The following is a 144,179-nucleotide window of genomic DNA, read 5'->3' as shown; positions in this document are numbered from 1 at the left end:
AAATCCCTTAAATTACTCATAATAATTAGTTTACTGCCTGCAACAAATGGTATGTTGTGTACTACACACAAACTGATTCTGAGGCCCCCTAAAATCTGAGAACTTCTGAGCTTTACTGAAGGAAAAATAAAAAATCAAAAGTGTATGTGCAGTTGTCTGGGCAGTCAAACTATACTGCGGTCAAGATAACACTCTCACTCTGAGTGCCCATATGGTTCCCTTCCTTCCTTCCTTCCATCATGGTTCCACTCAGGTGTCATCTCCTAATATACAGGATGGTTTGCAGGAGGAAGATGAGAAAAAGAGAGAGCACTCAGCACCCTGCTGGAAGATTCCAGAGAGGAGATAGCAAAAAGATCAAGACACAGGTATGAAGAGGAAGAGATTTCCAACATGTTGGTATTCCTGTTCAGTTCAAATTATTAAATAAAATCCACTGAGAATTATCATGATCTACTGTTTGAAAATGCAACTTACTTAATGTCTGTATACGCATTGAAATAAAAGAACATATTAACAATGAAAATAATGGAACTTCCACAAATGCCTCTTTGCTAACTGCCATATCTGAAATAGCAATTCTTGTTGACCTCTACCCTTTTTTTTTTTGTGAAGATGTTGGGGGTAGGAGTTTATTAATTAATTTATTTATTTTTGCTGTGTTGGGTCTTCATTTCTGTGCGAGGACTTTCTCTAGTTGTGGCAAGCGGGGGCCACCCTTCATCGCGGTGCGCGGGCCTCTCACTATCGCGGCCTCTCTTGTTGCGAAGCACAGGCTCCAGACATGCAGGCTCAGTAGTTGTGGCTCACGGGCCTAGTTGCTCCGCGGCATGTGAGATCCTCCCAGACCAGGGCTCGAACCCATGTCCACTGCATTAGTAGGCAGATTCTCAACCACTGCACCACCAGGAAAGCCCTGACCTCTATCCTTTTAACTTGCTTTATTTAGCTCAGAGCTCTTTTAACAGCCTGAGAGCATATCAAATACATAGTTGCTAATTTGCTTATTGAATGTCTCCTCCATCAGAATGTAAGCTCCATGAGGGCAGAGACTTTGTTTTGTTCACTGCTGTATCCTCAGTGAGCTTAGAAGAATCGGTGGCACATAATAGGTGCTCAATAAATATTTGTTAAAGAAAAGTATTAAATCCCTAATCTGTTATAATATTAAGCCTCTATAATCTTAACATATGTACTCAACTGTGTTTACTGTTCGTTGTGTTAAGGAAGATACCCACTGTTCTTTCCTCCTTTTCTTCAGACACAGGTATTAGCAAGCTCAGGGCATTAATAGCCCAGCTTATAACTGAATGGCACTAGGGCCATACCTCAAAGATTGCACTCTACTTAATAAATCATCTTACAAATTTTGCATTTTTCATGTTTCATTTCTAAATCATTGAGTTTTTATAGAATTATTACTATTTCTTACAAAATATTTTCTTATTCTAGCATTCTAGACTTACTGAATTATAATGGTTCTGTTTGACACACCTTCAATATTCCATATGAAACTTGATTTATGCCACTATATCTCCGGGACTGGAAATTCAAGTTTATTGATATATGACTTACAGAACACAATCTATCCAGTAAATTTACTAGTACTTTTCAAGTATTATGTTGTACTCTATTTCTATAAACTGCTACAGTTTGGTCTTAAAAACATATTTTACAAATATATAAAGTCACTTAATGAGTCTGACCCAACCCCTATTTATATTTTGCTTTTTAAAAAAAATTTAATAAGCTCCTTTAAAACTATGAATAAGGGATGCTTCTGAGAAAATGGAAGGGTAAATGAATATTTTAATTTTCTTCATTCATACCTTATTTCATTCCAAAAATGATTTCAGACAACATAATAACACATAGACTCTACAAGGTGAAATATATATAAGAACACAAAGACAAGGAAAAATAAAGAAATAATGGTACTATGTGACCAGAGAAGTAACCTTTATACCTAGAAAGTGTGGAGCAGGAACAGACTATGAATAATTATACTTTATTGCTTTTTCCCCTGTCACTGTGACCAAATAAAATTTCTATACCATGAGAAAAGGGGAGCAAAGTATTCAATTCTTCCTAAAAAAGACTCAATTCAAGAAAGAAAACAGGGAAGTCCCTGGCAGTCCATTGCTTAGGACTTGGCACTTTCACTGCCATGGGCCCAGGTTCAATCCCTGGTCAGGGAACTAAGATCCTGCAAGCTTCATGGTGCAACTAAAAAAAAAAAGAAAGAGAGAGAGAAAGAAAAACCATTAGCAAATGTCTGCTTCATGTTTGAAATATAACAGAAAAATTTCCTGGTTAAGCTTGGCCCTCAGATTCCACTAATCAAAGTAGGGCTCAGCCCTAAATGTCCATTGACAGGTGAATGGATAAAGAAGATGTGATGTATATATACACAATGGAATATTACTCAGCCATAAAAATGAATGAAATAATGCCATTTGCAGCAACACGGATGGACCTAGATTATCATATTAAGTGAAGTAAGTTAGACAGAGAAAGACAAATATCATATGATACCACTTATATGTGGAATCTAAAAAACACGATACAAATAAACATATTTACAAAACAGAAACAGACTCACAGACATACAAAACAAATTTATGGTTACCAAAGGGGAAAGTGGGGTGACGGGGGGAGGGATAAATTAGGAGTATGGGATTAACACACACACACTACTATATATAAAATTGATAAACAAGGACCTACTGTATAGCACCGGGAACTATATTCAATATCCTGTTAATAACCTATAACGGAAAAGAATATATATAACTGAATCATTTTCCTGTACACCTGAAACTAACACAACATTGTAAATCAACTACACTTCAATTAAGAAAAACAGTAGAGTTCAGACTTCAAAGTAGTGTTTCTGTACCCTAGGAGGTACATATGACAACCTATCAACACATGTAGAGTGAAAGGAAACTATTAGGACTTCTTATGTTTACTTTTATATTATCCAATTAAATTTATGTATTTTTTTGGTTCTGTAATGTTTATCTTACATATTTGGGATACTTCTTTTAAGTATATTTTCAAAGCACAAGAACAGTTTTTAACAAAACTGGGATTAGAATATATATATGTACACATATATGTGTGTGCATACATATATAACATTTGTCGCTTAGTATTACTTTTTTTTTTTCTTTTTCCCTTGTGGTACGCGGGTCTCTCACTGTTGTGGCCTCTCCCACTGCGGAGCACAGGCTCCAGGCGCGCAGGCCCAGCGGCCATGGCTCATGGGCCCAGCCGCTCCGCGGCATGTGGGATCCTCCCAGACCGGGGCACGAACCCATGTCCCCTGCATCGACAGGCGGACTCTCAACCACTGCCCCACCAGGGAAGCCCAGTATTACTTTTTTACTGAGACTCTATCATAAGCATTTTCTCATGCATTAAATATTACTTGAAAAAATAAATTTATTGAATACATTACATGGATGAACTATAAGTTCCATTTAACTGTAATCTCCAGTTGTTAGAAAAATCAGGTTGTTTCCAATATTAACTATTTTAAATGAAGTTTTGATGAACATCCTTGGACACAAACACTTTTATTCTTTAGAGGTAAAATTCCTCAGTCAAAGGATATGAACATTTTTGACACTTATGATATGGATACTGTGCTATTTTTACAAATGCAAAAAATTTTAATGGAAAAAAATAGTTACTGATTGTGACTTTGACCTCTTCCCATCACATTTTTTTTTTTTTTTTTTTTTTGCGGTACACGGGCCTCTCACTGTCGTGGCCTCTCCCATTGCGGAGCACAGGCTCCGGACGTGCAGGTTTAGCGGCCATGGCTCACGGGCGTAGCCACTCCATGGCATGTGGGATCTTCCCGGACCAGGGCACGAACCCGTGTCCCCTGCATCGGCAGGCGGACTCTCAACCACTGCGCCACCAGGGAAACCCCCCATCACATTTTAACAGCTGGAGCAATCATTTTCAATGTACTACTGTTACTTTAAAAAAATCTTTTCCTCTGACCCTGTATTTGTCTCTCCAAGGTAATGCCATAATAAAAGATATCTTCTTAGAAAAATAAACCTACTTATGTTAGGTCTTTGTTGTGCTGGGTAGAAATAAAGGACATGGAATACATAAGCTTTCAATTATATAGTCCTTTTTTGCTGAGAGCTGCAGCTAATCCCTTCCTCCAAAAACACTGTTGAAAGCAATTACAGGGCTAAGAAGTCCTGGGAAAACATCAAGATTCAATCACAACTATGTCACATGTAGCCATCATATTGCCATCTTGATCTCTGAATAAGATCAACTGGAAATTAGAGCACAAAGCTTGAGAAATTTTATTACTATTTAACTTTTTTCTCAAATTATGCCAAGTTGTAGTCCAGATCATCATCCAGCTAGTAGATGCTATGGGCAGCAAATGAGAAGACACTTAAAATAGCAAGTTTTAATAATAATTATAAAACACGACATACCTTGAAGACTCAGGCTGCTCTGAGTACAATTTACTTTGGAAGGACCAATTATTGATTTGAAAGGTTTGTCTGCATAATGTGAAAATGAATCTAACCTTAATCATCTTTTTGACCAAAACGCACAGAAACTTTAAAAATTAAAGAGGATAGGGCTTCCCTGGTGGCGCAGTGGTTGGGAGTCCGCCTGCCGATGCGGGGGACGCGGGTTCGTGCCCCGGTCCGGGAGGATCCCACATGCCGCGGAGCGGCTGGGCCCGTGAGCCATGGCCGCTGAGCCTGCGCGTCCGGAGCCTGTGCTCCGCAACGGGGAGAGGCCACAGCAGTGAGAGGCCCGCGTATCGCAAAAAATAAAAAAAAATAAAAAATAAAAAAATTAAAGAGGATAGGTATAACTGTGTTGATTTTTTAAGCTAAAAAAATATGACCAAACATTTTTTTAAAAATGGAATACCTCTATGGAAAGGGTGGGGAATAAAGTGAAGGGGACAGAGTTAAAAGTTAGACTTCTCTATCCATACTTAGTTTTTTAGGTTTGATTTTGGAACCATGTAACAATTTAACATAATTGGAATAGAAAAAATAATACAATTAAAATAATACAATTTCAGTGAGAAAGCAATCCCTAAAAACCAGGAGCAAAATGAGACAAATTAAGTGGTGTATTGATTTTGCAGCATAATCACAAAGAAAGGAAGAATTATTTCAAGTGAATTTAAATCATATTAGGGCTTCCCTGGTGGCACAGTGGTTGAGAGTCCACCTGCCGATGCAGGGGACACGGGTTCGTGCCCCAGTCCGCGAAGATCCCACATGCCGCGGAGCGGCTAGGCCCATGAGCCATGGCCGCTAAACCTGCACGTCCGGAGCCTGTGCTCCACAACGGGAGAGGTCACAACAGTGAGAGGCCCACGTACTGCAAAAAAAAAAAAAAAAAAAAAAGAATGGACCTAAATCATATTAATTTAGTTATACACCCCTAGTGGCATAAATCCTATGCCCAAAAAGAGACAAAATAGTATTTTCAGTAGTCATATTTCTGCTGCTGGTAGTAATGTTGGTATTATTATTTGAAGGCCATCTTACAGAAAAAAACTAAATAATTAGTTATGTTGGAGTCACTGGGAACCAGAATCTTTTGCATTGGGGGAAGGAAGGATAAGTAAAACCCGTGTATTCCTAAACTTATTTTGAAGTATTAATTTAAACTGATAATGCATTTTATCTTAAAATTATATACATATACATATATGTATATATATAAATACATATATACATCTCCACTGAAAAAAGCCTAGGTGCAATGACCATTCTAGTAGCGCTGAGCTCCCCTAGTGCTCCATTTGTGGTCTCTAAATACCATTTCCCACTAAAAGGGAGCAGAGCCCCTTGGAGAATGACTGATTCTATGTTGGGGCAGGAAATGTACAAGGTAAGCCTGGAATATCTTGTCATATCAGAAACCAACAAAGCTATCAAAGACTGCCTGGGGTCATGTCAAAAGGATCCAGAATCATTAATATCACCATGAAACGCTTTCCATCATTCCCCTTCCTCTCTCAGAGTAGCATAACCCATGCATAGAGGAGAGTAAACATTTAAAAGATAACCTTAAAACTTCAGCTTTGGGATCAGTTGAAATGGCCACAGTCTTTGGTGTATTCCATGATTTCAGCCTCATAGCTGTAGCCAGTAGAATGTTAAAATACAGGATTTGTTTGGAGGTAGGAGTTGGACAGGAGGAAGACAGATCTTCCAGTTAACATTACCAGGAAACCCATCTTTTCACTCCAAATAAATAGATTTCCAGAAAGAAAACTACTTTCCTATCCCACCGAGAATAAAACAAGAAATAAAAGACCTATTGCGCTGAATGCAATGCTCAGCCAAAGGAATAGACATGAGCAAGACAAAAAGAGAACTGGCGGCTCATGAGTAGAGAGAAAAGGACAAAAGACAAAGAAAGGAAGAATGCAAAACATGACGTCCTGAGAGATCAGAGCCAGTTTCACCATAAGAAAGCAAGCAAACAGGCAGCAGAGGGTGGACAAAGCAGAAGAGACCAATTAAAAGAAAAATAAGAGATAAATGGAGTCACAGCCACTCAGATCTTGGAAAAGACTGAAGTATACAGAAAACTCTCCTTTGAACACATTTGCATATTGTAGACGGCAAGATCATTTTTAACCAGGTTAATATGTTTAATAAAAATGCTTATAAGTTTTCATTACATGAGTTGTAGACTGTATTAAGATTTTCCCAAATAATACTTTTTGTTGCAGAAGTAAGCACCCAGCAAGCTTTTGACTGTATCAATCATGAGGGACGCTAATGACCCCATAGTCACTAACTCATGTTCAACCAGAGACTTTGGATTTCTGATTATGTACCTACATACTTTCCTACTCAACAATTAGAGGAAGACACTAAGCCAGACTTCCTGGGTGAGAAAAAACACAAAATTGGGGTTTTAATTAAGATTCAGCAACACAATGAAATATCATGCAATCTTAAAAATGATAATTATAATGACCAGTAGGAAAATGGTGAAAGTTGTACAAAAATGAAATCATTAAAAACTACAACTATTTAATGATAGGTCATCCATGTGTAAAGTAATTTGCAAAAATAAATGATGAGCCAGGGCGGTAGAAGTGTGCATGATTTCATTTTTGTATACTTACTTTACAGTTTTTATTAGTAAAATACTGGAAAGAGGCAAAGAGTAACTAGAAAGATTTGAGACTTTTAAATAACATGAACATACCAATTTTTAAGGAGCTCAAAGAGTAATAAAGCAACTCTCCGTGGAAGAAACACTGAAAGCACATCTGCTCAGAGCTTTGCCTGATCCCAGACCCTGCTTACTAAGTGGGAGGCCAGGTTCTTATCAGTGTCCAATACAAAATAAGAAACTGTCATTTCTGACACTCTGATAGCTAACACCTATTTCAAGACTCAGACCAACTAGAAGTGAGAATAAGTATCAAAATCAAGTGTAGAATCTCCTCCCCAATGATAACCAGGGACCAGGTTCACACTTTTACTGTCTTTAAGATAAACATCAATCTGTGTATCACTCTAATAATATCGAGACCAGTGATACCCGGTGGAAATATAACGTGAACCACAAGTCTAATTTTAAATTTTCTAGTGGCCACATTTTGAAAAGTAAAAAGAAACAGGTAAAATTCATTTTAATAATGTATTTTATCAAACCCAATATATCCAAAATATTATCATTTAAACATAAAATCAAATATTTAAAATTCTTCAGATATTTTACACTCTTTTCATACAAGGTCTTTTAAATCGGTATTTTACACTCATAGCACATCTAAATTCAGAGTAGACAAATAGCCATATGTGGCTAGTGGCTATCAAATTGGACAGTGCAGTTCTAGATTTATAGATAATAATTTTGTTAATTCATTTTATTTTTAACCAAAGAATCTGTTTCTAGCAAATTTGGAGAATTTCTACTTATCCCTGAAATGCAATGACAGTTTAATAACAACAGTTTTGAAAATTAACCTCCAGACTAGCAAAGACTATTATGACATGAGTTTGCAGTTTCAGTGGCTTTCTACTTGTGAGTTTTGTTGTGGTGGTGGCAGTCAGAGCAAAACTACTGATTAATTATGTACTATTTCTCCTATTATTTTGTTAAGTTGGTTTTATATTCAAGCACCTTAAAAGCCTGCCAATGTGAAATGACATTTTTCACCTGTTATTACATTCTACTTACTTAAAGCAGACTGCATTTAAATGATTTCTGTTTTATTTTCATCACAAATACAGATAATTTCAGGATATGCCTATCTTTAGCATAACCACATTTTTACTTTATAAGTTGTACTTTCATTATATCTTATTATGGATTTATTCAGTTAATAAATACTTACTGAGCACCTACTCTGCGAGCACTTTTGTAAGTACTAGGATTACAGTGAGAAGAAAGAAAAGTACTCTGTCATTCTACAGTTTGCATTCTAGTGAGGGAGATGCTACAATGACTGTACTTCACTTTAAAATACTTCAGAACATACAGTGCCACAGTAAATGTGTATTGTTTTGTTAAACTTCAATTCTAAAAACAATCAGTTGCCTTAATCAATGAACTTCAATTCTAAAAACAATCAGTTGCCTTAATCAAGATTCTATATTCCTGGAGTGGTCAGTTAGCATAACACAAAGACTATACTCCAAAGGATGCTACTACAAGTTCTTCTGTTACCCTATCAAGACCAACACCCCCATGTTTTGTTAATTAGCACACTGAAAGTCAAAAGGAGGGATTTTGGTGAAATGAGTGACCTGTTAAGTAACATGATGAGTGTTTGAAATGAGCTTTCCACAACAAAGACAAAGCTACTAAAGAAACATGGACTGGATAAAAATATTTTAGAGTCACTGTCCACATTTACATGAACAGGGTATTAGAAACCAGCAAGGCCCACTGCCTTTGCACTTAGGGATGGTACCCAATGCTTGATCACTAAACAATTCTGGGTCCAGCTATTCATTCAGAGAATTTCTCATTGCCTGATGCAACCAGAGGTAATAAAATCCTGCCTCTGAGATACTGTTATGTCTGCCTAACAGAACCTTTCATACAAGGTGGAGGTCAAAACACCCAAACAGACAGAGGGTTGAGGCTTTAAAGAGCTTAGACAATGGGTTGAATTACTGCTTTGTGTCTGCATGCTAATGAACACTAATTTAATTAAGACCTGTATATGTAGCAGGATTTGGTTTGAGATTTGCTTTCATTATGACATGGTAGTAAGGCTACAGGTGAATAACTAACCATCTTCCAGTAAAAACTTCTTCAGCAGCTACTGTTATCCTATCAAAGAGATCATTTAAAATGTACATGACCAAAGTGACTTAGGTAAGTTCATCTGAGGGGTGACAATCAATAATCACATAAAAGAAAAAGTAAATAACATAGTTTCAGATAATAATAAGAGCTATTTAAAAAAGTAAGTGGCAAGAATATAGAATAGAGGTTGGGAGGTCAGATAGAACCTCTCTGTAAGCTAATATTCAAACATAAACATCCCATGCCATAACTGGCTTTTAAATAGCAGGTTGGTTTCCCCATACCCTCAGAAGCAATCAATGAACCTCTTTAAAGAAATAAACCTCTGTGCTCGCTTCGGCAGCACATATACTAAAATAAGAAATAAACCTCAAATATAAGTGTCAAATTACTGCCCAAAATAAAATGTCATGGAACCAGAGCTTAAAATAATAAATCACAAAACACAAAAGAAAACAAGCCACTGTGGGTAAGAATCAGTAGAAACAAGAAACAGCAAAAAACAGGCTTATAAAGACTATAAATACTGGAGTGACCAGATATAGAATACAGCATAAAGATATGAAATATATTTAAAGAAATAAAGGATGGTATTGAAATTTCTAAGGAATAACAGACTATCATCAAAAATGAGCAGAAAATGTATTGAAGATTAATGTCTACTACTAAAAATACTGTAATAACTGGATAGAATAAATGAACAGGATAAAAAGCAGCATATTAGACACAGATGAAGACAAAATCAGTAATGATGAACTATGTAATTAAACCTAACCCTCTAGCAAAGAACAGTTAGAAAAGCTGGGAAAATCTTTTTATTTTGTGTTCTACAGGCAGTGGAGATAAACTACTCAGTGAAGAATTTGGGAGAGGGGGAAGAGAAGAGCCAAGCAAAGAAGGAAACTAGAGTAGTGAACAAAAGAGATGAAAGAGAGAATGGGGAAGGAGTAATATTTGAAGAGACAATGGCTAAGAATTTTCCATAGTGAGTAGAGACATCAAGCCACAGATTCTAGAAGCACTATTAATCCTTAGCAGACAAATACAAAGAAAATCACCTGTAATGGTTAACTTTGTCAACTACCTAGGCCATGATACCCAGTTTTTGACCAAACATCAGTCTAGATGTTGCTTTTTTTTACATGTGGTTAACATTTAAATCAGTAGATTCTGAGTAAAGTAAATTTCCGTCCATAATATGGGAGGGCCTCATCCAATCAGTTGAAAGTCTTAAGAGAAAAGACTGAGGTGCCCCAAGGAAGAAGGAACTTTCCCTTCATACTTAGACTCAAGCTACATCATCAACTCTTCCCTGGGTCTCCAGCGTGCTGGTCTGCCCTGAAGATTTTGGACTTGTCAGCACCCACAATACATGAACCAAATCCTTAAAATCCATAGATAGATAGATATACATACATACATACATTCATACATACATACATACATAGGGATAAGATACAGATATCTGTTGATATATGAGAGATAGAGAGATAGAGATAGAGATACATAGAGAGATGGATGTATGTCTATTTATAGGTATAGATGTAAGATAGACATAGATGATATAGATAGATATCTACAGATGTATATCTAGATAGATAGATAGATCTTACAGGTTCTGTTTCTCTGAAGAACCCTAATACAACATCCTAGGCACATCACAGAAAACTTGTTAAAGCCATAGACAAAAAGGAAAATCCTACTACAGATAGATATAACAAATAGGTTCATTTCACAGAAGCAGCAATAAGACTGACAACCAACTTCTCAACAAAACAATGGAAGCCATAAGTCAACGTAATTAAAATTTTAAAGTGCTGACCCTAACCTGAAATTTTATCCCACTTTCAAAAATTAAGGTAAAATAAAAACATTTTTAGACATACACTAGAAGAATCAATTTATCACTAACGGATCTTCACTATCATGATCATCAATCACAAGTAAAATGTTCTTAGGTGGAAGAAGCTATAAAAAAGAATGAAAATTAAACACATGGGTAAATATGTAGGTACACATAAAAGAATATGATTATATAAAACAACTATTAAAGTTTATTATTTTAATAATTTAGTATGGTTTAATTCTATACAGAATTAATTTAATTAAATGTATTATTTAAATTTAATTAAAATTTAAGAAGGGGCTTCCCTGGTAGCTCAGTGGTTGAGAGTCCGCCTGCCGATGCAGGGGACACGGGTTCGTGCCCTGGTCCAGGAAGATCCCACATGCTGCGGAGTGGCTGGGCCCGTGAGCCACGGCCGCTAAGCCTGCGCGTCCAGAGCCTGTGCTCCGCAATGGAGAGGCCACAACAGTGAGAGGCCCGCACACCGCAAAAAAAAAAAAAAAAATTTAAGAAGCTGATCATATACCAATGTATGTTCTCTGATCACAATAGAATTAAGCTAGAAATAAATAACAAAGATAACTAGAAAACCTTTCATATATTTGGAAATTAAGTAGCAACTAATTAAATGACCCATGATTCAAAGAAGCAATAATGACAAAAATCAGAAAGTATTTTCAACTGAACGATAATTTCAAAAAACAAACAAACAAGCGATGTATCAAAACTTATGGATGCAACTAAAGCTATGCTTAAGGGGTAGCATAAACTTAAAGGCATCTATTAGAAAGCCTGAAAAACAATGATCTAAGCATTACCTCAAGAAGTTAGAAAAAGAAGAGCAAGTTAAAATAAAAAGTAGAGTTAGGGAAAAAATAAGGGCATAAACTAGTATATAGAAATCAAACAACCAACACACTCTTGAAAAATAATGTGGGAGAACTCAGTCTATTGGACATCAACTTACTCTGTAACTACCGAAATTAAGACATCATGGTATTGGCACAAAGACAGAAAAATAGAACAATGGAACGGAGTTGAGAGTCCAGAAACAAACTCTCACACATATAAAGACCCTTGATTTATGACAAAGGTAGTACTGCAGATCAGAGGAGAAAGGGTGGCATTTTCAATAAATACTTCTGAGTCAAATTAATATCTACATGGAAAATATAAGAAACTTGACTCCATTCTCACACAATATACAAAAATAAATTCAGAAATCTAGTTAATCTAAATTTGAAATTTAAAAAAAAACAATAAGTCTTCTAGAAGGTAGGAAATTAACTTCATGATCCAGGCATGAGGTAATAACATTTTTTTTGAATTTTATTCTATTTATTTTTTTATACAGCAGGTTCTTATTAGTCATCCATTTTATACACATCAGTGTATACATGTCAATCCCAATCTCCCAATTCAGCCCACCACCACCACCACTCCCCGCCGCTTTACCCCCTTGGTGTCCATACGTTTGAGGCAATAACATTTTTAAACTAAACATAAAAAAATAATAACCATTAATAAGTTGTATTGCATTAAAATTCAAAACACCTTTTCATCAAAAGACATCAGCAAAAGAGTGAAAAGGCAAGCCTCAGACTGGGAAAATATACTTGTAATACATATAAAAAACAAAGGGGCTATGTCAAGACTATAGAAAGGATTCCTATGAATCAATAAGTGAAAGACAGATGTGTTAGTCCAGGTCCTCTCAAGAACAGATGCCAAAATGGGATTAAATGTGCAAAGACTTTAAGGGAAGTGCCTGTGAAAGAAATTTAATTTAATGCACAAGCCAGTGTTTTAACACTTTCAGCCCCATGAAGGACACAGAAAAAATTTAAACTATTCATTTATGTATATTTCGGCAGAGAAGTAACATACATCTAAAGATAAAATAAATTATATTAAGATGAAACTCTGTAACAGAAGTAGAATGGAATTAGGAGCTCATGGAGAAAACTGAATGATGGAAAACTCACAGTTTTAACTTGAAAAAGACACAGAAAAACAGAAACTAGAAGGGACTGAGTTTACCTAGAACTGACTAAATTACATTTTCTGCTATAAACTGAGTTCAAGATAGAGACTACTTTCAGTCCCCACTCCACCTTCAAGTTTGTGGCCATTGAAAATTTATATTCTACATGTGTAATTAAGCATATTTATACTTAAACAATAATCAAGATGGAAAAAATCAGTGTATTGTACTATATATTCAAACATATGTTTTGCCTTTTAGAATTAAAGGCCCCCAGTTTTTATTTTAAAAATTGAAGCTATTATAAATATGATAATATAGTATAAATGAATATAATATATATTTTAAATATTTTTAGGTTCCTAATTTATATCCAGGCAGGAGCTTGTGCACCCAACAAGATCTACTTCATTCTCTGTAGTAATTGATGCTACACAAAGGAAAAAGGAAACTAAGAAGAGAAATGCAGTATGAGCCCATTTAGGGCTGAGCATGAATATGCAATGGAAGTATAAGAGGATAAGTAAACAGGTTGTAGGCACAGAATGAAGGGACTCTTCCTTAAGTGAAAATGTAATCATCTCAAGTACTTACAGTGCACTGCACAGATGTTTATTTATATAAGAACATGTAAATACATACATCTGTCTAATTAAAAGCAGATTACAAATCCAGTGCTTTGAAATTGAAATGTATTAAGTACTATTCTAGCTAAGAGTCTCTTAACCACACAAAATGCACAATATGACATGATTTGGGGAGTTTTGATCTTGCTTTGTTTTGTTTTGCAGAAACATAAAAGTTATTTGGAAACATCTTAGCATATGTGGAATCATGCTATATCCTTTAACATTAATCCAGAAGATTTGAGGGAATATTAGAGAAATGTATAATTTGATATTACAGAAAAAAGCAAGGGCTTTGGATTCAAAAAGAACTGAGTTCAAAACATAGCTCTCCAACTTAACATGTGACCTTGGACAAGCTACTTAACTTCCGTGACGATGTGTTTTTCCTTCTGTAAAACTGGAAAAGGTAATGTCTAACATCATAGGATGTTGGAATGGGACTCTCCTTGCTTGAGGTACCAAAATGTAAATGTCAGAACACAGACGTGAAACCATACTCCTTCACCCACCCACTCCTACAGAGTTACTAAGGAAATAGTCCACGACTCTTTTATTGGTTAGATTTTGCTGCATAACAAACCGTTTCACAACTTAGTGTTTAAAACTACTAACATGTATTATTATACTTCTGTGAATTGTCTTGGCATTTCTTCTGGTCTGGGCCAGCCTGGCTGGGTTAGGTGATCTAGACTGGCCTCATTCACATGTCTGGCTGTTGACTTGACGTCAGATGGGGTAATAAGAAGAGCTTGGCCACATAACTCTCATCATCCAGCAGGCTAGCCTAAGCTTATTCACACAGTGGTGATCACAAAGTTCCCAAGAACATCAAGAGAGGTCAAACCCCATTGTGCAAGTACTTTTTAAGTGTCCACTTGTATCATATTTACTACTGTCCCATTGTCCAAAGCAAGTCACGTGGCCAAGCTACCACAACTCTAATCCCTCAGAAAGATAAGAGATATAAAAAGGGATTTGAAAACAAAGTACCTAACTGCTAGTCAGAGCTCAAAAAATATATGTTGAATGGATGAATAAATGAAAGAAAGAAAAACTGAGAGGATGGTGGTACCATTAACCAAAATAGGAGGTTTAGGAAGAGAAGCAGATTTAGGATTAATGAAAGAGTGAATTCCATTTCAAACACACAGCACCTTGAGGTATTCATGAGACATTTGTGTAAAGATATCCAGTAGACAAGTGGATATCCATTTCTGCAAAGTTGTGGAAGGATTTCCTGAAGCTCTTTAGAAATTAAAAATAAACTTTTTATTTGGGTCTATCCATTATTATTATCCTTTATTTACAATTGTACTTTATGTGGTAGTGGGCTTGAAATATTAAATTTCCTCAAATCTAAGATGTATTTTCCACATTCTAACAGTTCAGTTGAGATGTGTGTTACATCCATGTACACATTTAATATGATAGCATTCCTTTCTTTATGAAAAGCTGATGTTAAATTAATTCAGCGCCTGAAAACTTGTGGCATCTTAAAATCAAGGCACTATGATTAACCATAAACCCTTGACCTGCTGTGTCCAAGAGTAGATTTTAACCCATTAGATAAGGCTATTTTCAGTCCAGACCCAATCACAAACTTTCTCTTCATCTTTCTGCAAAACCTATTCCACTTTCACTCTTACCCATCCAGGAAAAAGCCACCACCATCCAGCCCATAGATAAACTTAGAAACCTGACAGACATTATTGATTCTTTCTTCTTCCTCAACTACAATATTCAGCCCATTGCCACATCCTGCTAAACCTACCCCCAAAATATGATTCAAACACATCTCTACCACTACCACTCTAGAGCAAGCAACCATCATCATGCTGCTGGACTATTCTGATAGCCTCTGAGCTGGTCTCTTTGCTTCCACTCTGGCCTTCCTGCTCTCCACTTTCCACAAGGCAGCCAAAGGAATTTTTAATGTAAGCTACATCATGTTATTCTCCTAAAGTTCTTCAAATTTCCACTGCACTTAGAATAAAATTCTAAATGGCATCCATAGCCTTCCATGAATTTCAAGCTTGTGCCAACCTCTTTAACCTCATCTTGCACCACTCTCCACGTTGTTCCATTAAAACTCACCTATTTTCACTTTTCCCAATTTTTACTAAGCCCTTTCCCTCCTCAGAACATTAATCCATGCTATTCTCTCTGCCTAGCCTACTCTTCTCCCCTCTCTTCCCCCAGTTCATCCCTTCTTATCATTTAGGTCTCAGCTTAAGTGTCATGTCTTCAGGGAACCCTTTCCTGACCTTCCCACCCAAACTAAATTATATTTATCTCCATTATTTACTCTGACTCCATCCCTTCTTTTTATTTAAGGCAATTAGCAACATTTCTAAGATATATGTGTATATATTCATGTATATATGTACATATACATGTATACATGTGTGGTTTGTGTATATATGTATACATATGTATATTATATAATGTTTATTTTTTCCTCCCCCACTGTACCATAAATTTCATGAGGACAAAAACTGTGCCTGTCCTGTTCACTACCCAATAATTAATATTCTGCCTAGGGCATAGTAGACACAATAAATATTCCTGAAGGAATAAACAAAGAAATAACCAAAACATCCTCATACAAAGGAGCAAAATTGCTGGTCAAACATAAAAACAGTAAGTAGCATTTGCCTAGAGAAACTAGAAAATAGGGTGCTCAGGTGAATATAACAGACAAAAGCTGCAGATCCTACAGCTAGAACAAGAAACAATTTCCAATTAAAAAGGTACAGCAGCAGGCACAATATATTGGCAAGAAGCAAAACTTTTAAATTTCCTTAGCAATACAAAGATTACAACATTTAAAATCTAAATTGGGGGACTGGGATTGACATATACACACTAATATGCATTAAATAGATAACTAATGAGAACCCGCTGTATAGCACAGGGAACTCCACTTCGCTGTACAGTAGAAACTAACACAACATTGTAAAACAACTATACCCCAATTAAAAATTAATTAATTAATTAATTAAATGAAATACAATGCCAAAAAAAATATCTAAATGTGGGTCAAATACTGAGCATTTCCCACAAATACCAAGAGCCCTGATACAAGTAGGTGACTTTGCAAGCGTGATGGCTATGTGGCAATGACAGCAAAAGATCCAGAGGAAGATCACAGGAACCCAAGTATGGGAGGGGCTGCTGGCTGTCCCCCAACATCTGCTCTCCCTTTCTTTTATGTAATACAGTTTTTTGGTAGTGGCCATGACTGATATAGGCAAAGTTCCAGAAGCACAGGGGGAAAAGCTGTGTGTCGTGGCATGAGAAAAGGTTGCAGGGAGGTGCCTTGTCTGTGGTGCTGCCAGTGCATAATGGAGAATCTTGTGCCTTGAGTGGCTGCTCAACATTATACATGTAAGTGAAAGAGGAAGGTCTCTTTTCTGGAAAGAGGGGGATGGGTACAGTAAGGAATGAAATCAAGAGACCTAGCACCCAGGCTCTGGATAGCTTCTTACTATCTGTGTTCTCCATGTGAAAATGGTGGCCAGGAGGACTCCATGGAAATACACAGAAGCTTGCTCAAGACTCCCAGAGAGATAATGAGCTGTGTCAGGCCTTGAAGATTGGGTATGATCTTGTCAGATAGAGATTCTGCTCAACCGTGGAGTCATGTTTATCTTTCATGCCCCCCAAAAGGGATCCCTGAGCCAGTCAAGAGTCGTTCTGGTTATACTGTAATTGGTTGTGTGATGTCAGGCAAGTCATTCACGCTCTCTGGGCCTCACTCTTCCCAAATGCAAAATGAATGAATTAAATTAGATGACCTCTGAGGTCACCCTGCCTTAATCTATGGTCTTTTTCCCCCCAGTACCTTTTTTTTAATAGGCCTTGTTTTTTTAGAGCAGTTCCAGGTTTACAACAAAACTGTGGGGAAGGTACAAAGATTTCCCATATATTCTCTGCCCCCACATGTGCATTATCCCCATTATCAACATGCCCCATCTGAGTGTACATTTGTTACAACTGAAGAAGCTACACATCATTATCACCCAAAGTCCATAGTTTACATTACAGTTTACTCTTGGTGTTCTACATTTTATAGGTCCCTACAAATGTATAATGACATATATCCACCATTATAGTATCATACAAAGTATTTTTACTGCCCTAAAAAATCCTCTGTGCTCTGTCTATTCAGCCAACCCTCCTCGTTAACCCCTGGCAACCACTGATCCTTTTACTGTCATAGTTTTACCTTTTCCAGAATGTCATATAGTTGGAAATAATACAGTATGCAGCCTTTGCAGATTGGCTTATTTCAGTTAATAATATGCATTTAAGTTTCCCCATCTTTCATTGCTTGATAGCTCATTTCATTTTAGCACTGAATAATATTTCATTGTTTGAAAGTACCACAGTTTATTTATCCACTCACCTACTGAAGGACATCTTGGTTGCTTCCCGCATTCTGGCAATTATGGATTAATCTGCTATTAACATCTGTGAGCAGGTTTTTGTGTGGATATACAATTTTCAACTCATTTGAATAAATACCAAGGAATGCAATTGCTGAATTTTATAAGAGTGCGTTTAGTTTTATAAGAAACCACCAAACTGTCATACAAAGTGTACCATTTTGCATTCCAATCAGCAATTAATGGGAGTTCCTGTTGCTCCATAGCCTCACCAGTTTTTGACACTGCCAGTGTTCTAGACTTGGGTTATTCTAATCGGTGTGTAGTAGTATCTCGTTGTTTTAATTTGCATTTCCCTGATGGCATATGATGTGGATCATCTTTTCATATGCTTACTTGCCATCTGTATGTCTTCTTTGGTGAGGTGTCTGTAAGGACTTTGACCCATTTCTAAATCTGGCTGTTTCTTTTCTTATTGTTGAGTTTTAAGAGTTCTTTGCATATTTTGGATAACAGTCCTTTACCATATTTTTTTATAATATAAGTAAAATACATATTTTTCCCAGTCTGTGGCTTCTCTTTTTTTCTCTTGATAGTGTCTTCTACAGAGCAGAAATTTTTAATTTTAATGGAGACCAGCTTATCAATTCTTTCTTTCACGGATTGTGTCTTTGGTGTTTTATCTAAAAAGTCCTTGCCAAACCCTAGGCTATCCAGATTTTCTCCTATGTTATATTCTAGGAGTTTTATAGTTTTGCATTTTACATTTGTATCTGTGATCCATTTTTGATGTAATCAAACATTTATTCTGGGCTTCCCTGGTGGCGCAGTGGTTAAGAATCCAACTGCCAACGCAGGGGACACGGGTCCAAGCCCTGGTCTGGAAAGATCTCACATGCTGTGGAGCAACTAAGCCCGTGCACCATAACTACCAAGCCTGCGCTCTAGAGCCCGCAAGCCACAACTACTGAAGCCCGTGCACCTAGAGCCCGTGCTCTGCAACAACAGAAGCCACCACGGTGAGAAGCCCGCACACCGCAACGAAGAGTAGTGCCCACTCGCACAACTAAAGCCCACGTGAAGCAACAAAGACCCAATGCAACCAAAAATAAATAAATAAATGTTTAAAAAATGTTTATGCTGATTATGGTTGCCCAACTAAAAGCTGAATTTCTGAGCCTCTTTTTGCTGCTATGTATGGCCATGTGATAAAGTTCTGGCCATTAAGGTGTGAAGAGAAGTTACATGTGCAAACTTTAGCTCTCACCCTTAAAAGGAGAAGCATATTTTAGTTCCCTCCCTTCTACGGCTTCTTCTATTCTACTGTCTGGAACATGAATATTATGGCAAGCCATCTGGAACTGCATAAACAAACACAGAGGAGAGACAGAAGAGCAAGAAGATAGAAGGGAACTGGATCCCTGTACAGCCATGTAGACCAGTGTTGCCAGGGACTACTACCTAAAAGAAAAATAAATTTCTATCTTGTTTAAGCCATTCTTTTTTTTTTTTTTTTTTTTTTTTGCGGTACGCGGGCCTCTCACTGTTGTGGCCTCTCCCGTTGCAGAGCACAGGCTCCGGACGCGCAGGCTCAGCGGCCGTGGCTCACGGGCCCAGCCGCTCCGTGGCACATGGGATCCTCCCGGACCAGGGCACGAACCTGTGACTCCTGCATTGGCAGGCGGACTCTGAACCACTGCGCCACCAGGGAAGCCCTAAGCCATTCTTTTTTTTTTTTTTTTTTTTTTTTTTTCTTTTTGCGGTATGCGGGCCTCTCACTGTTGCGGCCTCTCCCGTTGCGGAGCACAGGCTCCGGACGCACAGGCCCAGCGGCCATGGCTCACGGGCCCAGCCGCTCCGCGGCATATGGGATCCTCCCAGACCGGGGCACGAACCCGTATCCCCTGCATCGGCAGGCGGACTCCCAACCACTGCGCCACCAGGGAGGCCCCCTAAGCCATTCTTAATTTCCATTTCTGTTATAGGCAGCAGAAGGTCCATCCTAACTAGTACAGTGGGTCATGAAAGAGAGAAATCCAGTCTTAGCAGACCAGGGACCATTCTTTTGTTTTGTTTTGGGGGCTTTTTTCCTTTGTTGTTTGTTTGTTTTTAATTTATTTTTTATACAGCAGGTTCTTATCAGTCATCCATTTTATACACATCAGTGTATACATGTCAATCCCAATCACCCAATTCATCCCACCACCACCACCACCACCCCACCGCTTTCCCCCCTTGGTGTCCATACGTTTGTTCTCTACATCTGTGTCTCAATTTCTGCCCTGCAAACCAGTTCATCTGTACCATTTTTCTAGGTTCCACATATATGCATTAATATACGATATTTGTTTTTCTCCTTCTGACTTACTTCACTCTGTATGACAGTCTCTAGATACATCCACGTCTCCACAAATGACCCAATTTCATTCCTTTTTATGGCTAAGCAATATTCCACTATATATATGTACCACATCTTCTTTATCCATTCATCTGTCGACGGGCATTTAGGTTGCTTCCATGACCTGGCTATTGTAAATAGTGCTGCAGTGAACATTGGGGTGCGTGTGTCTTTTTGAATTATGGTTTTCTCTGGGTATATGCCCAGTAGTGGGATTGTTGGGTCATATGGTAATTCTGTTTTTAGCTTTTTAAGGAACCTCCATACTGTTCTCCATAGTGGCTGTATCAATGTACATTCCCACCAACAGTGCAAGAAGGTTCCCTTTTCTCCACACCCTCTCCAGCATTTGTTGTTTGCAGATTTTCTGATGATGCCCATTCTAACTGGTGTGAGGTGATACCTCATTGTAGTTTTGATTTGCATTTCTCTAATAATTAGTGATGTTGAGCAGCTTTTCATGTGCTTCTTGGTCACATGTATGTCTTCTTTGGAGAAATGTCTATTTAGGTCTTCTGCCCATTTTTGGATTGGGTTGTTTGTTTTGTTAACATTGAGCTGCATGAGCTGTTTATATACTCTGGAGATTAATCCTTTGCCTGTTGATTCGTCTGCAAATATTTTCTCCCATTCTGAGGGTTGTCTTTTCGTCTTGTTTATGGTTTCCTTTGCTGTGCAAAAGCTTTGAAGTTTCATTAGGTCCCATTTGTTTATTTTTGTTTTTATTTCCATTACTTATCTGTTCTTCTGCCTCAGTTATTCTGCTATTGATTCCTTCTAGTGTAGTTTTCATTTCAGTTATTGTATTATTCATCTCTGTTTGTTTGTTCTTTAATTCATCTAGGTCTTTGTTAAACATTTCTTGCATCTTCTCGATCTTTGCCTCCATTCTTTTTCCGAGGTCCTGGATCATCTTCACTATCATTATTCTGAATTCTTTTTCTGGAAGGTTGCCTATCTCCACTTCATTTAGTTGTTTTTCTGGGGTTTTATCTTGTTCCTTCATCTGGTACATAGCCCTCTGCCTTTTCATTTTGTCTATCTTTCTGTGAATGTGTTTTTTGTTCCACAGGCTGCAGGATTTAGTTCTTGTTGCTTCTACTGTCTGCCCTCTGGTGGATGAGGCTAACTAAGAGGCTTGAGCAAGTTTCCTTAGGGACCATTCTTTTAGTCACTCCTAAGAAAGAGTTTTCATCTGTCCTTTGAAATAGTAACTGGAAAGTAATATCAGAACCCACTTCATTTAATTTATAGTGCTTACATATAATTATGTAATATTCATTATATATTAAATTTCTTATAGTTCCCATTAAATCAAATGTATTCAGCATTCTCTTGTATTCTTCCTAAAGATAAAAGTTACAGAGACCCTCTAGATATGTTATAAATGAGTTTCCAGATTGGACCCTACTTGGCAATGGCAGTAAATATTCTGGGGCTGAGAATGGGAAAAACCAATTAAGGAGCTTTCTCATATCTATACCCAAGTGGTAACCCCTCCCCCCACTCTGATTCATACATTCCTTACAAAATATTGCTCTAACCAGTTCATGGTATGTGCTATACCACGACAGAGCTATATTAAAGGCATTTTAAATGGGTATGCTGAATATTCTCTGCTTCCCTCTCCATTTAATTGCTTCCTTCCCTGTGCCCTGTACTAATCTTCATGGAATGCACCAGCTGGGTCTCTTATGTTCTGGCTTCTGGCTGGGTTTGGCCCATCAGAGGCATGAGCAGGGGATGTAAGGGTAGGACAAAACAGATGTTCCCCAGCTTCTTTCCTGCCTGGCCACAGTTGGCAGTGGCTGTTTTTCTCAATTCAAGGCCAAGAGGGGAGCAGAAAATGTCCCTTTTGTACATTTGGGCAATTTCTCAGAGTGGAGGCTAGGTGCACTTGTGAGCTGTTGACAAATCGAAAGCCACCACCATCCTCAGGCCATGTCAATTAGGAATTGAGCACAGTGTGAAATACTGTTGGGACAGAAGTATAGTGGCATGGTAGCCTCTGCTGCTTCCCAGTATAAAACTCCTTTGCTGTGATATAGCCAGTAAACCTTGCTCTAAACTGCTTTCAGAAAGACAGAGTACTAAGAACTAGAAACAAAATGTGCTTCTCGAACCAGAAGGAGGGGCATCACCTGGGAGAGTTTGTTAGAAATACAGAAACTTGGGCCTCACCCCAGACCTAGTGAATCAGAATCTACATTTTTTATCAAAATTAACAGATGATTCATATGCACACTTAAGTTTGAGAAGCATCACCTAAAGAAAACATCTGCTCATATGGATCTCTTAATTTAATTACTTATTTTTTCCCATTTTCCCTAGAAAAATCCCAAATCTTCAACCACTTTGCATAAATGATTTTTAACATTTGAATTACACATGTTGTACCCTCATCCGAGTGTGCAGTGAATCCTGAAGAATAAAAATTCTAATTAACACTCGGAGTGAGTTACAAAAGAAAAATAGTCAAGCTATACATAAAATTAATCTGTTTTTGGACCTCCCTGGTGGCACAGTGGTTAAGAATCCACCTGCCAGTGCAGGAGACATGGGTTCGAGCCCTGGTCTGGGAAGATCCCACATGCCACGGAGCAACCAAGCCTGTGCGCCACAACTACTGAGCCTGCTCTCTAAAGCCTGTGCACCACAACTACTGAAGCCCACGGACCTAGAGCCCATGCTCCGCAACAAAAGAAGCCACTGCAATGAGAAGCCGGCACACCACAACGAAGAGTAGCCCCCACTCGCCGCAACTAGAGAAAAGCCTGCGCACAGCAACAAAGACCCAATGCAGCCATAAATAAATAAATAAGTAAATTTTAAAAATAAAAAATAAGTAAAATTAATTTGTTTTTGAATAAATTCTTCCTAAGTCTGACTCAGGTGTTTAATTCCTGCCCTCTTTTATGAGGTAAAGTTCATAAAATTCAGGACAGTTACATTGAACAGAATGTTTCTCCACGGTTTCTCGAAACCAATGGAATATATTTATAAATTTTATAAACATATTTATCTATGCACATTAATAGCTATACTCTCACTATACTCAATATCCAATTGATGAAATCAATTACCTTATTTAACCATAAAATTCAAGTAGCATTTGCTTAAGACCAATTGATGAAATCAATTACCTCATTTAACCATAAAACTCAAGTAGCATTTGCTTAAGACCAATGAAATTGGGGACTTCCCTAGTGGCACAGGGGTTAAGAATCCGTCTGCCAATGCAGGGTACACGGTTTTGAGCCCTGGTCCGGAAAGATCCCACATGCCACGGAGCAACTAAACCCATGCCCCACAACTACTGAGCCTGCTCTCTAAAGCCCATGAGCCACAACTACTGAAGCTTGTGTGCCTAGAGCCCGTGCTCCGCAACAAGAGAAGACACGGCAATGAGAAGCCCGTGCACTGCAACGAAGAGTAGCCCGCACTCACTGCAACTACAGAAATCCAATGCGCAGCAACGAAGACCCAACAGCCAAAAATTAATTAATTAATTAATTTTTTTAAAAAGACCAATGAAATCAAATTCTGCAACTCTTGAAAATTAAAATGATTGCAAGAATATATATAACTGGGGCTTCCCTGGTGGCGCAGTGGTTGAGAGTCCGCCTGCCAGTGCAGGACACACGGGTTCGAGCCCTGGTCTGGGAGGATCCCACATGCCGCGGAGCAACTAGGCCCGTGAGCCACAACTACTGAGCCTGCGCGTCTGGAGCCTGTGCTCTGCAACAAGAGAGGCCGCAATAGTGAGAGGCCCATGCACCGCGATGAGGAGTGGCCCCCACTTGCCACAACTAGAGAAAGCCCTCGCACAGAAATGAAGACCCAACACAGCCATAACTAAATAAAAAAAAAAGAATATATGTAACTGAAACTTGTGTTGATACAAATTGCTAACTATAACAACATAAGAGAAGCAATTTCTGAAATGCAAATATAGTTATATTGTTAATTGAAACATAGGTAAAATGAAATCTCTTAGCTAATGCTGTCATTAACTGACTTAAAATATTTGTGTTTTGCTCTGTAATTTTCTATGTTAATTTGATATTCAGCACTTGATTAAATTTACCTTACACTTAAGCATAGACATTTAATTCAGCTCCTACTTTATATTATGCTTATGAAGAAATGCAACATGCAATAAAATGTATAAATATTTTGGAATTAATTTCAATTATTTTATTTTTGCCTCTATGCATTAATATATTTTTATAAACATTCACTATTTTGTTCAGGTTCAAAGATTTCTCAACTTGTAACATCAATTAACAGCATAAACTATATTTTTTAAGTGGCCTTGATGTAATCCCCAAACTAAAGAATTTTGTACTGTATGATGGTGTGCATCAATAAAAATTTGCTTTCTTTTGGATGTATGGTTTAAAATAATCAGAACTTTTCATGCAGTTCAGTTCACATCACATAGTATCTATTCATAGACTCAACCCCTGTAATCTGAGTCCTTATAATCTCTGTTCAAGGATTTATGAAGCTGAAATCCTGACAACTACAATAGTTTTCATTTATTCACAGTCTACTAAATGTCAAGCACTCTACTTGTTGCCTTACATATAATGGTCTCATTTGTACCCCACTACAAGCCTATGAAGTTGGTATTATTATCCAAAATGTAAGGTAAGGAAATTGAAGTTCAAAGAGGTTAAGTGACTTGCCCAATTTTTCACTGCAGGCAACCCCTTTGAACTGAAGGTTCTAAACTCTACCTCTTTAGGCCCTGCCATGATGCCTTGATGGAATGTTAAAATATATTTGTGGAACACCTGTTATATGTAAAACACTGTATTTAACTTCAAAGAGGATTCAGGAAGAATGAACACAATCTTTACCCTCAAAAAAGTTTTAATCTACTTGAGGTAGAAAACAAGAATAAAAAGATGTACATAAGTAGTTTTATTACTCACAAGAATGTAAGTAAATTGTTCCTTTTATTAAAGTCTTATTTTAGCCAAGAATGGGACATGTTCATTGCAAATTACATATTACAATAGAGCTATAGTAATTGTCTTACTATAGATTCCTCCACAAGCTGAATCTCAGATAATAAATCTAGTAAAAGAGTTTAGTTGATAAAATAGATCCCATCAAAATTTAAAATTTTCCTTGTGAAGAACCTGTTAAGAGAATGAAAAGACAAGCTTCAGACCGCGATAAAGAATTTGAAAGCCACGTATCTAACAAAGGACTGGTATCTACAACATATGAAGACCACTAAAAACTCAAAGAGTGAAAATATAAACAATTCAATTAGAAAATAGGCAAAACTGGGCTTCCCTGGTGGCACAGTGGTTGAGAGTCTGCCTGCTGATGCAGGAGACACGGGTTGGTGCCCGGTCTGGGAAAATCCCACATGCCGCGGAGCGGCTGGGCCCATGAGCCATGGCCGCTGAGCCTGTGCGTCCGGAGCCTGTGCTCTGCAACAGGAAAGGCCACAACAGTGAGAGGCCCGTGTACAAAAAAAAAAAAAAAAAAGAAAATAGGCAAAACTAATTAACAGACATTCAATAAAGAGGATACAGAGATGATAAACACATGAAAATATATTCAACATCATTATCCATTATGGAAATGCAAATTAAACCCACAATTAAAAATCACTACATATTAAATGTAAATGGATTAAATGCTCCAACCAAAAGATATAGACTGGCTGAATGGATACAAAAACAAGACCCCTTGGGCTTCCCTGGTGGCGCAGTGGTTGAGAATCCACCTGCTGATGCAGGGGACGCGGGTTCGTGCCCCGGTCCGGGAAGATCCCACATGCCGCGGAGCGGCTGGGCCCGTGAGCCATGGCCGCTGAGCCTCTGCGTCCAGAGCCTGTGCTCTGCAACAGGAGAGGCTACAACAGTGAAAGGCCCGCATACGGCACAAAAAAAAACCAAAACAAGACCCATATATATGCTGCCTACAAGAGACCCACTTCAGACCTAGGGACACATACAGACTGAAACTGAGGGGATGGAAAAAGATATTCCACGCAAATAGAAATCAAAAGAAAGCTGGAGTAGCAATTCTCATATCAGAAAAAATAGACTCTAAAATAACGACTTACAAGAGACAAAGAAGGACACTACATAATGATCAAGAGATCGACCCAAAAAAAGATATAACAACTGTAAATAATTATGCACCAACATAGGAGCACCTCAATACATAAGGCAAATACTAACAGCCATAAAAGGGGAAATCGACAGGAACACAATCATAGTAGGGGACTTTAACACCCCACTTTCACCAATGGACAGATCATCCAAAATGAAAATAAATAAGGAAACACAAGCTTTAAATGATACATTAAACAAGATGGACTTAATTGATATATATAGGATAGTCCATCCAAAAACAACAGAATACACATTCTTCTCAAGTGCTCATGGAACATTCTCCAGGAGAGATCATATCTTGGGTCACAAATCAAGCCTTGGTAAATTTAAGAAAACTGAAATCATATCAAGTATCTTTTCCGACAACAACGCTATGAGACTAGATATCAATTACAGGAAAAAATCTGTAAAAAATACAAGCACATGGAGGCTAAAAAATACACTACTTAATAACCAAGAGATCACTGAAGAATTCAAAGAGGAAATCAAAAAATACCTAGACACAAATGACAATGAAAACACGACGACCCCAAACCTACGGGATGCAGCAAAAGCAGTTCTAAGAGGGAAGTTTATAGCAATACAATCCTACCTTAATAAACAAGAAACATCTCAAATAAACAACCTAACCTTACACCTAAAGCAATTAGAGAAAGAAGAACAAAAAAAAAACCCAAAGTTAGCAGAAGGAAAGAAATCATAAAGATCAGATCAGAAATAAATGAAAAAGAAATGATGGAAATGATAGCAAAGATCAATAAAACTAAAACCTGGTTCTTTGAGAAGATAAACAAAATTGATAAACCATTAGCCAGACTCATCAACAAAACAAGGGAGAAGACTCAAATCAATAGAATTAGTAATGAAAAAGGAGAAGTAACAACTGACACTGCAGAAATACAAAGGATCATGAGAGATTACTACAAGCAACTCTATGCCAATAAAATGGACAACCTGGAAGAAATGGACAACCTGGAAGAAATGGACAAATTCTTAGAAATGCACAACCTTCCAAGACTGAACCAGGAAGAAATAGAAAATATGAACAGACCAATCACAAGCACTGAAATTGAAACTGTAATTAAAAATCTTCCAACAAACAAAAGCCCAGGACCAGATGGCTTCACAGGCGAATTCTATCAAGCATTTAGAGAAGAGCTAACACCTATCCTTCTCAAACTCTTCCAAAATATAGCAGAGGGAGGAACACTCCCAAACTCATTCTACGAGGCCACCATCACCCTGATTCCAAAACCACAGAAAGATGTCACAAACAAAGAAAACTACAGGCCAATATCACTGATAAACGTAGATGCAAAAATCCTCAACAAAATACTAGCAAACAGAATCCAACAGCACATTAAAAGGATCATACACCATGATCAAGTGGGGTTTATCCCAGGAATGCAAGCATTCTTCAATATACGCAAATCAATCAACGTGATACACCATATTAACAAACTGAAGAAGAAAAACCATATGATCATCTCAATAGATGCAGAGAAAGCTTTTGACAAAATTCAACACCCATTTATGATAAAAACCCTGCAGAAAGTAGGCATAGACGGAACTTTCCTCAACATAATAAAGGCCATATATGACAAACCCACAGCCAACATCGTCCTCAGTGGTGAAAAACTGAAAGCATTTTCACTAAGATCAGGAACAAGACAAGGTTGCCCACTCTCACCACTCTAACTCAACACAGTTTTGGAAGTTTTAGCCACAGCAGTCAGAGAAGAAAAGGAAATAAAAGGAATCCAAATCGGAAAAGAAGAAGTAAAGCTGTCACTGTTTTTCAGATGACATGATACTATACATAGAGAATCCTAAAGATGCTACCAGAAAACTATTAGAGCTAATCAATGAATTTGGTAAAGTAGCAGGATACAAAACTAATGCACAGAAATCTCTGGCATTCCTATACACTAATGACGAAAAATCTAAAAATGAAATCAAGAAAACCCTCCCATTTACCACTGCAACAAAAAGAATAAAATATCTAGGAATAAACCTACCTAAGGAGACAAAAGACCTGTATGCAGAAAATTATAAGACACTGATGAAAGAAATTAAAGATGATACAAATAGATGGAGAGATATACCATGTTCTTGGATTGGAAGAATCAACATTGTGAAAATGACTCTACTACCTAAAGCAATCTACAGATTCAATACAAACCCTATCAAACTACCACCTGCATTTTTCACGGAACTAGAACAAAAAATTTCACAATTTGTATGGAGACGCAAAAGACCTTGAATAGCCAAAGCAATCTTGAGAAAGAAAAATGGAGCAGGAGGAATCAGGCTCCCTGACTTCAGACTATACTACAAAGCTACAGCAATCAAGACAGTATGGTACTGGCACAAAAACAGAAAGATAGATCAATGGAACAGGATAGAAAGCCCAGAGATAAACCCATGCACATATGGTCACCTTATCTTTGATAAAGGAGGCGAGAATATACAGTGGAGAAAAGACAGCCTCTTCAGTAAATGGTGCTGGGAAAACTGGACAGGCACATGTAAAAGTATGAAATTGGAACACTCCCTAACACCATACACAAAAATAAACTCAAAGTGGATTAAAAACCTAAATGTAAGGCCAGACACTAGCAAACTCTTAGAAGAAAACATAGGCAGAACACTGTATGACATAAATCACAGCAAGATCATTTTTGACCCACCTCCTAGAGAAATGGAAATAAAACAAAAATAAACAAATGGGACCTAATAAAACTTAAAAAGTTTGCACAGCAAAGGAAATCATAAACAAGACCAAAGGACATCCCTCAGAATGGGAGAAAACATTTGCAAATGAAGCAACTGACAAAGGATTAATCTCCAAAATTTACAAGCAGCTAATGCAGTTCAATATCAAAAAAACAAACAACCCAATCAAAAAATGGGCCGAAGGGGGCTTCCCTAGTGGCGCAGTGGTTGAGATTCTGCCTGCCAATGCAGAGGACACAGGTTCGTGCCCCGGTCCAGGAAGATCTCACATGCTGCTGAGCGGCTAGGCCCATGAGCCATGGCTGCTGAGCCTGCGCGTCCGGAGCCTGTGCTCCGCAACGGGATATGCCACAACAGTGAGAGGCCCGCGTACCGCAAAAAAAAAAAGAAAAAAAAATGGGCAAAAGACTTAAATAGACATTTCTCCAAAAAGATATACAGATTGCCAACAAACACATTAAAGAATGCTCAACATCATTAATCATTAGAGAAATGCAAATCAAAACTACAATGAGATATCACCTCACACCAGTCAGAATGGCCATCATCAAAAAATCTACAAACAATGCTGGAGAGGGTGTGGAGAAAAGGGAACCCTTTTGCACTGTTGGTGGGAATGTAAATTGATACAGTCACTATGGAGAACACTACGGAGGTTCCTTATAAAACTACAAATAGAACTACCATATGACCCAGCAATCCCAGTACTGGGCATATACCCTGAGAAAACCATAATTCAAAAAGAGTCATGTACCAAAATGTTCATTGCAGCTCTATTTACAATAGCCAGGACATTGAAGCAACCTAAGTGTCCATCAACAGATGAATGGATAAAGAAGATGTGGTGCATATATACAATGGAATATTACTCAGCCATAAAAAGAAACAAAATTGAGTTATTTGTAGTGAGATGGATGGACCTAGAGTCTGTCATACAGAGTGAAGTAAGTCAGAAAGAGAAAAACAAATACCGTATCCTAACACATATATATGGAATCTAAGAAAAAAAAAAAGGTCATGTGGAACCTAGGGGCAAGATGGGAATAAAGACACAGATCTACTAGAGAATGGACTTGAGCATATGGGCAGGGGGAAGGGTAAGCTGTGATAAAGTGAGAGAGTGGCATGGACATATATACACTACCAAACGTAAAATAGATAGCTAGTGGGAAGCAGCCGCAGAGCACAGGGAGATCAGCTTGGTGCTTTGTGACCACCTAGAGGGGTGGGATAGGGAGGGTGGGAGGGAGGGAGATAAAAGAGGGAAGAGATATGGGAACATATGTATATGTATAACTGATTCACTTTGTTATAAAGCAGAAACTAACACACCATTGTAAAGCAATTATACTCCAATAAAGATGTTTAAAAAATGCAGTAATTACCCTTGAAAAATATATTACATTAAGATTAAGCAAGAACAAGAGGCCATAAAAATTATAAAATAAGAAATAACTATTTTAAAATATATATATATCACTATATAACTATCATAATGGCTAAAATATAAAATAATGACAGAATCATATGCTGAGAAGCATGTGGAGAAACTGGATCACTCACACGTTGCTGGTGGAAGTATAAAATGGTACAGCCACTCTGGAAAAATTTGATGGATTATTTTAAAACTAAACATGTAACTACCATATCACTCAGTAATTTCAATCCTGGGTATTTATCCCAGAGGAATGGAAAATATGCTCATGCAAAAACCTGTACATGAATGTTCAGAGCAACTTTCTTTGTAACAGCCAAAAGCTGAAAATAGCCCAAATGTCTCTCAATGGGCAAATGATTAAACGAACTGTTGTGCGTACATATTATGGAATACCACTCATTTACTTCCTTCAATTCTATCCCTCCTTTTAAGTGTCTATTTTCAATTAGGTTACCCTTAGTTAAATCATGAACCACCATAACAGACTACCGGTAGGAGATTCTGCTTGGCAAAACTAATGAAGAGTCTGTAGGAAATAGGTCAAAAGCAGATAAAATCTTGTTTTTAAATGTTTATTTATACTTTTATTCCATTGTCAAATTTACCTCCTCTAAGTGTTCTCTGTAATTTCAAATTTTATTCAACACAAACAACTTCATGGCCCACCATGGAAATCATTTCTAAGCATACACATTGTATAACATTAGGAGAAACAGTCATAAAGGACTCACATTTTTCTGCAAAATTTTATCCAGTGTGAGTCCAAAGTCACCAAGAACCAGGCCTGGAACTGGTGTTTTCTTGCCATCTGAACAGAGACTACTTTATTAGGAAACAGAAGTTTTATAAGAACTTTCTTTTATAGATTTGAACTCAACTGTGCTCTACCCTCTCCAAAGGAAGCAGTATTTCAGATAGAATTTTCCTTTTTGAGAATTGTCTTTCTAATTTTAGAAAACTGAGCATTGTATAAATAACAGTCACTGTAAAGGTATAAAATGTAACTGTTTGCTACCATCTAGTGGAACTATTAAGTTTTGCACGGAAACATTTTTCACTTTAATAGTCATTCTACTTCATTACTTTTCTCTGATTCTTGGTTACATGAATTTGTGGTTGTAAAAGTAAAACTTCTTGCTATTTGATCCAAAATTCTTAACATACAAGGAACAAGTGTAAGGGACAATATATCAATAGAAAGAGAGGAAAAGTCTTCTGAAAGCACATTATTCCACTTTTTCCCATTTAAAATAAAATAAAAACTATTTTGATAATCATTCACAAACTGATCAGGGGGAAGGGTCAAGAATCATACTCCACCTAAGTTTATGCTCAGACTTGGTTCTCATGCAAATCGGTATTGTATCCTCAGTCCCAGCTTGCTCCTATTCTACATAACATGTAATTTTATTGCCAGACTTCTCCTCTAGGGTGCTGATGTCATGTAGAGCACATCAAATATGTCTGGTCATGCTAATTACATTCTTCTTGAACATGGCAAAGAAGTCCTGGTAGAAGACAAGAACTGAAAAACCAAATTATGAATGTGCCATATCATCACTGATGGAGGACAAATGTGTAGCAAACACTATGCTCCACAGCACTGATCATGTTGCTTTCACTATTCTAGAGTATAAAAGGGCTTTATCAGTGTCCCTTCCTATGCCCTCAGTAGTCACAGTCATACAGATGAGCCTAAAGCACATATGATTCTCTCTCTGAGAACTTTCTCAGCTAAGGTTTCTTTCCTCAAGCTTGCATTCTAAAAGAAGAACATTATATTAGAGGAGTGTATGTATTGTGAAATGAGCATTTAGTCATATTTCTGGCATCAGGATTTATTTTCCCAGTCCTCATGGTCCCCTTGAATCTGGCTACAGAATACTGCATGGCATTTACTACATCACAGGCAAAGGTTTGTACTGATGAGACAGATTCCCAGACAAGGATATTTTCACAAGGATTTACACTCCAACACTACAAGTATCTTCACTTGGATCCTCCTCCATGTCAAAGCTCCCATCCCCAGGAAACATACTGAAAAGAGGTGCAAGAGATGTCCTCGGTGCCATCTTGACCAGAGCCCTATCCACTGTGGTGCTATGCAATGGACACCACCTCTGAATAGCTTTGAACTGAACTAACAATTTCCCAAGTAGCATAAAGTTTAAATATCTATTAAAATAACTGGGATGTTTAAAGTTATTAGTCAAGGACAACAGAAAGAAGAAAAGGAACCACAAGTAAGACACTATTGTAATGAGATGACCCTTCAGATTTATCTGTCCTGAGGACAACAGTTGATAGAGAAGGAGCAGCTCTAATAATTCTCTAATCTACTCCAAATTTGGTTAGAATACTATTGTGTAAATGACCATTGCATGACCCATTGCCCCCCACCTCAAGATTGCCCAGTAAGTGCCCTGGCCCTAAAGCATTCCCCTAAATAGAAGCTGGGGTGCTAAGCTGCCATGTGGCCCCAGATTCTTTCTAGGAAGAAACTTTTCCCCTGAATGATTCTCCCCTGTTCTGGGTAAACCATAAACTTCCTTGTATAGCTTAAGCATGTGCGTCATGTGGCACCTGGCCTGCCCCACCAGTACATCTGCTCCCCAACCCTCACACCTCCACCCGCCATCAGGAAGAGAATGGGGTCTTCACCTGCAGCACAAGAGGGGTGCATGCAGTCCATCATCCTGTGTCAGTTATCCTGAGGGACTTGATGGCCACAAGAGACTGGCACACACTACACATGCTGATCTTGCTGTGTCTCTTGTCCTTTCTGTGAGAAAAACATTGTTCCAACCAGTGCTCTGTGTGTTGAGTCTTCCTTCAGGACTCAGAACCCACAGAAGATGCAGTAGGCCAAGGTCTGTGGGCTCCTTCTTCTGGTGGTTATCAACATTCACACTTACTTTCTTTTATATAATTAGAAGTTTTACCTGAGCAAATGTCTAGGGCCCCTGCAACAAACCTTAGCCCCTTCCCTTTCTCCCCCCTCCTACAGGCTGGACGTGGTGGTGAACAATCCCTGACAACGTGAAGGAAGATGGCAGAGTCACAAGACAGCAGCCCAACAACCAACTCTAGAGTTCCCATCTAGAATTTCACATAAGAGAAAAATGAACAAGTGGAGATGTTAGAGCAGGGAGCTGGAAGCAAATGTGAGATATCAAGAGATGAAATATGGATGGAGATACCATCTTCACACTGGCAAGACTTGGCAAAGGAGGGACCAGAGACAAGGAGTATAAAGACAGATCCTTGGGGACTTCCCTGGTGGCAGAGTGGTTAAGAATCCACCAGCCAATGCAGGGAACACAAGTTTGATCCCTGGTCCGGGAAGATCCCACATGCTGCACAGCAACTAAGCCTGTGCGCCACAACTACTGAAGCCCGCGCATCTAGAACCCGTGCTCCACAACAAGAGGAGCCACCGCAGTGAGAAGCCCACTCACCAAAATGAAGAGTAGCCCCTGCTCACTGCAAATAGTGAAAGCCCACGCACAAAAATGAAGACCCAACGCAGCTATACATTAATTAATTGATTGATTTTTTTTTTTTAAAAGACAGATCCTTGGAAGACACCAAATCTTAGAGGGTGGGAAGAGAGAGACAAGTCAGAGAAGAAACAGTCAGAGAAATAAGATGAAAAACAGGGGAGCATAAAAATCATAGGGTAGGCTCAACAACAACCACCAATTAAAAAATGGACAAAGGGGCTTCCCTGGTGGCGCAGTGGTTGAGAGTCCGCCTGCCGATGCAGGGGACGCGGGTTCGTGCCCCGGTTTGGGAAGATCCCACGTGCCGCGGAGCGGCTGGGCCCGTGCGCCGTGGCCGCTGGGCCTGCACATCCGGAGCCTGTGCTCCGCAACGGGAGATGCCACAGCAGTGAGAAGCCCGCGTACCACAAAAAAAAAAAAAAAAAAAAAAAAATGGACAAAGGAGGGCTTCCCTGGTGACGCAGTGGTTGAGAGTCTGCCTGCCGATGCAGGGGACACAGGTTTGTGCCCCGGTCTGGGAAGATCCCACATGCCACGGAGCAGCTGGGCCCGTGAGCCATGGCCGCTGAGCCTGTGAGTCTGGAGCCTGTGCTCTGCAGCGGGAGAGGCCACAGCAGTGAGAGGCCCGCGTACCGCAAAAAAAAAAAAAAAAGGACAAAGGACTTGAATAAGCAACTCTCCAAAGAAGGTATACAAATGACTAATAAGCACATGAAAGATGCTTAACATCACTAATCATTAGGGAAACGCAAATGAAAAATACAATGAGATGCCACCACATACCCATTAAGATGGCTACTCAAAAAAAAAAAAAAGACAGAAAATAACAAGTGTTGGCCAGGAATGTAGAGACATTGGACCCCTAGTGAACTGTTGGTGGGAATGTAAAATGGGACAGTCACTTCAGAAAACAGTATGGCATTTCCTCAAAGAATTAAAAATAGAACTGGCATAAGATCCAGCAATTCCACTTCTGGGTATATATACCCGAAAGAATTGAAAGCAGAGTCTCAAAGAGATATCTGTAAATCCATGTTCATAGCAATATTATTCATAGTAGCTACAATGTGAAAGCAACCCAAGTGGGTTGCAATGAGTAAGCAAAATGTGGTATATACATAAAATGGAATATTACTTAGCCTTTAAAAGAAGGAAATTCTGACTTACGCTACACCATGAATGAACCTTGAGGACATTACGCTAAGTGACATAATCCAGTCACAAAAATACAAATATTGTCTGATTCCATTTATATGAGGTACTTAGAGTAGTCAAAATCATAGAAACAGAAAGTAGAATGGTGGTTTCCAGGGGCTGGGGGAAGGGGACTATGGGGAGATCTTCTTTAATGGGTAAAGAGTTTCAGTTTTATAAGATAAAAAGTGTTCTGGAGATGGATAGTGGCATTGGCAGCACAACAATGTGAATGTACTTAACACCACCGAATAGTACAGTTAAAAATGATTAGGATGGTAAATTTTATGTTATGCATTTTACCACATTAAAAAAATTGGACACTGAATAGCCAAAACAATCTTGAGAAAGAAGAGCAGAGCTGGAGGAAAATCACTCTCCCTGACTTGAGACTATACTACAAAGCTACAGTAATCAAAACAGTATGGTACTAGCACAAAAACAGACACATAAGTCAATTGAACAGAATAGAGAGCCCAGAAATAAACCCACACACTTATGGTCAATTAATCTACAACAAAGGAGGAAAGAATATACAATGGGGAAAAGACAGTCTCTTCAGTAAGTGGTGCTGGGAAAACTGGGCAGCTACATGTAAAAGAATGAAATCAGAACATTCTCTAACACCATATACAAAAACAAAGTCAAAATGGATTAAGGACCTAAACGTAAGACTGGAAACTGTAAAACTCCTGAAGAAAACACAGGTGGAACACTCTTTGATATAGTGTAAATCATAGCAATATATTTATTTGATCTGTCTCCCAAAATAAAAGAAATAAAAGTAAAAATAAACAAACGGGACCTAATTAAACTTAAAAACTTTTGCACAGCAAAGGAAACCATCAACAAAACGAAAAGACAACTTACTGAATGGGAGAAAACATTTGCAAATGATATGACCAATAAGGGGTTAATGTCCAACATATATAAATAGCTCATAAAACTCAACATCAAAAAATCAAACATTAGGGCTTCCCTGGTGGCGCAGTGGTTGAGAGTCTGCCTGCCGATGCAGGGGATACGGGTTCGTGCCCCGGTCTGGGAAGATCCCACATGCCGCGGAGAGGCTGGGCCCGTGAGCCATGGCCGCTGGGCCTGTGCGTCCGGAGCCTGTGCTCCGCAATGGGGGAGGCCACAACAGTGAGAGGCCCGCGTACAGCAAAAAAAAAAAAAAAAAAAAAAAAAAATCAAACATTAAAAAATGGGTAGAAGCCCTGAATAGACTTTTTTTCAAAGAAGACATAAAGATGGCAAATAGGCACATAAAGTTGCTCAAAATCACTAATCATAAGAGAAATGCAAATTAAAACCACAACGAGATACCACCTCACACTTGTCAGAATGGCTATCATCAAAAAGAAAACAAAAAACAAATGTTGACAAGGATATGGAGAAAAGGAAACCCTTGTACACTGTTGGTGGGAATGTAAATTGGTGCAGCCACTGTGGAAAAGAGTATGGAGGTTTCTCAAAAAACTAAAAATAGAACTACCACATAACCCAACAATTCCATTCCTGAGTATATATCTGGAAAAAAAACAAAAACCCTAATTCGAAAAAATACGTGCACTGCAATGTTCATAGCAGCATTATTTACAATTGCCAAGATATGGAAGCAACCTAAGTGACCATCAACAGATAAAAGAATAAAGAAGATATGGTATATATATACAATGGAATACTACTCAGCCATAAAAACGAATGAAATTTGCCATTTGCAGCAACATGGATGGACTTGGAGGGCATTATGCTAAGTGAAATAAGTCAGACAGAGAAAGACAAATACTGTATGGTATCACTTATATTTGGAATCTAAAAAATATAACAAACTAGTGAATATAACAAAAAGGTGGCAGACTCACAGATATAGGGAACAAACTAGTGGTTACCAGTAGGGAGAGGGAAGGAGAGAGGGGCAACATAGAGGCAGGGGAATAAGAGGTACAAACTGTTAGGTATAAAATAAGCTATAAGGATATATTGTACAACATGGGGAATATGGCCAATATTTTATAATTATAAATGGAGTCTAACTTTTAAAAATTATGAATCACTATGTTATATTACAACTGAAACTTATATAATACTGTACATCACCTACACCAGTTCTGGCACTTCTGACTTTGGGAACCAGAGATAACCCCACACACACACACTCCACTGGGCAGCTGACACTCTGCACACATTTCCAGGCTCCTTGGCCTGATATGCTGGAGTCAGTGAGTCTTGGTTTTGGACCAGGTCCCAAGTTGTAGATGGATAACTATGCCTTGATGCATAGTCTATCCAGGTGACCATGGTCCTAACCTGGGCAGTGCAGGTACTGATGCTATGTGCTTGTTGATTTCACTGATTTTTCATCCACAAATGACTCTTATCCCTGGGTATGCACAAGGGACACATAAAGGAGGTGCCTTTCGCAATGTGCTGATAAAGTTCGTCTCCAGAGAGGCTGAGACTTGATCATCTAGTCATCGCCCTGCTAGGAGTCAGTCCATACTGTCAACCCAAGGGCCCCTGGCTAGGAGTCAATCAAATGTAACAAAGTGCATTTTGGGGGTTATTTTTCCAAAATAAAAAGCACAGCCCGTATCTCCACCTATTGAGCAGAATGCCCTTTTCCATTCACAGATGTAGTCTTTACCAGGGTTGTAAGCTACTGCAGACAACTGCAAGACATCTGCCTTTAACTTAACTAAACCAGACCCAGGCATCCTCATAAACCTGTTTGTAATAGAGCTCCCAGAGATGCTGGCAGAGCTCCTGCACATCAGACAGCCAAATCTAGAAGGTAACACATCATTTCCTGTTCTGCTGAAACACCATTAATGCCTGGTTTATTTCTTCACTGGATACACCACTTCCACTTAAAAGTGGATGTTTCTTGGAGAATACCCACTCTGTTCATGTTTTCATTTGGGATACATCCCATGAAGGGAAGTAGTAACTACAACATCTGCTCTTGCTTTGTTACTATCTTGATGTCCACTAACACGACTAATAAGCCTGAAACAGTCTTTCAAACGGGGTAGATCAGGTGGTAGTTTCAGGCAAGAATCAAAACAAATCTCAAAAGGTGCCAATGCCTAGTGGATACATCATTTTGACACTGGTTCCAGTTTGCAAAAATGTCAGTCAGCGACAGTTTCACTCCAAACGTGCTTCATGGGTGATTTACCCAAGTGGAAATGTGGTCTGAACAGCTTGTTGGAATGTTTCTAGGTCATGTTCTTGGTCAGTGTGGATGCCTTTCAAGTAGTCTTATGTAATGGGATGAGCTGGATTCACGTGTTATATATAAGTGCATCCAAACTGAACAAGCTTACCATATGCTTTGCAAAACGTGGTTTTCTAGAAGTTCTTAAGCCAATCACTTCTAGAAGTGTAGGTTCACAGAAAAACTAAGTGGAAAGTACAGAGAATTCCCATCTACCCCCTGTGCCCCCATGTACAACCTCCGCCACTATCAACATTTTCCACCAGAGTGGTACCTGTGTTACAATCAACGAACCTACACTGACATATCATTATCACTCAAAGACTGTATTTTACATCAGGATTCACTCTTGGTACTATACATACTATGAGCATCAACAAATGTATAATGACATTTGTATGCCATAACAGTGTCAAACAAAATAGTGTCACTACCCCCAAATCCCGTGTACTCTGCCTATTCATATCTTCCTCTCCACTAAATCCTGGCAACCACTGATTCTTTTACTGTCTCCATAGTTTTGCCTTTTCCAGAATGTCATAGAGTTGGAATAATACAGTATGTGGGCTTTTCAGATTGGCTTCTTTCACCTAGTAATATATATTTAACTTTCCTCCATGTCTTTTCATGGCATGATAGCTCATTTCTGTTAAGCACCGAATAATAATCCATTGTCTGAATATACCACAGTTTTCCCATTCACCTACTGAAGGACATCTTGATTTCTTCCCAATTTGACAATTATGAAAAAAAACTGCTATAAATACCATGTGCATGTCTTTGTGTGAACATAAGTTTTCAACAGCTTTGGGTAAATACCAAGGAGCGCAACTGCTAGACTGTACGATGAGTATATTTAGTTTTGTAAGAAACTACCAACCTGTCCAAAGTGGCTGTACCATTTTACATTCCGACCATCAGTGAATGAGAGTTCCTATTGCTCCATATCCTCGTCAGCATTTGGTGTTGTTAGTGTTCCAGATTTTGGCCATTCTAATATATGTGCAATATTATCTCACTGTTGTTTTAATTTGCAGCTCCCTAATGATATGTGATACTGCACATCTTTTCAAATGCTCACTTGCTATCTGTAAATCTTCCCTGGTGAAGTATCTTTTCAGATCTTTTACCAACTTTTTAATAGGGCCGTTTATTTTCTTATGATTGAGTTTTAAGAACTTTTGTATATTTTGCATAATAGTCTTTTATCCGATGTGTCTTTCACAAATATTTTCTCCCATTCTGCGACTTATCTCCTCATTCTCTTGACAATGTCTTTCACAGAGAAGGAGTTTCTAATTTTAATGAAGTCCAGCTTAGTCATTATTTCTTTCAGGGATCATGCCTTCGGTGTTATACCTAAAAAGTCACCATCATACCCAAGGTCATTTAGGTTTTCTTCTGTTTTATTCTAGGAGTTTTACATTTAGGTCTGTGATCCACTTTGAGTTAATTTTTCTGAGGTGTATAAGGTCTGTATCTAGATTCATTTTTTGCATGTGAATGTCCAGTTTTTCCAGCACCATTTATTGAAAAGACCATCTTTGCTCCATTATATTGCCTTTGCTCCTTTGTTCACTATATTTATGTGAGTCTAATTCTGAGTTCTCTTGTTACATTCCATTGATCTATCTGCCTATTCTTTGGCCAATACCACATTATTTTTATTATTGTAGCTTTATAGTAAGTGTTGAAGTCAGGTTGTATCAGACTTTTGACATTGCTATAATCTTGCTATAAACTCTTATTAGTTCCAGGAGCTTTTTTGTCAATTATTTTGGGTTTTCTTCATATAATAAAACCCAGTCAAGTGGGAAGAGAAGCTGGGGATAGAGCTGTCCTGCAGAAGCATCAATTGTGTTTTCCAAGATTAACACAAGCTTGACAGGAGATACAGGAAGTAATGTCTGACTCATGCAAATGAAGTCAAGAATCTAAGGTTGAAAATGCCAGGCCAAAATATACAACAAGAGAGTTGACGGAAAGTGAACTGCACTTCCACCACATACAGAAAAAAGGTCTGTATTTTTCATGGTTGACATGAGAACCCCATGAAAGTGAGTGTACTCAGATTCCCTTTAAAAGAAAGCAGTGAATGAAGTTATCAAGGATAACCTAATTGTTTACTAATTAGTACCTTAGAATTATCTACTCCATTATTTAATGACTATGGTTAGCTGTTTTTTTTGTTGTTTTTTTTTTTGCGGTACGCGGGCCTCTCACTGCTGTGGCCTCTCCCGTTGTGGAGCACAGGCTCCGGACGCGCAGGCTCAGTGGCCATGGCTCACGGGCCCAGCCGCTCCGCGGCATGTGGGATCTTCCCGGACCAGGGCACAAACCCGCGTCCCCTGCATCGGCAAGCAGACTCTCAACCACTGCGCCACCAAGGAAGCCCTGACTTTCATTCTTGAAGGGTCTTTATCCATGGGTATGCACAAGGGCCAGAAATAGGAGGTGAGCATCTTGGGCAATATGATAATAATTTTTGTCCCCACAGGGGCTGAGACTTGATCATCCAGACTTGATCATCCAGCCTAACACCAGCCAACACTGTCAATCCATGGGTCCTTGCCCAAGAGTTAGTCAAAATATATCCAGGTGAACTTGGGGCGGTGTTGCCCAGGGCTAGCACTGCACCCCATCACTTCATCCATTGTGTAGAATCGCCTTTCCCATGCACAGATGCAAGCAGTTTTTTGTTAGGTTGTAAATCTTCCACAGCCCACTATGACCCATCTGCCTTTAACTTTGCTGATGTTTTCATGAACCATATCCAGGCATCCTCAGAAACTGGGGTGTACTGAAGCTACCAGAAGGCCGAAGTGCTGACATACTGTCACATACACAGTCCAACTAAGAGTCGTTGCATAGATTTCCTCCACTGCCACCAGAAGGTGAGCTGTTGGCAAAGTCTCTGCATCTGACACAGCCATATCTAGACAGTGACTTCTTCTTGCACCTGTGTGACACCATTAATGCCTAGTTTACTTCTTTGCTAAATTTACCACCCTCACATAAGGTGGATATTTCCTAGGCAACACTCACTTGGTTGGTGGTCTCATTTGGGAGCCACCCCATGGTATGGGAAAAGTCAGGGGGTAACAACACCTGCTCTTACTTTTTTACTCTCTCAGTACCCAGGGGCATCCACAATAGGTGAGCAGCAGTCTTTCAAATGGGGGATATTGTAGCAGTTTCAGCAAGGGCCACAAACAAATCCCAAAGGGTGCCCTTGTCTAGTGGCCACATCTTTTTGCCACAAGCTCTACTTGGTATAAATGTCAGTCACAGACACTTTCCCTCAGAAGTACTGCACAGTACTTGCTTGAATGGAATCATGCTCTGTACAGCTTGTTGGAGAGTCCTGAGACAGGTTGCTGGTCAAATTAGATGCACTTCAAGATGTATAATGTCATGGGCTGAGCAGGATCCTTATGTGAGGTATAAAGCACATCCAGTACTGAACAAGCTTATCATAAGCTGTGCAAAATGTGGTCTTCTAGAAATTTTTAGGACATTTGCTTTTACTGAATAGACTCATCGATTGTTTGTAGACATCAGACCACATTGTTTCCAAGAACTATGCTTGGGAGGTTGGCTGCTGATTCTTTTTTTAAATTTATTTATTTATTATTTATTTATTTTTGGTTGTGTTGAGTCTTCGTTGCTGCGCGCAGGCTTTCTCCAGTTGTGGCGAGCGGGGGTTACTCTTTGTTGTGGTGTGCAGGCTTCTCATTCCGGTGGCTTCTCTTGTTGCAGAGCATGCGCTCTAGGCACGCGGGCTTCAGTAGTTGTGGTACATGGGCTCAGTAGTTGTGGCTCGCGGGCTCTAGAGCGCAGGCTCAGTAGTTGTGCCTCGTCGGTTCTAGAGCGCAGGCTCAGTAGTTGTGGTGCACGGGCTTAGTTGCTCTGTGGCGTGTGGGATCTTCCCGGACCAGGGATTGAACCCATGTCCCCTGCATTGGCAGGTGGATTCCCAACCACTGAGCCACCAGGGCAGTCCCTGGCTGCTGATTCTTATAGGGTTAATCTTCAAGCTCTGGTTACTCAGATACTGGACTGCCTACCTAAGACAAACGGTATGTTGTCCTCAGCCTTTTGATTCAGAATATTGTCACCCACGTAATGTTACCAAGACAACGTGGCTGAGGTTTCAATCTTTTCTATGTCCCAGCCTGGAGAAAAATCAGTTTTAGGTCTTTGTGAGGCAGCACATTGAACATATATTGTGACCTGAGAACCAGTGAAGGTAAATAGGCCCTGACCCCATGGATGCACTGGGACTTGAAGAAAGCATGAGCATGCCCACCATTACAAACCAGGCTCCTCAGTCTGCACACAGGACCTGTGATCATTATGAAACCTGGAAGCTTAGGTGCAAGGAGGACTGCTCCTCATTGAGGCTGCTGTATGGTACAGTGAGGCATCTAGTACTTTCTTGGCTTTTTTCATGGATAATTCAGGGCTATTTTAGGGTGGTATAGTATCTTTAAGCACCTCTGCCTCCATGTGTTCCATGATCAGTATAAGGACCTCCTTTCACCCAACTCCACCTTCACAACCTAGCGTCATACACTGCTTTACTGGTATATCATGGCTCCCGGTTATCTACTCGTCCCAGCACCACTGTTCTATCGTGGCACTTCGCCATTGGGTGAACATCCCTTATAATCAAGAGAAAAATTACACATACTTAACCCAATTCTTCCCACAATACACTCACCCATACCAGCTACAACACCTGGCATGTGTAATGGCCAGAAAGGACCCACCTATAAACTCAGATAAGCTCATTCTTCAGTCTGAGAATTATTTCCAAATCCAGTAAGTGCAAACCTTGACCATGACATCAGGGGCTTCTACACAGCATAGTTCCCAGTGTTCAAAATTGCCAGAATGATCTGGCAACCAAGGTACAGTCAATTCCCCAACACACTTTAAGCAGTGCATAAAGCTGCCAATCACTCTTACAGACGGAGAGCCCTTGAACTTTACCCTGGACCTCTTTTTGTTGAAAGAAGTAAGGTATGGGTAGAAAGGTGATGTTGAAAGCACTGAATAATCATCCTCCTGAATAGCATCAATCTCAGCAAGGTTTTCTAGTTGATCTTCCACCTGTCGTTAGCAAGGATATCATGGCCAGACTGACCTTGAAAGTGGGGTCAGTCATTAGATGACCAGGTAATCTCCACTCCTCGTCCTCCAGCACGACTGGCGGGGCACCATCATCTGTTAGCCAAGGGCCCAAACACATATAGTCAGTCTCACTGGGCATTTGTACAAATCTATCCCTAATATGACTTCTTTCCTACTTTTTACTTATATAGCTCAGTACATTTCTGCATGACTGACTGCCCCTTGTCACAAGACAACTTATCAGTGAGATCTGCTACTGCCCCCCAAGTCCTGTCCCATACTTAGCTAGTCAACCTGTGGGATCTCATCTGTATTTTTCCAAGAGGGCACTGTGACCTTATCAGCCTCCAGGAAAAGAGAGTTTAAAATCCCATGGAGTCGGACTTCCCTGGTGGTCCAGTGGTTAAGACTCCACACTGCCCAGAATGGCCATCATCAAGAAATCTAGAAACAATAAATGCTGGAGAGGGTGTGGAGAAAAGGGAACACTCTTGCACTGCTGGTGGGAATGTGAATTGGTACAGCCACTATGGAGAACGGTATGGAGGTTCCTTAAAAAACTACAAATAGAACTACCATAAGACCCAGCAATCTCACTACTGGGCATATACCCTGAGAAAACCATAATTCAAAAAGAGACATGTACCAAAATGTTCATTGCAGCTCTATTCACAATAGCCCGGAGATGGAAACAACCTAAGTGTCCATCATCGGTTGAATGGATAAAGAAGATGTGGCACATATATACAATGGAATATTACTCAGCCATAAAAAGAAACGAAACTGAGCTATTTGTAATGAGGTGGATAGACCTAGAGTCTGTCATACAGAGTGAAGTAAGTCAGAAAGAGAAAGAGAAATACCGTATGCTAACACATATATATGGAATTTAAGGGAAAAAAATGTCATGAAGAACCTAGGGGTAAAACAGGAATAAAGACACAGACCTACTGAGAATGGACTTGAGGATATGGGGAGGGGGAAGGCTAAGCTGTGACAAAGTGAAAGAGAGGCATGGACATATATACACTACCAAACGTAAGGTAGATAGATAGTGGGAAGCAGCCGCGGAGCACAGGGAGATCAGCTTGGTGCTTTGTGACCGCCTGGAGGGGTGGGATAGGGAGGGTGGGAGGGAGGGAGACGCAAGAGGGAAGGGATGTGGGAACAGATGTATATGTGTGACTGATTCACTTTGTTATAAAGAAGAAACTAATAAAAAAAAAAACTCGGAAAAAAAAAAAAGACTCCACACTGCCAACACAGGGGGCACGAGTTCGATCCCTGGTCGGGGAACTAAGATCCAACATACTGCACGGCACAGCCAAAAGATAAAAAATAATAATAATAATAAAATAAAAATAAAATCCCATAGAGTCAATCTGTGAAAAGCAAGTGGGAAAGCCCCAGGTATTCTTGCCTCTTTAAGATTATAAGACAGGGCCTCCCTGGTGGCGCAGTGGTTAAGAGTCCGCCTGCCGATGCAGGGGATACGGGTTCGTGCCCCGGTCTGGGAGGATCCCATATGCCGCGGAGCAGCTGGGCCCGTGAGCCATGGCCGCTGGGCCTGCGCATCCGGAGCCTGTGCTCCGCAACGGGAGAGGCCACAACAGTGAGAGGCCCGCATACCGCAAAAAGAAAAAAAAAATAAAAAAAAAAAAGATTATAAGACAAACAGGCCACTACTGCAGCAGTTTTGTAGGAGCAACAAGTGTTCTCTCAGAAACATAGAATTCTTTAGTTTGTGAAAGAAAACAGTGGTTCTTTCCATGCAAGATTCAGTGTGTGAGCCCATTTGCATTATTTCAAGTACTGTAGCTGACAGACAGGCCCTGACTTTTATTGGGGATCGTAAGACTCCCTTGCTGGTGGGCATGCAAGGCAATAGAAAATGACACCTTTAACTCACCAATCAACATCATTATACAGTGAAAACTTTGGATATCAGACAAATTTTTCTGATACCATATGGACATTCAAAATTCAAACATGTAACACATTTCAATACCAATGACATATTGTTACATAGTATAGACAATGAACTGGCTCACAGGCCTCTCAATGACAAAATCACTTTTAAGTTTTTATCTTTTTACTGCAAGTTCTCTCAGATGCATTCAACCTGTTTCTCAGAAACAGAAACCACGGGTGTTTTACACGGACACCACAACACCAGCTTCCAGGAAACCATCTAACTCTCCTTGGCTGGGAGCCCAGGAAATAAGGGGTAAGGGGGGCAGGAAGTGCAACTGGCACTAGTAAGCACAGGTTTGCACACACGTTTGGCCATTCTGTGGGCCTCAACAAACATACTTTTATCAATAACTAGACACCAAACAGACAGGTGATGCCAATCCCACCTCTTCCTACCTAACCCTCCAAACTTTTTTCAACAGGTAGCAGACACTATCCAATCCTAGAGAACCTACCTTACCCTAAACCAGCCCACACACCTCGCAAGAGGTTGGACAGAGGGAGAACCCTTATGTTCCCCTCCTCACCGACCATGGAGATAAGGGTGCACTACCAGATCCCAGGGAGCCATACCTCTCATAACCTGGCCTGCACTGCTCTACCAGATCTGGGGAGCCTTGATTTCTCCTAACCTCCTCTCGCTGTACACCCAGATTAGAGAGTCTTATCTCATCCGCTAACCCAGCCATAGGATCCTAAGGACCACAGATCCTAGGTGCATCATCTCTCCTAACATGGAACAGGCAATCCGTTAGTGGGGAGACCCTATCCTCCTCTCACCCACTGGCAGGTGAGAGTATGTGCTACCAGATGCAGTGGAATCTATCTTGGGCAGTAACCTGTCCAGGGTGGCCTCTTGCCTAGGAAAAGGGCATCATAACTTTTCTCAGCCACACATCAGTGCCAAGTCTGGCAACTCACGCACAGAGACATGCAAGGCCAAGGCCAAGGCTCAAATTATTATCCCACCAAAAATACAAAGGCCACTTTTACATTTTGACATTTTAATCCTTACAAAGACATCAAAAAAAAAGGAACGAGGCAAAACTGTCAGCTCCCCATGACCCTTGTCCTCCACACCAAACTGATGACAGGGCAACAAAAGGGGGCAAATGACCTCGATGCAAGTTGTAGGATATCTCATCATGGAGGAGGCACCTCTAGACTGCAGCTTAGTGGTTTTCAATTCCGCAGCTCTGTACTCAAGCGTTAGAAGGGCAGAAATGCCCATGTCTCGACAGACCCTGAGTGGGTGAGAAAACTGCCTCGTGGAGATGCGTTGCAATGGCTGACCCAAGGGCAACAGCTTCCGAAACCTTCACTTCTGCTCCCTGGAGCTAGAACAACACAGAGCCTCGTGTCTGGCTCATGCAGAAAAAGTAGCTGGGGCTGGAGCGGCCCTTGCCCAAAAAGACAGAAGGAGGCTGACATGGAAGAGAACTGCACTTCCACCAGCTGCAGCAGAAAGGAAGGTTCTCCAAGGTCGACACGTGGACCCTGAGGAAGCAAAACTGGTGGGCATTTTCTCCACCCTCACGAAGGAGGAACGAAGATTACTTCCCCCCGCCTCAAGCAAATGACAAACAGCTTCAGAAAGCTTGACGTATGTCCCCTGGAGTTAGAGGAACAGTGGGACTAGAGTGTGACTCACGCAAACGAAGTTGAGAACCTGGGGCAGAAACTGCCCAGATCAGAAGGTATAATATAAAGGCTGGCACAGAACACAGTGCTTTTTTACCACCTGCATAAGAAAGGACTGTGTTTTCCATGGTCAACATGTGAACCCTGCTAGACTTAGTGGACTAAGTTTGTCTTAAAACAAAAGCACCAAGACCAGTGCCTAAAGAGAAAGAAAACGTCAACAGAAGAGAGGGCCACAAAAGCCTATATATTTAGGGGAAGTCTAATGCCCAGACAGAAGCTGCACCCATGGACCCTTCAGGTAAATGGAGACAGATACTAGTATGGGTATCACATAGGAAGAGAAGCTAGAGATGCAGCTGCCCTGTAGAAGAAAGGACTGTCTTCCAAGGTGGACATGTGGACCCTGGGAAAGGGACAGTGGTGGGCATTTTCTCCACTGTCATGAGAATAAAGATAGCTTCCGTCTGACCTTAATCAAGTGAAAAGGAGCTTAGAAACACTTGACTCATGTCTTCTGCGGTTAGCGAGACACAAGAACTAATGTCTGATTCATGCAAATGAAGCCAAGTATCTACAGCTGAAAATGTCCAGCCAAAAGATGCAATAAGAGGAATGGCATAAAAGTATACTGCACTTAACGCCACACACAGAAGAAAAGTCTGTATTTACCATGGTTGACAACAGAACCTGGGGAAAGTGAGTGTACTCAGGTTGTTTTAAAAGGAAAGCACCAACATGGAGCACCTAAAGAGGCAGATGACCCCAACAAAAGTGTGGGTCACAAGAGAACAGGGTCTGACAGGGAGTTTATTGGCCAGTCAGAGGAAAGGCACTGGATGTGACAGGAGCCTGCAGTTTGAATCCCTTTAGGGAGCTCAAAATGTACCCGTGAGAGTGTAAGCTGAGCTCAGAATTTCCTCTGTAGCACAAAGTCCCAAAGCCTCATTACAACTTTGCCAACCATAGGTATATGTTATTCTCACACAAGCACCTCTCTTCCTGGGGATCACATCTGGAGTGGTGGGGCAGATGGAATGATACATCCATCCTATATAAACATATATACAAATCACTGGCAGGATAGCAAAACTCATGACACAGACAGTTGCATATGTGGGGGGTCTCCCTCCATGACGACTCCTACAAGGATGGGATAAAGAGACAATGGCTTACCTCACTTTACCTGAGCACAACTTCCCAGTATTCTCCTGTGCCCCCTCTTTTCTCTCCTTCTCTGCCGTGTTCCCCTTTTTCATTACTTTTCCCGACTTCTCTCCTATGCTCACTCATTATGCCAAGAGATATACCTAAGAATGCAGCACTTCTCTGGCTCAGGTCAGAGCCTCAATCCTACAAGGAGCCTTTCATAAGGGTACCTGAAAGAATCCTAATAAAACCAGTTTCACATTTTCATCTTCTATATGTATGTTCTCCTAAAGTATATCTACCTAAAAAGAATCCTGGGCCTCAACTACATCCACCTTCCTCCCTTTTCATAATCAACTTCTTATATTTACCAACTGTAAATCACTTAGAAAAAAAAGTATTTGTAAATCTTTGTGACCATGTGCTACACAATAGTTATCTTAAGTATGACACCAGCAGCACAAGCAACCCAAGAAAAAGTAGTTTAATTGGAAATCACCAAAATTAAACAAATTTTGTGTCAAGGGACAGTATCAAGAAAGAGAAAAGACAATCTATAAAGCGGGAAAAAAATATTTGCACATCATATATTTGAAAAGAATTTAGTATTCAGAATATACAAAGAACTCAAAACTCTACAGTCAAAAGACAAACAACCCAGGACTTCCCTGGTGGTCCAGTGGTTAAGACTCCACGCTTCCACTGCAGGGGGCGTGGGTTCAATCCTTGATCGGGGAACCAAGATCCCACATGCCACGCAGTGTAGCCAAAAAAAAAAAAAAAAAAGACAAACAACCTAATTAAAACTTATGCAAGCATATGAATAGACATTTCTCCCAAGAGATTATACAAATGGCCAAAACGTGCATGAATATCAATGCTCATTAAGGAAATGCAAGTCAAAACCACAATGAGATACCACTCCACATCCACTAGGATGGCTGTAATCAAAAACACAGACAATAACAAGTGTTAGCAAGGATTTGGAAAAACTGGAATCCTCTTCCATTCCTGGCCTGCAGTGATGCAACCGTGGTGGGAAACACTTCGGCAGGTCCTTAAAAATTCAAACACAGAGTTCCCATAAGACCCAAGAATTCTAGTCCTTGGTATATACCCAAGAGAATTGAAAACATATGTTCACACAAAAATTTACCCTCAAATGTTCACAGTACCATAATTCATAATAGCCAAAAAGTAGAAACAACCTAAATGTCCATCAGTTGATCAATCCATAAACAAAATGGTTACACAGTGGAATATTATTCATCCATGAAAAGGAATGAAGGATTGATACACGCTGCAACATGCATGAACCTTGAAAACATTATGCTACATGAAAGAAGCCATTCACAAAGTAACAGATATTATATGATTCCATGTATATGAAATGTCCACTATAGGCAAATCCACAAAGTCATAAAGTAGATTAGTGCTTTTCAGGTGAAAGGAGAATAGGGAACTGAAAGTGACTGATAAGAGGTACTGGGTATCATTTCTGAAGTGATGGAAATGCTCTGGAATGAGCTAGTGGCAATGTTTGCACAACACGGCACATACACTAAACACCAATGAACTATAGTTAATAATACTGTATTGTGTACTGGATTGTACACTTTAAAATGCTGAAATTTTATGTATTGAATTATATCTCAAAAAAACTGTAAAATAAAATAACAATAAACATTATGAAACTCACAGGTTGTGTGGGTCTCAAATTCAGGAATGGCTGTCCCAGGGCATCCCATGAGACTGCGGCCAAGATGTCACCAGGGCTGCAGTCATCAGAAGTGACTGGAGCTGGAAGATCTGCTTCCAAGGTGGTGCAGTCACAGGCTGGCAAGGTGGTGCTGGCAGCTCATGGAAAGCCTCAGTCGCTTCCCACATGGGCCTCTCCAGAGGCTGCCTGAGTGTCCTCATGACTCTGTGGATGACTTCTCCTAGAATGAGAGAGGGACAAATGTTGCTTCCTCAAGCAAATGACAAAAAGTCTCAGAAAGCTTGTGTCTCCTGTAGGTTGAGTATCACAGGAACTAGCGTCTGACTCACTCAAGTAAACTCTAGAGGCTGGGGCTGGAACTGTCCCTGGCAGAAGGGACAATAAAATGGCAGCCTGAGATTAAACTGAACTGCCCACAAATGCAAAAAAATTTGTGTTTCCAGGGAACACATGTGGACCCCACAAAAGACAGTGGTCTGAAACTGTCATAAAAGGAAAAGCAGCCAGGTGGGCCACCCAGGGGAGCAGAAGGATCCCAACACAGGGGTGGGTCACAAAAGCCTAGGGACTGAGGGAGAGTCTAAGTGGCTATTCAGAGGAAAGACAATGGATGTGGCAGAGCCTGCACTCAGGTCCATCATAGAACCTGCGAATGTCCCCGTGACAGTGTCAGACAGGGATTTCCTTCATACCACAGAGCCCCAGGCCAGGATGCAACTTTGTCAACCATGTGAGGGTGCATCCTTCCCCCACAATTCTCACATTCTCTGGACCCCATTATAGATCAGAAACAGTATGTGGTCAAATTTACATTTAGACATTTATGTCACCATGGACTAATGTCTGTGAGTGCCATTGGAATTTTAGCTCAATAATAGTAGGATGTGTCTCTTTTGTTACTGCTGCACCCCAGTGACAGTGTCTGGCACACAGCAGGTGCTCAAAAAGTATTCCTGATCCGTACCTCACACCACAGACAAAAATTAACTCAAAAAGGCTCAAATACCTAAATGTAAAAGCTATAACTATAAAACTCTTAGAAAGAAACGTATTATATCTTTATGACCTTCGATTAGGCAATAGCTTCTTAAATATGACACCAAAGCACAAGCAAGCAAAAAATATAAATTAGACTTCATCAAAATTAAAAAGCTTCATCAAAATTAAAAGGACACTATCAAGTAAGTAAGAAAAAAAAACCCAGAGAATGGAAGAAAATATTTGTAAATCATATATCTGATAAGGGTTTAGTATCCCAAATATATAAAGAACTCTTACAACTCGACAACAGAAAGAAAAACAACCCAATTATAAAATGGACAAAAGATTTAAATAAACAGTTTTCCAAAGATGATATACATGAAAAGACACTGAACATCATTAGTCATTTGGTAAATGCTAATTAAAATGATATCACTTCACATCCTTCCCATGACTATGACCAAAAAAACAGACAATAACAAGTGTTGAAGAAGATGTGGAGAAATTGGACCCCTCATACACTGCTGGTGTAAATGTAAAATAGGATAGCTTCTGTGGAAAACACTTTGGCACATCCTCAAAAAGTTAAACATAGAGTTACCATATAGCCCAGCAATTCCAGTCTTAGACAGACACCCAAGAGAATTGAAAACATAAGTTCACATAAAAACTTGTAAATGAATGTTCACAGCATCATTATTTGTATTAGTCTAAAAGTATAAACAACCTGAATTTCCATCAATTTATGAATGGGCAAACAAAATTGGTATATCCATACAATGGAATATTATTCAGCCATAAAAAGGAATAGAGTACCAATACATGCTAAAACACGGATGAGCCTTGAAACCATTAAACTTAAGTGAAAGAACCCAGATACAAAAGGACAAATATCGTATCATTCTACTTATATGAGATATCTATAGTAGTCACATTCAGAGACAGAAAATAGAACGGTGGTTTCCAGGAGCTGGGTGGGGGGCAGAATGGTGAGTTACTGCTTAATGGGTATAGTTTCAGTTCAGGAAGATGAAAAATTCTGGAGAAGGATGGTGGTGATGAGTGCACAACAATGTAAATGTACTTAATGCCACTGAACTATATATACACTTAAAAATGGTTAAAATAGGGGCGGAGTCAAGATGGCGGTGTGGGAAGATGCCGACTTAGCGTCTCCCCACAACTAGGGTGCCTGCCGGCCACTGGTGGGGGACCCTGATGCCCAAGGAAATGGGAGGAACCCCCAAGTGAACCGGTAGGACATGGGGGGACTGAGAGGGGAGGAGAAGTGAAGGCCAGACAGGATCGGCGCCCCTGAGGCCAGGGAGACCAGGAGAGGCAGGCAGGAGGGGCCCTCCGGGAGGAGCAGGAGAGGAACAAAGGGCGTTTGCCCCACCCACTAAGGGCCGGGGAGCCTGCTGAGCTCCCAGGCTGGTCTCCTGCCCTCCAAGGCCCCTCCCTCCCCACCCCACCCCTGCTGTATTGATCCTGGGGGGATAGGAAGGAGACCAAGGGGAGAACAGGAGAGGCAGACGGGAGGGGCCCTCCCAGACCGGAGGAGCAGGAGAGGAGAGGAGGGCAGTTGCCCCACCCACTCGAGCCCAGGAAGCCTGCTGGGCTCCCAGGTGAGGTCCCCTGCCCTCTGAGACCAGGGGTGGGGGGGCACACCTGGGCCCCTTCTGTTCAGTTCAGCCTAAGCCCCACCCCCCATAGCCCCCAGGGCCTTTTCCAGCCCTGTGGGTACTAAGCATAGGCCCCGCCCACCACCTAAACCTCAACTTGCTTAGGCCCCATCCTTCAGGGCCAAGGCCTTCAACACCCCCCCCCTTTTTTTTCTTTTCTTTCTTCCTCTTTTTTACTATTGTGGTACTGTTGTGCCTTCCAGTTGTTGATTCATCTATATTTTTATTTTTATAATCTTTCTAGCATATCTGTTAGTTTCCTAGTCTAATTTTATTTTTTAGTTTGGTATTGTTCTCTCTCTCTCTTTTTTTTTTTGCCACCCCATGTGGTTTGCAGGATCTTGGTTCATGAGCCAGGGGTCGGGCTGAGGATCCCACGGTGGGAGCTCTGAGTCTGAACCACTGGGCTGACAGAGAACCTCAGACCCCAGGGAATATTCATCGGAGTGAGGTCTCACGGAGGTCCTCATCTCAGCACCAAGACCCAGCTCTACCCAACAGCCTACGAACTCCAGTGTTGGAAGCCTCAGGCCAAACAACCAGTAAGACAGGAACACAACCCCACTCATAAAAAAAAAAAAGATGAGAAAACAAAAAAGTATGTCACAGATGAAGGAGTAAGGGAAAAACCCACAAGACCAAACAAATGAAGAGGAAATAGCAATCTATCTGAAAAAGACTTCAGAGGAATGATAGTAAAGATGATCCAGAATCTCGGAAATAGAATGGAGGCACAGACTGAGAAAATACAACGAATGTTTAACAAAGATCTAGACGAACAAACAGAGATGAACAACACAAGGATCTCATTCAGATTCGATGGAGAAGTCAAAAGCTTTTCAGACAAGCAAAAGCTAAGAGAATTCAGCACCACCAAACCAGCTTTACAACAAATGCTAAAGAAACTTCTCTAGGCAGGAAACACAAGAGAAGAAAAAGATGCACACAAACAAACCCAAAACAATTAAGAAAATGGTAATAGGAACATACATATCAATAATAACCTTGAATGTAAATGGATTAAATGCCCCAACGAACACACAGACTGGCTGAATGGATACGAAAACAAGACCCATATATATGCTGTCAACAAGAGACCCACTTCAGACCTAGGGATACTTAGAGACTAAAAGTGAAGGGATGGAAAAAGATATTCCATGCAAATGGAAATCAAAAGAAAGCTGGAGTAGCAATACTCATATCAGATAAGATAGACTTTAAAATAAAGACTGCTACAAGAGATAAGGAGGGACACTACATAGGACTGATCAAAGGATCAATCCAAGAAGATATAACAATTATAAATGTTTACCCACACAACATAGAAGCACCTCAATACATAAGGCAAATGCTAACAACCATGAAAGGAGAAATTGACAGTAACACAATAATAGTGGGGGACTTTAACACCCCATTACACCAATGGACAGATCATCCAAACAGAAAATAAATAAGGAAACACAAGCTTTAAATGACACAACAGACCAGATATATTTAATTGATATTTATAGAACATTCCACCCAAAAGTGGCAGAACACACTTTCTTCTCAAGTGCGCATGGAACATTCTCCAGGATAGATCACATCTTGGGTCACAAATCAAGCCTTGGAAAATTTAAGAAAACTGAAATCATATCAGGCATCTTTTCTAACAACAACACTATGAGATCGGAAATTGATTACAGGAAAAAAACTGTAAAAAACACAAATACATTGAGGCTAAACGGTGCACTACTAAATAACCAAGAGATCACTGAAGAAATCAAAGAAGAAATTTAAAAATACCTAGAAACAAATGACAACACAACGACCCAAAACCTACGGTACACAGCAAAAGCAGTTCTAAGAGGGATGTTTATAGAAATTCAATCTCACCTCAAGAAACAAGAAAAATCTCAAATAAACAATCTAACTCTACACTTAAAACTACTAGAGAAGGGCTTCCCTGGTGGCGCAGTGGTTGAGAGTCCGCCTGCCGATGCAGGGGATGCGGGTTCGTGCCCCGGTCTGGGAAGATCCCACATGCCGCGGAGCGGCTAGGCCCGTGAGCCATGGCCGCTGAGCCTGCGCGTCCGGAGCCTGTGCTCCGCAATGGGAGAAGCCACAACAGTGAGAGGCCTGCATACCGCAAAAAAAAAAACTAGAGAAAAAAGAACAAAGAAAACCCAAGGTCAGTAGAAGGAAAGAAATCATAAAGATCAGAGAAGAAATAAATGAAATGGACAACCATGAAGAAATGGACAAATTCTTGGAAAGGTACAATTTTCCAAGACTGAACTGGGAAAAATTAGAAAATATAAACAGACCTATCACAAGTAATGAAATTGAAAACATAATTAAAAATCTCCCAACAGGGCCTCCCTGGTGGCGCAGTGGTTGAGAGTCCGCCTGCCGATGCAGGGGACACGGGTTCGTGCCCCGATCCCGGAGGATCCCACATGCCGCGGAGCGGCTGGGCCCGCGAGCCATGGCCGCGGAGCCTGTGTGTCCGGAGCCTGTGCTCCGCAACGGGAGAGGCCACAGCAGTGAGAGGCCCGTGTACAGCAAAAAAAAAAAATCTCCCAACAAACAAGTCCAGGACCAGATGGCTTCACAGGCGATTCCTAACAAACATTGAGAGAAGAGCTAACACCCATCCTTCTCAAACTCTTCCAAAAAATTGCAGAGGAAGAAACACTCCCAAATTCATTCTACGAAGCCACCATCACCCTGATACCACAACCAAAAAAAGATATCACAAAAAAAGAAAATTATAGACCAATATCACTAATGAACACAGATGCAAAAATCCTGAACAAAACACTAGTAAACAGAATCCAACAACACATTAAAAGGATCATACACCATGATCAAGTGGGATTTATCCCAGGGATGCAAGGATTCTTCAACCTATGCAAATCAATCAATATGATACACCACTTTAAAAAATTAAGGAATAGGGGCTTCCCTGGTGGTGCAGTGGTTAAGAATCCGCCTGCCAATGCAGGGGACACGGGTTCAAGCCCTGGTCTGGGAAGATCCCACATGCCGCAGAACAACTGGGCCCGTGAGCCACAACTACTGAGCCTGTGTGTCTGGAGCCCGTGCTAAGCAACAAGAGAGGCCGCGATAGTGAGAGGCCCACACACTGCAATGAAGAGTGGCACCCGCTCGCCACAACTATAGAAAGCCCTCGCACAGAAATGAAGGCCCAACACAGCCAAAAATAAATAAATAAATTTTTTTAAAAATTAAGGTATAAAAACCATATGATCATCTCAACAGATGCAGAAAATGCTTGACAAAATTCAACACCCATTTATAATAAAAGCTCTCCAGAAAATGGGCACAGAGGGAACCTATCGCAACATATTAAAGGCCATATATGACAAACCCACAGCAAGCATCATACTCAATGGTGAAAAACTGAAAGCATTCCACTAAGATCAGGAAGAAGACAAGGATATCCACTCTCGCCACTCTTATTCAACATAGTTTTGGAATTCCTAGCCATGGCAATCAGAAAAGAAAAAGAAATGAAAGGAATACAGATTGGAAAAGAAGAAGTAGAACTGTCACTGTGGGCTTCCCTGGTGGTGCAGGGGTTGAGAGTCCGCCTACCGATGCAGGGGACACGGGTTCGTGCCCTAGTCTGGGAAGATCCCACATGCCGCGGAGTGGCTGGTACCGTGAGCCATGGCCACTGAGCCTGTGCATCCAGAGCCTGTGCTCCGCAACAGGAGAGGCCACAACAGTGAGAGGCCCGCGTACCGCAAAAAAAAAAAAAAAAAAAAAAAAAAAAAAAAAAGTTCTCCGCTGTGGCCAACGTAATTCAAGATCATTCTTGGTCAGGTTACCTGCTGGGCAGCCTTAAAATAAACAGATGCTTTCAGACTTCCCTGGCGGTCCAGTGGTTAAGACTCCGCACTCCCAGTGCAGGGGGCACGAGTTCGTTCCCTGGTCGGGGAAATAAGATCCCACATGCCGCAGCCAAAAAAAAATAAATAAATGAAAATAAATACAGAGATTTTAAAAATGGTTAAAATAGTAAGTATGGTGTTATGTATATTTTATCACAAGAAAAAAAGGGATGAAGTACCAATACATGCTACAACAGAGATGAACCCTGAAAACATTATACTTAAGTAAAAGAAGCCAGACATGAAAGGACATATGTTATATGATTCTATTTATATGAAATGTCCAAAATAGACAAATCTGTATGACAAAAAATAGATTAGTCATAGCCAGGGGCTGGGGGAAAGGAGGAATTAACTGCTAACAGAAATGAGGTTTCTTTTTTGGGGTGATGGAAATGTTCTGACAATACTAACAACCACTGAATTTATTATATATTTTTAAATGATAACTTACATGTTTTGTGAATTTTATCTCAAAAAAAATTTTTTGACAATAAGTCTTCCCGCAGAATGAGTAATGTAATAAAGACAGATAGATACTATCTTTTTTCTGACCTTGAGTCAGAAGTCACAAAGCATTCCTCCTGTCATATGCATTAGAAGTGAGTCCCTAAGTCTGGCCCACACTCCAAGTTAGCTTTTACACTTATATCATGAAACTCATATCATTTCAGTCTCACAACATGGGGAAGGTATTAATGACTCCATCTGCAGATGAAACTAAGGCTCAGAGAAGTTAAATTAACTTCCCCAGGCCATAAGGCCAATAGGTGGCAGAGTTCAGATTGGAACCTAGAAACAGCTGAGTCCACAACTTGTGCTCTTTACCTCTATCAGCGGTGGTTCTTAACCAGACACATCAGTTGTGAAACCACAGATGCTTGAGACCGCCTCCACCCTGCCCCGCAAACATCACTTAAATCATCATTTCTGGGGCTTGGTCCATACACTCGAATGTTTTTAAGCTCCTCAGCTGTTTCTATACACACAGAACCACCTCCCTGTGTCTGATGGTTTTGCGTTATTAATATGGGCAGCTGACTCCAGCTGGATGGTGAGTGTGTCTTGGGGGCAGGGCCCCGCCCCGAGCCTCCCTGTGACTGCCACTGAGACAACACAATGTCTACTCGCAGGAGGGAGGCACACGGGGAATATCACTGGACATAAGGACTCAGAGCAACTGCCACCCAGAATGTCAGCTGCCAAAGGATTCCAGTGAAGAGTGCAGTTTGTGCCTGGGAGGTTCACTGGGGCCCATTTGCTGGGCAGCCCTTGCTGCCAACTGGGGCACCTCAGCTCAGCCCAGGGCAGAGCTGTCAGGAAATAACACTCTCCCCGAGTTTCCTCTCCCAGTTCCTAAACTAAGAGACCCAGCTCAGGGCTTAGAATTCACTGAGGCTTTGTGGCTGCTTGTCCAACGATCAACATGGATCACCGAAGACGACCTCGGGGCACAGGCCTGAGCCGAATCCCTGGGACTGAGTCCCGAATCCCCTGGGCCCCATTCCCTTTCCACGAGGAACTGGAGGCCAGAGAAGGAGAAGAAGGGGAGGTGTGAGGGCCACCTCACCCGAGGACTCCTAGCTACAGGACCATGGAAAGAGAAGAGCTGACAGACAATGCTATGGGTAAGGACATGCTTCCCCCACCCCCTGCCTACCCCCCTCAGCAAAAGAGAGGTGGCTTCCTCCTTTGCCCACAGGAAACAGAGGTCAGGAAACAAAAAGCAGAGCATGTAATGGGCAGGACTGGGCTGAGGAATGAGTTTGTAAAGGGCAGGTTTCCTGTCCGCCTCAAAGGGTTGCCACAAAGAATAAGGATATAATATGTGAAAACAACCTGAAACTATGACAGGCTATCAGGAACATTAGGTGTTGTTTATAAAATCAAGGGCTTACAAGGGCAGGCGCTAACCTTGCGCTAGGTGCCTTGGGAAACAAAGATGAACTCCACATCGATTTTGACCCCAGGGAGCTGACGGTCTAGAGGAAAGACAAACTGTTGGATGGCTTTCGTGGGATTCAGAAAGATGACAAGAGCTCACAGGAAGACAGAAGGGACCCTGGGGGCATAAAGGCTGCTGAAGACCCCTGTAAAGTGATGGGGTAATTGTCAGAAGATGGAACTATACTGTGCTGGAACAAAGTTTGGTTTTCTGGCAACTTTTCAAGTCTTTTAAAAAAAAAGACACCTTTGAGACAGGCTTAAGTCACAAAACTGCCTGTTTGCCTTGCCTGCTGAAGGAGAGTAAATGGTTAGGCCTTTCTTCTCCAAATTCTCCCAGGACTTAAAAGGGCTGCAACTAAGGGCGGGGATGGGGGGGGCGGGGAGTCATGGCGCTGCTCACACAGACCACTTCAAGGAAGAAACAAGTACTGTTAGAAGTATAAAGTACAAGCCGTTCAGAGGCAGAAAAGTTCGTCTCACTTTTTTGCGGGTATGGTGTGCGGTGGCGAGGCTTTGTGGAAGAGATGACGTGAAAGGACGTCTAGCCCAGCGCAAGGGCGGGAGCACACGACACCAGTCACGGGCGACGCCACTCCGCAGAGTTGGGCTAAGCTCCCAGCTTTGGCCCGCCCCGGGGCGCATGCGCAAACGCCTGTAGGAGCTGAGCAGGCGGGGCTGACGCCCACGTGGCGGGGCGGGGTGGGGGGAGCACGGGAAGCGAGGGACAGGGGGAGCGGGGAGGGAGCGGGGAGGCAGCGGGGAGGCAGCGGGGAGGGAGCGGGGAGGCAGCGGGGAGGGAGCGGGGAGGAGGCGGGGGAAGTGAGGAGGCGGTGCAGCTTTCTCGAGGCCGCGCTTCGGCTCCCGCGGGCATTGGGCGGGCGGTTGTAACTAGGTGGCGGCGGGAGAAGTAGTTCTCGAGCCAAGGGACGTGCGACTATCCTCGCGTAGTCATGAAGGCGCCGCGGCCGCCGCTACCCGCGACGACTTCGGCCCCTGGCCGGAGCCGAAAGCTACTGCTGCTGCTGCCGCTGCTGCTGTTCCTGCTGCCGGCCAAAGCTCTGCGGGGCTTGGAGGCGGAGGAGAGGCCCCGAACCCGCGAAGAGGAGTGCCACTTCTACGCGGGTGGACAAGTGTACCCGGGGGAGGCGTCCCGGGTTTCGGTCGCCGACCACTCCCTGCACCTCAGCAAAGCCAAGAGTAGGTGGTGCCCCGCCAAGGCGGGGTGACCGGTGGCAGAGGGAGGCGGGAGGTGGGGAGGGCCAGGAGACACGTGTACCCTGGTTACGGTGGCTACCCGGGGGCCTGGCTTGGGCGGCACCCCCTGGGCTGCCCTCGGTCCCGGGGAGAGCCTGGCTCTCTCCTTGGGGGGTGGGGGGATGGAAGGGGGTGCGAGGTGTGAAGAAAGGGATGGGTTCCACTAATCAGATTTTGGAAGAAGTAGTGGTTACCCCAGAAGCCACAGATGAGGGAAAGAGGATGGCACTGGTCCTGGGCTTGCAGGCGACGAGGATGTTGTGCAAACTGAAACACTTCCTCAAACATCGCAAAGAGCCTGCAGCACATCGCGTCTGTTCTGCGATTTCGGGGAAGAATGCATTGATAAGTTGAATAATGATTCACAGAAAGTTTGATTAAACAGAAAAGTGGCCAAACAAAATGCTCAAGAGGGCAAACGTTTCATTTTTCTTTTTTCTTTGATTGTTGTTGCATCTTATAAAGAAGACTATTAAAAGCCACCTTCCCAAAGACCTGTGTAGTTAATGGGTATCCTTTGTGTTTCTCAGAAATGAGGAACTTGTTACAGGGTGTACTTTGGAGGCTCTTTGTAGGGAAATGGGAAAAGGGAGGTTAGAAGTAATGCATTTGGGTTGATGATAAACCTCGTGGCAAATTTGTGTCCTGCCAATTTAGCTTTTGATTATTTGCATTTCTGTCCAGTGTACACAACTAATGGCCACTTTCAGGAAGGACACGTCAGACTAAGTAGATACTGAGAAAGTTGTGGCCTGCTGCATCTGGATGTTAAGATTAGCCCAAAAAAAGTGGCTAGGGGCTAAATAAAGACTGTCCCTTACTCGCTTTTAAGTAACTTGCTTTTCCTACTGACCATTTGGCATTCTGAAGATGTGTATTTGGCTTTTGTGGTACAGTTACAAAATGCTCCTTGCCCAGGTTCAGTGAAAAAAAGTAGTGCTTCACAATTATGAATCCCCAGTGTTAAATTGCATGTTGTTATGCCTTAGGATGGAGTGGGAGTGATAAATGAGAAAAACTGTTTCGCCTCCTTAAACATCTGCAGTTCTTTCCTACTGAAAGTTATCTTTAGATTTTTGTTTTTAAAAAAGCTAGTGTTGCACTTCTAAAATCGTATTTCCAAGTCCCATTTTACTTGCCTGGGAAGATATTTTGAAATATGTCAGCCAGTTAAGTGTTTACTGGCATTACATATATTTTCCATAACAAATCCCATCCAAGTCTGCACACGGAAGCAAAAAATAGTGGTAATAATAGATTTCCCTCTACCAGAAAACCTTTTCAAGTTTTAGGTATTTGCTATATTTCTCTCATGTGTAGGCTCATCTAGAATTAAAATTACAAGGACTTTTCACTCATAAAATGGAATGTTATGGCACTATTAAGTTCATACTTCCAAATAATTTTTAGTAACATGAAAAACTGTTCATGATCTACTGCTTCCTTTTTTAAAAAGTGGGGCACAACGTGATCCCAATTTGTGTGTTTAAAAAAGACTGGAAGGAAAGACATCAAAATGTTAACAGTAGTTAAATTGATGGGGCTTATGGGGAGAGGGGATTTAAATATTCTTCTTTATACTGCTCTGCATTTGCTTTATTAATTATATGATTTATATTTGGGACAATTTTTGTTTGTTTTTTAATACATGCACGGGGTTGCTTTGGGAATTCCATTCATAGATCTTAGCAAACTGCATTCTTTTTGCTCTATAAACTGATGACAGTTTTTTTTTTTTTTTGAACTAACACTGCAATTCTTAAATCAAGAACCCAAAATTTCCCAAGGGAAAAAAAAAAAGCAAGCAAGCAAGCCATATCCAGGATATGAGGGCCTGCCTTTCTACCACCTTGCCAACATTGTGGTATCATTTAACAAATCTTTACCGATTTGCTAAGCCAAATAATAACAATAAAGTATTCTATCAGTGTTTAAAAAAGAAAAAGAAACCCAGAATTTCCAAAATCAAGATTTTCAGAACAGAATTTTTCAGTTTTATTGGTCTTCCCAATATGCTAAAATCAGTAAGGACTATCATTGTAACACATTTTTAAAATTATAGTTAATTTATTATAGAAGATTTATTTTATTTACTTTTATTTATTTGGCCACGCCACACCACAGGGCGTGTGGGATCTTAGTTCCCCGACTAGGGAGTCTTAACCACTGAACCACCAGGGAAGTCCCTGTAACACATAGTTACAATTATAACCTCACACTTGAGTAGCATTTTAAGTAATGTATATAAAGCATATATAGTTCTGTATCCTTCTGCTATCTAATTCTCCCTCCTAGCCTCTACCAAATCAGATCAAGATATTTCTGGCTCAAGATAAGGAATCACGTGTTACATATTAACTTCACAGAGAAATTAATCTTAAGTTTGTCTCTATTTTCAGAGTTACCCAAAATGCTGGATATTATACAAAATATAATAAATGCTGGCTATTAAGCCTTACTTTCTAGGAACCTTAGTCAAACTTGGAAGCAAGTATTGACTTTAATGTATGTAATGGTTCTGAAAGTTAAGTGCTATCTGAATGTGTTAACAGAAGATCAAGGTACATTATTATCAAAGCGTGTTGGCTAGACTTACAGCATGCCCTTACAAGAGAGCAGCATGAACTATTCAATTTCCATTAGGTCACTTGAAACCTGTTCAAAAGGGGTCCCCTCTGGGCTTCCCTGGTGGCACAGTGGTTGAGAGTCTGCCTGCCAATGCAGGGGACACGGGTTCGTGCCCCGGTCCGGGAAGATCCCACATGCCGCGGAGCGGCTGGGCCCATGAGCCATGGCCGCTGAGCCTGCGCGTCTGGAGCCTGTGCTCCGCAACGGGAGAGGCCACAACAATGAGAGGCCCGCATACCGGGGAAAAAAAAAAAGGGGGGTCCCCTCTTTCAAAGCCCTGGAAAATAATCCCATGCTCTGGGATTTTACGCTTCTGTCCTGATATATTTGCAGATTTCCTTTTCCTTGAATGTAGCAGCAGGTCCTCCATGTGTATGTGAGATATTGGACGAGCATTTAAATTAGTACATCTGGAATACTGCCATTAGAGAACCAAAAATCTAAATATTTGAAAGTAGGAAGTTGATTAACTTGGAGGGATTATAGTGAAGTATCCAGCAGGGTTTAGTGAAGGGGTGGAATGTAGGGGGTCTGTGAGCATGAATAGGAAAAAAATCTTTATTTTCACTAACCTCCCACTGAAATTTGGCATTTCTTTCCATTATGGACATCAGCAACAAACCAACCTTGGCTTCAGCAGTACTTGCTTGTAGTTGTCTCCAGTAGAGTCACAGATATTTTCATGCCACATTATGGTTGTTGCAAGTGTCCTGAAACATCATTTACACCCATCACAGTCTTGGGTAGTTACTAGATCACTGCTAGATCTTGCAGTTTTAAAGTGTTAATAAAAGGGCACAAATATTAATATATCACCAGTTTGTTTTTTGATCGTTTTGATAATTGCATTTCAATGTAATTGGTTTCCTTTGCAATTCTAAATATTTTATGCATTCAGTAACACTATTCTGAGAAGTCCGTCAGCATCACCAGACTGCTAAAGAGGTCCAAAGATTCTGAAGCCTTGATTTTTAGTGATTTCCTAAAGATGTCCTTCTGTCATCCCACCAACCTTCTCATTGTTAAAGAACATCATATATTTTTCTTTCTTAGTTACCAAGCCAGCACCTTATTGGGAAGGAACAGCCGTGATAAATGGAGAATTTAAGGAGCTGAAGTTAACTGATTATTATGGGAAATACCTGGTTTTTTTCTTCCACCCACTTGACTTGTAAGTAATACATGTACATAGCAGCTAGTAAAACCTCAGTCATTATCAATCATTATTCAACAACATCAAATAGTTAGAAATTATTTTATTTAGCACTTGTTCTTAAAGGGAAAACGGAGATGAGTTTTTTCAAGAAGGTAACATCTTGAATATATTTCAGAATCATAAACCATTGACCCCAGTACTTATATCTACATGATTGTGTTATCATAATGTAATCATTAGAGGAAAGCCACATTTATATTCATTAAGCTATACTTACTAAGGTAAGAAAATGGACTGAGAATATTTTAGAAAGCATTTAATAGCAAGACTTATGCCACAAATCTGTTTCTCTGTTAACTTGAATGTTTATAAGACTTTTTCTCTGGTGATGCCATTTAACTATGGTTTTACTATTTTATTCTTTGCTACATGTTGCTTTTCTGTGATTTGAACATTTTCCTGAAAATACTGGATATGCTTAAGGAATAATACCTATTAATATAAACTATGGTTATGGGGGTAGTTCTCTTACTTTAACTCTGGCCGTGAGCACTTTTGTAGAAAGTTGACTCAAAGTAAATACTCTTGGAACTTTATTCACATTGAGGATTTAACTTTGAGTGTTTTTCAAATTCCATGAAAGTAAAAAGATACAAAAGAGAGTTATCGCAACTTTTATCTTTTTTGTTTGAATATATTTTTTGGTTACAAAAGTAAATAGAAGATTCTTCTGTCTTTGCCACCGTATATTAAGGTTGTTTTTACATTAGGAGTAATCTAGAACTAAGTAATATATTTTAAACTTGCAGGGAGGATATACTTAAGCTCATATCTTTAGGTTGTCTCTAGGCCAGAGGTCAGCAAAGTTTTTCTGTACAGGGCCAGATAGTAAATATTTTAGTCTAAAGTGATCTTCATTGCAACTACTCAATTTTGCCTTTGAAGCACAAAACAGTCATAGACAATAATGAATGAGTGTTGTTGTGCTCCGTTGAAAGTTTATTTACAAAAAATAAGATAGGCTAGATTTGGACTGTGAACTGAAGTTTGCTGACCCCTACTCTAAATCCAAATAGAATTCTAATAAAAATTTGTACATTGAGGCTAAAACAAATCATGAATCTGCATAATATGTAATCTTTTAAATTAGTAAGAACTTGCTTCTTTCTAATCAACTTGTACTATGGCTTGACTAGCTAAAATGTATTATATAACTTAACTTCAAATAGAAACCAGAAGTAGAAATTTTAATATATATAAAATGATAGGCCTTCTAAATTCATGCTGTAAAACTGAAAAGCAACACATACATTAAATATATTTGATGCTAAACCTGAATTTTGAAATTAGTGTAACATAGACAAATATGCTATTTCTCCAGTGTTATTTAAAACTCCATAATGAATAAGATATATCTAATTAGAGCATGATGTTAGCAGTGGTCTTCTGGGGCAAGGAGCTGAGAGAGCTTCTTTCTGTTGTTTCTGTGTAATGCCTGCCGGACTGGGCCTGGTTAGAGAAGGAAGAATCCTGGGACATTTGCCATAGTCTGCAAGGAAGAAAGTCAAAATTCTGCCGAGGTTCTGCAGAATTTCAGTTTTCTGCCTAAACTTTAAGTTGGGCCAGTATGTCTCTAGGTAGCATTTCTTGGAATAATAGGAAGGAGGGCAGGGGCCGATCATTCCTACCTTTTGGAAAATATTAAAAATACATGTCATAGGCCAGGTTTCCAGGGACATAATCTGGATTAGAATTGTCTGCTTGCATATGGCAGTCCTCCACTCGAACAAGTGAAACATTTGAAAAGCCTGTATTGGGCTGTGGTAGGAACTTGTTGCCCTCTAAGTCTGTTTTCCAGACTTTCTTGACGACACATGGTAGGAAATAGATTTTTCATTGCCGCCCAATACACTTATACATACAAGGTAATATTTAGTCTGTATGTACCGGTATAGTCATGCTCCTTAAAATACTGAACAACTTCCATACCAACCCCCTCCCCAAGTTGCCCCTCCCACCTAGTCCCTTTCAGAAACCTCCAGAGAGAGCTAAAGCCAACCTTGAGTTAAGGTGGTTAAATATTTTTAATATCACTCCTGAATACACACATATATATGCACTTATATATACATATATATGCTTTATAACTTACCCTTACTGTGTGTGATATATGTGTGATCATACTTTCTATTTCACTTTTTTAAAATGTTGGTTGGAACTCAATAAATTGGCTTAAGGAGTCCCTATCACTGCTTGAAAAATACTACCCTAAGGTAATATTCTCTAAATATGCCTGCCCTTCTGACAACGGGACTGGGAGATGAGGTAGTAAGTAGAAGAGGACCTTATCAAGAAAGGGAGGGGGGTGGGAGAGTATTTCCTCATCTCCAAAATAGAGATAGGTCCATCTAGCTCATAGGGTTGGCATAGGAAGGTTAAAAAAAATAGTGAAACAATGTAAAATTTGTATTGATCCTTTGAAAGCTATAAAGTATTACTGAATAAAAGCTAATAAAATGGGGGATGCTACCATAAGGGAGAAGGGAACATTGGTTGACCACTGATCCATTAAGTTATAAAAGTAAAGTTTATCAAGATGTAATTGGGAACTCTATAATATACTTTTTAAATTAAATAAGATTTGATCAAATAACCATTTTTTAGACTACTCCATCTTGAGAAGCTTCATATGTAAAATTGTTCTTAATGTGTGTTTTTATATACTAAAGGTGTTTATAAAAACAAAATCATTTGAAACTAAGTATATGTGTATTTTGAGAATAATTTTTTTTTTTAACTTTCAGCACTTTTGTGTGTCCAACTGAAATCATCGCCTTTGGTGATAGAATTGAGGAATTCAGATCGATAAACACTGAAGTGGTAGCATGCTCTGTTGATTCACAGTTTACCCATTTGGCCTGGTCAGTATCTTAAACTTAATATTTGTAGGGGAAAAAAAATGGACATACTCTTAAATTATGGGCAGACAACTCTTAACATGACAGGAATATAGAGGAGCTCCAGTGGCACAGTCAGTTAGCACATGGTACTTGTATGACAGGAATATAGTTATTTATCAGACAGTTCAGGAATAAATTTATCTGAGAGCTGCTAGTTCAATGAAGGTACAGTAAAAATGCTTAAGGATTTTATAGGACATTTCAAATTTGGGGAAAAAAAGTTAAATTCAAAAGATGTAATATCCATAGCAAAAACCACTGAATTGTATGATTACTTTATTATCATAAATTGGGTAACCTTAATCTGGAGAAATAAAATCTAAAATACCATGTCTCTCTGTTACACAGTTGTCTAGTATTAAGTCAAACTCAAAAGAGCTTTTATAATTACTTTTTAAGAAGCAATGATTTTTTAAATTAATGCTTTAAATAATTTTTTAAAATTCATTAAACATGAAAAGATGCTCCGCCTAATTAATTGCAGAGAATTTACAATAAAATGACAAGAGATGCCATTTTTTTCCTCTGTCTGGCCAAGAGTTGAAATATTTAAGAATTTCATCCAATGTTGACAAAGGTGTGAAAAAATGGTACTTACACAAACAGTTGATTCAGCATTTCTGGAGAGCAGTTAGGCAACATGTTTCAAACATTGAAATGTTCATGTTGATGTGAGTTTTGTTTTGTTTTATAAATTTATTTATTTATTTATTTTTGGCTGCATTGGGTCTTTGTTGCTGAGCGCGGGCTTTCTCTGGTTGCGGCAAGCGGGGGCTACTCTTCGTTGTGGTACGCAGGCTTCTCACTGCGGTGGCATCTCTTCTTGCAGAGCACGGGCTGTAGGCTCGTGGGCTTCAGCACGCAGGCTCAGTAGCTGTGGCTCATGGGCTCTAGAGCTCAGGCTCAGTAGTTGTGGAGCACGGGCTTAGTTGCTCTGTGGCATGTGGGATCTTCCCGGACCAGGGCTCGAACCCATGTCCCCTGCATTGGCAGGAGGATTCTTAGCCACTGCGCCACCAGGGAAGTCCCTAATGTGAGTTTTTAATAGCATCCATAATTTTGTTCACAAAATTTTTGCACAATATTGTTCAGAATTATTTTGCTTTTAAAATTTAACACTCAATTCATTAAAGTAACAAAGTCAAAACAGGTTTTTCTCCATTTACAATTATGTATTAAATATATATACATATACATGAATATATATTTGTATATATAACTGTAAATGTATATAAATTATAATTGTAAATTATACATACACACATATATGTATGTAAGTAAAAGTTTAATTGGTTCAGGAGCTACAATTTAATTTACATTTTTTTTTTTTTTTTTTTTTTTTTTTTTGCGGTATGCGGGCCTCTCACTGTTGTGGCCTCCCCCGTTGCGGAGCACAGGCTCCGGACGCGCAGGCTCCGGACGCGCAGGCTCAGCGGCCATGGCTCACGGGCCCAGCCGCTCCGCGGCATATGGGATCCTCCCAGACCGGGGCACGAACCCGTATCCCCTGCATCGGCAGGCGGACTCTCAACCACTTGCGCCACCAGGGAGGCCCTAATTTACATTTTCTTAAGTAATTAATTCTCTTAAGTATTTTAAGATGCAGTTATATATTTAATATATTTAAGCATCTCAATTTTCAGACAAACTTTCCCAAGAACTTAAGTAATTCTTGCAAATCTAATAAATAAATAGGTGTGTCTTAAGTCCTTTAAAAATGTTTCTTTACTAGTTATAAACTAAAATTTCAGATTACACATTTTGAATTGGAATCATAAAGTGAATCTGTTATTTTAATATGCCAAATCTCTTAAATATTATAAATAATTTAGTATACAAATATATACTGATTATTTCTTAATATAAAAATATTTAAACTATGGGTTTAATTTGCTTCATCATTTCTATAGTAATTCTAAATCTTTGCAGGATTAAAACACAAATCCACTAAGGAGAAAGTTATGTCATCCCAAATAATTTGGGATTGCTTTCCCAAGGAATTTTGGGGGATACATTCTCAGCTGGATAGGTTTCATATCAACCAGAGATTTCTACTTGGATGTCAGAACCGGGAATGCAAACATCTGGAGCAACAGTTCCCTGTTTCCTAACGGCTACATCAGTGTCCTACCATGAGGGCCCCAACCCACATCCCCCAGTTTCAAGTTGCAGAATACTTAAATCTGAAGACTGATGAGTCTGAGATTACAGCTAACTTCCTTGCTGCTTCAAGTGGACTTTGCATTTCTTGTCTCTCAGAATATTAAAATGCCATCCAGTCGTATCCTGCTTATCTCACAAGGCTTTGTCTTGCAATCACAATTCTAAGGTTATGCTTATGACAGTGCATATCCTTTGATCCATAATTCCACTTCTAGGAATTAATCAGACAGGTATACAAAGTTGAGAATTATCAGGATTTTCCAGCAGTGTTTATAAAAGCAAAAAAAAATGGAATCAGTTTAAATGACTGTCAGTAGAGATTAGTAACATATATTATGTCTGTACATTAAAAATGTGATGTGTATCTCCATATTTAGTGTTTAAAGGATATGAATACATTGTTAAGGAGAGGGAGAGGCAAGAAAAATAGAATGTATATTAGCCTGTCTTTGTTAGAGAATGTGTGTGTTGTGTGTTTGTGTGCAATATGCAAAGAAAGAGTGCTGTTTTAATATATGCCATTTACTTAACCCTGAAAGGTAAATTTTCTGTTACAGGATTAATACCCCTCGAAGACAAGGAGGACTTGGGCCGATAAGCATTCCACTTCTTTCAGATTTGAACCATCAGATCTCAAAGGACTATGGCGTATATCTGGAAGACTCGGGCCACACTCTTAGGTACCTTTCAGTGGTTTTACATTATGACAAATATGAATATATTTGTAATCCTCCTTGAAATGGAGCTAGAAGATACAAGGTTTGATCAAGAAATATTTGCTCTATTTGCAAAAATGTTGTAGATACCATTAAAAATAATTGGTACGTGCCCAACTTAAGCTATGTGAGTGTCATAGACTGTAAGAGCCAGAAGATTATTTAGAGGTCTTTGACCAACCCTGTCATTTTACATAAAAAACAGATTCAGAGTTCCATGGACTTAGCCAGTTACTGTAGTTAATTGCAGAGCCCAGACGTGAACCCAGGTCCCCAAATGGTTTGTCCATTTCTTTCTCCTCTTTTCCAAACTGACTCTAGTAATGGTTTTTCTAAATACAAGTATCATAGTATTTAGCAAACCTGTCTTTGGAGTAGGAAAAATTAAGGAAATATTTTACCCAACAACCCTCATTGAGTTACTTGAGTTAATAAATACTGATAGAATTCTTTGAAAAAAGGGCAACTTCAGCTTGAAACAGTTTTAATTTTCTTATATATTGTTGATTTGCTTTGCAGTGCTAAGTTTTTTTAATGTTTTATGTGAAGGTGTCAGTATTTTATAATCCTGTGGGTTTCATATAACAGCCTTATTGAGATATAATTCACATACCATACAACTCACCCATTTAAAGCGTACAATTCCGTGGTTTTTAGCATATTCAGAGTTGTGCAACCATCACCACAATCAATTTTAGAACATTTTCATTGCTCCAAAAAGAAACCCCATCCCCATTAGCAGTCACTCCACATTTCACCCAGTCCCCCTCCCCTAGCCCTACACAACCACTAATCTACTTTATGTCTTTCTAGTTGCCTATTCTGGACATTTCATATAAATGGAATCCTACAGTATCTGCTCTTTTATGACTAGCCTCTTTCACTTAGCATAATGTTTTCAAAAAAGGTTCATCTGTATTGTATCATGTGTCACTACCAAGTTCCTTTCTCTTTTTTTTTTTTTGGAAACTGACAAAGGATTAATCTCCAAAATTTACAAGAAGTCTGTAATGGTTTCTGCCTAGAGTTTATTACTAAGTTAACTCCCAAAGAGTAAATATGCCACTAAAAAGATTGAGGCACTTTTAAAATTTAGAATTATTTGAACATTAACCAAGTAAAATTATCTAATATTAGCTATTTTATGTGATTTGAACCAATAGTTTTTTTTAATTTTTTATTTTCATCAAAGTAATATATGCACATAGTTTTTAAAAGTCACATTTTCTTAAACAGTCCTCTCCTTACTCTTAGCCCTGCTTCATGGAGGAAGCTACTTTCAGCCCTTTAGCTACTGCTTGCATTATTTGACTCCATATTTCTAAATAGTATCTTATATAATACATCTCCTGGATATATCAATTTTGGTATTATTTTTCATGGTAAATAGGACTTTATCTTTCTTACATCATCCCCAAATTAATTTTCCCAGTATAATGTGTCACAATTTTGGATTAAGTCAATATTCAGTGTTTATATAAATATTGTTCACTGCTAAGCTTTTAAGTGTAGTGTGCTGAAGATTACCTTCCCCTCTGGCAAATTTTTTTATTTTCTTGTAGCTAATAAACTACTTCATCTCTTTCATTCCCTTAGTTTTCTATATATCCATCACTAATTATTCCTAAATTCCACACCTGGATTGTAACCCCTCTAAGTACTGCATTTTTCCTCTGTCAGTTTTTTTCCTCCATCCTCCTGCTTCCAGTCAGACTGATGGCTCGCTAGGCCTGCTACATAGCTGTTGTCCTAGCACTTTATGCACCAGCATCCTGGGACGTTCCTTCACCTCTTCTCTATTAGATACCCAATTTTCTGGCTCCCATGCCTGCCTGCCTTCTTTATGTAATCCTTTGTTATGGTGAAGCACATCCTCATAGCTTCCTAATACAAGGTCATTGGAAGGTAAAATGCTTGAGGGCCTTCTATGTCTGAAAATGTTTTTATTCTGCTCTCATGCTTGATTAATAATGTGGCTGGGTATAGAATTCTAGATTGAAAGGCATTTTCCTGTGGACATTTGAAAGCATTGCCCTGATACCTTTAGCTTCTGGGGCTGTTATTGAGATGTCTGTTGCCATTTTAATTTCGTACTTTTTGTAAGAATGACCTGTCTCTGCTCTGTGGAAGAGACATATATACATATTACACCAAGTATGGCAAATGCCTTAGTCTCATAGTCTACCAAAGAAGCAGTTAACAAAATCAGAACAGAAAACAGAAGCTACAATTTGCTACCAAAGAAAAGGCAGATTTGTTTTTGTGTGGTGTGTGTTGGTATGATGTGCCTTACAGAGGCAAGATCAAAATTTCCGATCAGGGTCACTTACTTCAGAACAGACTTGATCACCTTTGATGAGAATTTTCAACTGTAAAAGTAGTACATGAAAGAATACCCATATGAGTAGTAATTAACAATTTTGCCTGAGTTTGGCCAAGTTGATATGGTCTAAGGAGATTGAGCCCTAGTTAGTTCAGACGTTGAGTTGCTCATTCAAAAAAGGTGTTGTAGAATGAGCAAGAACACTTCAGTAATGTTTAACATGATCATGGAATAAGATTTCATGTAATAGATATGTAATGCCATGTATTTCTACTAAATATATATATATATATATATATATATATATATCTTCATCATTATTTTAATACTTGTACACAAGCAATTAGCCCTAGTACCCGAGATCCTTTTGTAATCCAAAGTATTGGGTTGAAATCCATGTTGACTGAAATAAATAGATAGTAAAATCCTTTGACAATTTTTATCTCTAGTATACTTTAACTCTTACAGTGCCACCCCTATCTCAATAGCAGGTCTTTTAGGTCGAACTATCTCATTATTCCCCAGGCCTTAGTAGTGAATCACATATAGAAAGATTCAGAAAGAAAGGCAACTTCATATTGGTGACTTTGTCTTTTTCCACCACTGAAAAAGGAAATGCAAAGACATTCTAAACAGCCAGTGAGAAGAAACATGGATCACTCCTTCACCCAAAGGCAGGCTCTGCTAGGTAGTTTAGTCATTTCATTTACAGTACAATCCCAAACCTAGTACATGTCAAGATTCAACTGATAATACTACAGTACATTTCACAGACAAAAACAAATTATTAAAGCTACCGTTTAACAGTGATAATCCCAAAATATACAGTAGATAAGTGTGGGTATGGGGGTGTGTGCATGTGCATACCAGTCAAGTAGGTAAGTAGTGAGTTTTTGGTTCTGTATAACATCCTTCTGTGTGAGCGGTACAGGGATTCACATTAACTAATATTTTTCTTGACTGAGAACAAATGTCCTCACCTTACCATTCTTATGTTTTACAGAGGTCTCTTCATTATTGATGACAAAGGAATCCTAAGACAGATTACTCTGAATGACCTTCCTGTGGGTAGATCTGTGGATGAGACACTGCGTTTGGTTCAAGCATTCCAGTACACCGACAAACACGAAGAAGGTATCCTTCCCTTCTAACCATTATAGCCTCTTGATTTTTTAGTTTGAGAGATACTAGCATAATTAGTTTGGTTTCTTATCTTACAAGTAATTTTCATGGTTCCAAAGTCTTCTGATTGTTTTCAGATTATTAGGTCTTTTAAGCAGATCAAATTATAATTTAAAGTGCTTTTAACAAGATATCACTAATATATTCTACTTACTGAATAGGATGGACAAAATATTATTTTCATAGTCCTTCTGGTTAAGCTCAGAGAAGTTTCTACTACTGTAATTTTTCAAATTATGTTTCTGTAAACTTAAAATGCACCAGCCAATCTGGCAGTATCTAGTAACGTAGGTTTTATTTGCATGTTTACATTATTTGATTTAGCTTTTTTTTACTCAGAGTAATTCAGAAATCCTTAAGGTTATTCAGTATCACACTGGTAATCTGTCATTTCATCCTTTCACTTCAAGTTTTTGTAGTAGCCAAATGGAAAAAGTCAGATCTTCTTAAAATAGAACACATGGGCTTCCCTGGTGGCGCAGTGGTTGAGAGTCCGCCTGCCGATGCAGGAGACACGGGTTCGTGCCCCGGTCCGGGAAGATCCCACGTGCCATGGAGCGGCTAGGCCCGTGAGCTATGGCTGCTGGGCCTGCGCGTCTGGAGCCTGGGCTCCGCAACGGGAGAGGCCACAGCAGTGAGAGGCCCGCGTACCGCAAAAAATAAACAAACAAACAAACAAATAAATAAATAAATACAATAGAACAGAACACATGTTATATATTCCTTTCAAAAGTGTAACTCAGTGCCTGAGTCAGGGTGCACTCTAAATCAAGTGGAAATCCTGCCTTCCAAATAATGTTAAAGTCTCTTCTGACAAACAGTGAACCATGGCATCAGTAAAAATACTGCAGGACATAGCAGATAAGCTTAAGGGAATGTACATTCAAGGAATTTTTGCTGTACCCAGACCTTTCAGTTTACCAGATTCCCAAACTTTCCAACTGTATTAGAGGAACACTCAATTTGGTTTCTTCTCTTGTAAATGTAACTAAACATAATTGACAAAAGTGAAAATAGATTAGCTGCCTGCTGATAAGCTCCATGACTAAAATTTCTTGCTGCAAGCCAGTAGGCTAACAGAAGTCAAGTGTTCTGTAGCAATGTTCTCATTAATATAGGCTCTATTTTCAGTTTCATTTGGAAAAAGAAAACACAAGAGCTGCTAAAGAGAACTGAACTCTGTTTTTATTTATTTATTTATTTATTTTTGCAGTACGTGGGCCTCTCACTGTTGTGGCCTCTCCCGTTGCGGAGCACAGGCTCCGGACGTGCAGGCTCAGTGGCCATGGCTCACGGGCCCAGCCACTCCGTGGCATGTGGGATCTTCCCAGACCGGGGCACAAACCCGTGTCCCCTGCATCGGCAGGCGGACTCTCAACCACTGCGTCACCAGGGAAGCCCTGAACTCTGTTTTTAAACTGTCTTTTGCCAATTTTTGTTTCTTTCAGTGTGCCCTGCAGGATGGAAACCTGGTAGTGAAACAGTAAGTCAAATTGATTTTTCTGTTAAGAGGATGGCTGGGGCAAAAAAAAAAAAAAAAAGCCAACCCTAGGATAATCTTTCCTTGTAATAGAACTGCCTTGATTTTGTAAATGAAGTAAACATTGCTAGGCAGAACTCATAAGACTACAGGCATTCTTTGGACTGTACGGAGAGTAGCTGAAACTGGGAAAGCAGAATATGGGACCTGACGCTGTGAATTTTAAAGCCAAGTATACAGAGAAAGATACCATTAAAAAGGTGGGGGGGACAATGGAGACGTGGTAGAATCAATTCAGGGCAAAGAAGACAGTCACAAGAAAAACCTTCAGTGTATATTAAAAGCTTTTAAGAAAATCTGGCTTACTGGGGGCAGACACCAAAAACAATGGGAACTACAAACCTGCAGCCTGAGAAAAGGAGACCCCAAACACATTAAGTTAAGCAAAATGAGAAGACAGAGAAACACACAGCAGATGAAGGAGCAAGGTAAAAACCCACCAGACCTAATAAATGAAGAGGAAATAGGCAGTCTACCTGAAAAAGAATTCAGAGTAATGATAGTAAAGATGATCCAAAATCTTGGAAATAGAATGGAGAAAATGCAAGAAACGTTTAACAAGGATTGAGAAGAACTAAAGAGCAAACAAACAACGATGAACAACACAATAAATGAAATTTAAAATTCTCTAGAAGGAATCAGTAGCAGAATAACTGAGGCAGAAGAACGGATAAGTGACCTGGAAGATAAAATAGTCAAAATAACTACTGCAGAGCAGAAGAAAGAATGAAAAGAATTGAGGACAGTCTCAGAGACCTCTGGGACAACATTAAATGCACCAACATTTGAATTATAGGGGTCCCAGAAGAAGAAGAGCAAAAGAAAGGGTCTGAGAAAATGTTTGAAGAGATTATAGTTGAAAACAATCAGATTAATTAACAAATCCATCATCTCACAGTTAGCCTTTTTTGTGTGGGGTGAGAAGGCTTAAGATCTACTCTTCTAGCAAATTTCAGGTATACCAACAGTATTAACTATAGTCAACCGTGCTGTGCCATGAGTTGACTGAGCAATGTGGAGTCCCTCGTGACCACAGGGAGGGCAGCAGGTGGTTTGAGGATAGGGCAAGGGTAGGATGAGGAAAAGGAGATGAAGTATGAACTAGTTCAAGAACTACAGCTGTGAAGGGAAGAAGGAAAGAAGGAAAGAAAACAGCTGGAGAGGGGGATGTAGGATCAGAAAAGGTTTGGTGGTGGTGTTTCTTTGAAGATAGATGTATTTTTCATCTCCATTGCACAGGCCTCCTGATATGTCTCCCAGACCTCAGTTTCTCTCCTCTCCAACACATGTCATTCTGCAGACTGGAACCTCTTAGTGGCTCTGCAGTACAAAGTCCTCATGCTCGGGCACAGCCTTCAAGCTTCTGCGTTCTCTCTTTCCACTGCCTCTCCCTGGTCATCGTCCCATGATTCACACACGCACATACACATGCACACATGCTATGCTCCCACCAAATCACGTGACTCATCTTTCCCCAAACTAAGCCCTACTCTGTCACGCTTTTGTGCCTTTGCTAAGGTCTTTCCTTCTGTAGCCTGGAGTACCTCTCTCCCCTTCCCTAAATTCCCCAAATTCTTCTTTCAAGACCAACTTAAATGCTACTTCCACTCTGAGGCCTTCCCTGATGCCACCTCTGCCTCTGTTGAGTCACAGAGCCAGTGTCCTAGTTTTGTGTGTTGCATCAAAAGCAGTTATGTACACGTACATCTTCCCCACGTGCTTGTACGAGCCTCCAAGGCTGGGACTTCGGTGGTTACCACTGGATCCCCCACTGTGCAGCACACTGTTGGCACCCAGTGGTTATGCCATAAGTACTCTTGAATTGAATTGAAATGCAGAGAGATTATATATTGGCAAAGACAAAATATTCCTGGAGTGATGCCTGAAATTAGGTAACATTTATTTTATGCTGAAGAAAATGCATATAGCACTATCATAAGCTGATTATAATAAATTACAAGTTTATTTTTTTATATAGGGATAGATGTACTTTACCTGTAACTAGCAAGTAACAGTTAATGTGAGAAATTAGAAACCTAGGAGGTTTCTAAGGCTGTAACGCTCTAGGAGGGAACACTTTTTCTTTCAGAGTATTTGTCCATTCACTAAATAGGTACTCATGTGGTTTTTAGAGCACTTCTTTTACTTTGCGGTTTGAGATTAAAAGGTTACAGTTCTGGACCTCCAAGCACTCCATCTGAACCCACTGCCCCCTTTTCAGGTTGTAGCATACCATCACTTCATCAGCAGATAATTTTTAAAATACATTAACATCTGTAGCCATGCTCTCTCAACATGTTTGATTTTACACCATACCTGAAGATGCCATGAAAGCCTGGTGGCAAAGAGAAGAGCTGTAAGTAAATTTGAGGGTGCCTGGGTACAGATGTTAATTTATTAGCAAATTATCTGCCTTCTGGGACAGCTGAGATTAGCAGGACAAATCCAGTTTTTCCTAAATATATATGATATAATTTGGTACACAAAATAATCTTTATCTTTAGTCAAGAGATAAGCAACTAATGTCAGACTACTGTTGATATACTTTGGTTTTTAAAATGAATAACTTGCTTTTTTTCTTTAACAGATAATCCCAGATCCAACTGGAAAGTTGAAGTATTTTGATAAACTGAACTGAAAAATACTTCCTCGGGTCATGATGCTTGAAACTTCTCAGTAAAGTTCACTGTTTTATTACCACATTGTGTTGCAGGAGTAATTTCTTGAATATAAAAATCCATGTCAGGGTCCACAGATATTTAGTGTTTGGTAGACACTGATGCCAAAAGGTAGGCAGTTGTTCTCTATCTTTCCAAAATACAAAAATGTCAGACTGACTCAAACTCGTAACAAGAGTAATAACATTAATGGAGTACATGCCATCTACCAGGCATTGTGTTAGGAGGTGAGGTGCATTATTTCACTTAATTCTCACAGGAACTCTTTGAATTCTTTATTTTACAGATAAGGAAACAGCTAGCTAGCAAAGGTAGACTCAGTCTTTGAACCCAGACAGGCTAATTTCTAGTTTCAGGGCTGTTACCACTCCACTGTGGCTCACCTCTCTGTACCTTTGAGGGTAGCAGGAAAGAATAGGTTGTGAGCACAGTCACCTTCTATAGCATCTGGTAGGGACGGTGAACCCCAGACTCTCTGTATACAACATAAAGCCCCTTGGTTCCTCCTTTTTTCTAAATTTACATTTACAGCTTGTACTAAATCTATAAGTAACAACTTACATGTTTATATTAACAATGGGCGTTCCTTGGTGGCTTGGTGTTTAGGATTCCGGGCTTTCACTGCCGTGGCCCGGGTTCAATCCCTGGTCGGGGAACTAAGATCCTGCAAGCCGCGTGGTGCAGCCAGCCAAAAAAAAAAAAAAAAAGGTATTTAGTTTAACAGAAGTTGAATCCCTAAGTATATGTAGCCAGCTATTCACAAATGACCACATATAAAGCTGAACTCCAGTGGAACTCTGTCACCCCAGTATGGCAATGGCTTTACTATAATTGTATACATGCCATGTAGTTTAAGGGAACTGGGACCCGAGAGCATCTGCCTCATCCTGTCTTCCACGCTAATCCCCTCTCAACACTCGCAAAAAGCCCCTCGCCCCAGGGGAGGCCGTCCTAGAGTTGGGGATGTCCCTGGCCTCCTGGCTGACGCTCTGAGTTCTGTCATAAATGGCAGGTGATTAGTGACAGGCATTCGGACATGGACACGGGAATCCAACTGCCATTTATAACCCTTTGCTATAGCAAAGTATGTTCTAAGTGCTAGCAGTCAACATTTTAGAAGCCAACTATTAGTAAAGTTGAAGACTGCTACTACTTTGGTGTTCAGACAGGTTTGTGATAATCCTGTCAATCAATACTTGCAATACAGTTGGAATCTTATTCTCAGGTTTCCTCGTTCCAATCTGAAAAGTACAAATTTTTTTTACTCATGGAATAAGCCTGTATCTTCTTAATAGTTTCCATTCTTTGGAGCTTTTCTAGCCTCATGTTCATTTTAGATATGTTTACAAGGAAGACAGCTATTTTTGGATCCATTCAAAAAAGCCAGTCATTAATGTTTTCGTTCAACTTTCAGGAACTATTGATCACCTACTCTAAACACTTGGCATGTATCAGTGACCGAAGACAAATTTCTGCCCTCAAAGAGCTTAGTATTTGATTACAAGCAGGTCCTAATAGTATAATTTCCAGGTACCTACAAATAAGTGAAAATACATCCTGATTCACCACTTTTCATATTAACTGGGTAATGTCAATAGCCTATAAATGCACTCCTCAGTGCCTTTTATCCCTTCAAACAGCTGACTTCTGAAAGTCCACAGGCCCCAAAGTATACCCTAAAGATGATCTCATGTGGCCATTTACAGAAGGCTAGAAAGAATGTTCCAAAAGCACAGTCCCCTGCTCTGCTGGAGAGGATGGGCCCAGGCCTGACCAGGATGAGCTACAAGAGGCAACTCCCAAACATGCTAACCTACCATAATCTACAGCAGTGGTTCTCAACTGGGCACAATATTCCCAAGGGACATAGTAATGTCTGGCGATGTTTTTGATTGTCAACTATGGGAATGCTACTGGCATCTAGTGGGTACATGTCAAGGATGCTGCTAGACACCCTACAATGCACAGGACATACAACACAATTATCTGGTCCAAGTTGTCAATAGTAGTGAGGTTGAGAAACCCTTCTCTAGGGACAGTTGCCAACAGATTATGGAAAGGAGACCAGTATAGTTTAGTAGCTACCTGTGCAACAGGAGGACAGACCATGCCATGACAGTAGAAGCTTATCCAAAATAATAGGTCAAGAGGTGGCCCGAAGTCTATGAAAACACACTAGGCAATGTCTTTTCAGTGCACTTACATATATATGAATAACATCTGTGATTCCCTGCTTCTCCCTCAAATTTCTGACCTTCTGTTGAATATTCCCCAATTAAGCCTAGCCAGTGTTCTGACCTTTACAATGATCGTAGTGGACTGCTCTTTCGGGGATTTCTTAGTCCCCAGAATCTCATGCAAGGAATCATTCCCCACTCCCATCATTTCTTCTATATCCAAGGGCACATCTAATCCTACACCCTAGACTTTCTATGTCAGTAGACTTCCAGGTTTTATATTTTGTTCTTAAATACATTAACCACTATTTTATTAATGATATTTTTATACCCTAACCCCCCCATACGATACCATGGAATGCATCCTTGTATTTTGTTACCCATGAATTCTGATGTTATATCACTGAACTATCTTTGAGTAGAATTCTTAACATATGAATGTGAAGAAATGTGTATTTCAGGTAAATAGGTCCATAAAGGTCTCCATGCCAGTGTGTGCAGGGGGGTGTATAAATATTAATATGTTTGTGTGTATACATGCATATACATACACATATACATACATATACATACACACATCTATAAAATCATTAAATTTTTTACTTAGCTTTTAAAAGGAAATAAAATATAGCTACTGTGTATTTAGTCTTAGACAGCAAAGCAACTTTTAGCAATTCCATTATTAACGTAATAACACAATTTGGGCATAATGTTGTACACAAGTAAAATCCTAAAAAAAAATTTTTAAAGATCCACCTTCCTGAGCCTTAAGCTTAAATTTTTTAAATTAACAAAAAAGTCAAACACCCAAATTCACCTAAATCATACATTCGTTCATATGGAAGTTATTAATGACCTGCACACATGCAATGTACTTTGCTATGCAATACAGGTAAAAAGATACGACACAATCCGTTCCCTCAAGAAGCCCCCAGTTTCCCAAAGTCAGCATGTAAAAAGAGCAATACAGTGAATAAATGCTAAAAATGCTGACACCTGTGTTGGCTCCAAGGCCAGCATGAGCAACGACAAGGAAATATAGGAATGATGGAACGTGTCACAGGAGGGGAGGAATAAGCCCATTTGCTATTCGTCCACTGAAGGCTGTATCCCCTGCCAGTGTACTGTCCTTATACAAAAAGGCAGTGCTTGGGGCTTCCCTGGTGGCACAGTGGTTAAGAATCCGCCTGCCAATGCAGGGGACATGGGTTCGAGCCCTGGTCCGGGAAGATCCCACATGCTCTGGAGCAACTAAGCCTTTGCGCCACAACTACTGAGCCTGTGCTCTAGAGCCCATGAGCCACAACTTCTGAGCCCACATGCCACAACTACTGAGCCCGTGCTCCACAACAAGAGAAGCCACTGCAGTGAGAAGCCCACGCACGGCAACAAAAAGTAGTCCCCCCGCTCTCCACAACTAGAGAAAGCCCGCACACAGCAATGAAGACCCAATGCAGCCAGAACTAAAATAAATTTAAAATAAAAAAAATTAAAAGGCAGTACTTGTGACCCAGCCTCAAGAGACAAAGCGTTGACTGGTCTTCCTCTCTCGTGATCATCTACTGGGAGATGGCACATACTATGGAGTTGATTGGCTAGATTCAGGGGTCCAGTGTGTGGCCAAGGATAGAAGGTAAGAATTGAATCTGCAGGCCTGGGGGTTTGTTAACTTCAAGCTCTGGCCATTTGTGCAGCTCAGCCAGGACATCAGAAAAAGGATTTGCAAGTTTTCTATCAAAGGGAGTTATGTTGCACTGTAACCCAAACCCAGTGAGATGGCTCCCAGCACACCGAAATCCCCTTGTCCTGAGGCACCCTGTCAGGATAAACTAAAAGAGCATCAACTAACTCGAACGATTTTTGTTTTTAAACCCATCTAATTTAGAGAAAAAAATGGAAAAAAAACTTTTAAATTCAGACCAATCAAAACTAAGTACAACGCAAAGAAGCATGTTAATGTGTACTGAGAGAACCCCTTCCATTAATGACCATGACCCATTTAGATGTATATTTTACACTGTGACCTAGCACACCCATAAATGTGCATGTGCACCATGCACATGCATAACAAGTTTCACTCAATACTTACCATTACTATGGGTGATGCATTCTTTTATTTTTGTAATGTTGGCCACAATCCACTAAATTTCATGACCTACCAATGGGTCACTTTTTTTTAACAAATACATACATATAAAATATAAATTTAAATTTATATATGTGTGTGTGTGTATAAATAAAATCAGGATACAGTAAATGCCTGGCATATCAATACCCTGTCATGTAATTTTCCTTCCATTATGGTACTGTTCATTTGTTTTAGCCATACTATTCCCTCTATTAAAGGTACACAATTTCTGTGACAAAAAAACAAAAATATCCTACCCTTTCTTTTGTTACTACAATCCTTTCTCTGAGGTATTACTTTATCAATGCCTCTGGCTTACTGAATGGTTTTGAGAAGGTCCTGTTTTATTCTGAAGCTCCTTTTTTTTTTAGCATACACATCTTAACTGGAACTTGATTTTTTAAATTATGTGCAATATAGTCATTAAAATATTTCTCTAACCAAACAGCAAAGCAAGTGAAGGGAAGTAGGCCTAAATCAGGAAACTCTGGAATGAGAAAGCTGCCTCTCCTTTTATGGAGAAGGAAACAGAACCCAAAGAGATGAATCCGCCACCCTATGCCCTGAACTAGCTGGCTGCAGACACAGGTGAGGCCTCAGAGGTGCCTAAGAGCCAACATTCGGGCCAGCAGCACTCCTCCCACGTCACACTGCCTGCCCGAAACCCACTCGCTGGACCAAAGGACCCCAAATCCACCTCAGATTGATCCCCTTAGATCAAAATAATCCCACGATACAACAGTTTTACTAGAAGCAACGTGACTGGTCAGGGGTCCTTAAATCCGTTTTTGAACTTGCCAAATCCCTATTTTTAATTCCTCTTTCTTGTTATCTATTTTAAAGTAGTTCATTATTTGTTGCCCAGAGAGGGACAGAAAACATTCACAAGTCAATTTAGAGAGTCAATCACAACTGCAGCAAAAGTTTTTCTCTAAGAGCAAATTAAAACAAATGCCCAAAATATTTCAGTCATCCTTGTCTCTTATGGTTGAGACCAGATTGTATCCTCATGTATGTGTCTGTGTATGTGTGTGCATGTGTGTGTGTGTGTGTGTGTATATATCTCACAAGTTAACCCTTTATCACACTAGTTGAGAAAATATGTATGAAATGTGGCAAAGGGCCAAGATTCTAGACCTAGTCTAGGCCTACCCCACCTAACCCACCTATATACAGTTACAAGGTGGGCTGTGGGAAGTTACTTTCCCTCTCTAAGTCTCACTTTCCTCATCTGAAAAAGTGGGTAATAATGGTATTGACCTCAAAGGCTGATTCTAAGGATTAAATTAGAAAATACATTTTGATGTCATTAGCACAGTGCTAAGAATCCAATATGTGTTAGCCATATATAAAAATTCTTATTTTATGATGATTACATACTGTGACTGATTTTTTCCTACACTGCACTAACATGCAAGTTGCCATGGGGTTCTATATAACCAAATAAAGAATCTGTAATTACTTCCAAATGTTTTCATATTAAAGCATAAAGCACTGAATTTGAGCTTGAGGCTCTTACACAGAAACAGAATAACACAAACTTATATTCTCTGTATCAAAATGGAGGCAAATATCTTATCAACTAACCTTCACCATCTTCCTGATGCACTTCCCTTCGCCTCCCTCTTCTAATCTATAAAGGAGCATAATGCTAAAAAATTACTATTCAGAATTTGTTGTAAAGTTAAACGCATTGTTACAAGTTAACATTTTATAAAACATCAGCAGTGACAGCAAGAAATTACACTCCTGTTAAAAAGCAAGACTGCCAACCCTGGAAAGCAGGAAAGTCAGTCAGATCTAAAATGCTGCCCTAAATTTGTTTTTAAGAAACATAATACTGGGGCTTCCCTGGTGGCGCAGTGGTTGGGAGTCTGCCTGCTAATGCAGGGGACACGGGTTCGAGCCCTGGTCTGGGAGGATCCCACATGCTGCGGAGCAGCTAGGCCCATGAGGCACAACTACAGAGCCTGTGCTCCGCAACAAGCAAGGCCGCGATAGTGAGAGGCTCGTGAACAGCAGTGAAGAGTGGCCCCTGCTTGCCACAACTGGAGAAAGCCCTCGCACAGAAACGAAGACCCAACACAGCAAAAATAAATAAATTAATAAATTAAAAAAAAAAAAAAAGAAACATAATACTAATACTTGATTCTTCATAGCAAAAGAGGGCATAACGATTTACCCCTTAGATAACAGAATACAGAGTATAATCCCGGCTCTGTAAAAGTTATTAAAACTCCTAGTGTGTTCCATTTATTCATAGGTATTAACAACAACAACAAAGTCCATGATCAAATAAGTTTCACAAAAGCTGATGTAAAATGTTAAACAGGTGTTCTAATGGCCCTACTTTTCAGTCTTTTGTAAGCTAATACGTATTATAAAATACCAGAGGAGAGGTATCCGATGCAGTATCTTCTAATGTTACTTGTCAATAAAATGTTTAAGACATTTTATAAAATCATATATTGTACTAAGTTGTTTATAATATAAACATATAAAATGTTTATGAAAGAACATCTCACCAGTGTCCAAGGACTTCACCCAGGAAAGAGAGTTGGATGCTTGGAATTACTCAGCCCCTTGCCATCCAGCCCTAGACACCACTGCTTTTTGAAACTGTTCTTTCTTACCAGCGACCTCTCAATCATCCAACCGGTCGCCTCTCCCCAGTGCTCATCTTTGTGAACTTTCATGACACCATTGATCACTCTGCACAAAAATGGCTTTGAGAAACAGGAGGATGACGTAGTTAGGAGCTGGGAATCTGGCTGTTTGCTCATGGAGCCCACGTGCCACCATTTAAGAAGTCCAACTAGCCTCTTAAGAGAGTCCTGGCTGGCCCCCATCCGTTCCAGCCTCCCCAGCTGATGTGCCAGATGGTCTAGCCCCTGATGAGCTCCCAGGTGAGCACAGCTGCCTGAGTGACCCCAGCCAATGCCACACAGAGCAGAAGAACCTCCCAGACGAGCCCAGCCACCCCACAGAATCAAATGTGTCTTTTGAAAGATGAAAGGCCTTTTTCTCTGCCCAAATTCATTGAAAAGAAAAATAAAATGTTGAACTCCCTGGGGCGGGGGTGGAGGGCAAACTTCAGTTTTCCAGGACTCAAGCTACTGGCTCTATTCAAAGAGAGGAGAAAGAGCAGACGGTATAGAGAATGCCGGTAGCAAAGGGAACACACAGATACGTAGAATACTCGGGTTACCACGAGAAATGGAGCCACAGCACCACATGGGCACACAGAACACAGTGCAGAGCATACTAGCGTGAAGTGAACGCTTCTAAGGAAACTAAAAATAAAGACACCATCCTCGAAGACTGCCCAGTGAAGAACTACCTAAGCAAAAACTAAGAACTTGGTAATAAATGCCTGATGTAAAATGGGGTATCTCAGCATGGACTTATTCAGTACAAAACTATGTCCAGGGCCTCCCTGGTGGCGCAGTGGTTAAGAGTCCGCCTGCCGATGCAGGGGATACGGGTTCGTGCCCCGGTCTGGGAGGATCCCATATGCCGCGGAGCGGCTGGGCCCGTGAGCCATGGCCGCTGGGCCTGCGCATCCGGAGCCTGTGCTCCGCAACGGGAGAGGCCACAACAGTGAGAGGCCCGCATACCGCAAAAAGAAAAAAAAAAAAAAAAAAAAAAAAAACTATGTCCAACCCACATTAGGAAGTTCTGTGCTAGACAAGTAGCAGTGCTGGTACTGGTTAAAAGCCCACTATTCCTTAAAGAAGAGGGACAAAACACTAAACATAGACAACCTACTGTATATCCCTTGGAGTTTCCTTCATCTCATCTTCTTAAAGTCCTGTATTAAAAATAAAAATCTCTAGCTCTTATAAAAATTTTTACTGGTAGAGGGGCCTCCCTGGTGGCGCAGTGGTTGAGAGTCCGCCTGCCGATGCAGGGGACACGGGTTCGTGCCCCGATCCCGGAGGATCCCACATGCTGCGGAGCGGCTGGGCCCGCGAGCCATGGCCGCGGAGCCTGTGTGTCCGGAGCCTGTGCTCCGCAACGGGAGAGGCCACAGCAGTGAGAGGCCCGCGTACAGCAAAAAAAAAAAAAAAAAAAAAAATTTTTACTGGTAGAAAACATATTTTGATTTAAAAATCTGATATTCAAAATTACTTGAACAAGTAATTTAACTAAAAAGACAATAAGCAATTTTTTAAGAGCTCAGTCTCAATAGAATTCAAAGAAAGGCAATTAATGAATGTCATTTTTCACCTACTGAAATGGCAAAGATGTTTTTAAAAGTAAAGGATAAGGGCTTGCTTGGTGGTGCAGTGGTTAAGAATTCGCCTGCCAATGCAGGGGACACGGGTCCAAGCCCTGGTCCAGGAAGATCCCACATGCCACAGAGCAACCAAGCCCATGTGCCACAACTACTGAGCCTGCACTCTAGAGCCTGCGAGCCACAACTACTGAGCCCGTGAGCCACAACTACTGAGCCCGTGTGCCACAACTAATGAAGCCTGTGTGCCACAACTACTGAGCCCACGTGCCACAACTACTGAGCCCACGTGCCACAACTACTGAAGCCCACGCACCTAGAGCCCAGCTGTGCTCTGCAACAAGAAGCCACTGCGATGAGAAGCCTGCGCATCGCAACCAAGATTAGCCTCTGCTCACCACAACCAGAAAAAGCCTGCGTGCAACAACAAACACCCAACAGAGCCAAAAATAAATTAAATAAATTTTTAAAAAAGTAAAGGATAAAATTCAGCCAAGTTCAGGGAAATTGCTAATGAGTTAAGTGCATGTGTACAGCTGCTCTGGAGGGTTACGTGAACTATTCAAAGCCTTGAATGTGTGCATATGATTTTGACCTACAGATCACTTATCAACAATTTTCCAAAGGAAATAGTTTAAGGATTAAATGTTTTAGTTTTAGGATATTTACTGCAACATTTCTTACAACAGTGAGAAAAGTTCTTGCAAAAGCTTCCGTGTACAGCAATAAGTGGTAAAATGCATAACATACAATCTATACACCAGCATGCAGTAGGTCTCTTAACTGAACTCCGCTTAACACATTCACACAACTCCCCAGGGCCGTCCCTTCCTGCAAGGCAGCTCAGGGACCTCACGGGGTTACAGGCAGATCTGCAAAATGCTGTACTGAAGGGCCAGGTGAAGCTCAGGATGGTAGTAAGTACAGCAAGGGGGGCGAGAACTGATGCTAGCAAGCTTATGGTGCAGCATACACTGGGTGCCATGAGTCCAACTGCACACCTCCAGAGTAGTTGTTTGTTCCCATGACTATTTATGCCAGAAGTGCTCATTCATATTAACTATGGTTTCAATAAACATTAAATTAATACAAATTTTTTTAAAAGCACTCCAGCCAATTCTGAGACAGAGCCAAGTTTGTGACCGCTGTTCTAGAACCCACACTCAAGAATATTTCTTTCCTGGGAGGACCTTTTCAGAGATGAATTTTTTCCCTCTGTGCAGCCTGGTTTCTCTCTCTTCTGAACTTGATCAACTTCCCATCCCATCAAAGGAGAAACTGGGTCTTGGCTGCAGACTCGTGGGAATACGTCCCTTTGGGTTCCTAGGTGGCACTGTGACATTGGGTATGGCCTCCCTTGCTATCAATACATTCCCAGCTTTACTGTTTACTTCAGAACCAGGTAGTGTGAATCCCAGCACCACCATCTACTAGCTGGGGGAGTCTGAGCAAATTATTAAGCTCTCTGTGCTTCAGATTCCTGAGTGGCCAAACCCCACGAGCGGGTTACAGAACCTACCTCATAGTGTTGGTGGAAGAAGTAAACACATCAAGTGCTTAAGAGAGTGCCTATCTAGCACGTGGCAAGTGCTCTGTGAGCATATGTAATTATTATTACTGTTCATGTTGGTTGGTTTTTTTTTTTTTTTTTTTTTTTTTTGCGGTACACAGGCCTCTCACTGCTGTGGCCTTTCCCGCTGCGGAGCACAGGCTCCGGACGTGCAGGTTCAGCGGCCATGGCTCACGGGCCCAGCCACTCCGCGGCATGTGGGATCTTCCCGGACCGGGGCACAAACCCATGTCCCCCGCATCGGCAGCCGGACTCTCAACCACTGCGCCACCAGGTAAGCCCCTGTTCATGTTTTTTAATCAGATATATAGGGGCTGCCCAGCCATCAGAGTGTGCTGAAGAGCTGTCAGGTGAATGGAAGAATGAACACTTGGTCCTGTGTCTCCTGTGTTCACCATCTGTGAACACCTCCTCTTGGCATGGTTCCTTTTTTTTTTGATACATCTTTATTGGAGTATAATTGCTTCACAGTGCAGTGTTACTTTCTGTTGTACAGCAAAGTGAATCAGCCATATGCATACATATATCCCCATATCCCCTCCCTCTTGAGCCTCCCTCCCACCCTCCCTATCCCACCCCTCTAGGTGGTCACAAAGCACCAAGCTGGTCTCCCTGTGCTATGCGGCTGCTTCCCACTAGCTATCTATTTAGTGTATATGCGTCAATGCTACTCTCACTGTGCCCCAGCTTCCCCTTCCCCCCACCTGCCAGTGTCCTCAAGTCCATTCTCTATAAAGCATCTTTATTCCTGTCCTGCCACTAGGTTCATCAGTACCATTTTTGTTTTTAGATTCCATATATATGTGTTAGCATGCAGTATTTGTTTCTCTATTTCTGACTTACTTCACTCTGTATGACAGTCTCTAGGTCCCTCCACCTCACTATAAATAATTCAATTTTGTTTCTTTTTATGGCTGAGTAATAATCCATTGTATTTATGTGCCACATCTTCTTTATCCATTCATCCGATGATGGACACTTAGGTTGCTTCCATGTCCTGGCTACTGTAAATAGAGCTGCAATGAACATTGTGGTACATGACTCTTTTTGAATTATGGTTTTCTCAGGGTATATGCCCAGTAGTGGGATTGCTGGGTCATATGGTAGTTCTATTTGTAGTTTTTTAAGGAAGCTGCATACTGTTCTCCATAGTGGCTGTACCAATTCACATTCCCACCAGCAGTGCAAGAGTGTTCCCTTTTCTCCACACCCTCTCCAGCATTTATTGTTTCTAGATTTTTTGATGATGGCCATTCTGACTGGTGTGAGATGATATCTCATTGTAGTTTTGATTTGCATTTCTCTAATGATTAATGATGTTGAGCATTCTTTCATGTGTTTGTTGGCAATCTGCATGTCTTCTTTGGAGAAATGTCTATTTAGGTCTTCTCCCCATTTTTGGATTGGGTTGTTTTTTTGATATTAAGCTGCATGAGCTGCTTGTAAATTTTGGAGATTAATCCTTTGTCAGTTGCTTCATTTGAAAATATTTTCTCCCATTCTGAGCGTTGTCTTTTGGTCTTGTTTATGGTTTCCTTTGCTGTGCAAAAGCTTTGAAGTTTCATTAGGTCCCATTTGTTTATTTTTGTTTTTATTTTCATTACTCTAGGAGGTGGGTCAAAAAAGAACTTGCTGTTGTTTATGTCAGAGTGGTTTTCCTATGTTTTCCTCTAAGAGTTTTATAGTGTCTGGTCTTACATTTAGGTCTTTAATCCATTTGGAGTTTTTGTGTATGGCGTTACGGAGTGTTCTGATTTCATTCTTTTACATGTAGCTGTCCAGTTTTCCCAGCACCACTTACTGAAGAGGCTGTCTTTTCTTCATTGTATGTTCTTGCCTTCTTTGTCATAAATTAGGTGACCATATGTGCGTGGGTTTATCTCTGGGCTTTCTATCCTGTTCCATTGATCTACATTTGTGTTTTTGTGCCAGTACCATACCATCTTGATCACTGTAGCTTTTTAGTATAGTTTGAAGTCGGGGAGCCTGATTCCTCCAGCTTCATTTTTCTTTCTCAAGATTGCTTTGGCTATTCGGGGTCTTTTGTGTTTCCTTGGTACGGTTTCAGATCTAAAGCTTCCCACAAATCCTTACAAATGCTGTGCCTTTTGTTGAATCCCTTTACTACAACTTTTCATCTAACCTCTGCTAACAACAAAAGCTGGGAAATAGAAGGAGGCAAAAATACAAAGGAATCACATAGGGTTGATGGGATTTAAATAATACAGGGGAATTGCAGTAAAGGTCAGGTTTAAAGAATGCCCTCCAAATGCCCTGGCACGAAACCATGTAGATTGATGGTTGCAATATGTGTAAGAAAAGAATGTGTCCAGTCACATAAAAAGGCATTCAGCCCTCATTTCCTGACTAGACAGGAGGAAACGTGGTAGGTTGACAATTTGTCTTGAAAGTATTTATTATTCAATAATTCTTTCCCCCTCTGCCCCACCCAGCCATTCTCTCATTCTACTTTTCTGATCAACCTAAAAGCTGAATACATCCTTCTTCTCTATGGAGGATGAGAATAAACACTAAGAGCAATACACTCGCTCAGGCCTTCATCAGGAACCATGTCACTGTGGGGCACTGGCCTTTAACAAACACAGTCTTCCTAGGGCTCGATGAGGCAGTCCTTTTTCAAGGTCACCGGTGCACTCATGGAGCTGAAATGCCGCTGCCCATCTAAATACAACATGGACTCTGGAATATAAGAGAGAGAGCTCTGGAGACACGTGCAGCACCTAAGAAAATCACTATACAAACACAAAACTACTTGGGAACACTGGGACAGCAATGAAAATTCAAAACTGGCACCAGGCGTGTGCTGCTGGGCCAGGGAGTGCCTCGACTCCAGCCCTTTGGCTGAACCGGTCCTGACCACCAGTGGCTGCCTGCAGCCGACACTGGCCCTTCAGACAACAGCCAGGCAGGCAGAGCAGCAATGGCCACCTGAATGCCATGAGGCATCCTGGCCTTCAGGGCTGCAGAATCTCAAAAGTACAATCCCCTAAAGATATGCTCTAGGGCTGATGGGCATCAGAGTACTTCCTACAACAATTAAAAGGAGAGAAATGTCTTTAAAAGTTCCCCTCGTTAGGGACAAGCAGTCATTTGCCACTTACCTCCATAGGTTCTGGGGAAAACCAAGGGCACTTCTTTTTCCGACATGAACGTGAAATGAAAGACATTGGTGGTCATATGCTCTTTATCCTGTAGAGAGGCCACCTCACTGTGTACTCTGACTTGAATGTAATTTCCCTGAGTAAAGCAAACCTAAGCGATTATGGACACCATAGTTAGTTAATTGCATTAGGAAGGGGGAAGAAAGCAGTCATAAGAGAAACAGTGGCTTTAGAATATAAACACCTCTCTTCTAGGCCCAAATAATAAAAATTGTATTTCATCTCTCATCACACACCTACCTGCGAAGAAAGAAACAGCAATGATCCAACCTCAACAGGTTTCTGAAACATGATATCATCCACGGCGACTATAAATGGTCGGGAACCACTATTGGGAAAACACAGTACTTGGGGTTAACTGCAAAATTCAGATGATCTCTAGTTTTTTCCTGACAATCAGCTGAAGCAAACTTTAAATGATCAAAGAATAAACCTAGAGAAGGAGGGAATAACCATACCAGATGGTAAGAGATGACACTGTGACCAGATCAGTACCTAAATCATCTTTTCCCTTCTGCGTATCATCACCCCTTTTGCTCAGCAGGCATTTAATGTACTAAGTGACAACATCAGAGCGAGAGCCTTCTAAAATAAAGATCAAACCCACCTGGTACCAGTGTGGCATTTATTTAAAAACACAATATGTTCCCAAACACATCCAGACAGGTCCAAAATGTTTCACTGAGTGAGGCAGTATAAACGGCTTCTCAGGAGTTAAGACTACCTTAAATCCAACTCACCCGAAGTTACAAGCAGTAGCCCATCCAAGTTCATATGCTCTCCTCATAAGGAAACCACCAAAGATTCGATTGAAAATGTTCCGCTCCTACAGGACATAAAATAAATATTAATAAATACAAGCCCTGGGCCTCCCTGGTGGCGCAAGTGGTTGAGAGTCCGCCTGCCGATGCAGGGGATACGGGTTCGTGCCCCGGTCTGGGAGGATCCCATGTGCCGCGGAGCGGCTGGGCCCGTGAGCCATGGCCGCTGAGCCTGCGCGTCCGGAGCCTGCGCGTCCGGAGCCTGTGCTCCGCAACGGGGGAGGCCACAGCAGTGAGAGGCCCGCATACCGCAAAAAAAAAAAAAATAAATAAATAAATAAATACAAGCCCTGTGACGATCTGAATCTGTAGAACAAAGGAATTCACAATGCCATAGAACAGAGGTCAGTTTGAAGGTGTGTCAACTCTTAGGTGAGTGTCATGAGTCCAAGTTATCCTGTTTAGAAGATTTTTCACTAAATTCCAATACCTGAGGGTGGCAAATATCCAAGCTCTTCAGTTTTGAATTCTCCATCCACACTCCATTAGGAGGCAAAACTCGACTTCGAAAACTTATAGTCCTGTACAAATGGAGATTGAGTAAACCCTGTCAATGCCATGGTTTTGCTGCTGAAAAGTAAAATATTTGCAAACAATGCCCAATAATGTTCAAGCAAGTGTAGCTCTGGAGAAGGCCAAGGTTTACATGCTTTCCCAACCAGGAATCTCACCGTCCGAACTTACTTTGGATCCAGCGTGTTAAGAAACATCTCATGTATGGTTGTCCTCTCCTCAGCAGTGGGAGCCATTTTCAGTAATGACATGGAGCTGAAGGCGACCCTTGTCCCCTTGTTCACTGGAACAGGAGACAATAAGGAGCTATGATCAGGAGGGCCACACTACAGCACTGGGTTGCCAACTGGGGCTGCCTCGGATCCTATGAACGCAGTATTTCCAGATTTTGAAAAGCCCACTGGAAATTTCACATCTATCCCAGAGAAGGCTGCTGAGGCTACATAACACTTTCAGTGATTTTTTGCTTTCAGATGGAAATCATGTCTGCTCAGTGTGAGACCACTTATAATCACCTTGACCTACAGCCCCAACCAGCAGTTATCTCATTAAGATACATTTCCCATTTCATTAAATGCAAGAAAACAAATTACTTCACTTAATATTGTATCATCAATAAAAACCGTTCAAAGTATGGACTCTGTGGACACTTTACTGGTATGAGGAGTCCATACATACTCTTAAATAATCTCCTCTGCAGTACAGTTAATGTGCTTTTTAAATTGTATCTTATTATGAACAAATTAATATACATTCTCCTTGTCTAAAGAGCTCTTCTTCCTCTGGGCTTTCAAGGGTGAGTGGATTTACAAATGCCGGCCTAAAGAGAAGAAAAGAAAAGAAAAATTTTAAGACATGCCATTACCTAATAAAAACTGAAGGTGTTCATTTTGGGTAACACTTACTGACTGCTTCACATAAGAACTCTGAACAGTTAGGGGAGTCTTCTGGTTACAGACTTATCTACACACTAGAAAGTTCACAGTGTAAAAGGATACGGCCACTTGCCAAAATGTTTCACCTGGTTCTAATTATGAGGAAACAGTCAAATATAGGTTGTAGAACATTCTGTAAGACAACCTGGACTCTTGGACTCTTCAAAAATGTCAATGCCTTCCCAAGGCAATCTTCAGATTCAATTCAATCCCTATCAAACTACCAATGGCATTTTCCACAAAACTAGAACAAAAAATTCTTAAACTTGTATGGAAACACAAAAGATCCCAAATAGCCAAAGCAATCTTGAGAAAGAAAAACAGAGCTGGAGGAATCAGGCTCCTTGACTTCAGACTATACTACAAAACTAGTCATCAAAACAGTATGGTACTGGCACAAAAACAGAAATATAGATCAATGGAACAGGATAGAAGGCCCAAAAATAAACCCATGCACTTATGGTCAATTAATCTATCACAAAGGAGGCAAAGAATATACATGGAGAAAAGATAGTCTCTTCAATAAGTGGTGCTGGGAAAACTGGACAGCTACATGTAAAAAAATGAAATTAGAACATTCTCTAACACCATACACAAAAATAAACTCAAAGTGGATTAAAGACCTAAATGTAAAACCAATACTATAAAACTCCTAGAGGAAAACATAGGCAGGATACTCTTTGACATAAATTGCAGCAATATCTTTTTGGATCTGTCTCCTAGAGTAATGGAAATAAACACAAAAATAAACAAATGGGACCTAATGAAACTTAAAAGCTTTTGCACAGCAAGGGAAACCATAAACAAAATGAAAAGATAACCCTCAGAATGGGAGAAAATATTTGCAAACGATGCAACTGACAAGGCATTAATCTCCAAAATATACAAACAGCTCATACAGCTCAATATCAAAAAAACAAACAACCCGATAAAAAATGGGCAGAAGATTTAAATAGACATTTCTCCAAAGAAGACATACAGATGGCCAAAAGGCACATGAAAAGATGCTCCACATCACTAATTATTAGAGAAATGCAAATCAAAACTACAATGAGATATCACCTCACACCAGTCAGAGTGGCCATCATCAAAAAGTCTACAAATAATAAATGCTGGAGGGACTTCCCTGGTGGTCCCGTGGGTAAGACTCCAAGCTCCCAATGCAGGGGACCCAGGTTCGATCCTGGTCAGGGAACTAGAGCCCGCATGCATGCTGCAACTAAGAAGTCCGCATGCCACAACTAAAGATCACGCATGCCACAACTAAGACCTGGTGCAGCCAAGATAAGTAAATAATAAATAAATATTTTAAAATAATAATAATAATAAATGCTGGAGAGGATGTGGAGAAAAGGGAACCCTCCTACACTGTTGGTGGGAATGTAAATTGGTACAGCCACTATGGAAAACAGTATGGGAGTTCCTTAAAAAACTAAAAATAGAGCTACCATATTATCCAGCAATCCCACTACTCGGCATATATCTGGAGAAAACCATAATTTGAAAAGATATATGCACCCCAATGTTCACTGCAGCACTATTTACAATAACCAAGACATGGAAGCAACCTAAGAGTCCATTGACAGATGAATGGATAACAAAGATGTGGTATATATACAAAATGGAATATTATTCAGCCATAAAGAAGAATGAAATAATGCCATTTGCAGCAACATAGATGCAACTAGAGATTATCATACTAAGTAAAGTAAGCCAGACAGAGAAAGACAAATATCATATGATATCGCTTATATGTGGACTCTAAAAAAAATGATACAAATGAACTTATTTACAAAACAGAAATAGAGTCACAGACATAGAATACAAACTTCTGGTTACCACAGGGGAAACTGGGGGAGGGGGATAAATTGGGAGTTTGGGATTAAAATATACATGCTGCTATATATAAAATAAATAACTAATGAGGACCTACTGTATAACACAAGGAAATATACTCAATATTTTGTAATAACCTATATGGGAAAAGAATCTGAAAAAGAATATAGGTATAGATATAGATACAGATATAGATATATAACTGAATCACTTTGCTGTACACCTGAAACTAACACAACATTGCAAATCAACTATACTTCAATAAAAAATGGTAAGAAGTCAACGTCTTAAAAGACAGAAAGTGGCAGGGGGATTATTTTAAGGGGAATTATTTAAAGAAACATGATTACCACCTATAATATATGGTCCTTAATCAGACCGTGACTCAGGGGAAAAGGTTATAAAGAATATTTTAGGGACAACTGGCAAAGTTTGAATATGAATCATATATTAGATAATATAATTGTATCACCGTTAAATTTCTTGGATATAATAAAGGCACTGAGGTTATGTAGGAGAATGGCCTTATTCTTAGGAGATGCCTGCTGAATTAGGGTAAAGTCATCTCAAACTTACTTTGAAACAATTCCAGGGGTAAAAGTATATATGTTTGTATTTATTGAGAAAGGACAAGAGTAAGGCAAATGTGGTAAAATATTAATTCGAGAATTTCGGTGAAGGGCATATGGGTGCTCATTGCATTATTCTTTCTACATTTCTGTAGATGTGAAATTTTCCAAAATAAAACACTGAGAAAGGGATAGTACTTCACTGTGGTAGAATCCAAAGGTTGGATGAAAGAAAAACGGAAACAAAAGTACAGAAATGGCAGTTTGGAAAATTAGAATGCATCAGCTGGGAGAGAAGCTTTACGTAACGCCCTCAGTGCTGGAAAAGGAGCCCCAGGGCAGCCCCTAGGAGCCGCAGGTCAGCTGGAGCTGCTGAGAGGAGCTAGAGAAGATGGGTGGATTCTTTGCTCGGATCAGAGTCACCAAGGGGTTTTTTTAATCTTAAGTCGGGTTTCCAAGTCAGCTTTCCATGCAGCAGAAGGGATTTCTCATTGCAGACTCCTAACTCAAGTTTCTAAAACAAATTAGACTTCCCATAGGCCTCTAGACTCCATCCTGTACAAACAGCAATCCTGTAACGTTCCCCCCCCACCCCACTCCCACACACATAATTAAATAGTTTTTCCCAGTCTGAATGCCTTGGGTGTAACTGGCATTAGGGAACCAAGAATCCAATGTAAGAGAAAAAAGATAAAGTGTTAAAGTCTGTACAGTTAAACTGGACTTGGAAATGACTATAAATTTATGAGGTTTTTTGTTTGCTTTTCAACATATATCCAAGCCCTGTCTACTGAAAAGGCCTAGAAACATGACAAACTATTAACAACGCATAGTTCTAGTACCCAGATTTTGGTGTCTAAATACCAGTTTTCCACTAAAAGGAACCTGAGGACTCCTTGGGAAAATGGCTGATTCCAGCCCTGGGGCAGGAAATATACAGGATGAGTCCAAGACATCTCATTGTACCAGAGAGCAGGAAGTTATCAAAGACTAACTAGGAAATGTCAAAATAGCTTATCACAGCAACCAACTTAAAGGAGTTCCCACTGACCAAAGATGTTCACTCTGAGAAACAGGAAGAACAATGGCTGCAATTTATTAAAACACATTTACTATATTAAAATCCATGAATGCACAATGATACTTTTTTTTTTTTTTTTCTTTTTGCGGTATGTGGGCCTCTCACTGTTGTGGCCTCTCCCGTTGCGGAGCACAGGCTCCGGATGCGCAGGCCCAGCGGCCATGGCTCACGGGCCCAGCCGCTCCGCGGCATATGGGATCCTCCCAGACCGGGGCACGAACCCGTATCCCCTGCATCGGCAGGCGGACTCTTAACCACTGCGCCACCAGGGAGGCCCTGATACTTTTTTAAAAAGCAAAATAGTAGAAAAACTATGTCATCACTAGCTAGTAAATGTGTAAATAAAAGCAAGAATGAAACATTGATCCTAACTTTCCTTTACAAATCAAATTGCCCTAGTTGATAAGGGAAAACTCTTCTTTACAGATCTCCAGCTAATAAATATAGAAAGAAATGACAGAATTTGAGAATCATTTTACATCCCCTAATGAAAATGATAAAAGCAATGATCAGCAAAAGACATTAAAAGCACTGGAGGAAGACTGATGGGAAACTAGCCGTTCATAAGATTGGATACAATGGATACACCTTGTACTGTACTACACCTGTAGATTATTGCTGATCATAAGAGGATAAACTGAACTACACAAGGCAAAAATTACAGTGTGCCCCTACTTGAACCCACACACTAATCTCAGCATTACTATGAGTGGGACAATCTATACCTTCTGACATGATACAATATGAGATACAGAGACATCATCACCTACGAAATGCTCTCACCAAATACGCTGAACTCAAATCTAATCAAGGTTTAGACCTAACTTCAATTTACAGAAAATACTAGGGAAAGTGAAACAAGTTAAAAAACAAAATACCACAAGGAAGCAATGAGACAAATCCAGAAAGTGGGACACTGTAAAGAACAATCAATCTGGGCTTTCAACCAGTTAATGATATGAAAGGATAAGGGGACAGTGGGGACACACAACCATTCCAGATTAAAACAGACTGAAGAGACGGCACAATTCTATGAATATACTAAAAGCCATTAAATTGTATACTTTCAATGGGTGAACTGTATGGTATGTCAATTATATCTCAATAAAGCTGTTAACAAAAAAAAACAGACTTAAGAGATATACAAATCAAATATAATATGTGGACCTGGTTTGGATCCTGATTTGAATAAGCCGTTAAAGATATTTGGGAAAAAGTGAATATGAACTATTGGACTATATTAAAGACTTACTATTATTTTTGTTAGGTGTGCTAATGGTAATGTAGTTATTTAAGGAAATAGCCTCATTTTTAAAGCAGTGCCCTACACTGATGTATTTAGAGGTGAAATGTCATTATGTCTGGGATTTGCTTTAAAATATTATAAAGAAAATAATATACTTTAAAAAAAACCGAAGAAGAAATATGGCAAAATTTTAAAACTCTTAAGTCTAGGTGATGGTATCCTAGAGATTTATTAAAGTCTTCTCTTCAATTTTACGTATCTTTGATATTTTTCAAAATAAAGAATTAGGAAAAAACCACAATTACCCTTTGTTTTCAGAATCACGAGCCACCATTACAAATGTCGCATCCAAAACAGGGGAAAATTCATTGTCGTGTAACTAGAGAACAAAGGAAAGAAAATGCAGATGTAAGAAATGCATTTACTGGGCTTCCCTGGTGGCGCAGTGGTTGAGAGTCCGTCTGCCGATGCAGGGGACACGGGTTCGTGCCCCGGTCCAGGAAGATCCCACATGCCGCAGAGCGGCTGGGCCCGTGAGCCATGGCCGCTGAGCCTGCGCATCCGGAGCCTGTGCTCCGCAATGGGAGAGGCCACAACAGTGAGAGGCCCGCGTACTGCCAAAAAAAAAGAAAGAAAGAAATGCATTTACTGGGAAAACCTACTACAATCCTAACTGATATCACAGGCTTCGGGAGAGGCTGAAATTAGCAAAAGAGGACGAGTGCTTTCACTAACCACCATCTGCTGAGATGCCAGGCACACAACTGGGCTCTAGGGGGGAAAAGGCAGCAAGAGCAAAGAGTCTGTGGTCTAGCGGAGGAGAGAGACACCCAAAAACCCAAACAGTGCACAGGGTGAGAAGTGCTGGGATGGGCACAAACTATGGGCCTTGGAGCTGTGAGTGACTGGGACCCAAGGGCAAGGGTCACGGGGGGGACCTTGTGCATCATCATCATTTAAGCGTCCCGCATCTTGCAGAACGCTGGCTTTCTCCAGGCCTACCTGTCCTCCCAAAGGCACACACAACCAGGCGGACCTCCCATCGCTCTCCCAGACACTTCTATTTTCAGGGAACTTGAGTGTGCCAACTACCAGGATGTGTTTGCTTCCTTAGCCTGGCACAGGGGCTTCCAAGAAGGGGTAAGATCAATGAGAATTCTGTGGATTAAGCTAAATATTTACGATGCAGAGGCCATTGAGATTTTAAGGTATTTTTTTTCAGTACAGAAGTCTGTACAGAAGTACAGAAGAACAGAAGTCTGTACTTCCAGGAGAGTCATATCATCAAGTCATATCGTAACCTGAGGGTACAGTTCCATCCTCAACAAATCCACACTAGTCCTCATCACCACTACCTGTTCAGGCCATTATGAGCCTTCCCCCTCGACTTTCAGAAGAGTCTCACCAATCTTACTATTTCCCTGTCCTGTTCAAACCTTGCAAGAGGTCTTCCTTTACCCCGGCATCTGGTCTACGCCTGCTGGCATTCTCTGTAAAGCCTCCACCACAGAGCCCAGATTCCACTCTAGGTGTTCACCAAACACTCCTGGCATGCCTGCATTCCTTTCTCTAGCCACAGCTAACAACTTGGAGGTCCTGAAATGTCCCATTTTGTCACCTGACCACCTCCCCTCCAGGCCTCTGCCAGATGCCTTCCTCAGGGCCAGATTCCTCAAGACACTCCTCCCCTCCCCGGCCCCAGCCCTACTCCCCAGGCAGAGTTAATCACTGCCTCCTTTGTTTGCCACCTAAGTGGAAACAAAGTCCTCTCCTGACAGCGGTTCTCAACATAAGCAAGGAAGATGTCACCCCCCGGAGGGCATCTGGAAATGTGCAGCGCTAGTGATGGCTGTCACATGAGCTGGGGGACATTACTAGCGCAGCGAGGGGTAACCAAAGAGCTAAACAGCGCACAAGGCAGGGGACGGTGCTGCAGAACAAAGAATTTTCCCACATACAATGCCAATAGTGTCCCTGTTGAGAAATAGTGCGTAATAATTTACTATATCATAATCATTTATTTATGTGTCTGTCTCCCTACTGCACCAAGAACTCCTTGAGAACAAAGACCATTTTTATTCTCATTTGTTTCCCAGCAATTGACACAAAGACTGGCAGACAGCAGATACCAGATCAATGGCTGCCAACTGCCGACGAATGAACTGAGGCAGCTAACTACTGAGCACTACTAGAGTGTGAACTCCAAGAGAATGGAACTTTCTCTGCTTTGCTCACTGCTGTACACCAAGCACAGATGGGGCACTCCATAAATCACTGCTAAGTCAACGTTAAATGAACGCCGTCAGGAAGTGGCCGAGGTGACTCACACCCGGGTCCTGTTGTTGAGGCGCACATAGTCGAGTGGAAGAAAAAAGACGTTCATACAGCTCTGCAGGGCAGAGGACAGCAGGTACCAGGAGAGAAGGTCAGAGGGAAGGAGGCGTGGGGAAGGAACAGGTACTATGAGCTGAAAAGATCAGGGAAGGTTTCGAGCATGAAGTGACCCAGAAGCACAGGTGGAATATGGATATGCAGAGCCTGAGCGCAAGGAATCCCGGCAAAGGGAGAAGTGTGCGCGAGGAGGCTCATCCGCTCACCTACTGTTTACGTCCCAGTGTATTACAATGAACATCCACTAGTGCTGAGCACCGGGGATGCAAGGTGAACAACTCTCTGCTCTTAGGATGCTCAAGGTCTCCAGCTGTGCGCTCCAAGAAGGTGTGTGAACGGTAAGTTGGAGGGAATACAGCTGCAAAGGTAGGTTGGTGCTAGTTTATGGAGCACCTTAGATCCTAACTAGTCAAAGCAATTTAGACTTTGATCCACAGATAATGGTCACGGAAGGGTTTTGAGAAGGGAAGAGACGTGATTGAAGATCGGCTTTGGAAGATCTATCTGGAAGAAATGTGTAAAATTAACAGAGAGAGAACAGATGAGAGGCAGGCAGAGTAATTAAAAGATAGCTGAAGTACTCACACAAGAGGCAGTGAGGGCTTGAATGAAACACAGAGGCCAAGGAGAAGGGGAAGAAAGGACTCTGGTGAGTAGCTGTGGGTGATGAATTCGCAAGACTTGGCAAAAGGCTGCACAGGAAAGGGAAAAAAAATTAAAGCTTTCACAAAGGTTTGGAGCTGGGAGAAATGGGAGGGTGGCAAAGGGGAAACCGGAGGAGGGTCAGGATCAGAAAGGAAGCTGATGCACTCAGTTTGGAACACACTGGACTTGAGGTAGCGAGAGCACACTCGAAAGAGAGATCTAACAGGAACCCCAAAAGGCAGGTCTGACGGTCAAGCCTAGAAGAGATCTGGGACCACCTCCATAGTAATGACGATAAAGTAATATAATTGCCAACATTTGATTAGTGGTTACTGTGATAACAAAACAGGATCTCAGAGAAGGCAAGAAATTTGCCCACAGTCACATGGCTAATAAGCAGCAGAGCTGGGATTTGAACTTACATTTCAGCCAAACCAGAGGCAGGGTACCTATTGCCAAGCTCCCTCTCTGGAATAAAGGATCACTCAAGCCGTGAGTTATTAATCAAAATGGCCAATGAGAAATGCAAATTTAAAACAAATGTCTGTACTTCTCTGGCACTGATTTTCACTGGCTCTCTCTTCCCAATAATTCCTGTATCTCTTTTTCAACCTATTTGTCCAAGATTCCTTAGAAAGCAGGTCTTATGCCAGGAATCCACTGTGCATCAACCATGAAGATTAAAAAAGGGTGCGAACAGGGTTTCCCTGGTAGCACAGCGGTTGAGAGTCCACCTGCCGATGCAGGGGACACGGGTTCATGCCCCGGTCTGGGAAGATCCCACATGCCGCGGAGTGGCTGGGCCTGTGAGCCGTGGCTGCTGAGCCTGCGCTCCACAACGGGAGAGGCCACAACAGTGAGAGGCCCACATACCGCAAAAAAAAAAAAAAAAAAAAAAAGGTGCAAACAAATCAGAGCAGCATCCCCAACAACTTTACAATATTTGCTTTAAAAGCAGTATTACTGTCAGTTACAGCAACATGGAAGTTAAAAAATTCAACTGTTTACATACAGCATCAAATAAAAAACTACTTACCTATTTTGACAAATAACTTTAATTACTGCAGAGCAACCTTCAGGCTTTTTCCAAAACATGAAATGCTTCATAATTCCATAATAGAAAAAAATGTATCTGAATGACAGATCCACTGAATACCCTGACATAACTGAATAAGCCACTCTTAAGTAAGTTTTCACAATGAAATCTTGAACATACTCTGAATTATTTGATTTCTGTACTATTATCCTCTTTGAGGTACTTTTTCTTGACAAATTTCTTCATTTCTTTATAATAGCTATTCTGAGTTTTGCTCATTAGAGAGGCTGTTCCTAACTGCTGTAGTAATCTCAGTGACTGTTATGGGTTGAACTGTGTCCCCCAACAAGATATGTTGACGTCCTAACCCGCAGTACCTGTGCACGTGACTTTATTTGGACATAGGGTTGCTGCAGATGTAATCAGGTAAGATGAAGTCACACTGGAGTAGGTGGGCTCTTAATCCAGTATCACTGATGTCCTTATAAGAAGAGAAGAGGACTCCCCTGGTGGCGCAGTGGTTAAGAATCTGCCTGCCAATGCAGGGGACATGGTTTCGATTCCTGGTTCGGGAAGATCCCACATGCCGCAGAGCAACTAAGCCTGTGCACCACAACTACTGAGCCTGTGCTCTAGAGCCCGCAAGCCACAGCTACTGAGCCCATGTGCTGCAACTACTGAGCCCACGGTCCACAACTACTGAAGCCCGTGCACTCTAGGGGCCCGCATGCCGCATCTACTGAGCCCACATGCTGCAACTACTGAAGCCCGCACGCCTAGAGCCCATGCTCTGCAACAAGAGAAGCCACCACAATGAGAAGCCCATGCACTGCAACAAAGAGTAGCTCCCCACTCGCCCCAACTAGAGAAAGCCCACATGCAGCAACAAAGACCCAACGCAGCCAATAAATAAATAAAAGAAGAGAAGAGACACCAACACACAAGAGAAAAATGCTATGTGATGAAGAAGGAAGAGATTGAAGTGTTACAACTACAAGCCAAGGAATGCCAAAGGGCCAGCAAACCACTAGAAGCTAGGAAGAAAGCACAGAAGATTTCTCCCCTACAAGTTTTAGATAGAGCATGGTCCTACTGAGACCTTGATTTTGGATTTCTAGCCTCCCAATTGTTAAGACAATTAATTTATGTTGTTTTAAGCCACATGGTTTGTGGTACTTTGCTACAGCTACCCTAGGAAACTAACAGTCACCAATCCCATTCATGCTTAACAGAACTCAGACTGTAGGGAAATTCTCTGGGGCAAAACTAGAAACAAGTACCTTAACATGGAGCTGCATATGATTTCAAAGTAATAAACAGTAAGCATAAACACCAAATTACGTGTCAGTCTTTGTCCAGGAGGAGGAGATTAATAACACACCATCTGTATGACGTGAACTTGAATTGTTTTTCTATAAATGGGTGAACTATATATCTGTCTATGGATAGACAGGTGAATAAGCTTTTCTTTCACTGAGACTAGCTGGTTGTATTGGAACAAGGGGGCAGTCTTCGGGCGCAGACACACCTGGAACATATGCATCTTCACTTCCATGGACGTCTTCCCAACCCAACTAACATGGCCACTGAACTTGATGTCCTGTTCTGGGCTTAAGCTCTTCTTACACATATCTACAAAACAGAAAAATCAACCTGAGCCCAAACCATACTCCAATGTTCTATACTGTAAAAGGACAATTTCATTTGAAATTTTGGCAAATTCCACTATATTTCCTTTTTGTCTTCAAAACTAAAAATAATTTTTCAAAAATAATTTTTGAAAAATTAGATAATGCAAAGAATATAAAAAATAAAACTGGAATCATGCAAAACTCTTCTACCCAAAGATAATTATAATAAATATCTTGGTATATTGCAATCAAGACATTTTCATATGCACATATATACATAAAAATTCCCCCATAAAAGGAAAACATTTCCTCTAATCTCAATAATATTTTGTGATTACTAAAAATTCTAAGTATGTCTAGAAAATAATATCACTTACCAATCCTGTCCACCAGGGCTGTAACTATCGATAAAGGAGACATCCTAGCCGAAGGAATCTTGTTGTGCATGTAGCAAATAAGAACTGTAGGAAAATAGAAGAGAACCAAATAAAGGAAAAGCAAATTTTTTTTTTTTTTTTTTCTTTTTGCGGTATGTGGGCCTCTCACTGTTGTGGCCTCTCCCGTTGCGGAGCACAGGCTCCGGATGCGCAGGCCCAGCAGCCATGGCTCACGGGCCCAGCCGCTCCGCGGCATATGGGATCCTCCCAGACCGGGGCACGAACCCGTATCCCCTGCATCGGCAGGCGGACTCTTAACCACTGCGCCACCAGGGAGGCCCGCAAATTTATTTTTTAACATTCACAATTTACTCCCTGAAATCCATAAAAAGTCTTATCTGGTTTTGAAGACCCAATCCTCCATATTCCACTAGTGGTCTTTTCCTAGAACCAAAGACTTTTTTATACATTGAAGAGATCTCGGAATCCTCTACTCTGACTGTTCAATTTTAGATTTGGTGAGGAAACTGAAGCCCAAAGCTCAGGCCTGCCAAGTGGCTTATTACCACTCAACAGAGACACGGTGCCTAAATCAGAAAAAGACCCCAGCACATGAGTCTGACAGCATCAGACATCTTCAAAAAAGAGAAACAAATCACAAGGGCTCGGCTACCTGTTTTCCTCTTGACTCTTTCCTAATCATGAAGTTATTATTTGGCTCAGAGTTCTCCCTCCTTCCCTGTATCACCCTCAGCTCCTACACCACCCTGTCGTTACCTGTGTACTTTCCATACTTTAACAAGCATTTAAAGGTGCAAAGCTGGTTCTATGTATCTTACAAATATCAACTCATTTAAAATTATACTGTACTTCTTTATAGTGGTCTCCCTGCTTGCCCTATGATTCATTCAAATTTGTATCATCGGGACTTCCCTGGTGGCATAGTGGTTAAGCATCCTCCTGCCAAAGCAGGGGACACGGGTTCGAGCCCTGGTCTGGGATGATCCCACATGCCACGGAGCAACTAAGCCCATGCGCCACAACTACTGAGCCTGCGCTCTAGAGCCTGTGAGCCACAACTACTGAGCCTGCGTGCCACAACTACTGAAGCCCACACGCCTAGAGCCCATGCTCCTCAACAAAGACAAGCCACCCCAATGGGAAGCCCGCACACCTCAACAAAGAGTAGCTCCCACTCCCCGCAACTAGAGGAAGCCTGTGTGCAGCAACGAAGACCCAACGCAGCCAAAAATAAAAGAATAAATAAATTAATTAAAAACAAATTTTTTATCATCAACCCTCAGGACAGGGTCTGTGCTCAATAAATATTTGTTGAGTAACAATAAACCCTTTCATCCATGCACCTGCTAAAGGATGTACTGGGGGGATGAGGGGCGAAAGGCAAGAAACTCCATTCAAAAAACTTGTGGTACCCAGAAAAGATATCCTAAGTGTTTGACCTTCCACAGCATTAGTGGAAGTGAAGGCAAGAGAAAAGATCCAAGAGCTAAGAAGAAGGCAGGCTTGACAAGACTTGAATTAACTCAGGTTTCTAACTTGCACGAGTGAAGATGGTGTACCATTCACTGAGAGAGAGAATACAGCACAGGAACAGCAGAATGGACTGTTTTCAACACGTTGAATTTGAGACATCCACGGCACATCCAAACGAAGATGGCCAGTAGGGAGGAGGACAAACTGGTCTGCAACTCACAAAGCAGGCCAGGAAATGTAGCTTCTTAAGTATTCCACATGCTGAGAGCAACTGAAGCACTGGGATTGAAGATTATTTATAGAGAAAGTGCAGACACCAACAACAAAAAGGGCAGCAGACAAAACCCTGAAGATAAGCGACATTTAAAGGATCAACAGAGAAAGAGGAATCTACAAAGGAGACTGGGAAGTAGCAGCCTGAGAGGCAGGAGGAAATGTCACCAAAGCCCAAGGGTGAGTTCGACATCACGAGGAGCTTCAAAGGCGTCAGGTAAACCCTGAGAAGCACCCATGAGATCACACAGTAAAGGGGACAACGGCATGGAGGAGCAGAAGCCAGAACACAAAGTTAGCTCTAAAGTGACAGAGAAAGAAAACTGGAGAGTGTTATACGGGAAGGAGATTTTACCTATTTTTCATTGTAAGATGCAAGAGCCTTGAATATGTTTAGAAGTTAAGGGAAAAGTGAGGTTGAGAAAAGGCTTGAGATATAAGGGAGATATCTTCAGGGTACGTGATAAGGCAAGTTCCTTGAAGAAACGGAAGGAATAGAATCAAGTGAACAGGTGAAAGGGACTGGCCATCAACAGGAGGTGATGAAGAAAAACAGGGTAGTGGCAGGGGAGTTTGTATATATAGGGACACCTAAGTAAACCGAAGTCAAGTGAGTGTGTGTGTGTGTGTTTGTGTGTGTGTGTGATTCTTTTTTAAAAGGCCAATAAGAATTTTAAAGCAGGTTTATTTAATCTGAAGAAAAATATAGCTAGCCGTGAGCCTAACAATGGATTGTGTCTCTATTTTAAAGATTATTAGAGCCTTTTTTTTTAAACCCTTTCCCAACATTTCAGTCCAAAAGCCATTACGTAGGAGCAAGCAAGACATATTTAAAATACAGACAGCCCAGAGTCGGGTGCTGAAGCCCAAGAGGGGTCAGGAAGATACGCAGGGAGGCAGTGAGAGCGATGGCCCAGCATGCCGCAGCCCGAGCACAATGAGGAGGGGGACCTGGGATGGAGCAGAATCCCACTGAGGTGAGGGGAGCATCCATGTGGGTTTCGGGGTGGCGGCGATATGAAATTGGCTACATACGGGGGAACTGATCAAATAAGTAAATGTACTACAGATAATGGAGCCAGCTGGAGAAGGGAATTACAAATATGAAAAGGGAGGAATTAAGAATGAACCTGTGGTTGAATCAGAATTGGAACTATCAGTATGAACCCAGGGTTCCAAAAGATAGACAGATAGATAGACAGACAGACAGACAGGTAGGTAGATAGGTAAGGAGGGAGAGACAGGGAGGGAGGAAGGAAGGGAGGGAGGGAGAGAGGAAGGAAGGAAGGAATACACATACAGGCAGGCAGGTATAGATGTAAATGTACATGTACGTGCATATATTCCCCAGCTCATCCACTGAAAGCACAGAGGAATAGTGATACCCCAGCAACAATGACAACTCCCAGCACCCAGATCTTGGTTTCTAAATATCATTCTCCGTTAAAAAGAATCAGGGCTCCTCAGAGATTTGGCTGATTCCAGGACTAGGGCAGGGAAAGTACAAATGAGCCTAGAAATGATGCACCAGAAAATGAGGAAGTGCTCAAAGAATGATGGGGACACAGGCAAAAAAAAATCCCCAGAAGCCAGCGTGAAGAATAAAGGGCAGTCCTGGGACAAGTTGAGCATCAAAACAGATGATAGAAATATATTACAATCCATTCAGTAAAATAGGAATCCCTGAGTCCATACTGATTTTAAAGTAATTGATAAAAGTCTAATGAAAAATGGGATATTTACAAGGTCTCAAAGTACCTCCCTTCAAGGTACTTATTAATTACAAAGGGGAAAAGAGTAACTTTACAGCAAAGAAGCCTGGCAGACACCACCTTCATCAAGGAATCAAAGTTAACATCACAGTAATGGGACAAATTAGAATTACGCACTACCTGCTAAGATGCAATAAAAACACAGCATTCCTTCTGTGGACACTCCTGCCAAAGATGCAAGTCCCAAATCTAACTTTGGGGAAGCATCAAACATACCCGAATTGAGAGAAATTCCACAAAAGAACTGGCCCATAACCTTCAAAAGTATCAAGGTCATTAAAGTCAGTGAAGGACTGAGGAACTATCCCTGACACAACAACTAAATGCAACATGTGATTCAGAACTGGATCCAGAACTGAATCCTTCTGCTATAAAGGACCTCTGGCCAAAGTTGAATAGGGTCTGAGGATTAGACTGTCTAAATATCAGTGTTAATTTATTGATTTTGAGGGTTATATTGTGGTTATGAAGGAGAATGTCCTTGTTTGTAGGAAATACATGTGAAAATATTTGGGGGTGATGTGCATCGTGTCAGCAACATACTCACACGATTCAGGGAAGAACAACTCTTTGTATTCTGCAACTTTTCGGTAAATTTAATTAAATAATTATAACAATTCAGAAGTAGGAGATGCCCTTCTTTTTCTGCTCGTTTAGAATATCTTCATCTGTGCAAGTTAAAGAATAAAAAGACCCTTTCCAGGTAAACTGGGACGAAGTGAGAGAGTGGCATGGACATACACTACCAAATGTAAAATAGCTAGGGGAGAAGCAGCCGCATAGCACAGGGAGATCAGCTCGGTGCTTTGTGACTATCTAGAGGGGTGGGATAGGGAGGGTGGGAGGGAGGGAGACACAAGAGGGAAGAGATATGGGAACATATGTATATGTATAACTGATTCACTTTGTTATAAAGCAGAAACTAACACACCATTGTAAAGCAATTATACTCCAATAAAAATGTTAAAAAAAAAGACCCTTTCCAGCCAGAGGATTCAATGTATTACTGTAAGTACCAGTTTAAAAATACTAAAATATCAGTACCTCCTAAGCTGTCAAGATCCTCAAGAATCCTGCCAAACCTGTGAAATAAAGAAAACTGTGATGAAATGAAAATCATAATGATCACCCTTTAAAAAATAACACTATGGGGTGATAAATATCTACCAAAATTGATTATGGTGATGGTAGCACAACTCTCTAAATATATGAAAAACCAGAGAATCACACACTTTAAATAAGTGAACAGTATGATGTGTGAATTATATCTCAAAGTTGTAATAAAGAAAGGAATAAAATAAAAACAAATGACACAAACAGAAATAGTGCCGTGTTACCTTACAGTGTTTTGAACAGTCAAGTATTTCTCTCGTAATTCAGGCTGACTGCCCAAAGGTAAGAGAACTTCAATGTAACTGTCTTTCATTCTCCTAGGTGGCAGTCCTTTCTGTGACGTAGCCAAAAAACTATGAAGTAATTTTCTTTCCTCCATTGCTTTCACATGGTCTCTGAAAAGAAAGGACACAAGCTTCATAAAACATAGGACAGGGCTTCCCTGGTGGCGCGGTGGTTGGGAGTCCGCCTGCCGATGCAGGGGACGCGGGTTCGTGCCCCGGTCCGGGAGGATCCCACATGCTGCGGAGCGGCTGGGCCCGTGAGTCATGACCGCTGAGCCTGTGCTCGGCAGCGGGAGGGGCCACAGCGGTGAGAGCCCCGCGTACCGCAAAAAAAAAAAAAAAAAAAAATAGGACAGTGCTATCCCCCAACTCCAGTGACATACAGGTCAGTCAGACACCACCAAAAGAGGAAATAGCAGGTCTGGACCTACCTCATCTCCTTTTCCTTCCTTCCCTTCCTACCTGCCACTTGGTGAAATCAAAAATTTCTGTTAAAATTTCTCAGGCTAGTAGATAAGAAAAATACACTTATAAGTGATATAGATATATCCAAACGAACTATATATTCACCCTCATCAAAAAGTGTATTCAGGGCTTCCCTGGTGGCGCAGTGGTTGAGAGCCCGCCTGCCAATGCAGGGGATGCGGGTTCATGCCCCGGTCCAGGAGGCTCCCACATGCCGCGGAGCGGCTGGGCCCGTGAGCCCTGGCCGCTGAGCCTGCGCGTCCGGAGCCTGTGCTCCGCAGCGGGAGAGGCCGCAACAGTGAGAGGCCCGCGTATGGCAAAAAAAAAGTGTATTCAAAGAATAGAATCTTTGAAATGAAATTTAAAATACAGAAATGGACATAATAGAGTGTAAATATATGTACGTATATATATATATATATATCTGCACTAAAGAACAACATAGCCACTGAACTCCATATTCCCATTTCTCACCTTGACAAGTCTCGTATCCTCTGTGCCCCAGCTCTCTCTCTCTCTGCCTTCAATTTCAGGAAGGAGAGACAGAGGAGGGAAAATGGAGTATATCCAAAAGAAGTTTGGAAGGCAGAGCAAAAGGTAAAGAGGAACAGAATATGAAAAGGAGACAGAAAGGGAAGAAAAAGAAGAGATGATTAAGGTGGAAGAAAAGAGAGAGACAAGGGGATAGGGAACTAAAATGTTGACAATATCACTCTTTCTAAGCTTTAGTTATGAAGTATTATTGCCAGAAAAGTGTAGCCTACAAAAATATAGGGAGGGAACTGACAAACAAGTTAAATGGCACCAGGTAAATCCAGAATGTGGAATATTTAACAAGACACATGGCTTGGTCTCTTTAAAATCAAGCTCATGGGGAAAAAAAAAAGGAGGGAGGGATAACTATTATTCTAGATTAGGGGAGACTAAAGAGTCATAACCACGAAATGCAGTAATGCAATTGTTTACCGGATCTTGATTTTTTTTTAAAAAAAAGCTATAAAAGATATGTGGGGAACAATTGAGGAATTCTGAATATGGGTAAATAATATGCTATTAGGGAATCACTGTCAATTTCATTATGTAAGAGAATACCTTATTTGTTGGAGATGCACGACTGCTGATTTTGTTACATAGGAAAATATATTTATTTATTAGAGATGTGTTGGAATATAACTGGAGCTGAAGTGTCACGATACCTTTATAGTTTAGCCAGTATATGTATATTGACAAATCTGGAAAAACATTCATAAGTATCCAATCCAGATAGTGGGAACAAAGGTATTCATTTCTTCTACTTTTCAGAAAATTGAAATTTTTCAAATAAAGAGATAAGAAGAAGTCATTAGATAATTTTTATACCAAATAGATTATTATTGTTATTATGCTTTTTCTTTTTATCTCATTTTAGCCTCAAAATTCTATGCACCAAGAGGGATATTATCCTATTTTAAGCAGGGAAATACTAAGAGAAAAGAGAAAGATTGTATGGGAGGCCTGGTTAATTGTGACCTGACAATAAGCAGTAATCAGGGTGCATGAAAAAGAAAAACCAGGAAACTTGGGTTCAAGTCCCAAACCTGATACTCAGTCACTCAATGTCTGAGTTTCAATCTCATCACGTGCAAAAAAAGAACAGGAACATATGTCATAAACACATCACAAGTTTCACTGAGAATCAGTGAGGTAATACTGCTGAATGCACTTTGAAAAATGCAGAGTACGTGTAAATTACATGATTTTATGACAACAAAGCATCAACTGATGAGTATGTTGGAATGTTGATCTTCTCCCCCAAGTAAAAAAACCTCTCAACCCATTTCTGAACAAAGGGTTCCCCCCATTCCTACAGTGGGACCATCAACTGAGCCTAAACACAGCCTAGCACACCACTTAGGGATAGAAGAACGAATAAACACAGAGCACATACCTCCAGTTTGTGGATGCTCCTACTATCTCCCGCAACTTATCTCGAACTGAAACAAAAATAAAGAGGTCATTCCATGAAACAAAGAAAGTGAGAAATGGATTATGGCAACAAGCTCAAGAACTATGAAAAGCGATTCATGCACTCAAAAGCTTCAAAGATCCATGAATTTCCATTTAACGCCACAAAGCAAACAGCTCAGGGAAGGGATCAGGCCTCTGCTTCCCAAAAACTTGAAACAACTATTGTCTCCTTAGTGCAGAAAAGAATATCCTTGTGTCAATCACTGGGATTTATACAAACAAGCAAAAAAGGATAACTCCAATTATTCATCTGCTGGGGCTGTATCAGTGTTGGTAGGAGTCCCTTTATGATGGAGATATTATGAACAGAATCCCTGCCTACCTTCTTATAGGCAGCGGGACTAAGACTAATATCAAAATTTGAGTCTCACTCTAATTGACTTCTCATATATGTATACTACCCTAAATGTTAGAAAAGTTGAGGCAAGAAAAATGAAGCAAAAAAGGAAAGGCAAAAAAAAGCAATTTAAGTTTAGTTAATGCCCATTGCCCAAAAGTGCAAGAATGAATTAGTGCGAAAAAAAATTTAAGCACTTATAAAAAAATTGATACTGATTACCACACACACCATGATTCACATGTATTGGTGAACATGCTATATGGATAAAGGGGAAATAAATTAGATAAGCAGTAGTAAGTCAATAGTAAAAAATAAATCTATAGGATTTTAAATAATGTTTTGAGTTCATGTGTTTTTTTTCTATCATTTTAAAATACATATTCTGGTTACAGAAAATTAACTATAGCAATCCTTGGTCCTTCAACAACGAAATATTTGATCAAAACCAAATATGGTTAGATGAACATACATCTTAATTTTCATGAAAAAGTGGTTGATTTTTCTATCAATTGTTATAGGGAATTCCCTGGTGGTCCAGTGGTTAGGATTTGGCACTTTCACTGCCAGGGCCAGGGTTCAATCCCTGGTCAAGGAGCTTAGATCCTGCAAGCCACGGCCAAAGGAAAAAAAAAAAAAAAACACCCACAATTGTTATATACCATAAATTAGGTGCAAACTCTAATTACAATGAAATCATAGAGTAGTACTGCACCAAAAATATCCATTAGTAAATTAGTCTTATTTCTGGTTTTTTTTCCTCCTGAGTTCCTTGAATAAAAGAATGGACAGAAAGTATCCCAAGTAGTACACAGACTACTGATGCTCAGTGACATAAAATGATTATTACTAGTTTATATTCAGTGTAAGAAGAAAGGCAAGTGTTGAGGGCCAAGAAACAAAGCAGAATTTTAAATTATATATATACATATATATTTATTTGGACCCTTTAAACAAGTCCCAGTTTTCATTATAATGAATATTCCTACATTGACAAAGACATCCATAGTTTGCATATGGATTAGTTACTGAAATTAACTTCAATTAACAGGGTCCCTCTAACAAAACTATAGACTAGGAGCGTTTTGCTGGTACAACTGAAGGACCTGTCTCTTGCTTATGCATTAGATCTCTTTTTTCCATGCCTTCCACTTCAGTACCTACACAAAGGAAGCAGAAATCATTTAACTAAAAGAGCTCAATCCCCAAGGCTCCCAGGAACCAAAGCTCAAGTACTGTATGTGATTTCTACCCCAAGCTATCCTGGTCATTTTCTAAGTGAGAAGTTTATGAAAGATCTACCTTTAGTATGCCTCATTTGCCCTAAACTGTCTATCTACATGCTTCGTAAATAAAGCAGGGTTGTCCCCCCACATAGGCCTAAAAGGTAAACACCCATGCTTGCCTTCATGAATGTGGAAGACTCTCTGTTTCTCGGGATTCTGAGATCCTTGAGTCAGTCCTCTGCTGGGAGCAAGCAGCCCTTTGCTCAGGGTACAAAGCCTACAAAACAAGATGAAACACGCTTCAAGAAGGTTCCATGACTTCTTCCCTGGCAACCCCAAAGACCTGTGCCTCCTCCAGAGCACTCAGCCATCCCACACCCTTAGTAAATACTGTCTTATAGGGTCTTTACATGTTTCTCAAGTGTATGTATATTTGCATATGAGGCTACTCCGTAAATCATCTCTCCAATCATAGTAAACATTTCTTGAGAGCAGAGACCAATTAGGTAATGATCTACAAAATAAATAAAAGATATCAACCAGGTTTAATGGATTTATTCTTATTAGGTTCAGAAGGCCAGAATCAAGTTGGTAAACAGCTGAGTAAACTAATTATGAACATTTATTTTGTTATTGTCATACCATACTTCCTCAATAAATAAGCTAAACCCAATTATAAGTCAATCAACTTTGAAAACAGAATTAACCCTTTCCAGGGTTACTCAAAGAGAGTATTTATTGGACCTAGGCAGAAATTTCCTACTCCCCAATGGAATAAAGTCAAAGCTATTTACCCCAATGTGCCAAAACTGTTCTCCCAAAATAAGTTGTTTAACTTGATTCTGGCTCACTATTGCTTAACTGTTGACTCCTAACCGCACACTATCCTATTAGGGATAACACACGTATAGTATCAGGGACTGACAAACTGATCTGTTGAGAGCACAGTGGAAGAAGGCAAGGCATTGAAAAGGTAGAGAACCCCAGATACTCTTACTCATTCTAGCTCAAGTGACTAGTAAATTCTTACTACCTAATGCCAGGTCCAATGATGACTAACCTATTTTTAAAAAGCATATTTTAAATTTTCTTTAGAGCCCAAATTTACTATAGATTTCTCTTCTGAATTACAGCATACAGGAAGAGTCTCTGAGTAAAAATATTTGGTAAAATCTCCATGTAGTTTTGATACTTGTCCTACTAGAACAAATCCTGGTCCTTTCACCAAGTCAACTACTCTAACTGCAAAGAACACAAAAATAGCAGCACATGCTCACTGGCTAATTCAACTCCTTAGCCAGCCACTCATCACACTGGCCCTGATACAATCCCTGCTGGTTCACTAGACTGGAATGCTTCCTAAAGCGTTTGGGGTTTTGGTTTTGTGTTTATTCTCCAATCACACAGCTAACAAGCCTCTATCTTACATAGTTGTGGTTTATTTTTTCACAATAAATTTTCCATTTATGTACTTTTATATGTGAATTAATATTTCAGTCTTCTTGTTCTTGACCTTCTAATTTGCATTTTCTCAGAACATGAGTTAAACTTTTTTCTTTTTCACTATTTCATTTTATGTATTTTCTGTAGGTTCAAATCCCTCACTGAAGGAAACAAGAGCATGTGGTCCTTCCTTCTGCCTTCTCAGAAACTATCGTTGTGCAACTGAATATATCAGGTTTTAAAAAGCACACTGGAAAAAGCTAAAATCTTCCATTGCTACTATTAGCTGAAAGAGCAAAAAAATCATGCCCTCGATACATTAATTAGCAATAATAATAGTTGCAGTAGATGATCCCAATATAAGAAATGAGATCTGACTCTGAATGGCTAAATACTGTGAATACTCATCACAAACTAATAGGAGCTGTAAAACTGATCTCACATATTTGGGTAAATACACATATATACAAGCATTTCTGTTTTGTTCCTCAAGAAGCAGCATTTTCTGAAAAGTGATGAAAACCATCCCATCCTGCCTGAGTGAAAAACAGTGTAGTATACAGAGGTTAAGAGCCTGACCATGGGGACTCCCCTGGTGGCACAGTGGTTAAGAATCCACCTGCCAATGCAGGGCACACAGGTTTGAGCCCTGGTCCGGGAAGACCCCACCGCAACAAAGAGTAGCCCCCTCTCACAGCAACTAAAGAAAGCCTGTGTGCAGCAATGAAGACCCAACGCAGCCAAAAAAAAAAAACTTAAAAAACTCTATTCCAGAAAGGCATGCTTCTCCAAAGCCTCCCCTAAAAGTCAAAAATGACCAGAAATTTGGAAATAAGCCAGGCACTATAATGGACCATCTCTGAATGGAGACTCAAACGGAGATAGTAAAGAGGGAGTTGATGAATACAGAGAAACACTTGGGCCAAATTATTTCGAAAACTGTGGTCCTGCAGCCCTGTTGGTTGCGTACTGCCATAATAAATTTGAAAACATATCCCTGTAACACAGCAAAGGCCTAATGTGAGTGCTTTTTAAAAAATCATTGATTAGGGCTTCCCTGGTGGCGCAGTGGTTGAGAGTCCGCCTGCCGATGCAGGGGACGCGGGTTCGTGCCCCGGTCCGGGAAGATCCCACATGCCGCGGAGCGGCTGGGCCCGTGAGCCATGGCCGCTGAGCCTGCGCGTCCGGAGCCTGTGCTCCGCAACGGGAGAGGCCGCGACAGTGAGAGGCCCACGTACCGCAAAAAAAAAAAAAAAAAAATCATTGATTAGGGCTTCCCTGGTGGCGCAGTGGTTGGGAATCCGCCTGCCAATGCAGGGGACACGGGTTCGAGCCCTGGTCCGGGAAGATCCCAAATGCCACGGAGCAACTAAGCCCGTGTGCCACAACTACTACTGAGCCTGTGCTCTAGAGCCTGCATGCCACAACTACTGAAGCCCGTGAGCCACAACTACTGGGCCCGCGAGCCACAACTACTGAAGCCCGCACGCCTAAAGCCAGTGCTCCGCAACAAGAGAAGCCACCGCAATGAGAAGCCCACGCACCGCAACGAAGAGTAGCCCCTGCTCGCCGCAACTAGAGAAAACTCGCGCACAGCAACGAAGCCCCAGCGCAGCCAAAAATAAATACATAAATTTATTTAAAATATATATATATTACTGGTATATAAATTTCTATTCTCTTGTGAACATTCGGCTGATTGTAACTTTTCACTACAATTTGATATAATCCCTACTGATAATCAAATGAAACCTGTGGACCCTCGTGCCCAGTAGTTGTTGGGGGGGAATACATTTTTATTGATACACAAAATGGTATATACTATTTCAGATGGTTCACAGACCACTCCCTTTTGACACCCCCATGGGCCCCGAGACTTAAAACATTGTGATTCAGACCAACCTCCTGAAAAAACTTGAGGCCGAAAGGAATTAGATGACTTTTCCCCTGCCAGTCAACTGGCATACTGGATAGAGCCCAGCTCTTCTAATCCGTCCCCACCTCATACACACCATACATGTAAGGAAACTGCTCTTCTCACAATCTCAGGCTACTTCCCTTTATGTATGCAACACTGAGGTGGAGGGAGCAGGGGAATGGTTCAATCACTGCTTAACACCTCAGTACCTCAGGGTTAATGGCTTATTCCCTGAGAAGCCCTCAAGAGTTTTACCTACAGCAAATCCCTAGGCCTTTAGAAGAAACTGTCAAGAGGCCTCTACAGTCAGGCCCTAGGACTCCATGATTTTCAACCTTTCCAGTAAAAGGAGGCCAAGGAGCCCAACCTCTCCATGGCTAGCCAAGGGAGTCACAAAAGTCGCACGAAGGTGTGAACGTAAGTGTCTTAGCTGTTCTGGGTTCCAAGCTTAGGGTGGGTGTCCGGGAAGAGTTTTCAGTACAAAAACAGGCAGTGCCACTCATATGCCCTCCACTCTGGGGAAATGCCTCAATTTAGAGACTAAACAAATTCAGATGACTCTTTTGTGAGTTGGGGGAAAAAAGAAGTACGAAGATTGCCCACCAGTCAAATAACCTAATCATGTCAGACAGCCTGTATTCATTTATGTACTCTTTCTCTCTCTAGACACTAATGGAGTACCTGCTTAAGATTCAACAGGACTCAAAGGAAACGAGCCACAGGTTTATAAGGAGTTCAGGGCAAAGACAGAGGACTTCCAAACTGGGGGGGAGGAGAGACCAAGGAAGGTTTCCTGGGAGAAGACACATGAACCAAACCCTGGAGCTTGTAGAAGGCCTGTCACATCACGTCCAATGCAAGCTAAAGCCAACTGTGGCTCTTCTTGTAATGACCTTCAACCCATCTTCAAACAGTATAACGAAGTAAATAAGAGAATAAGAGAGACAGAGAGACGCAGAGAACCTTTTTCAACTGAGAGCAAGGTCCACAGGGACAATGAGAGAGATCCAGGGCCCACAAGAGAACTGCTGGGGATCACTGTCACTCGGAACCACTGTGGGCCACACCAGGGGGGGCTGGCATACCTATAGCGGGATGAATTCAGAAGCTGCAACAGGGGTGAGCCCCCTGGGGCCCAACCAGGCAGAAAGAACTTGGAACAGCCGGAGTGCTCCGGTGAAAGAGGTTGGGGGAGAGCCAGACATGCCCTGGAGTCTAAAGCCCTACGCCTTAACTGGACAAGCTGGGATGATGACTTACACAAAAAGGCATCCTCCTTGTCAAAGGGGCCCAATCAAAGCCACTCCCCCACCTAGCCTTACCGGCTTTGCCGCTCAGTAAAAGTAAAGTGCAATCAGCACCAGGGGCCCTGGTCACACAGTCCTGAGGTCCAGCAAGTCCAAAAGGTGCCCTGCAATCTCTACCCACACTTAAGTCAGAGTCCAAGTCAGTCAAGCACTCAACCTTTAAAACGCTCTGCAAAGGAGGGCAGAGGACCGGAAAAGGAACGTGCAACCCTAAGTACTAGCTTTCTGACAAGGGGCTAACTCCAAACCACCCCCCTGATGAGCAAAGAGATAGGAATTTCAGGGAACGCCCAACTTCCTCCCTTAAAGTGCCGCTTTGCTTTTAACATCAAACTCCGAGCCGGAACACGCGAAGGTGGGGGGTGGGGGGCGCGGGGCCCCACCCTAGGCCGGCGGGGTCGCGGTAGGCGGCCGCCCTTCCCCACCCGGCCCTATTTTCTGCCCCAAAGCCCCGGCACTAGTTCCGCCCTCCGCAGCCCGCTCCTTCCGCCCGGGCCAGCAAGCGGCGCGGAGGGCGGGCGTGGGCGCCCCCCGGTCCGCGCCCCTCCAGGCCCCCGGCTACCTACCGCAGCGCCACCCGCCTCATGGCGCTTGCCCGCCGCCGTGCACGTGACCACAGACCCGGGCCCGGCGCGCCGGTAGGCGGAGGGAAGTTGAGGCAATGGAAGGCGGGAGAGGGAGAGCGATCGCGGATGCCGGACTAGACCTTGCTCCCCAGGACCGCACCCTGGCAGCACGGCCGTGGGCGGGGGCGGGGCCTCGTTGCCCGGGGGCGGGGCCACGCTGCGCTTGAAGGCCCACTCTTTGGCGAGAAGTTGGAGTTAGTCTCTCTCCTCCATTGTTGATTAAATGCATCAGGCGGCACCGCTGGGGTGTGACTAGAGGCTAGGTGCAGCCGCGTCCTTGGAGCTTGTCTCCGTTATCCCGCTTCGCTGAAGGCTGCGCGACCTTCACCCCCAAGCTCCGGCTCCCGGTCGGCCTTTAGCTGCACGTTGGAATCTTCTGGGCAGCTTTCCAAAATACCGATGCCTGGGCCCCACCCTATGGAGATTCTGAATTAGGGGTGCAGCCTGGTCTTCAGGATGTCTAAAGGCGCCCCAGATGATGCTAACGTAAGCAAAGGTTGAAAACCTTTACCCGAAGGGGGGAAAATTGTTCCTCTCCTAATCTCGGTCTGCCCCCTAGTGTTTGACAGTTGGAGTTCTTGGCCCGCCCAGAGAGATTCAAGGCCAAAAAGTTAAGATCATTTTTACCCTAGGATCTGATTCTCCATTTCATTAAACGAATTCTTATTCAGCTGTTTGCAGTGCGCAAGACGCTGTAGATTCTGGAGATGCAACAAAACAGACAAAACTCCCTGCCCTTAGGGAGCTTACCTTATAGGGAAGGAAAACAAGTCAGCAAGCAAGTTAGAAAATTATATCGTTTCAAACGTGATAAAGCGGTCTAAGGAGGAAATAAAATAAGGTAATGAGGGGGGATCTTTCCAGAATACATGCCCGTTTTGCTTTGTCCTCGAAGATGGTTATTTCCTAAAAGGCAGGGTTGATATCGTATGTTTTTTCTGATACCCCATGCTTACTAAAAATTTGTCAATTTTAATTAAGCTGGCTTTTCTAAAAAATCACTTTATGAATTACAAATGGACCACGGTCTTTGGCTTCCTCTTTCCTCTCCACCTAACTTTCCCTGCTTTTATCAGTCCCACATCCAGAAGACTCTCCTTTTGGCCTGCAGGGATCTCGCCTTCCTTTTTATTCATGTTGTCCATACCTTATAAGTGACGGTTTTGTTTTGTTTTGTGGCAGCTATACTGAAACCGAGCAGAACCCAACAGGGCCTTCCCAGGTACAGATTCCCCCCTCCCCCACCATATATCCTGCCTCTCGTTTATAGGAAAGCTTTAACCTCCTAGGCCTTCCCCAAGTTCTACGAAGCAAATTTAATCAGAGAAGTGAAAAGATACAGAAACAAAGGAAAAACAGTCAAGCAAGACAAAATAATAATAATTTAGCCATAAAGCAAAGTCAAGGACCTTTTTAGCTCCTCCTCAAGAGCTATAGATAATATCCTGAGCCACGTCCTTGATTTGTTTGGCAGATATTGAAACTCACACCAGGTGGAAGAAGTTTACTGCATGCTGCCCATAAGCACGTAGACCCCAGACCAGCTAGAACCAGAAGGTTGATGACGTTTAACTCCCAAAATACCACCCTGTTACCTCACCGCCAACCAATCAGAAGAATGTCCCCAAGCTGATCAGGCCCCCTACAATCCTCACCTGTAATGTGGCCTTTAAAAGCCCTTCCCTGAAAGCCGTCAGGGAGTTCGGGCCTTTTGAGCATGAGCTGCCCTATCTCGTTGCTTGACCCCACTTTGGGTGCCTTGCAATAAACACTATACTTTCCTTCACCACAACCCGGTGTCATTAGATTGGCTTTACCATGAGTCAGGTGAGCAGACCCAGGTTTGGTTTGGTAACAATACTTCCTTATACTCTACCACACCTAACACAGTGCAATAAATATTTTATCAAATTATACTTTTTGGTTGGTTTTTACTTGAACTTTCGGTTGAGGCAATAGTAGGTTCAGGGAAAAAAATTAAGTTCAAGAGAATTTTTTAGGTTACATAGCTGGTGTAATGATAGGTAAGGGTAGCTTGTAATTTTGTGCAATCAAGTCACCTTCCAGCCAGACACATTCTCATCAGTGTATAATCAGGGTATAAACAGTGTCAATGTGGGCTGGAACAGCTAGAACCAGGGACTCAATGCCATGAAGATGCCTCTTCTCCATCACTTATCTTTGCTTTACTTTGCATACTGGCTTCATTCTTTTTTCTGTGAATAATGGCTTCCTCCACATGGCCAGAGCAGCTCCTGAACTTTATATTTTACAATCACGGACACATCCACGTGCTTGGAGACTGACCCAAAAATCTGTATCCCAAATACAAAAAGTCCTGAAAAGAGATTCATTGGCCCAGGTGGGATCGGGTACACACCCCTGGACTGGTCAACTGTGGCAGCAGGGCAAGGTGATGTGATTGGCCCATTTGACTTATCAGGAACCTCCTTACCCAGGGCCATGGACAGGTCACGATCTACGAGTATGGCTATTTCCATAAGTAGCCTCTCAGAGGGGGATAGGGAGCACTCCTTAGAAAAGGAGTACAGAGCAACCAACCCCACAGATGCCCCACTGCAGATGTTATTGGCTTTGTTGGGTCTTCGTTGCTGTGCGCGGGCTTTCTCTAGTTGCGGAGAGCAGGGGCTACTCTTCGTCATTGCGGTGCGCAGACTTCTCATTGCGGTGGCTTCTCTTGTTGCGGAGCACGGGCTCTAGGTGCACGGGCTTCAGCAGTTGTGGCACGCGGGCTCTAGAGCGCAGGTTCAGTAGTTGTGATGCACGGGCTTAGTTGCTCTGCGGCACGTGGGATCTTCCCAGACCAGGGCTCGAACCCGTGTACCCTGCATTGGCGGGCGATTCTTAACCACTGCACCACCAGGGAAGTCCCAGATGTTATTTAAAGAGAAAAAAAATGATCTCATCACTTAGCCCACTTACCTTAGTTCTAACCTCAGGGAATCCCTGCTAAAACCCAGCCAGCCCAGCATTCAACCACATGTCTACAATTATCTCAATTGGCAGCATGAATAAAATTCTTAAAACAGCTTAGCAACCCTGATTTCTGTGTGTGTGGTGGTAGTGGGGTTGTAAGTGTGGTATATGCTATACCAAATTTTGGACAGCAGGGATAGAAAGGAAAGTGGTCACAAGATCAGGCCAAGAAACATGCCACAGTTGTATGGTGGTGAGAATCACTGTCCTGAATAATAGATTGTCCACCCCACCTGTTTGTTGTTATTCTCCGTTAGTTCTATTCTGAAATGGTCTCAGGGTAACAGAAATGGTATCAAATGTATCATTAAAATGAAAGACACCTCATCATACACTGACAGATACATAAGACATTATCAATGTCATTATTATTACAAGTAGAAGAATAATATCAAATAACAAAACCTAACAATACGGTATCAGTTCAACCTAGTATTAAGAGTGAAAAGTATCTAGTAAGCATCCTTGGGCTGCTAAACCATAGATATTTTTGGATATCAAATTCAGGTAGAAAATGTTGTTGGAAAACTGTCATCAACTTTCAAACAAATTGATTCATGCTATTATTTCATTAGGATAGAGAAACCACTTTTTAAAAAATAGCTTATTTCCCAGACTAGAGATTATACAAAAGGATCTAGAATAAAGTTGTGAGGGGGAGGAGGAAACAATGGAAAGGTGATTTTCCCCCTAAACCTGAAAGACTAGTGAGCTGTTACATGAAACTGCTTAGTATTATACCCACTTGTTCCAACAGAAGTAAAACCCAGGCTAGGAAATTTCAAAACAGTGGTAATTTTTTATCACTTTCCTTACCTTTCCTCAGCTCCACCTTTATGACTGCTCATCAAATCCGAGTGTTGAAAGGTTTTATATCTTTAGCAATGCTCTTTTTCCTCTAACAATTTCCTCTTGCTTAAAAATGGCAAACATGTAAAACATGTCACACTATTAGTGACATGGGATCAGAGGGTCTCTTTAGGATAGGACATCTTCATTTCAGGGTGTTCTCTTCAATATAGATGTCTCTTTAGGATAGGACATCTTCATATCAGGGTGTCCTCTTCAATAAAGATGTCTCTTTCAATGGTGGGGGGGGTCCGGGCTTCCCTGGTGGCACAGTGGTTGAGAGTCCACCTGCCGATGCAGGGGACACGGGTTCGTGCCCCGGTCCGGGAAGATCCCACAGGCCGCGGAGCGGCTGGGCCGGTGAGCCATGGCCGCTGAGCCTGCGCGTCCGGAGCCTGTGCTCTGCAGTGGGAGAGGCCACAACAGTGAGAGGCCCGCGTACCGCAAAAAAAAAAAAAAAGAGAGGGGCAAAAGGAGTCTTTTAAATCTGGAAAACAAAACATTAAACAACCAGCAATATTTAAAATGAAGTCATAAAAGTTATAATCATCTTCATCAGTTCATTCAGTCCCCTGTAATTAATTTTTCTTTTGCTTCATCTTGGGTTAGTAGCTTTATGAATCAATCACTTTTCCAGTAGAGTCTTAGAAATTCTTACCCAGTTCAGTGTTATGATCTTAAAGTTATCCGAAACTTGTATTCTAGAGTACTTGTTAATAGCTTTTCCATAAATCTCGTTGAAGATGAAGCATTTTGCCTGTAGATGATTACAAATGCTTTCAGGGAGGAATCAAGAGTAAAACAATAACTGTGACAAAAGACTTAAAAACATCCATGGTTAAAGATCTAGTGAGAATTCACCAAAAAATGATGCCCAAATTATTATTTTGTGACATACAATATTATAAAATAATAACTGGAATTTTGACTGATAACATTATACAAGGACATATCAGGTTTTTAGGAATTTCATATAATTTCTAGAACACATATTAATAATATATACTATGTAAATATAATCTAAGAAGGTCAAACATTACTTTTTTTTTTTTTTTTTTGCGGTACACGGGCCTGTCACTGTTGTGGCCTCTCCCGTTGCGGAGCACAGGCTCCGGACGCGCAGGCTCAGCGGCCATGGCTCACGGGCCCAGCCGTTCCGTGGCATGTGGGATCTTCCCGGACCGGGGCACAAAACCCGTCTCCCCTGCATCGGCAGGCGGACTCTCAACCACTGCGCCACCAGGGAAACCCCAAACATTACTTTTTATTTGACAGTGTTTGCCATGCAATTTAATATCAAATAAGCCTAAATAAACTGAGATTTCTCTTTTATAAGGAGAAAGAGCAAATTTTTTTCAGAACTTCCAGGGGCCCTCTGGAAAATTCCAAAGTTAGTCTGAGGTCAAAAAGACTTCATTCAGAATTTGATTTGGGGAAGTTTGTTAAAAATGTCAAAAGATTTGAAACCCTTGATCAATTAGGAGTGTAAGTCACTATGACATAATACTTAGTTATCTGTTCACCAAAGTGATAACTGAAAGATTTCAAAGGCAAATATAGAAAGTTATATAGTTGTAAAAAACCTTGGCTCTTAAAATTGAAAAAACTCAGTTTTCCTAATTAAAGATCTGATAAAGACAATGTGGAACACAGGAAATATTTCCCATGACACGGAATCCTTGTTTCCTAGGCAGATTACATTAAAGGTAAAGAAAAACCTTTTATAATATCTTATTAAGAACAGACCAATAATCTAAGAAATTTTGTGATTTTTAACAGAGAGAAAAGTAAACTCTAGTTTTGTATCAGTACATTACTGAGCTCATCTTAAAAATTCTTGTAAATAAATCTATTCAATTTTAGCCAGCTGTGACCTCACAACATAAAATTTCTCTTCCACAAACCTTTTGCATCTTTCTATATCCATTTAGGTTTTGCCTTCTTCTTTTTCCTTTCTTCTTCTGAAAAAAAAAGTCATTTTATTTTACACATTATTCTCTTTCTCCTTAACAAAAACGCATCCTATATTCCTTGCATACTCCTCATATGAAAATACATTTTATTGTAAATCAACTATACTTCAATTTTTTAAAATTACAAGTTCAAACCTCATAATAAGGATCACTTTGATGTTCCATATCCCTAGAATCAGCAGTATTTTCACTATTATATTGATTTCTTCCAATCAATGTGAGGGAGAGCAATGTCAGTTTTCATTTCTTTGAATCAAAGTGAAAAACTGCACGGCAGAATAGTCTTAACAAATAATGTTCACGTGCTGTTGGTTGTCAAAGAGAAGAGTTAGAGGGAAAGAGAAAACCAGACATCAGCTCCTCTCCCTACAATACACTAAACAACCAGTTCAGGTGGTTTTGTGTCCTATTCACTTGTGCAGTAACTATTGCTCGTATCCATGCCATGTAAACTCAGTCTATTATTTTCAGGATGTAGAACACACCTCTACATCCTTAGCAAGGAAACGGAAGACCCAGTTTCATAATGAATGAGTGCTTTGGCACTTGTTAGGGGTTTGTATTCTCGGGTTTAGACCAATGAGTTTATTAATTTCCTAATGCTAGATATTCAGGGGCTTTATGGAGAATGGATGCAAGTTCTGTTGACAGAATTAAAGGCTATGTAGCCGTGACAAAATTAAGAATGTCTCAGTTCTACTCTGTTTTTGGAATCTGAAGGGAGAAGAAAGTATGTAGAAAAATATGCAAACACTTACTGAAAACTGTTCTTTTTTTATTCAAATATTTTATGGAGTTGTTTTTTATGAAGAAATGAAATAAATCTGTACTGATATTTTTTAATCCAATTTTCTTCCCTTTCTTTGTATACAAAGTTGTTTTCCTTCACTCTTTATTGTTTCTAGTAGCTCTATTTTTACATATTGATTATAAATTTTAACTATGAGTAATCTTTATTTTCCAGTGAAAGTTACAAAGCAGGCAATAGTGAACTATCTATCATATATTAGCACCCCATAGTAAATTAGCAAATTTATAAATATATAATTATAAAAACTTATACTTTTTAGAAACACATTTTTCATAGTACAATATTTAATGTGGTTTTAATGTGGCAAAAGACATATTTATTAATAGACCCAAATATCTTTGTCTCTGTAAAAATTAAGAAAAATAAATTTAAATTTATGTTTAGTGATCAATGTCTCAGTAAATTATCTTATTTGGAAATGATCTAGATAATAAATGTTCATTATTTAGTTTAGCTTAGTATAAACTTTTATTTTATTTACATTTATTTAAATTACTTGTTTTTAACAATTATGCTTAGATTAGCCATCAAACAGCTAGCCATCATCTTAAGTTTTTTGTTTGTTTGTTTGTTTGTCTGTTTGTTTTTGTTTTGCGGTACGCGGGCCTCTCACTGTTGTGGCCTCTCCCGTTGCGGAGCATAGGCTCCGGACGTGCAGGCTCAGCGGCCATGGCTCATGGGCCCAGCTGCTCCACGGCGTGTGGGATCATCCCAGACTGGGGCACAAACCCATGTCCCCTGCATCGGCAGGCGGACTCTCAACCACTGCGCCACCAGGGAAGCCCTTAAGTTATTTTGTAACATAGAGATAGCATGAGCTTATTCGACAAATAAAACAAGGTAGAAAAAGTTATATGTTTGCATTACATTTAATATTGACAATTCCAAAGACAAGTCTGTTTTTATTAAACCAACAAACTTAAACTAACTTTAATTTAACAAAGATTATCCTGATCATGTGAAATTGAAAACAGCTAATGGATTAGAGTTTCCATTTCTGAGAGTTTTAGGAATATTTAATTTATACATGCACTTATTTCTCTTTAAGCCAACTAAGTAAAATTCTTTTAAAAATATCGGGGGCAGAGTCAAGACGGCAGTGTGGGAAGATGTAGCATTAGCGTCTCCCCACAACTAGGGCGCCTGCCCGCCACTGGTGGGGAGACCCCCAAGGAGACAGGAGGAACCCCAAAGTGAACCAGTAGGACGTAGGGGTACTGAGGGGGGAGGGAAAGTGGAGGCCAGAAAGGATCAGTGCCCCTGAGGCCAGGGAGATCAGGAGAGGCAGGTGGGAGGGACTCTCCAGGAAGAGCGGGAGAGGAGCAGAGGGCGACTGCCCCATCCACTCAGGCCAGGGAGCCTGCTGAGCTCCCAGGCCGATCCCCTGCCCTCCAAAGCCCCCTCCAGACCACGTGGGTTCTTGAGGGCATAGGAGGGAGGCCAGGGAGATCAGGAGAAGCAGGCGGTAGGGGCCCTCCCAGACTGGAGAAGCAGGAGAGGAGGGTGTTTACCCCACCCACTCGAGCCCAGGAAGCCTGCTGGGCTGCTAGGTGAGGTCCCCTGCCCTCTGAGACCAGGGGTGGGGGGCACACCTGGGCCCCTTCTGTTCCTTGATCCTAAGCCCCAATCCCCACAGCCCCCAGGGCCTTTTCCAGCCCTGTGGGTCCTGAGCATTGGCCCTGCCCACCACCCAAACCTCACCCTTGCTTAGGCCCTGCCCTCCACAGCCAAGGCCTCCCCCCACTTTTTTTTCCCCCTCCTCCTCTTTTTTACTATTGTGGTACTGTAGTACTTTCCGGTTGTTGATTCATCTATATTTTTATTTTTATATTCTTCATAACATATCTGTTAGTTTCCTAGTCTAATTTTATATTTTACTTTGTTATTGGTTTTTTTGGGGTTTTTTTTTTTGCCGCCCCAGGTGGCTTGTGGGATCTTGGTTCATGAGCCCAGAGTTGGGCCTAAGCTCCTGCGGTGGGAGCTCTGAGTCCAAACCACTGGACTAACAGAGAACCTCAGACCCTAGGGAATATTCATCAGAGTGAGGTCTCACGGAGTTCCTCATCTCAGCACCAAGACCCATCTCTACCCAATAGCCTACAAACCCCAGAGTTGGAAACCTCAGGCCAAACAACCAGTAAGACAGGAACACAATCCCACTCATAAAAAAAAAAAAGAGACACGGCAAAAAAATATATCACAGATGAAGGAGCAAGGTAAAAACCTACAAGACTGGGCTTCCCTGGTGGCGCAGTGGTTGAGAGTCTGCCTGCCGACGCAGGGGACGCGGGTTCGTGCCCCGGTCCGGGAAGATCCCACGTGCCGCGGAGTGTCTGGGCCCGTGGGCCATGGCCGCTGAGCCTGCGCATCCAGAGCCTGTGCTCTGCAACGGGAGAGGCCACAGCAGTGAGAGGCCCGCGTACCGCAAAAAAATAAAAAATAAAAAATAAAAAAAATTTTAAAAAATAAAGTCTGCTACAAGAGACAAGGAGGGACACTACCTAATGATCAAAAGATCAATCCAAGAAGAAGATATAACAATTATAAATGTTTATGCACCCAACATAGGAGCACCTCAATACATAAGGCAAGTGCTAACAACCATGAAAGGAGAAATCAACAGTAACACAGTAATAGTAGGGTACTTTAACAACCCACTTACACCAATGGACAGATCATCCAAACAGAAAATAAATAAGGAAACACAAGCTTTAAATGATACAATAGGCCAGATAGATCTAACTGATATTTATAGAACATTCCACCCAAAAGTGGCAGAATACACTTTCCTCTCAAGTGCACACAGAACATTCTCCAGGATAGATCACATCTTGGGTCACAAATCAAGTCTTGGAAAATTTAAGAATATTGAAATCATATCAAGCATCTTTTCTGACCACAACACTATTAGACTGGAAATCAATTACAGGAAAAAAACTGTAAAAAACACAAATACACAGAGGCTAAACAGTGCACTACTAAATAACCAAGAGATCACTGAAGAAATCAAAGAATAAAAGACACAGAAACAAATGACAGTGAAAACACAATGACCCAAAACCTATGTGATGCAGCAAAAGCAGTCCTAAGAGGGAAGTTTATAGCAATACAATCTCACCTCAAGAAACAAGAAAAATCTCAAATAAACAATCTAACCCTACACTTAAAACAACTAGAGAAAGAAGAACAAAGAAAACCCAAAGTCAGTAGAAGGAAAGAAATCATAAAGATCAGAGCAGAAATAAATGAAATAGAAACAAATAAAACAACAGGAAAGATCAATAAAACTAAAAGCTAAACTAAAACTAAAACTAAAAGAGTCCGCCTGCCGATGCAGGGGACACGGGTTCGTGCCCCAGTTTGGGAAGATCCCACATGCCGCGGAGCGGCTGGGCCCGTGCGCCATGGCCGCTGAGCCTGCGCATCCGGAGCCTGTGCTCCGCAACGGGAGAGGCCACAGCAGTGAGAAGCCCGCGTACCACAAAAAAAAAAAAAAAAAAAAAAAGCTGGTTCTTTGAGCAGATAAACAAAATCGATAAACCCTTAGCCAGACTCATCAAGAAAAAGAGGGAGAGGACGCAAATCAATAAAATTAGAAATGAAAAAGGAGAAATCACAACTGACACTGCAGAAATACAAAGGATTGTAAGATACTACCACAAGCAACTATATGCCAGTAAAGTGGACAACCACGAAGAAATGGACAAATTCTTGGAAAGGTACAATTTTCCAAGACTGAATCGGGAAGAATTAGAAAATATAAACAGGCCTATCACAAGTAATGAAATTGAAACCGTAATTAAAAATCTTCCAACAAACAAAAGTCCAGGACTAGATGGCTTCACAGGCAAATTCTATCAAACATTTAGAGAAGGGGCTTCCCTGGTGGCGCAGTGGTTGAGAGTCCGCCTGCTGATGCGGGGGACACGGGTTCGTGCCCCGGTCTGGGAAGATCCCACATGCCGTGAGCCATGGCTGCTGAGCCTGCGCGTCCAGAGCCTGTGCTCCGCATCGGGAGAGGCCACAACAGTGAGAGGCCCACGTACCACACACAAAATATATATATATATATCATATATATATATATATATATATATATATATATATATATATGATATATATATATATATGATATATATATATGGGAATTCCCTGGCAGTCCAGTGGTTAGGACTCGGGGCTTTTACTGCCGAGGGCCCAGGTCCAACCCCTGGTTGGGGAACTAAGATCCCACAAGCTGCACGGGGCGGCCAAAAAATATATCATATAGGTATATATATAATATACATACATACATGGATATACATAAACATGTAGACAGACACAAAGGTCTTATAGTTTTCATTTTTTAATTTTAGCCATATCTCAAGTATAATAATACAAAACTCAAAAGAATCTGGATCCAAATTGTGTTTCTGGCCGACAGACTAAGTTAAGGTTACCTGCTCAGATGGCCAAAGTTTTTTAATGAAGATTTTGTGTGTGTGTGTGTGTGCGTGTGTGCATGTGCACACACGCACACGTGCACTGTAAGGATTCTTTTAGAAAAGCTATTTTTAGAGTCATTGTGTCTCTTAGAAACTTCTGCATACCAATCAAAGAGTATCTTCCATCGTCTCTGAGAGGTTTGCAATCCTCTTTTCAAGGGCACCCCGTAAAGTGGACTATCTTACCTAAGTTAAAGTTTCCCCGAAGTGGCCACTACAATTCCAAATTATCCTTTGTAAAGTTCACCCACTTTGCCAGAAAGGCACAAGATCCTGGTCCATAGTAGGTATACATACAAGAAGCAAGAGTTTTTAAGGGAGGAGGAGAATGAGATTTAGATGAGGTGGAACCTATCTCTTCCTCTAGATTCCCTGAAACAATCTGTGAGGAGCTCAGTAATCCTACCATTGCCTAAATCCCAGGGAATCACAAGTTTCTCCCCTTTCAGACAGAAGGGTGACTTACCAAGAAGCTTCAACAAACAAAATACAGGTATGCACAATAAATTCCGAGAGCTCAACATGCAAAGAGAGCAGCATTCAGGCTGACTGCAAGGTTGGCAAGAAAGTGGTGAGCTCAATGGGTCCAGTGGGTACCAGCACGTGGTTGCTCACTGGCCTCAGAGTTGTTGAGGGTCTTCTTTGGATCCCACTTCTGATGTCAGAAAACTGTCAAAAATCCAGAAATAACACAATCAAAACCACCAAATCAATAAATAGTATTTAGTAAGAGTTTGTTGTGTATATAAAAACAGGAACTGAGAGCTTCCAGAGTCAAAGATGGATATGAAGGTCACAGGCATTAAATTACAGCAAGGCTTATAAAGTGAAAATGAGAAAGTTATTAACGTTTACAATGACTGGTTATTACAATGGGGGGTTCCAGATGGCAGGGGATTGGTTAAAAGTGATTATCTCATACCATTTTAAAGACCATGACTTAAGGTTGGTTTTTTTTTAATGACTGTCAGAGGCATTTACAAGAAATAACCTGGGTTAAGTTTCATTTATGTTCATGAAATAAGCTAGATTTAGTTGAGCTTACTGGCTTAAATGGTTTTGTCTGCTCAGGGAATTCTCAAATCCAGTCTCCATTTTGTATTTAATTTTAACCACACACACACACACACACACACACACACACACACACACACACACACACACACAGAGAGAGCAATCTGCTTTAATGTACTAGAATAAATGCCTCAGGCCAAGCCTGCCAGAGTTTGGTTTTGCTATTAAAGGGCACATTCAGGGCCCCTCAAGGTACTGAAATCTAGTGTTGGGAAACTAGGGAAACAGTGTCACTCGCAGGAAGCCCAAATTGAATACTTTAGTGATTGGAGCTGCTCCAATTCTAACTGAAGTCTGTGCTGTGCCTTTCTGTCTGGGACTATAAGTGTTGAGAAACACTCTGGGTGAGGGAGTGGGTGGGAGGGAATCAGAGAGGGGTTCACTACTGATGAGGCATATGCGGGAGACTCAGAAGTCTGTTCAATCATTCCGGGACCGAGAGCCCCAGGGAAATCAAGCTGCTTTGACCACTTCCTCGTCATGCGCCGTCATGCACGTCATGCACGCAGTGAACCTGCAGATTCTCTGCCTTCCAGCCCCGCCAGCCCACACCACTGAGAACTAACGTCAGCCAATCCGGTCCCCGCCAGTTCTCGCACTTCCCCTCCCTAATGCTGGCGCCACCATCAACAGGTCTCCGCCCCATGTGCCTCCCCACTTCATCCTTTGTCACCATAGAAACACACAGAGATTCAATGACGTTTGAGGGACTAAGAATACAGAGATGAAAAAAGCACAGTCTTGCACCAGGAGAGGCACACAGCCTACGAGAGCGAGAACACGGAAACAAATCAATATAATATGACATTAACTGAGGAATATGCAAAATACTCCTGATACAGCAAGAGTGAATTATTCCTGAACAATGTGATTTGGACAGTATTTTCCTCACCCACTATATTAGCTTCCTATTGCTGCTGTAACAAATTACCACAAACTTAGTGGGTTAAAACAACACAGATTGATTATCTTACAGTTCTGGATGTCAGATGTCTGACACATGACTCAGTGGGCTACAATCAACGTGTGTTGGCAGGGCTGTTTTCTTTCCTGGAGGCTCTTGGAGAGACATCATTTCAGAATCCCCTGCAAACCAGTTCTGGGTATGGCTTTTACTTGGCCAAGAGGCTCTTACAGTCTCAGAGAAAGTCAAGATAATGAATAGGAGGAATTTTTCTGATGAATTCTACCTTAAATTCTTAAAAAATAATCAATAGAGGGCTTCCCTGCTGGCGCAGTGGTTAAGAATCTGCCTGCCAATGCAGGAGACACAGGTTTGAGCCCTGGTCCAGGAAGATCCCACATGCCATGGAGCAACTAAGCCTGCGTGCCACAACTACTGAAGCCCACGCGCCTAGAGCCTGTGCTCTGCAGCAAGAGGCCACCGCAATGAGAAGCCCGCGCGCCACAACGAAGTGTAGCCCCCACTCACCGCAACTAGAGAAAGCCCGCACACAGCAATGAAGACCCAACCCAGGCAAAAATAAATATAATAAATAAATAAATTTTAAAAATCAATAGAGCCAATATATTAATTTAATCCATTTATTAAGCACCTACTATATGGCACGTGCTTTGCTGGGTGCTAAGGCTACAAAGATCAAACAGAGAGAGTTCCTGACCTCCAGGAATCCACCACCCAGAGAGGAAAAAACAGAAATGTGATCAAATGCACTGTGATAACTGCTTCAGTGAATAATGTGCCATAAGATCTCAGAGGAAGCAATATAAGTAATGCATTCTGCTGGTATGCAGTGTTGGAGGAGTCTTGGTGAGGAGACAGGATAGTGACCTGTAGAGCCACAAGAGAAGGTGACACTTCAGAGTTCTTCCCTTAGAGAAAAAGAGACTAAATAACCTAAATTGAATTCTCCAGTTTCATAAATACACTTTTTATAAAGAGGCTAACTAAGAACGCTTCCCAAATAATTAAATGGGAACGTGTTTGTTCGTTCTTCTGTCTCACATTATCACACATACCTGGCTAATTAAAATATGTCATTTTAGGGACTTCCTGGTGGTCCAGTGGTAAAGAGTCCGCCTTCCATTGCAGGGGACGTGGACTCGATCCCTGGATCTTAAGTGAACTAAGATCCCACATGCCACGGGGCAACTAAGCCCATGCGCCACAACTACTGAGCTCGCGCACCTCAACGAGAGAGCCCGTGTGCCACAAACTACAGAGCCCACTCGCCCTGGAGCCCGCGCCACAACTGGAGAGAGAAAACCTGCATGCTGCAACTAGAGAGAAGCCCACATGCTGCAACGAAGAGCCCGCATGTCACAACTAAGACCCAACGCAGCCAAAAATAAAATCAAATCGTAAAATAATAATAATAATAATAAATAAGTCATTAAAAAAAATAAAATGTCATTTTAATTAAAGGCATCCATGGAAGGTGGCCAGGTATCAATGTACCGATGGCCCAGCTGCTCATTTCCTGGCAAGCAAGTTCCCTGAGTAACCTACCAATGTCACTCACTATCATCCCCAACCCAGATGAAACTTATGCTGGAGGCAACCAGGGCTATGTGTCCTCAGAGGAAATGAGTTGCATAAGCAAGACATCCTTTCGCTGCATTCTCAGAGGACTTAGTTCCACGCCCAGGGAGAAGTAATGTGACTCTCTCAGGATGGTTCAGAGGCAAGCCCCAGATTCCTGAGGGAGATTCATTGCTTGCTAACATGAACTTTGGCCCTGGGTAGACAAATCTCCAAACCATCCCCGTCATATGTCATGTTTTTTCAAGTCAAGACACACCTATCAAGTGCCTACTCTATGAGAGAAACTCTGCTTTGATGCTGGAGCCACGAGACTGAAAACGATAGTCTGCCACAGAGGGGCTCATGTCTGGCTTCCTGACTCATTTCCCAGATGAGGAAGCTGAGGCTCTGAACTTTCTGGTTTCTTTCTCTGGTCTGTTCATGTCGTACTCTCTTCATTGAGTACTTTCCTCCCTTCCTAGATTCGCAGAGCCCAACTGAAGTCCAACTTCTTCTAAGAGGATTTTCTGACTCCTGTAATCATTAACTTTTACTTTCTCTACATTTCTATTTCACTAAGTCTGTAATCTGACAATTTATCACTTAATTATACTTTGCTTTGTATTATTTCTTTAATTATTTAAAGTGTCCATCACGGAACTCCAGTGATATTGTAAGCTTCTTGAAGGCAGGAGTCATCTTTTAAATTTCGGGTCTGGGCACAAAGTTAATTCTCAATATTTAGTTAAGATTTAACTGATTGGATGATGGAAAGCAGCTCTCAAGCAGTAATGGAAGGAGAGGAATGGTAAGCAATGCTCCCACCTTCAAAGGCTGGTTTAGTCCTAACCCAGCCTTCAAAAACCAGCTGCACTGCGTTTAAAGAACCTTCCATAAGAGCATAACATCAAAACAAAAGGGTCCACATTACAGATCATATTCACAATCCATCCAATTAAAGACTGAGTCCATCAGAGTTAAAAAAAAGGGATGATTTATTATATGGGAGAACCATGTAAATGTCAACCTCAAAAGCTAGCCTCCCAGCATCCTAAATTTAATTTAACCAATCTATTATCCATGCATTAATCTAAACCCTTTGAGATGTTTTTATTTGTTGTTTGTTTTTTTTTTTTCGGTATGCGGGCCTCTCACTGTTGTGGCCTCTCCCGCTGCGGAGCACAGGCTCCGGACGCGCAGGCCCAGCGGCCATGGCTCACGGGCCCAGCCACTCCGCGGCATATGGGATCCTCCCAGACCGGGGCACGAACCCGTATCCCCTGCATCGGCAGGCGGACTCTCAACCACTGCGCCACCAGGGAGGCCCTGAGATGTTTTTAAATTAAAAATAACTTTTTTTCTTATTGCCATAAAGGATTGTTTTTTCCTCCCTCTCTCATCCCTATTCTTGGGGTCTGGCACCTTCTAGGAAAGCTTGATTAACAGAAGTAGGCATTTAGTAGGGAAAGAAACAGCAACTCTTTGTAACATTACAACGCCTGAAAGCACATGAATGTTGGCAGTGGGAAAGGTCTGATTTTTTGTAACCATGGTAAGGGCCTCTTTCTTTTCTCCCCTCTTCTACTTACTTGCAGGATTCAAGCCCAAGGAAGTCCTCAATCCTTTTCTAACCCCTGGCCTGTCTCTTCCTGAAGGAACTGGATGACTGACACCCAGCTGAAGGCTATGGAGTGGAAGAAGTCTGAAGGGCTGCGTTTCCCCTGTGGGCTGTAAAAAGGCAAGTCCACTACTTTCTTCTGGTCTGTGTTGCTCTGTGTCTATATTCTTTTCTCCTGTTACAGTACAGTTTTTCCCCTGGTACTTCGGCAGAACTTTTTCCCTAGTACACTAGGTTCTGGGAGAGGAAAGGGAAAAGGAAAGGGATAGGGATAGGAAAAGGAAAGGAAAGGAGAAGCAAAAGCAAAAGCCCCATCGGGAGCAGGTTATCTGCCACCTGTCTTATGTGGAGCAAAGGCTTTTCACATCCTTTATACCCCTCTTCCATCCTATAGTCAGCCAGAACCTGGCACATTGTAGGAAGGCATCTGACAGTGATCTCTTTCACTGAAGAGAAGATATCATTGAAGAATTCCAAAGAACTCATAAGGGAGAAGAGGATTCCCGTTGGTAGAACCAGAAAAGCTTATCCAGAGTCTTGAAGGTTCTGTCTTTATTTACTGGCTCCTAAACTTGGCACGGTGCCTGATACCCTGTAATTATATAATAATATGGATTGATGAAATGGCTAAATAGCAGTATGATAGCTACCAGGTATTGAGTACTTACCTCAGTGCCTAACATGTTGAAAATCTATAATAAATATTAGTTGAACAAAGAGGGAATAGCAGTAAGGATAATATTATTTATTGAGAACTTATTGCTCAATTATCTTGTTTAATCCTCACAACAACCATAGGAGATCAGTATCCCCATTATTCCCATTTTACAGATAAGGAAAAATCAGGGTTTACAGGCATTCAGTAACTTTCCCAAAAATCAAAAGGGCTAGCAAGAACTTCCCAAATAGCTATTACCAGACGTGCAGTGAATGGTGTCCTTCACCAGAGGGCATAGTCTTATACCTCAGACCTGCCCTGAAAAATTGATGATGCGGTAGATCTGGGGAAGTAGACTCATGATCCCAGCCATGTATAACACCAATCGCTGCTGGAATCAGGGGATTCTGCACAGTCAGAGGAACCAAACTGGGAAATGAGAAGGCATCTCGAAAACGAGATGATCACAAGGCCTCAAATCATAATCCTCAAGTTCCCCTCTCATGTACATATTCAGCATTTTCTAAGCCTTCAGTCAATATTTCTCCCTTTCTGGTTTGTTTCCCCATGTGGACAAATGTATTCTACATCTAATTTTTACTTTAGTAAATTATAAAGTAATGACACATGGTTCTAACTTAATGGATGTGTTATCATCAAATGGCTCCCCAACATACTGTAAACAAAATGTTTTGAAATTTGTCATTTCAGAATCCTATATCTGAATGTTAATTTTCCTAATCTAGGACTCTTTTCTATCTCAAGCCAGTAAATAAGGAAACTCTATTTCTACTTCTTTCCTTTCCACTGTGTTTTGGCAAAAATAGATTCAGAACTTATTACTACTTAATTTGATCCTTTCAGGTGGATCTGAGTCTGTCTCATTTATTGGCTAGATCCTTACATACATATCATTCTTACCCACCCCTTGGTCCTGTCCACCATGGAAACAGTAAGTGATAAGGGGACAGAAACAAGCATGAAATTCAAAACCAGATGCAACCTGGTACTGGGGCTACAGGGCCCTTCTTTTCTGTAACTGGGGTGGACCATTCCTACTTGCCTGTTCTTGGTATAATACAGTAACGTTAAAGTCAAGATTGGGAGAAAAGACATATCAGGTAAATACCAAAAAAAAAGCTGTATTAGCTGTATTTATTTCATAAAAATGTACTTTAAATAAAAAACCACTATAAAAATAAAGAGGCACAAATGTGAGAATAGGAAAAATTCACCATGAAAATATAAAAATTCTGAACTTGCTTGAATTGGCAATTCAATAGAAGAAAAAAATACATGGCCAATAAACATATGAAAAGATCAATATCACATTAATAAAATTCAAACCACAATAAGATACCATTTTATACCCATCAGATAAGCAAAAACCATGAAGTGAAATTACCAACTGTTGGTGAGGATGGAGAGCGCTAAGAACTCTCATTCACTGCTAGTAGAAGTTGTGAATGGCAGAATCACTTTGGAGAACAATTTGGCTCTATTTCATAAAGTTGAACCCAAATATTACATGCTTTGACCCAGCATTCCAGTCCTTGGCAAGTACCCTATAAATTACTGCTCCTGTACTCAAGGACATATACAAGAATGTTCATAATAGCATTGTTTGAAATGGCAGGGAGGGAAAAAAGGAAACAATCTAAATGTCCATGAATAGGAAATTTTTTTAACCTTGAATCCTCTGAGGATGATTTTTTTTTTTGTCTGTGTTGGGTCTTCGTAGCTGCACACGGGCTTCTCATTGCAGTGGCTTCTCTTGTTACAGAGCATGGGCTTTAAGCACGCAGGCTTCAGTGGTTATGGCACATGGGCTCAGTAGTTGTAGCTCGCGGGCTCTAGAACACAGGCTCAGTAGTTGTGGCACACAGGCCTAGTTGCTCCGCGGCATATGGGATCTTCCCGGACCAGGGCTCGAACTGGTATCCCCTGCATTGGCAGGCAGATTCTCAACCACTGCGCCACTAGGGAAGCCCCTGAGGATGAATCTGAATCCAATTCATTCATAATACATTGCACAAATCACAGTTTCAAGGTCAGGACTTCTTTTTTTTTTTTTGATAGATTTCAATGTTTATAATTTAATATTTCCTTCTTGTATCCCTTTCACACATATGAATAAGCCTAAACATTCCAAATAGGGAAAACATGCACTATTGGATTATTAACTGGAGAAAGCTGTGTAGCTCTCTGTCTTCCACAATGGCTCACAGGGTTGAAATGCCTTGCTGAATTTACCATGGTTCAGGTACTAGCCCTGAGTTGTGCAAGTCAGAAACTTGAGTTGTCACTTCACTAAAGGTGAATCTATGTCCTTAGGAAGACTCACATCAACCAAGAGACTGATAAATGAAATAAGAATATCAATTTCTTAATTCATAATGAGATGTGAGACTGCTTGGGGGCCATGAGAAACCGGTTGTAATCAGAAAATTTACTGATAAGCAAGGAATCAGCTAAGACACATTCACTAGAATGTAAACGCCATAAGGACATTTTTGTCTGATTTTTCCACTGCTAAAATTCCAGCGTCTATAACAACATCTGATTCAATAAAAATCTATTAAATGAATGAATAAGGAGAAACTTAAGTATCCATCTCCACAATATGCAAAGACTGATCTCAAGATTCAGCTACTGGAGTTCTTGCATCAGGGTATTCCGGTTCCAGTACAGTGCCAGAGCAGGAGGCACCAATTTTGGCATCTGAGATTCTTTTCCTACGCTTCCAGGACTGATCCTAGTAGATACATTTAGTTGCCTAGACTACAGCCATTCCCTTCTAATTCCTTGCTAAGAGCATCCCAATTTTGTTTGGGGCAGCAACGTGCTCAACCTCAAAGAACGAATCACAAGTCATCTTGGCCAAACATAGCATCTCTGTTCCCCTGTGCCAAATACTCACTGTCCCAGCCTCCCTTGCAGCCATGGGTAGCCGTATTACCCAGTACTGTCCAATAAGACATAAAGGGAAGACTTCTGGAGTATTCTAGTAAAGATGTTGCTTTCCAGATAAAAAGACAGAGCCTCAGCCAGAGAAAGATTTTAGCTCCTGACCCTTCCTCCCTGTTTAGGATGCAGATGTGAGGAAATGATGCTTGGAGCTACTGCAGCCCTTTTATGTTCAAGAGATGAATCGAGAATAATTGGCAGAGTGGAAGGGTTTTAAAAGCCCAGTTGCTCTGTAACATGGTTAATTGCTGAACTAGCCCTGAAACTGGCTACCTCCAGTCTTCTAATTGAGTTTTTTAAGTTTTCATGGCTTAAGCTACTGTAAGTAGGTTATTCTGTTAGTTGTAGTCAAAAGCATTCCTAACTGATACAATGATTAAGGTTGTTATAAGATATACCTTTTCTCTTTTGGTATGTTAATACAGTCAGTCAGTTTATAGTCAAATATTAACTGGCCTAGGATACAATTTGAATATCTCTGCTCGATTTTAAATTTCACTTTCAGAGCCTATCCTAATCTCACTGATTTCTAATGCCACTACCCAATGTGACAGCACTGAGCACCTCAGGTCTCCTTTTCCCAACACTCCTTTGCCTGATCTGTTCCTTCTTTCAAATCTATCCAAGTTGTGCCAGGTTTCTGGCACTTCTGAACCAAAATAATCTCTTTTATCATGATAAACAGAAACTGATTTCAGTGCTGAATGAATCAGAATATAGTTGATGTTATCAACAAAAGCTACTGAATTCCATTTGTGGGAATCTGGATATCATGCTTACTTACTTATTCTTTATTTCATTCCATTTTTGAGAGGTAAATATAAGATGTTTTAGGTGTTTCCTTTGGTGATTTCTTTTTTTTTCATTTCTTACTTAAGTGGTTTATTAATATTCTTTCCCATTTTCATTTTCACTCTCCTTCAACTTAACAAATATACTCCTTGTCCTTAAAAGCAAGTGAAGACCTATCATTCATATTTTTAAAGGATTCCAAACTTAAGTTACCTTTAGGAGAAAAAAAAAGTTCTTAGTGTTCAAATATACAATTTGAATAAATTGCTTTAATTCCCCTCCCTACTCCTTTGGTGATTTCTTACCTGATAGGTATAAGATATCAGAAACAACAGCAGTCCCACACTTCCTGTTTGTCCCGTCTGTTCTTTATTCCTTTTTTCCTCTTTTCCTGTCTTCCCTTGCATTATTTTTTATGAACCCATTTTATCTGTCTATTGACTTATTAGTTATACCTTTTTAAGAAATTTAGTCGTTGCTCTGAGCTTTACAATATACAACTTTAACTTATCACAGTTTACTTTATAGGTTATAGCATTTAACATATAATGTAAGAATCATATAACAATATACGTCCATCCCATCTCCCCCATTCTTTGTACTCTTGTGCTCATACATTCTACTTCTACAAATGTTATAAATCCCATAATATACTGTTCTTATTCTTACTTTAAGTAGTTAAGGATCTTTTAAAGACATTAAAAGATGATACAAATAGATGGAGAGATATACCATGTTCTTGGATTGGAAGAATCAACATTGTGAAAATGACCCTACTACCCTACTATCAAACTACCACTGGCATTTTTCACAGAACTAGAACAAAAAAATTCACAATTTGTATGGAAACACAAAAGACCCCGAATAGCCAAAGCAATCTTGAGAAAGAAAAACGGAGCTGGAGGAATCAGGCTCCCTGACTTCAAAGTATACTACAAAGCTACAGTAATCAAGACAGTATGGTACTGGCACAAAAACAGAAATATAGATCAATGGAACAGGATAGAAAGCCCAGAGATAAACCCACACACATATGGTCACCTTATCTTTGATAAAGGAGGCAAGAATATACAATGGAGAAAAGACAGCCTCTTCAATAAGTGGTGCTGGGAAAACTGGACAGCTACATATAAAAGTATGAAATTAGAACACTCCCTAACACCATACACAAAAATAAACTCAAAATGGATTAAAGACCTAAATGTAAGGCCAGACACTAACAAACTCTGAGAGGAAAACATTGGCAGAACACTCTATGACATACACCACAGCAAGATCCTTTCTGACCCACCTCCTAGAGTAATGGAAATAAAAACAAAAATAAACAAATGGGACCTAATGAAACTTCAAAGCTTTTGCACAGCAAAGGAAACCAAAAACAAGACCAACAGACAACCCTCAGAATGGGAGAAAGTATTTGCAAATGAAGCAACTGACAAAGGATTAATCTCCAAAATTCACAAGCAGCTCATGCAGCTCAATAACAAAAAAACAAACAACCCAATCTAAAAATGGGGAGAAGACCTAAATAGACATTTCTCCAAAGAAGATATACAGATTGCCAACAAACACATGAAAGAATGCTCAACATCATTAATCATTAGAGAAATGCAAATCAAAACTACAATGAGGTATCATCTCACCCCAGGCAGAATGGCCATCATCAAAAAATCTACAAACAATAAATGCTGGAGAGGGCCACTATGGAGAGCAGTATGGAGGTTCCTTAAAAAACTACAAATAGAACTACCATACGACCCAGCAATCCCACTACTGGGCATGTACCCTGAGAAAACCATAATTCAAAAAGAGTCATGTACCAAAATGTTCATTGCAGCTCTATTTACAATAGCCAGGACATGGAAGCAACCTAAGTGTCCATCGACAGATGAATGGATAAAGAAGATGTGGCACATATATACAATGGAATATTACTCAGCCATAAAAAGGAACAAAATTGAGTTATTTGTAATGAGGTGGATGGACCTAGAGTCTGTCATACAGAGTGAAGTTAAGTCAGAAAGCGAAAAACAAATACCGTATCCTAACACATATATATGGAATCTAAAAAAAAAAAAAAAAAAAAAAGGTCCTGAAGAACCTAGGGTAAAGACAGGAACAAAGACACAGACCTACTAGAGAATGGACTTGAGGATATGGGTGGGGGGAAGGGTAAGCTGTGACAAAGTGAGAGAGTGGCATGGACATATGTACACTTCCAAATGTAAAATAGATAGCTAGTCGGAAGCAGCCACATAGCACAGGGAGATCAGCTCGGTGGTTTGTGACCACCTAGGGGGTGGGATAGGGAGGGTAGGAGGGAGGGAGATGCAAGAGGGAAGAGATATGGGAACATATGTATATGTATAACTGATTCACTTTGTTATAAAGCAGAAACTAACACACCATTGTAAAGCAATTATACTCCAATGAAGATGTTTAAAAAAATAAAAATAAAATAAAGACATTAAAAACAAGAAAAATGTCTTTTATACGACACACACATTTACCATTTCTGGTACTCTTCATTCCTTCGCATAGATTCTTGTGTCCATCTGGTATCATTTTCCTTTAACCTGAAGAACTTTTAGCACTCCTTGTGGTACAAGTTCACTAGTGATGAATGCTCTTGGCTTTAGCTTATCTGAAATGTCTTTATTTTGCCTTCACCTTTGAAGGACATTTTCACTGGATATAAAATTCTGGGTTGAAAGCATTCTTCCAATGCTTTAAAGATGTTGTTCCACCATCTTCTGGTTTGCATTGTTTTTGATGGGAAACCAGTGATTAGTCTTAACTTAAGATTTTCTCTGTATCACTAGTTTTGAGAAATTTGATTCTGCAGTGCCTTGATGTGGTTTTCTCTGTGTTTATGCTGCTTCGCATTCACTGGGATTCTTGGATATGTTTGTTTGTAGTTTTCAACAAATGTGGAACATTCTGGAAGCTGAGTAAGAGAATTATAAAATTGTAAATTGAGTTTCATTGTTATAGAATGCTGAAGGTAAATGAAGAGTACTTAACCACTATTCACAGCTCTTTAACAGCTTTTTGTTTTTAACCATGGATTCAGAGACTAGATACTGAAAGAAAGTTTGGGACATTGCTCTATCTGCTGTCTTGCCCAGATTCTAAGCACTGTAACTGCATAACTTCCCTCTGTTTGGTATAACCTTAAAATATCTGTAAAAAGGAGAAGCGAAAAAAAAAAGTTGTATGAATCAATATGTTCTGCCTAATGCTTTTTCAATATTTTCTCCTATTTTCACTAAGCCTACCTCTTTAAAAAAGATCTCCACATGTGGTTTAGAGTTGGAGTGTTAATTAGGTCACAGATGAGGTCCACTTTTAGAGACAGGATTGTAAATAATTTATCCTGCATAATGTGTTCTGGATTTGACCTTGTCCACATGCTGTCTGGCTAGGCAGATGAAAAACTCCAGCAAGAGTACAATAGGGTTTACAATACTGATTACCCAGCCTCTGTGATTACCAGCCTCTGTGATGATTCCTGATTCTATGATCATTGGAGCAATATTCCCTCATTGGTTGGCAAATGTTAACAGAATCATTGCACATTTATTATTCATGAGGAGGGTGAAGCTTCATGACAGAGGTCAATGAATAAGAGAATGATCCCTGTGTAAAGGCAGGAAGAAAACCGATTTAGGGACAAATCCTTCTCTCTCCGCATTGGACCATTCACAATTATTCTTCCTAATCCAAAAATTGTTACAGTCTTTATTTTACCAAGTAGACAGAAAGGAATAAACATTTAGAGGGTAAGTGTTGTATTCTAAGTACTTTACAAAGGGCTTTACAGCAGCATTTAATATTCACAACCTTAGGAGGAGGAAATTATTCTTATTAACTCCATTTGACAGGTAAGCACACTGAGATGCAAGAACCTTGTCCAAAATCACACAGCTGGAGCCGACCCTGCTCTTTGGTGGGGCTAATGGCAGACTCTGGGAGGGCTCACGCCAATCAGCACTTCCCAGAACTTCTGCTGCCAGTGACCTTGTCCCCACGGTGAGCCACAGCCACCCCCTGCCTCCACAGGAGACCCTCCAACACTAGCAGCCGTGTGGCTGACAGGGTCTTGGTGCTCCGGCCAGGTGCCAGGCCTGTGCCTCTGAGGTGGGAGAGCTGAGTTCAGGACACTGGTCCACCAGAGACCTCCCAGCTCCACGTAATATCAAGCAGCAAGAGGTCTCCCAGAGACCTCTGTCTCAATGTTAAGACCCAGCTCCACTCAACGGCCATCAAGCTACAGTGCTGGACACCCCATGCCAAACAACTAGCAAGACAGGAACACAACCCCACCCATTAGCAGAGAGGCTGCCTAAAATCATAATAAGGCCACAGACACCCCAAAACACACCACCAGACGTGGACCTGCCCACCAGAGAGACAAAATCAAGCCTCATCCACCAGAACACAGGCACTAGTCCCCTCCACCAGAAAGCCTACACAACCCACTGAACCAACCTTAGCCACTGGGGGCAGACACCAAAAACAACGGGAACTACCAACCTGCAGGCTGCGAAAAGGAGACCCCAAACACAATAGGTTAAGCAAAATGAGAAGACACACCAACACACAGCAGATGAAGAATCAACGTAAAAACCCACCAGACCAAACAAATGAAGAGGAAATAGGCAGTCTACTTAAAAAAGGATTCAGAGTAATGATAGTAAAAACGATCCAAAATCTTGGAAGTAGAATGGAGGAAATATAAGAAATGTTTAACAAGGACCTAGAAGAACTAAAGAGCAAACAAGCAATGATGAACAACACAATAAATGAAATTAAAAATTCTCTAGAAGGAATCAATAGCAGAACAACTGAGGCAGAAGAACAGATAAGTGACCTGGAAGATAAAATATTGGAAATAACTACGGCAGAGCAGAATAAGAAAAAAGAATGAAAGGAATTGAGGACAGTCTCAGAGACCTCTGGGACAACATTTAACGCACCAACATTCGAATTATAGGGATACCAGAAGAAGAAGAGAAAAAGAAAGGGACTGAGAAAATATTTGAAGAGATTATAGTTGAAAACTTCCCGGGCTTCCCTGGTGGCGCAGTGGTTGAGAGTCCGCCTGCTGATGCAGGGGACACGGGTTCGTGCCCCGGTCCGGGAAGATCCCACATGCTGCGGAGCGGCTAGGCCTGTGAGCCATGGTCGCTGAGCCTGTGTGTCCAGAGCCTGTGCTCCGCAACGGGAGAGGCCACAACAGTGAGAGCCCCGCGTACCGCAAAAAAAAAAAAAAAAAAAAAAAAAAGAAAGAAAGAAAACTTCCCTAATATGGGAAAGGAAA

General features: G+C 40.9%; 2 protein-coding genes and 1 long non-coding RNA gene across 6 annotated transcripts; 1 reads left to right on the top strand and 2 right to left on the bottom strand.

Moving 5' to 3' along the window:
• Positions 1–59,726: 59,726 nt before the first annotated feature.
• On the top strand, positions 59,727–77,529 carry PRDX4 (peroxiredoxin 4). The gene is made up of 7 exons (XM_060087102.1): positions 59,727–60,102; positions 63,841–63,958; positions 66,748–66,864; positions 69,624–69,746; positions 73,109–73,239; positions 74,736–74,770; positions 77,415–77,529. The coding sequence occupies exons 1-7, from the start codon at positions 59,856–59,858 to the stop codon at positions 77,463–77,465; spliced, it is 822 nt and encodes a 273-aa protein (XP_059943085.1). The 5' UTR covers positions 59,727–59,855; the 3' UTR covers positions 77,466–77,529.
• A 12,486-nt stretch (positions 77,530–90,015) lies between these two features.
• ACOT9 (acyl-CoA thioesterase 9) lies at positions 90,016–118,308 on the bottom strand. 4 transcript variants are annotated; one of them, XM_060086932.1, is made up of 16 exons: positions 118,086–118,308; positions 113,031–113,128; positions 111,857–111,883; positions 111,209–111,254; positions 108,757–108,927; positions 108,464–108,501; positions 103,881–103,964; positions 103,401–103,504; positions 98,106–98,179; positions 92,886–92,953; positions 92,305–92,416; positions 92,051–92,141; positions 91,540–91,625; positions 91,040–91,127; positions 90,740–90,890; positions 90,016–90,317 (listed from the first exon to the last, which is right to left on the bottom strand). In XM_060086932.1, the coding sequence occupies exons 1-16, from the start codon at positions 118,103–118,105 to the stop codon at positions 90,229–90,231; spliced, it is 1,347 nt and encodes a 448-aa protein (XP_059942915.1). In that variant the 5' UTR covers positions 118,106–118,308; the 3' UTR covers positions 90,016–90,228. The 4 variants fall into 4 exon arrangements, with proteins under 4 accessions (XP_059942915.1, XP_059942918.1, XP_059942916.1 ...); XM_060086935.1 differs by lacking the exon at positions 118,086–118,308 and adding an exon at positions 117,298–117,319; XM_060086933.1 differs by lacking the exon at positions 111,857–111,883 and having other exon boundaries at positions 118,086–118,306.
• A 4,262-nt stretch (positions 118,309–122,570) lies between these two features.
• LOC132482493 (uncharacterized) lies at positions 122,571–129,921 on the bottom strand. Its single transcript, XR_009530925.1, has 3 exons — positions 129,729–129,921; positions 123,896–123,952; positions 122,571–122,748 (listed from the first exon to the last, which is right to left on the bottom strand). It is a non-coding gene; the product is annotated as an uncharacterized LOC132482493 (long non-coding RNA).
• Positions 129,922–144,179: the final 14,258 nt, after the last annotated feature.

This window comes from Mesoplodon densirostris, chromosome X (genome assembly GCF_025265405.1).
Source record: "Mesoplodon densirostris isolate mMesDen1 chromosome X, mMesDen1 primary haplotype, whole genome shotgun sequence".
In the NCBI taxonomy this organism is placed as follows: domain Eukaryota; kingdom Metazoa; phylum Chordata; class Mammalia; order Artiodactyla; family Ziphiidae; genus Mesoplodon; species Mesoplodon densirostris.
The sequence above is the reverse complement of the archived record's forward strand: the minus strand, read 5'-3'. Positions and strand labels throughout refer to the sequence as shown.

What these genes read in the sequence shown, in the direction of transcription:
- PRDX4 (XM_060087102.1), top strand. Translation starts at nt 59,856, where the DNA reads ATGAAGGCGCCGCGGCCGCCGCTACCCGCGACGACTTCGGCCCCTGGC. An exon ending in TTCTTCCACCCACTTGACTT is followed by an intron (nt 63,959 to 66,747) that starts GTAAGTAATACA and finishes TTTAACTTTCAG; the next exon opens with CACTTTTGTGTGTCCAACTG. An exon ending in CAGTTTACCCATTTGGCCTG is followed by an intron (nt 66,865 to 69,623) that starts GTCAGTATCTTA and finishes TTTCTGTTACAG; the next exon opens with GATTAATACCCCTCGAAGAC.
- ACOT9 (XM_060086932.1), bottom strand. Translation starts at nt 118,105, where the DNA reads ATGAGGCGGGTGGCGCTGCG. An exon ending in AGTCTTCCACATTCATGAAG is followed by an intron (nt 111,884 to 113,030) that starts GCAAGCATGGGT and finishes TTATCCATATAG; the next exon opens with CATGTTCACCAATACATGTG. An exon ending in GGATCTTGACAGCTTAGGAG is followed by an intron (nt 103,965 to 108,463) that starts GTACTGATATTT and finishes ATTTTCCTACAG; the next exon opens with TTCTTATTTGCTACATGCAC.